Source organism: Carcharhinus amblyrhynchos, chromosome 17 (assembly GCF_965287045.1).
Source record: "Carcharhinus amblyrhynchos chromosome 17, sCarAmb.v2.hapA, whole genome shotgun sequence".
In the NCBI taxonomy this organism is placed as follows: Eukaryota; Metazoa; Chordata; class Chondrichthyes; order Carcharhiniformes; family Carcharhinidae; genus Carcharhinus; species Carcharhinus amblyrhynchos.
Window position 1 is genome coordinate 47,046,757 of NC_137340.1, and position 144,179 is coordinate 47,190,935.

The 144,179-nt window shown below is 41.4% G+C and overlaps 1 protein-coding gene across 3 annotated transcripts; it reads left to right on the forward strand.

The window, feature by feature from the left end:
• The first annotated feature begins 18,401 nt into the window (after positions 1 to 18,401).
• Positions 18,402 to 100,369, forward strand: trim8b (tripartite motif containing 8b). Of its 3 annotated transcripts, none has more exons than XM_080205903.1 (7): positions 18,402 to 22,581; positions 24,572 to 25,216; positions 83,993 to 84,088; positions 86,951 to 87,184; positions 90,672 to 90,703; positions 93,922 to 94,037; positions 97,966 to 100,369. In XM_080205903.1, exons 1-7 carry the CDS (start codon positions 22,552 to 22,554, stop codon positions 98,634 to 98,636), a joined length of 1,824 nt encoding a protein of 607 aa, XP_080062029.1. In that variant the 5' UTR covers positions 18,402 to 22,551; the 3' UTR covers positions 98,637 to 100,369. The 3 variants fall into 3 exon arrangements, with proteins under 3 accessions (XP_080062029.1, XP_080062030.1, XP_080062031.1); XM_080205904.1 differs by lacking the exon at positions 18,402 to 22,581 and adding an exon at positions 22,613 to 24,054; XM_080205905.1 differs by lacking the exon at positions 18,402 to 22,581 and adding an exon at positions 22,613 to 23,874.
• The last annotated feature ends 43,810 nt before the right edge of the window (positions 100,370 to 144,179 follow it).

Sequence of the window (144,179 nt, forward strand, 5' to 3'; positions counted from 1 at the left end):
TGCAAGCTGGGGCTGTGTCCAGTTCCAACAAATTTAGTTTCCTACCTTGAGCACCCTGGGCACAAGTAAACCTTTCATTATTTTAAAATTAATAGGCAGAAGGTTTGATAGCCAGAGGATATAGAGTTAGCACAAGAACCAAAGGGGAAACAGGGATTCTTTTTGTCCGCGTGTTATGATCTGTAATGCATTGCCTGAAAGTACAGTGGAAATTGATTCAATAGTAATGGCAAAAGAAATTTGATATATACTTGAAAAATAATTAAAAATAAGGGCTATGTGGAAAAAGCATGAACTCTTTTCAAACAGCTACCATGGGCATGATGGGAAGAATGGCTTCCCACTGTGTTATTTACCATGTTTACCTGTACTGCCATCCATGCCCTCATTCTGTCCAATGCATTGAAGGAATCTATTATTTAAGTTGCTCATATGGTGCACAAGGAAAAAAAGCTGGAGTACTGTGTGCAGTTTTGGGCGCCGCACCTGCGCAAGGATATTTTGGCCCTGGAGGGAGTGCAGAGGAGGTTTACTAGGCTGATACCGGAGTTGAGGGGATTGAGCTATGAGGAGAGGCTGAATAAACTAGGCTTGTTCTCGTTAGAGTTTAGAAGAATGAGGGGAGATCTCATTGAGACGTATAAGATGATGAATGGGATGGATAGGATAGAGGTGGAGAGACTCTTCCCGCTCAAAAAAGACAGTAGGACTAGGGGGCACAGCCTCAAGATAAAGGGGAGGCGGTTTAGAACGGAGTTGAGGAGGAACTTCTTCACTCAAAGGGTGGTGAATCTCTGGAATTCTCTGCCCGTTGAAGTGGTGGAGGCTGCCTCGCTAAATATTTTTAAGAAGCGGGTTGATGGGTTCTTGATAAGAGAGGGGATTAAGGGTTATGGGGAGAGGGCAGGAAGGTGGAACTGAGCCACAACAGATCAGCCATGATCTTATTGAATGGCGGGGCAGGCTTGAAGGGCTAGATGGCCTACTCCTGCTCCTATTTCTTATGTTCTTATGTTATTTGTAGAGAATCTTTTTATGTTTCCCAGAAACACCTCAATGTACTTCATATAAAATGATTTACTTTGAACTGCAGTTATTATTGTTGAGTGTTGTATGCTAATGCTTAATATATTTCACACATATTAGCCACATCTCCCTTTCAGCAATAAAGTTTCAGCAGGCCTTCTGCTGCTCCTCATTAGTAATGGCCTGGCTCCTATCCATTTACTGAGCTTTCTATGTATCACTGCCTGTATGGTCAACCTTGGCTGAATGATAGTACTTCTCGAGTTAAAAAGTTGTGGGTTCAAGCCTCAAGACTAAAAAGTTGAACAGACAAGCTGGGCCAGGGATGAGAAACTCAATTTGGTAAGAAGTCTCACAACACCAGGTTAAAGTCCAACAGGTTTGTTTGTTAGCACAAGTTTTGGGAGTGTAGCTCCTTCTTCACCTGAAGAAGACGCAACACTCCAAAAGCTTGTGATACCAAATAAACCTGTCGGACTTTAACCTGGTGTTATGAAACTTCTTACTGTGCTTATCCCAGTCCAATGCCGGCAACTCCACATCATGGCTAAACTCAATTTACACAATGGGCCTGCTCCAACATGCTGGCACTTAATCTGGAGCCACATACAGAAAAATGTATTTGGACATACTGGGGAAAAAAATTGATATGCAATTCACCCATTTTCTTTGGGCACAAAAATGGTCACAATCTGCACCAAATCCGGTGCTGGCAGCATGGCTATTGCCGTGTTGGTTCTGCTCACTTTGGATCGATTTAAATATGTAAGGTCGGTGCCTGTTACAAGATCCTTCTGCATATTGTGTGAAATACTAGGCGCAGCATGCCTGTGCAAGTTCTGACTAGTTTTTCCTGTTCTACAGCTGGGTGCTTCTGAAAAAATGGTAGAGGAAGTTTTTTCAAAAAATATCCCCTTCCTACTTACCAAACTGCTGCTGAACCATATTTTCTGCCTATTGGAACTCCCTTGTGATAATTTCCCAGAAACAAGGGGAAGTGATTAGTCAATGTTTTCATTCACTAGCACAGCGTCATCCTTCACTGACTCAAGAAAAAAAAGCTCTGTAGGCCGGTGAAGCTTACGGAGAAGAAATATTAGGCCTCGATAGCGTCAATCTGTGCTTTGTCTGCTTTCTTTTCTTTTGGTTGTTGCCCCCAGAATTGAGATTACTGCACCTGGCTTGGTGTTTGCTCTAACTGTTACGAAGCAACTGTTAGCTCTGTACTTCAGATTACATGTAATGTATTAGTGATAATTAAACTGGTAATAATGGTATTTGGTGTATGCCGATAAATGTCCATTTTTGTTTTGCTGTGACCTCTGCCTCACTCTCCTCCTTTAAGACACTACCTATTTTAACTAAGCTATTGGTTACCTGTCCAATTATTTCCTAGTGTCCTAAGGGTCGAGAGCTTCAAGTTTTTAGGTATCCAGATAACCAACAACCTGTCCTGGTCCCCCCCTGCCGACACTATAGTTAAGAAAGCCCACCAACGCCTCTACTTTCTTAGAAGATTAAGGAAATATGGCATATCAGCTATGACTCTCACCAATGTTTACAGGTGCACCACAGAAAGCACTCATTCTGGTTGTCTTACAGCTTGGTATGGCTTCTGCTCTGCCCAAGACTGCAAGAAACTACAAAATGTAGCCCAATCCATCATGCAAACCAACCTCCCATCCATTGACTCTGTCTAAACTTCCCGCTACCTCAGCAAAGCAGCCAGCATTACTAAGGACCCCACATGCCCCAGACATTCTATCTTCCACCTTCTTCCGTCAGGAAAAAAAATACGAAAGTCTGAGGTCACGTACCAACTGACTCAAGAACAGCTTCTTCCCTGCTGCCATCAGACTGTTGAATGGATCTACCTTGCATTAAGTTGATCTTTCTCTGCACCCAGCTATAATTGTAACAATATATTCTGCACTCTCTTGTTTCCTTCTCTGTGAATGATATGCTTTGTCTATACAATGTGGAAGAAATAATACTTCTCATTGTATGCTAATACATGTGAAAATAATAAATCAAATCAACATCAAATGTGGCTTGATGTCATAATTTTTTTTAATCACATTCCTTGGCATGCTTTTCTACATTAAAGGTGACAAATAAATGCAGGTTATTGTTACAAAAGATTATCTACAAGAATAAGACCAAACCAATACTGCAAAGCTTTCAAGAAAATGCGGGCTAGATTTTGACTTTGTGTACCAGTATCAGCAGTTTTACAGCTCCCCTAGTCATCTTCATTCGGACTTCCGAAAAAATAAAGATCCAAGCTAATTCCTGGATGGCAGGATTATCTAATGAGGAGGGACTGAGGAAACTGGGCCTGTATTCTCCAGAGTTTCAAAGAATGAGAGGTGATCTCATAAAAGATGCCGGGCTGATCTTGGTTGATGAAGGGAGGATGTTTCCGGTGGTGGGGGGGAGTCCAAAACCGGGGGCACAGTCTGAGGATGCAGAGTAGACCTTTTAGAACGGAGATGAGGAAACATTCCTTCATCTAAGGAGTGGTAAACCTGTGAAATTCATTACCACAGGAGTAGTTGATGAAAAAACATTGATTTATTCAAGAGACAGCTAGATATGGTACTTGGGGCAAATGGGATCAAAGGTTATGGAGAGAAAGTAGGAGTGGGCTATTGAGTTGGACAATCAGCCATGATTGTGATGAATGGTGGACCAGCTTGAAGGGCCAAATGGCCTCCTGCTCCTATCTTTCTATGAAACTCATAAAATTGTGACAGGGTATTTGTAAATAGGATGTTTTCCTTGGCTGATGAATCTATAATCAGAGGACAATCTCAGAATAAGGAGTAGGCCACTTAGGACTGAGATGAGGAGGAATTTCTTCAGAGGGCAGTAAATCTTTGGAATTCTCTAACCAAGAGGGTTGTGGAAACTTAATCATTGAGCACGGTCAAGATAGAAATCAACAGTTCTCTGAAGACCAATGATATCAAGTGATATGAAGGTGGCACAGGAAAATGACATTGAAATAGGTCGTCAGCTTATGATCTAAATCAGTGGTCTCTGACCTTCTTAAGCAATATATTAATTTTAGCATCAAAATGCAAATGATCTACTCCTAAAAATTTGACTTTACTAAGACACTCCAAAACATACTTACACATTACCCACCTATTCTTATTGTGACACCTGTACTTGCACACTATCTGTGAGGGCTGTGGAGTCTAGGTCGTATTTGAGAAAGCCAGTCTTGTACAGATGGGCACTGAGAGACAAGTGCATTACTTGGACTTGGCGAGTTTCCTCTAGGAAAAAGCCACCTCACAGGCGTAGGTGGAACCAAAGTAGGCCATCACCTTGAGTTACAAGGTGTCAGAAGAGGGTACTTCTCTCTGTTTACAAGTCTCCAAAAGTCTTTGTCCCTTAACCTAGCTTTCAATTCTATGTCATTTTGCATGGAGATTATTTCCATGTTAAGTCCACAGCTTTCTTTGAACACTTGCTGAAATGTTGCTGTCAGTTCTCCAATGTCCACTTGAAGAAAAGGATTTGAGGCAACAATGATTTGTTCCATCTTGTCTAACTCCTATATTGTCAGTTGAACTCCTTTTCCAGTTTGTTCAGGTGGTCACAGAATTTGGATAGAGCCCTTTCTGTTTGACTTGTTGTATTTTCTCCAGATTTGGAAAGTGCTTAGTAATATTTTCTTAAACTGGGAGGACCACAGGCCCAGTTTCAACTTAAATACCTTCACTGTTCAAGTTGAATTCATTGCCCCGATCTTGTGTGACAAGTCACTGTTCCTCCCCTGAAGTTCATGGTTCAGCACAATGTTCCACTTGTGTCCATAAGAAACACCAAGTCTAATAGCCATGCATGACCTGACAGCTCACTGTAGGCTGCATAAGAAATTTAAGAAAGGTGACAATTTCAGGGAGAATGTCTAAAAATCTCTGGACAGCTTTTCATAGAACGTTACAGTGCAGTAGAGGCCCTATGGCCCTTGATGTTGCGCTGACCAGTGGAACCTATCTAATGACCCTCTAACCTAAACTATTCCAACGTTATCCATATGCCTATCCACTGACCATTTGAACGCCCTTAAAGTTGGCGAGTTCACAACTGCTGCAGGCAGGGCATTCCACGCCCTTACTACCCTCTGAGTAAAGAACCTACCTCTGACATCCATCCTATAACTACCACCCCTTAATTTAAAGCTATGTCCCCTTGTGTTAGCCATCACCATCCAAGTTTTTTTTAAACAAAATAAATGTTTATTAAACAGTAGACCACACAAGAAAGGCAACTAAAAATATACATTTAACTACATTAATAGTTATATTAGTTTCCTCAATTTAACCACCTCACATAAGAACTAGGAGCAGGAGTAGGCCATCTAGCCCCTCGAGCCTGCTCTGCCATTCAATAGGATCATGGCTGATCTTTTCGTGGACTTAGCTCCACTTACCTGCCTGCTCACCATAACCCTTCATTCCTTTACTGTTCAAAAATGTATCCATCTTTGCCTTAAAAACATTCAGTGAGGTAGCCTCAACTGCTTCACTGGGCAGTGAATTCCACAGATTCACAAACCTTTGTGAAAAAGTTCGTCCTCAACTTTGCTTCCCCTTATTTTGAGGCTATGTCCCCTAGTTCTAGTTTCACCCACCAGTGGAAACAAGTTCCCTGCTTCTATCTTCTCTATTCCCTTCATAATCTTCTATGTTCCAACAAGATCTCCCCTCATTCTTCTGAATTCCAATGAGTAAAGCCCCAGTCTACTCAGTCTCTCCTCATAAGCCAACCCTCTCAACTTCAGAATCAACCTAATGAATCTCCTCTGCACCCCTTCCAGTGTCAGTATGTCCTCTCTCAAGTAAGGAGACCAAAACTGTACACAATACTCCAGGTCCAGCCTCACCAGCACCTTATACAGCTGCAACATACCCTTGCTGTTTTTAAACTCCATCCTTCTAGCAATAAAGGACAAAATTCCATTTGCCTTCTTAATTACCTGCTGCACCTGCAAACCAACTCCTTGAGATTCCTGCACAAAGACACCCAGGTCCCTCTGCACAGCAGCATGCTGCAATCTTTTACAATTTAAAAAATAGTCCATTTTGCTGTTATTCCTACCAAAATAGTACATTTGCTGTTTTCCAATCTGCAGGAACAACGTGAGAGTCCAGTGAATTTTGGTAAATTACCCCTAGTACATTCGCTATTTCTCCCGCCATCTCTTTTAGTACCCTGGGGTGCATTCCATCAGGACAGGAGACTTGTCTACCTTTAGCCCCATTAACTTGCCCAACACTACCTGTTTTGTGATAATGATAGTTTCTAGGTCCTCACCTGCCATAGCCTTCCTGTCATCAATTTTTGGCATGTTATTTGTGTCTTCCGCTGTGAAGATTGAAAATACCTGTCCTATGCCTCAGTCATTTTCTCATTTCCAGTTATTACATCCCTGTTCTCATCCTCTAAAGGACCAATGTTTACTTTAGCCACTCTTTGTTTTATTTATTTGTAGAAACTTTTGCTATCTGTTTTTATATTCTGAGCTAGTTTACTCTCATAATCCATCTTACTTTTCTTTTTTTGTTGCTTTCTGCTGACCTTTAGATTTCCCAATCCTCTAGTTCCCACTAATCTTTGCCACTTTGTACGCATTTTCTTTCAATTTGATGCCCTTCTTTATTTCCTTAGATATCCATGGTTGATTATCTTTTTCTACAGTCCTCCCTTATCACCGGTCTATATTTTTACTGAGCACTGCGAAAGATCGCCTTGAAAGTCCTCCACTGTTCCTCAATTGCCCCACCTTAAAGTTTTTGCTCCCAGTCTACCTTAGCCAACCTCTCCCCCAACCCTTTGTAGTCTCCTTTGTTTAAGCACCAGACACTGGTAGCGGGTTTTACTTTCTCACGCTCAATCTGCATGATTTGAACAAGCGATGTTGCAAAGTGCTGGTATGAATTAGAACATAGAACATAGAACACTACAGCACAAACAGGCCCTTCGGCCCACGAGTTGCGCCGATCACATCAACGCCTACCAATCCATAGACCTATCTATAACCCCCAATCCCATTAAATCCCATATACTCAGCCAGAAGTCTTTTAAAAGACCCCAGCGAGTTCGCCTCCACCACCACTGACGGCAGTCGATTCCATTCACTCACCACCCTCTGAGTGAAAAACTTACCCCTAACATCACTTCTGTACTTGCCTCCCCGCACCTTAAATCTGTGTCCTCTCATAGTGACCATTTCAACCTGGGGAAATAGCCTCTGAGAATCCACCCTATCTATTCCTCTCAACATTTTATAAACTTCTATCAGGTCGCCTCTCAACCTTCATCTCTCCAGGGAGAAGAGTCCCAGCTCCGTCAACCTAACTTCATAAGGCATGCCTCCCAGTCCAGGCAACATCCTTGTAAATCTCCTCTGTACCCTTTCAATAGCTTCTACATCCTTCCTATAGTGAGGCGACCAGAACTGCGCACAGTACTCCAAGTGAGGCCTGACAAGGGTCTTATAAAGTTGCAGCATTACCTCCCGATTCCTAAACTCAATCCCTCGATTAATGAATTGAGTTGACAATCTTGACAACTGTCATTATATGGGAAATCCAATAATCCTGCTCACTAGCGCTTGTTGGTGGATACCACAGTGGTAATTGACAAGAGAGGGGAATTCAGGATCATTTCTGCCAAGTGTAGCAAAGCAGCATTGACGGTGTACCACCAGTTGTGCTTGAGAGCAGTTTCTTGATCGGAATGTTTTTCTCAGTCACAATACCTTCTGAATTAATTGTGGACATCCTCACCTCTAGTCCTCCCTGAACGGCAAAGATTGAGGAGACCTGCCTTTGTTGTTGCATCTTTGAATGCCATGTGAATGAAAACAGTCAGCTGGGCTGTATCATCATGTCCACTGACTCATCAAACTGCAGTGAGAAACATTCTGATGATAAGTCTTGGTATATTTGCTGAGATACATTGTCGAACAACAATTCCTCCCTTCTGGCTCCATGCAGCATGCTCTTGATGGCCATCATAATTTCATCTTTGTTTTTCAAAGTCTTTGAACAAAGTGTCGAAGGCAACCATCATAGCCTCCTTGATAACTTTGCCATCAGTGAATAGTTTATGATTTGCCAGTGTAAAGGGACACTTTTACATTGTAAAAGTAATGTAAAAGCAGCTTGCAACATTCCCCTCAATTCCCCAACTTTATTGGTCTGAATGGCACTGTTTAAAGGAAATTTTTTTGAAATTTTGCATGCATTGCCTAGTGATACCATTTCAAATTACTTCTTTTACTCAAGGCTACACTGTTGACAAATGGTCTCTATCTTTGACATTTGTAAAATGAAATCCACTTTTTCTTTCCTGGTGGAAATAATGTTTTTGCCTGCTTGGCGGTCTTTGGCTCCTTGCCTGTCATTCTGCCTTCACCCAGCTTAGTCTGCATTTTGGTGCTTACGATGTGGCAGGCAATGAACTGATTTGCTCATCATCATGGGAAGCCAGCATTTTCAACAGCAGTTCAGCAGCCAATGACATTTGATTTTTTGAGGCTCCAGGATCGACCTGTTGATTGTGATTGACTATCTGGAGACCACTGATGTAACTCAATAGTGCAGCAGGCTCAATGGACTGAATGGCCTACTCCTGTGTTCCCAGAATCCTGCTGACTCACCATCAACCATTTTCTATCGTCTCACAAAGTCCCAATGACCTCAGTCCTAAAGTTTTATTTATAGTGTGCTGTTTCCCTCATCTGATTTCAACAAACCAGAGATATTTTATGGACTTGCTTATTATACAAAAATCACACGATAATTTCAAATAAGGATAGCCACTTGATCCATGTTAGTGCAATAATCAAGGACAGTTCCTAATGTTTTCTCAGCTATTTTCTGGCTTTCACTTACTTCTTACAGGTCTAGAGATTTTGTCTGCATTACTCTGTCTGGGTCTCAACTTCACAAATTGATTTTTTTATTATTTATGGAATGCGGGAAGAGCAATATTTACCTTCAGGTGATAGTGTACCTTCCCATCAACTGAATGGTTTGCTAGGCCATTTCAGAGGGCAGTTAAGGGTCAACCACTTTGCTCTGGGTTTGTAATTACATTCAAATCAGACTGGGGGAGGATGGCAGATTTTGTTTCCTGAAGGGACAATAGTGAACCAGATAGTTTTTAAATAATCTGGTGCTATCTTTTTATTCTAATTTTATTTAAATAATTGAATTTAAATTTTCCAGCTGCGAATGCATCTGGGTCATTAGTTCAAGCTTTTGGATTACTAATCCAGCATGTAAAGATCTGGATTTTGGAGGTAGAAATTATGGGAAAACAATCATTATTCACTTCCATTATTCCTCGGAAGCCAGTAGCAACATGGAGTTCACTATAAGGAAATCCAGAAGTTGTTCTTCGTGCTTCTCCTGGGGTGCACAGCTGAAATCTCCCAGAATGCAATCAATTAGAAATCAGTGAACTGATGAAAATTTCCACTCTAACTTCCTGACTCATACCCTTGAAAAGGTTACATCTTATTGAATGAGATGTAACTGGGGTTTTTAATGGTGACCTTAAGTGATACTCTCGATCTGAGAGAGCAATTTCATGTTAATTGACTATGAGATTTCTCTATTTAGGTAGGAAACTCCACAATTTTTAAATTATCTTTAAAAGTATGTCCCTATCATTTAAAAGTGTATCCCTATCATTTACTTTGTAATCTGTAACAATGTATTGCTTCCCTATCTGATGACAGAGATACCCTTGGTCATGCCAGACTCTTAACTGATAATGGAAATGAGGAAGTGAATAACTTTCTTTTAGGTACACAGTGATTTTCCCTATTGCTTTGCTACTGACTGCAAAGTCCAGCCTCAGTCCTATGCCAGTGTTTAGGAAGCTTAGATGGACTATCTCTGCTCTAAGAGGTTTTCCAGTCAATCCTTATTTACATGTATTTGGGTATATAGATAGAATCCTCTGTAAATGAAGAGACAAATAGTTTTACAAGACAATCCATTAATATTTATTTACATTACACCACCAAACAATTTGTGGTGGATTACATTCAAACCCAGAATTTTGGTGTGTGTGTTGGGTGGGGGGGGGGGGGAAGGTTCCCAAATGCAATTCAGTCAGTGGAACAAAAAGTTTGCTCCTGTCTTCAAGCTAATGGATCTTCTCTCCATTAAAGTGAATAGGTTAAAAAAATACTGTCAGCTGGTAAATGTAAAAGTAGAATGTCTACCCAGTCCATCAGGTGTTTAACTGATAATGGCAGGCCTTTACATTGTCCCGCAATGCACCAACCATTGAAAATGGTTCACTGACGATCTCATTGTGAAGCTCCACTGATCAGTTTTAGTTCTCATTCCCATTTCGTGTTGTCAATCCACAATGACAAAAGCATTCTCAGGCAAGAACTACTAACCCACATCATCAACTGCAAGGTGGTCTGCATCCCAATGCTGTAACTCCCTTCCCCCACTACCCACTAAATAAAGGTATTACATTCTATTGAGGTTTCTTTCTCTCCATCTGCAACTGTCTCCAAGTCACCTAACCTCAGTTTTTATCCCTCTTATCAAGCTACTGATTCTATATAGTTCTATGGAAGCAATGACTCTCAACAAGTGGGGTCAGATTTTTGGGTGCGGTCTGTTCAGTTCTGGTATTTACTGATCTCCTGGCATTCACCTCGTACCATTCAATCAAGAATTACTATATTTGGGACAAGAAAGCAATCCTCATGAGATGCTGTTGTTTATACTCAATATTATTCTGAACTTTTCTGCAAGTCTGCTGTGGAAGTTCCTTTTACATGCTATCTCTTTTTTCAGCTCTTCCTGTTCTACTGAAATTTTGTAAATGCTTCAATTGTAAATGGATAATTTAAAAATTCACCGGGAGAAGAGGTTCCACAAATATCCCCATTCACAACGATGGAAGAGCCCAGCACATCTGTGTAAAAGGTAAGGCCGAAGCATTCACAACAATCTTCAGCCAGAAATGTCTAGATGATTCACTTTGGCCTTTTTCTGAGGTCCACAGCATCACAGATGTCAGTCTTCAGTTAATTCGATTCACTCTACGTGACATCAAAAAAAGATTGAAAGCACTGTATACTGCAAAGGCCATGGGCCCTGACAATATTCTGACAATAGTACTGTGCTCCAGAACTTGCCACACACCTAGCCAAACTGCTCCTGTACAGTGCATACTGGCATCTACCCAGCAATGTGGAAAATTGCCCAGGTATGTCCTGTAGACAAGAAACAGGACAAATCCAATCCAACCAATTACTGCCCCATCACTCTATTCTTGATCATAAGAGATGGAAGGGATCGTCATCTGCATAATCAAGCAGCACTTATTCAGCTTTAAACTGCTCACTGCTGCTCAGTTTGGATTCTGCCAGTGTTACTCAGCTCCTGACCTCATTTCAGCCTTGGTTTAAACATGGACAAAAAAGTTAAACTCCAGAGGTGAGGGGGTGAGTGACTGCCCTTGAAATCAAGGCATCATTTGACAAAGTGTGATAGCAAGGGGCTCTAGTGAAACTGGAATCAATAGGAATCAAGGTGAAAATCCTTCACTGGTTGGAGTCATACCCAGCGCAAAGGAAAATGGGTGTGGTGGTTGGAGGTCAATCATCTCAGCTCCATGTTATCACTCCATGATTTACTCGGATGCTACTGGGACTTAATGGATTGAGTTATAAGGAAAGGCTGGGTAGACTGGGACTTTTTTCTCTGGAGCGTAGGAGGCTGAGGGGTGATCTTATGAAGGTCTAAAAAAAATGAGGGGCACAGATCAGTTAGATAGTCAATATCTTTTCCCAAAGGCGGGGGAGTTTAAAACTAGAGGGGATAGGTTTAAGGTGAGAAGGAGAGATACAAAAGCGTCCAGAGGGGCAATTTTTTCACACAGAGGGTGGTGAGTGTCTGGAACAAACTGTCAGAGGTAGTAGTACAGGCAGGTACAATTTTATCTTTTAAAAAGCATTTAGGTAGATACATGGGTATGATGGGTATAGAGGAATATGGGCCAAATGAGATTAGCTTAAGAATTTTTTTTAAAAACAGTGGCATGGACAAGTTGGGCTGAAGGGCCTATTTCTATGCTGTAAATCTCTATGACTCTGTAACTGCAGGAGTTCCTCAGGGTAGTGTACTAGGTCCAATCATATTCAGCTGTTTCATCAATGACCTTCCTCTATCATGTGGTCAGAAGTGGGGATGTTTGCTGATGATTGCACAACATTCAGCATCATTTACAACAGCTCAGATAAGGAAGCAGTCCATTTCCAATTACAGCAAGATCCGGATGATATCCAGGCTAGGGCTGACAAGTAACATTCACGCCAAGTGCCAGCATGACCATTTCCAACATGAGAGGATCCAACTGTTGCCCCTTGACATTAATGAATTACCATCATAAAATCCCCCACATTCTGGGGGTTACCAATGGCCAGAAACTGAACAGAACTAGCCATATTAATACTGTGGCTGGAAGAACAGGTTAGAGGTTAGGAATCCTGCAGCAAGAAACTCACCTCCTGACTCTCCAAATGCTGTCGACCATCTACAAGGCACAAGTCAAGAGTATAATGAAATATTCTCCACTTACCTGGATGAGTGAAGCTCCAACAACACTGAAGAAGCTTGAAACAATCCAGGACAAAGCAGCCTGCTTAATTGGTACCCTTTCCACAAACATTCACTCCCTCCATCACCAAATGAACAGTGACAGTACTATGTACCATCTACAAGATGCATTGCAGGAGCTCACCAAAGTTCCCTAGGTAGCACTTTCCAAATCTACGACTACTATCATCTATACGGAGAAGGGCAGCAAGCGCATGGGAACACCATCACCTGGAGGTCCCCTCCAAGTCACTCACCATCCTAACTTGGAAATATAACACCGCTCCTTCACAGTCGCTGGGTCAAAGTACTGAAACTCACTCCATAACAGCATGGTGAGTGTATTGACACATCAGGGAGTCCAGCAGTTCAAGGCGGCTCGCTACTGCTTTCTCAAGGGTAATTGGAATGGGTGAATAAATGCTAGCCTAACCAGCAATGCCCAAATGCCATAAATGATGTTTAAAAAACTTACAGTCAGTGAATCAGCAGGTAATAACATATTTGATATTCCAATGTTCACATATGCATTACTTTCTTTTAAAAGACTAAAAAGCAACTTTCCCATAAAATGGACAAAACAAGTGGACTCACACAGCACAGGAGGCCTTTCGGCCCATCATGCCTGTGCTGGATCTTTGAGAGAGCTATCCAAATTAGCGCCACTTCCCTACTTTTTCCCCAAAGTGTTGTAAATTTTCCTTTAAGTATTTATTCAAGACCCTTTTAAAAGCTACTACTGAATCTGCTTCCATCACCCTTTCAAGTAATGCATTCCAGGTCACAGTAATTAGCTCTGTAAAAAAGAATCGTCCCTCTGGTTCGTTTGGTAATTATCTTAAATCTCTGAGTTCTGGTTACTGACCTCTGCCAGATTCCTCCTATTCACTCTATCAAAGTATTCATAACTTTGATCACCTGTATTAAAACTCCTTTTAGCTGGGCTGCTCCAGTAAATCAATCCCAATTTCTCTAGTCTTCCTACATAAGTTCCTCAGATCAAGCAGCGTTCTATAAAAGATGAACAGAAATGTCAGAAGCACTCAAGGAGTCAGGCAGCATCTGTGGAGAGAGAAGAACAATGTTTATGTTCCAGATCTGTGATCTTTGGTCAGAAAAATATTTTAACTAACAATTGGTGTAGGGAAAGAGAGGAGGAAGGTCAAAAATAAACATCCACCATAAGGTGGAAGAAAACTGTAGCAACAACTTTTACTTGTGCAGCCTTTGGAATCCATCCATCATGGGAGAGGATGGACTGTGCCCAGGATGTACGTCTCTCAGTATGTGGCTGTAGAGGTCGATATGTGAGTGGCATTCCCTTCTGCAGCTGGCACAGATGAATAGGGCCTGCCCAAGTTCAACTGATGCTGTTTTAGCTCCTGGCCCGTAATATTAGTCTGCCTCACCTTGATCATCAGTCCAAATTTCATGCAGGCCTGGGAGAAATGATCTACATACAAGCTGTTGCAAGTGTACTGCAGCATGGGGTGTCAGCACAGTGCCATCAGCAACTCTCAAACTAGGACATTTTGGTCTTGCCAGGATGGCAAGATTTGTACTTTCTTAAAGTTGGAAAGCAATGTAGAGAAGCAAAGAGTAGACAGGGTATTCCAGAGTTTAGGACCTAGGAACTGTCTAGGAGTATGATTCTCACTTAGGGTAGCATTAGCATGCGAGAGGTCCAGATTCAGATCCCGGATGAGCTCAAAGATCATTTGAGATGGCACAGTGGTTAGCACTGCTGCCTCACAGTGCCAGGGACCCGGGTTTGATTATTTCTGTGTGGAGTTTGCACATTCTACTGCATGGTATTTTCTCCAGGTGCTCCGGTTTCCTCCCACAGTCCAAAAATGTGTCAGTTAGGTCAATTGGCATTGCTAAATTGACCCTAGTGTAAAATGGATTGGCAAGGTAAATATGTGGGGTTAGGGAGATAGGGCCTGGGGGGGATTGTGGTCAGTGCAGACTCGATGAGCTGAATGGCTTCCTTCAACACCATAGGGATTCTACAAAAAAACTGATGGTATGATCATGAATGGTGAATTAATATTGGGCGTGCTCAGGAGTAAAGATGCAGATACCTTCTGAGGGTTGTAGGGCTGGAAGATATTACAGAGGTAGGGAGAGACAAGATTATGGAGGGTTTTGAATACAAAATGAGAATTTTAAGAATCAGGATGTACCTTGACTGCAAGGCAATGTGAGCACAATGAGTTAGGGGAAAGAGGACATGGTGTGCATTAAAATGCAGATAGTGGTTTTGGATGGTCTCAAGTTTACAGAGGGTAGAATGCAAGAGACCATCCTGCAATGTTTTAGCAGGGGTGATTAAATGAACAACAGAATTATTTATTGGCACCTGCTATCAAAATAATGGGAGCAGTGCTTATGCTCTGAAATGATTGCAACCATCCACACTCAACAGCAGGTTCAAAGAGCCTTTCTGAAAGATTGAGGTGTTTTTCCTCGAACTTCATTGAAACAGTATATGATGCCAAGGAGCAAGCCCTGTGTTTATAGAATGCCTTCCATTACCTCAAGTTGTCCCAAAGCATTTTTTTTAACGCTTTTATGGTTGCAATGTAGGAATCACGGCAGCCAATTTGTGCACACACTGTCACAATGGAGAGGGACGATTTGAGATAGAAAGCAGGGCAACAGACAGTGATATAATTGAACAGATTAGCATTGAGAGGGAGGTGGCGTTAGCGATTGTAGCAGTCTAAAAATTGGATTAATTATTGGAAAAAAATTCTGAGGGACAGAATTAACCTCCACTTGGAGAGGCAAGGATTAATCAAGCGGAGTCAGCATGGCTTTGTCAGGGAGAGATCATGTGTAACAAATTTGATTAATTTTTTCAAGGAGATGACTAGGTATATAAATGAGGGGAGTATAGTTGATGTAGTCTATATGGGCTTCAGTAAGGCTTTTGATAAGGTCCCACATGGGAGACTGATCAAGAAGGTAAGAGCCCAGGGCAATTTGGCAAATTGGAGCTAAAATTGGTTTAGTGGCAGGAGACTGAAGGTGATGGTTGAAGGTTGTTTTTGCTACTGGAAGTCTGTGTCCAGCGGTGTACCATAGGGATTGGTGCTGGGTTCCTCGCTGTTTGTAGTGTACATTAATGATGTAGTTGCGAATGTTGGGTATATGATCAGCAAGTTCACAGATAACATGTAAATTAGTGGTATGGTCCTCTTTTAAGGAACAGCAAGGAAGAAAGCCTTAGATTTACAGGAAGATGTAAATGGGCAGAACAGTGGCAAATGAAATTTAATTCTGAAAAGCATGAGGTGATGCACTTTTGGAGGACATACAGCCAAGGGAATACTCAATGAACTGTAGGACACTACAAAGTACAAAGGATCAAAAGGATCTTGGGGTGCATGTCCAAAGATCCCTGAAGGCAGCAGGATGGATAGATAAGCTGGTTAAGACACATGGGATATTTGCCTTTATTATCCAAAGCATAGAATAAGAGAGCAGGGAGGTTACGCTTGAGATAAAATACTTTTTGTATCACAGCTAGAACACTGTGTGCAGTTCTGGTTGCCACAGTATAGGAAGGATGTGATAGCACTAGAAAGGGTACAGATGAGATTCACCAGGGTTTGCCTGGACTGGAGCATTTCAGCTATGAAGAGAGGCTGGTTAGGCTGGAGTTGTTTTCCTTAGAGCAGAGAAAGCTGAGGGGGGACCTGGTCAAGGTGTACAAAATTATTAGGGGCCTGGATAGGAAGAATTCCCTTTAGTTGAGGGATCAATAACCAGGGGGCATAAATTTGAGGTCAGGGGCCAGAGATTTAAGAGGGGATACAAGGAAAAACCTTTTCACCCAGAGAGTAGCAGGAATTTGGAACTCACTGACTGAAAGGGTGGTAGAGGTGATAATGACTGGAAGATCTGTTTTTAGTGATGCTGGTCAGAATGCTAGGAGGACCACCGGAATCATGGAGTGCATGTCCAAAGATCCCTGAAGGCAAGGATCTTTGAAAATACATCAGCAATCTTTGGACATACTAGTCAGGACAACACAGATAATCTGCTCTTTTGAATAATGCAATAGGATCTTTTATATTCATTCTAGAGGATATAGGAACTCCATTTAGCATCTCATCCAAAAGATGTTCATCTTTGATGGTGCAGGTCTCCCTCCATACTACCTAGAAATATCAATCTTAGATTTTTGTGCTTAGGTTTCTGTAATAGGATTTGAACCCATAACATGTTGGCTCTGAGAAAATAATGCTACCGACTGAGCTACCAAAGACCAATAGATCAGAGTGGGACAGTAAATTAAACTGATAAGTAAACAAAAGCTCAGAGTCACCCTTCCAAACAGAACAGAGATGTTCAGCAAAGTGATCATCCAATGTAGAGGAGATTGTGTCATGAACAGTGAATATTATAATAAATTGGAAGTAGTACAAATAAATCATTCAGAAGGAAAGTTTGGGGCCCTGGATATTCATAGAAACAAGAAGCAGGAGTAGGCTGTTTGGCTCTTCGAGCCTGTTCTACCATTCATTTTGATCATGGCTGATCACCAAATTCATTATCCTGATCCCCCCTTTCCCCCCACCCCATATCCCTTTAGTCCCAAGACATCTAATTTTTTCTCAAAATCAAACAATGTTTTGACCTCAACTACATTCTGTGGTAGTGAATTCCACACATGCACCACCCTCTGGGAGAAATTTCTCCTCACCTCAGTTCTAAAAGGTTTACCCCTTATCCTCAAACTATGACCCTAGTTTTGGACTCCCCCACCATTGATTATGTTCTTTCTGAATTTACCCTGTCTAGCCCTGTAAGAATTTTGTGGAAAAATTAGGCTGTCTCTCATTCAATTCATGGGACGTGGGCATTACTGGCAAGGCTAACATTTATTGTCCATCCCTATTTGCCCTTGAGAAGGTGATGGTGAGCCAACTTATTGAACTGCTGCAGTCCATGAGGTGTAAGTACGCCTATAGTGCTTTTACGGAAGGAGTTCCATAATTTTGACCCAGCAGAGAAGAATCAGTGGTATAGTTCCAAGTTAGGATAGCATGTGACTTGGAGGCGAACTTGTCGGTGGTAGTGTTTCCATGCACTTGTCACCCTTGTTTAAGGGCGCAGGTTTAAGGTGTGAGGGGCAAGGTTTAAAGGAGATGTACAAGGCAGATTTTTTTAAAGAGGGTGGTGGGTGCCTGGAATTCGTTACTGGGGAAGGTAGTGGCAGCAGATACGATAGTGACTTTTAAGGGGTGTCTTGACAAATACATGAATGGGATGGGAATAGAAGGCTATGATCCCCGGAAGGGTAGGGGGTTTTAGTTAAGTTGGGTAGCGTGGTAGGTGCTGGCTTGGAGGGCCGAAGGACTTGTTCCTGCGCTATAATTTTCTTTGTTCTTCTCGGTGGTGAAATCACAGGTTTGGAACTTGCTGCCAAAGGAATCTTGTCAAGTTACTGAAGGGCCATTTCGATACACACAGTGCAAGTGATGGAGGGAGTGAATGTTTAAAATGTTGTTAAAGCTACATTCACCGGGCATATGGAGCAAGTCCCAATATGACCCTGACCTGTGCATTATAGATAGTAGAAGGTTTAGAATCAGGAGCTGAGTTACTCATTGCTGTTGTTTGTATCTTACAAGCAATTATCGGCTTAATACAAAGAGAAGAGGAGGCTGTCCTGTCTCCATTAGCAATTCACTTTATTATTGTTAGGCAGTATAATACAAATCAGACTGGTTACAACATAAGCATCCAGTTTTTTTCCCAACTATCTAGTCTAAAATCCATTCCCATTAGTTTCCGTGGTGATTCCTGAGTAATCACAGAATATGAGCGATATTACCCAAGAAAGAGTTACACCGGCCAGGCATCATCGTCCCTCTGAATGCGTCTCCATGTCTTCCTATGTAGGGTTTTCCTCTTCTGCGCAGTTAGTCTTCAGAGTTTTGCTGCAACTGGATCTGAATCTCCCATTCTTATCCTGGTGTTATCTTTTCTGAGATATGCTGCCTCTTCGTTGTTGATTCAAATTTCCTCAGGTTTCTGTAGCGGGACTTGAACCTACAACCTTTTGGCTCAGAGGAAATAATTATTTCATAGTTTCCCCTCATTAGCCAAGGTTCTGAGTAGGATTACCTCATTGCTCTCTGGCTACAAAAGGGCTTATGCCTTACAACATTTCCTTTGTAACTAAGCAAGCTTAACCAGCTCAAGGTTCAAGTTACTGCAGTTCAAGTAGATCTTGCAGATTTTCACTGTCCCTTTTCAGTCCCTGGTCAACACTGTAGACTTACCAACTTCTGACCTGATCTGGTAGCCATAGTATTTGTGTGACTGGTCCAAAAATGGTCAATGGTAATCTCCCGGGATGTTGATGGTGGGGTATTCAGTGATGGTAATGCCATTGAATATCACGGGAAGATGGTTATATTCTCACATTAGAAATGATTACTGCTGGATACTTGTGGGGCATGAATGTCGCTTTCCATTTATGAGCCCAAGCCTGAATGTTGTTGGGTCTTGCCACCTGGGGTGAGGGGCTGCTTCATTATCTGTGGAATTATGAATGGAACCATTAGCAAACACCCCACCACATGATTTTATGATGGAGGGAAGGTCATTGATGAAGCAGCTCAAGGACAAGGTTGAACTCAGACAAGGTGGAACTCCTTCAAAAATGTCCTGAATCTAAAATGATGGTTCCACCACAATCATCTTCCTTTGTACTAGGTATGATTCTAGTCAATGCAGAGTTTTATCTGAATTGTTTGATATTAAAGGCATTGTCTGGAATTCAGCTCTTTTGTCCATGTTACAAACACACATATGAATATACAAATTCAGAGAAGTAGGCTTCTAAACTTCAAATGGACATAGGTCCAACATTCCCTCGCAAGACAACTCCTTCATTCCAGGGAACAATCAAGTGAACTGCCTCAGAATTGCTTCAAATGCAATTCTATCCTTTTAAATAAAACTGTACACTGTATCCCAGATGAGCAAGACGTGTTTTATGGTTGTATGGCACCGGAGGAGGTGGAAAGGGCATCCACTGAATGTGATGGCATTCAGCATTCCAAGGAAACTTTCTTCTTTTCCAAAGTCTTAAATAAATACTAAATTGTGGCACCCAAAATAGGACAGATGAAGTAATTCAAACGCTAGATGGATTTAAAATCAAAAAGATGATTGGTATTAGATAGCTTATCTGAAATTAAAGTAGGTAAGGCAGCAAGACTGGATGAAATGCATTCAAGAGTACCGAGGGAAGCTAATGTGGAAATCGCAGAGGCACCGGCCATAACTTTTTAGCCTTCCTTCAATTCAAGAATGCAACTTAAGCCCAGGAACTACAGGCCAATCAGTACTAGGGAAATGCCCAGCACCAGTAATTTGGGACAAAATTAATAGTCACATGGACAAATGTGGGTTAATTAAGGAAAGCCAACATGGATTTCTTAAGGGAAAATCAAGCTCAACTTACTGCAGATTTTTGAAGAGGTAACAGAGGGTCGATGAGGACAATGTTGTTGATGTGATATACATGGACTTCCAAAGGTGTTTGATACAATGTCACACAACAGGCTTGTGAGCAAAGTAATGATCAACGAGAGAATATAACCACCTCCCCATGACATTCAACGGCATTACCATCATCATCACCCAAGGGAGTAGCAACCTGGATATGAAATTGGCTGAATGAATGTTTTTCTGTGCTGGAGGAAGATTTGTAGTGGAGCTCCCCAGGGGTCAGTGCTGGGACTTGCTTTTCCTAATAAATATTAATGAACTGGACCTTGCAGAGCACAATTTAAAAGTTCACGTGACACAAAACTTGAAAACATTGTGAACTATGAGGAGGATAGTATAAAACTTCAAAGCACATAAACAAGTTGGTGGAATGGGTGGACAGATGACAGATGAATTTCAGTGCAAAGAAATATGAAGTAATTCATTTTGGTAGGAAGAACTTGAACAGACAATACAAAATATAGGATACATTTCTAAAGGGGTGCAGGAGCAGGGAGACCCGATGTATATGTATATATATATATATAGTTGACAGAAGTGTAAGAGGCGACTTGATCGAATGCACAAGCTCCTCAGGGGACATGATAGGGTGGATGTGGAAAGGATATTCCCTCTCGTGCAAGAATCTAGAACTAGGGGCTACTCTTTAAAATTTAAGACAGAGATGAGTACTTTTTTTCTCTTGGAGGGTGAGACACTTTGGAATTCTCTTCCTCAAAAAATGGTTGAGGCAGAGCTTTAAATAAGGGAGAAGTAAAAAAGTCTTGATAACTTTTCATCTTCTTCCTTATCGGGGTAAGCACAAACGTGAGATTGAGGTTAAAATTAGATCAGCCATGATTTTACTGAATAGAGAAGCAGGTTCCAGTGGCTTATTCCTGCTCTGAATTTGTATGTTCTAACTTGATTTGATTTATAAAGTTAAAGTTTATTTATTAGTCACAAGTAAGGCTTATATTAACACTGCAATGAAGTTACTGTGAAATTCCCCAAGTGGCCACACTCCGGCACCTGTTTGGGTCGATCCACCTAACCAGCTCGTCTTTCAGACTGTGGGCGGGAACCGGAACACCCAGAGGAAACCCACACAGACACAAGAACAGGCAAACTCCACACAGACAGTGACCCAAGCTGGGATTCGAACTCAGGTCTCTAGCGCTTTAAAGTAGCAGTGCCACATCTATTTATTATTACAATTTGTCATCTTGTATTAATATACACTGAAAAATATTGTTTCTTGTGCACTATACAGACAAAGCATACCTTTCATAGAGAAGGAGAGAGTGCCGAATGCAGTGTTACAGTCATAGCTAGGGTATAGAGAAAAATTAACTTAATGCGAGGCAGGTCTATTCAAAAGTCTGATGGCAACAGGGAAGAAGCTATTCTCGAGTCGGTTGGTACATGTCCTCAGACTTTTGTATCTTTTTCCTAATTTTGTAGGAAATTATAGGTTTGAAGCAGCATCTTGAAAGGTGGAAAGCGAGGGATAGAGTTGTAGTGAGAGAATTTCAGAGCTCACTGAATGGCCTGTTTCTAAAGGGAAAATCAAGCTCAACTTACTGCAGATTTTTGAAGAGGTATGAATGGTGGCCACAAATGATGCAGCAGAATTGGATGGGCACCAATATCACCAAGGGTTGTGGGATTGGCGAGGTGGGGGGGCGGTTTGGGGTGGCACAAGCCCAATGAAGGATTAGAAAACAAGGATGATAATTTTAAAATCAAGATATTACTTGGCTGGGGAAACAGGAGACAGCTAACAGTGGAGAAGTGCCTGGCCATAAAAAGAGTCGTGAGGGCGCAAGACGGAGAGGATCAAAGACAGACACTGTGCTGGGAAACGTTGGCCTTTTATAGGAAAAGGGGCACAAATCGTTCCAAAAAGAAACTATAGCAACGGTGATTATTGCCTTTTTAAACAGCAGAGCCCGCCTGCAATTGCCCAATAGCTTTTGATGAAATCCTGTAACAAAGTAACGGTGACCCTTTGCGTTGGGTGAATCAGAGTTAAGCATTTTAAATATCCCTTAATCATTTCCGACATTTAAAAAAAAAATTGCCAGGGAGAGAAAAATAACGAAAACAGCTAGAAGTGTTCTGAACCTCCCAGTAAAACTTGCCAGGCGAAAACTGACTGGTGTATCTGAGCAGGAAATGAGTCACAATTTTTTTTCTCCCTTATGTGTGTGCGTTAATATCCGCCTCGTCATTTTCGGGAGTGATTGGAAACAGCCGGCTCCCTCACCCCTGAAATAGAGAAATGATCAGCTTTGCATATCGCAAGGAAACACTGCCTCATTACTCACTGCCGTGATTAATCATTTTTAATATGACTGCTGTGCAATTTGATGGCACAACGGTGTGTATTTTTCAGGGATTGTTGAAATCGCATTCATTATACACCAGTCTTAATATGTATTTCTCGCTCTCTCAGAAAACTCTATTGGAAATCTAAAAAGTGCATTTTTTTTGGTAGTGGGTGAATACCGAATCTTGATGGGTTACCTCATAACCACAATTTGGACATGTCAAATAGGGAGCTAAAAATTACCTTATATGAAGGCAATCGTTTTACGCATTAAGAAATTAATTTCCTGGAAAGGTTCGCGTAAACCTGCGAGCTGTAAAGAATAATAATTCAAAGGGAACGGTGGAAATGGGATTGCAGGTTACAAGTAACGAACGGTACTAGGGAACGGCGAGACAGTCTTTCTCACTGGATGTGGTGGGTCCCACAGATCCCATTCGCCTTTCCGATAGACTTCTAAATACCGTCAGGCTATTGGGATTGTAGGTTCATTTCAATTTAAGAATGCTTGCTTATTACATTTATTATTATTAAACATCCTTAAATGGGATTTTTAAAAAAATCTCACAGGGATTTCTTCGAACCAAGCTTGGTGAAATGTCTTTTTTTAAAAAAAGTATTTTAAATCCATATGTAAAATTTAATTTTCCATTCTCGATAGGAGACCACTGAATATGCATAGATGTATACACACACAAAATGTTCTAGTAGGATGCAAAATAATTATGGAACAATCTTAATATGTACTTAATACGTTCCCTTTTGGGAGAAAAATGTCCAGTTAAAATGGACATTTACTAATCTCGACAACAGATTCATACTGGAATGTGTTCGAAGTTAAACATGTCTTGAATAAAAGCACGCATGTTATTATTTGACTTACTTTATTTGCAAAATTGATTAAAGTGCGTTTATTTAAGAAGATCAACTTTGGCCAGGCATTTCCCATTTAATTGCATATAGCTTTTCGGACTGTGTGTGTGTATGTTTTTTTAAAAAAGTGAATTATCACATGATGAAAAAAGGGGGGAGCTAAACTCCATTTGGGCATTGCGTTGTATATTTATTCTGATGATAAGACCAGACCGGATTTTTTTTCCGTATCCTCCTCCTCCTTTTAGCTCCCCCCTCCCTACACCTCTGCCTGCGTATGTTTGAGGAAGCTTGTGGTCCATTACTGAAGGATCAATGCCTTATTTCTGATTTTGTGCATGCGATTTTTAAGATTATAAATGCGCGTGTATATAAAAAGGAAATCTTTTAAACAAATGCACAATTTTTAAAAAATACGAAGGTGGAGGAAAAAACAGACAAGAAGAAAGCAAGATGGCTGCAAACTGATTTGTGTGTGTTAGATTTGGATTTAATGGTGATGAAAGCGAGCAAGCAGATTGGATTTTCGCCTCTTCTGAGCCTTTTATTTAGATTTATCTAAGGACTTGGGGGAGGAGAGTCGAATAGTTTGGAGTTGACAGAAGAGGGTGGTGTTCGTCTGCGGGAAAAAAAAAGCTGAAAAGGAAGAAGGTGGGGGAAAGAAGAAGAAAGAAATGTGCCATAAATATAAATGATTTAAAATCCTGGAGGAGGAGAGAGGGGGCAAAAAAAATATAAAACAAACAGCCAGTTTCAAAAGATTGCTGAAGATGGCCGTGGAAGAGTGGATTTGAAACCTTAAAGAACATTTCTTTTTGGTGCGGCTGGATTTTTTTCCTTCCAAAAAGGATTTTGCAATCTAAATGATGCCAAGAAAATTGGAATTTCCCTTTTAAATCTCTTTTTTGGAAGAGAGCGAGAGGCTTTTATGAGCTGGATGGCAGTGAGGAAGTCAGACAGTTGAGGCTGTGAAGAAGAAAGGGAGAGATTGAGGGGGAGTGTTGTAGATCATTTTTCGTCCCCTCCTCAGCCCAGTTTGTCTTTTAAATGAGGAAAACCTCACCTGAAATTTGTTGAAGGGGGAGGAAGAAGCTCGAGAGAGTTTGGCCGTTGGTTGTTATTTTTTTTGAATTTTTTTTTTGAAAATAACGACTTTTTTTTATCCAAGATGGCTGAAAACTGGAAGAGCTGCTTCGAGGAGGAACTTCTGTGCCCCATCTGCCTGCAGGTCTTCGTGGAGCCGGTGCAGCTACCGTGCAAGCACAACTTCTGCCGGGCTTGTATCGGCGAGGCCTGGGGGAAGGAGTCGGTGAGCCGCTGCCCCGAGTGCAACAATGTCTACCCGCAGAAACCGGCCCTGGAGAAGAACCTCAAGCTCAGCAACATCGTTGAGAAATTCAACTCCTTCACGGCCGACGCCGCCGCCGTGGCCGCCGCCACCGCCGCCGCTTCGTCGTCCTCCTCATCCTCGACCTCCTCCTCCACCTCCGCCGGTAACGGCAACTCGGCCGCCTACAGCCCGCTCTGCTGCCGCTACTGCCGCAACGCGCCCGCCCAGAAGGTCTGCCTGCGCTGCGACACCGGCTGCTGCCAGGCCCACGTCGGCGCCCACCTGCAGGCCGCCTCGGTCAGCGGTAGCCACTTGCTAATCGAGGCCGGGGACGCGCGGGCCTGGAGCTGCGCTCAGCATGACGCCTACCGGCTGCTGCACTGCGAGACGGACCAGGTGGCGGTGTGCCGCTACTGTTACTACATGGGCAGCCACCACGGCCACAGCATCTGCGACCTGGAGGTCAGGAGGAATGAGATTCGGGTAAGGGCCCGTCGCACCTGGAGCGCCGCCGCACACAGCTTCTAGCTCTCTACTTATAAACATCCCCCAACAATCCCACCCTCGCCCCAAAACCCACACCCACCCCTCCAAAAACCCACTCCCACACAGCTCCTAGCCCTCTATTTATAAACACTCCCCCCCCCAAAAAAAACTCTCACCCACCCTCCTTCCAAAACACTCCCACGCAGCTCCTAGCCCTCTATTTATAAACATCCCACCCCCCCCCCCCCCCAAAACCTAAACCCACGCCCACTTCCCCAAAAACCCACTTTCTCACAGCTCCTGGCTGTCTATTTATAAACATTCTCCACACCCAACAATCCCACCCACCCCCCCCCCGCAAAACCTATACGCAGCACTCCCCCACTCCCCCCAAAACCCACTCCCACACAGCTCATGGTCCTGTATTTATGAACATACCCGCCCCCCCCACAAAAAAAAAACCCACTCACCCCTACAACCCACCACAACTCCTGGTCCTGTATTTATAAACATTCCCCACCCCCCAAAAAATCCACTCACCCCTCCAGCCCCCCCACAGTTCCTAGTCTTATATTTATAAACAATATCCCACCCCCCCAAAACCCACTCCCACACAGCTCCTAGCGCTGTATTTATACATATCCCCCATCCCCAACAGTCCCTCATTCCCCCCCCCCCCAAAAAACCCACTCACTCCTACACCCGCCACCCCCACAACTCCTAGTCCTATATTTATAAGCAATCCCCACTCCTCAAAACCCACTGGAACCCCCTCCCCCTCCCCCCAAAACCCACTCACATCCCCTTTCCCCAAAACCCACTTGCGCCCCCACTCCCCAAAACCCACTACCACCCCATCTCCCCCAAAACACACTCACCCCTACACCACTCCACAGCTCATGATCCTGTATGTATAAACATCCCCCACCCCGAACAATCCCACCCCACAAAACTCATTCCCACCCCCTCCCCGCAAAATGCACTCCCATTCCCACCGTTTCCCTGCAAAACCCACTCTCACCTCCCTGCCCCCAAAAACCTCCCTCCCCTCCAAAACCCACTCACCTCTACACTACCCCAAAGCTCTTGACCCTGTATTTATAAACGTCCCCACCCCCAACAATCCCAACTCCCACTCCCTTCCCCAAAACCCATTCCCCCCCAAACGCCCTCACCCCCACAAGTCCTAGCTCTGTATTTATAAACTTCCCCCACCCCAACAATCCCACCTCTCCAAAACCCACTCCCAACCTCATCCCCTAACCCAAAAATCCACTCCCACACAACTCCTAGCCCTGTATTTATAAACATTCCCACTCCAAAACCCCCCCACTCCCAACCCCCTCAAAACTCACTCCCCCTGCCCCCAAAACACATTCACGCCAACACCACCTCCAAAACCACTCGCCCCTAAACGCCGCTCACCCTCAGCCTTGTATTTATACACATCCCCTAACCCCAACATTCCCACTTCCCACCAAAACCCATTCATTCCCATACCCCCCCCACCCACTGTTCCTAGCCCTATATTTATAAACATCTCCCACACCCAACAATCCCACCCCCTAAAACCCACTACCAACCCCTTGCCTCCAAAACGCACTTACCCCCAAAACCACACACCTCTATGCTCCCCCACAGCTCCTAGCCCTGTATTTATAAACATCCTCCCCCCCCCCCCCACAAAACCCAAGCGCCTCTACACTACCCCCACAGCTCATAACCCTGCACTTATAAATGTCTCCCACCCCTGCCCTCCCAAAACCCACTCATCCATACACCCTTCCCACAGTTTCTAGCCCTGTGTTTATCAATATTACAACCATCATCCCAATCCCCTTGCCCAAAACCCACTCACCTCTTCACATCTGCACACAGCTCCTAGCCTTGTATTTTTAAACATCCCGTACTCCCCCAACAATCCTACTCCCGCACTGCCCCCCCCCAAAACCCACACCTCCACACCTTCAAAAACCCACTCACCTCTGCACATCCCCCTTTGTACACAACTCCTTTACCCTGTATTTACCAACATCTTCCAAATATTCTCACTGCCACACATCCATACCCCCCAAATCCACCCCTACTCATCGCCCCCAAACTGACTCCTACTCACCCCACCCAAACACACTCCCATTCACCTCCCTTAAACCCACCCCCATACACCGACATCCCACCTCACTCTCAATCCCCCAACACACAGCTCCTTACTTTGTCAAACCCGCCCTCACATGCCCACAATATTCTCCACCCTCCAAACCCAACCCCACACAAACACCATCCACACATAAACCCCTCTCCCCTTCAAACCCACCCCCATACAAAACCCTCTCCCTTGTAAAAACCGTCCCTGCACAACCGCCTCCCCCAAACAGCCCCTCCTCCCCCTAAAACCACCCCCACACAAATCTCTCCCCCCCCCCCGCCAATCCAGCCCCACACAATCCCTGCTCCCCTCCAAACCCAGCCCACACAATCCCTGCTCCCCTCCAAATCCACCCCCACACAACCCCATCTCCCCCTAAACCCACCCACGCACAATGCCCTCTCCCCCCAACCCACTCCACACAACCTCTTCCTCCCCCAAACCCACCCCCACGCAACTCCTCTCCTGCCCAAACCCACCCTCACGCAATCCCCCTCCCCCAAACCCACCCCCACCCAATCCCCTCTTCTCTCCCCCGCGCCCATGTCCTCAAATCCCCCCTTCCCCTGCCCTCGGCTGCCCCTCCCACCGCCCTCAGCTGGCACACCCCCCTTACACATTTTGCTGCATAGATAACATTTCTGGTGGGTTAAAGATCAGTAAGTTAGGAAGTGTTTTTGGGATTTGAAAAAATGAATGCAGCCGGGTTCCTGGCTTCTTCATTAACAAGGTGTATGTCTTTGCTCCTCAGCTTTGGAATGGTGAGGTCTTAATCTAAGAGGCTCAATAGTGTGAGTGAGTTGCTGATGTAATAGGCTATAAAACTGAAAAATGTTGAGCTCTTGAGACTTTTCCTCCACCCAATAAACTGTAAAATGTTAGTGTGGAGTTCTGTGATGTGTAGAGAAAGAAAGTCTGGAGACTCACCTTCTCAGAGCAATAGAACTGAAAGCTTTAGATGGGGGAATTCTGTAATTGCACAGGTTAGAACTGCCTCCCATAAGAACAGCTGACATTTGTAGCACGCAAATACCTTCCGTTGGGGAAAGGAAGGCAATACAAGCTTTCCTTATAGTAGAACTAAATTCTGACATGGCCTAAACTGCCTGGAATTAGCTGAGGATTCCCACATCTGGAGGAGGGAGGCAGGGCTTTGGTGTTTGTGAGGGCGGAGTGGGTCTTGGAAATGGTTGGTGATTATCCACGTGGACACAATTCTAATTTATACTGCAACACTTTTTGTGTTTCTAAGCAGTTTAGTTTTGGTGATGGATTAAAAATAATGTCCCAGTTTTTAAAAGGTGTATTTTTACAATTTATTTTTTTTAATTATTTCAATTCTATTAGTGGTCAGATTGCTAATGAATTCTTGGTCTCAAACTTGAAGGCTGTGAAAATTGGGAATCCGACAGACCAACACCACAATATACTGGAGTAAAACTTGGTTATAGGTTGTATGGCTGTAACAGTAATGATTTCCTTGTACTGAAATGTTTTAAAGGCAAACTCTGCATTAACAAGAATTGTTGGTTATGCTACAGATGAAGTATATATATTGGGTTGATTATTTTTGTTTTTGAATGATTTTGAATCTATGGGCCAAGTCCTGACATTTTAAACAATTTGAATCAAAATCCTTTTTATCATTGCAGCTTTTCTTCTGTTTGTCACCAATTTCATCCTTTGCAAATATTCAACTTTTAGCCCAGCTCCATAAATGTATTTAACATTTGGGCAATTGATTCAAAAGAGCTAAATTTTATTAAATCTAGAAGTGATTTAAAAAAAAACCTTTCTTAGAGTTACAGTTCGAATGCACAGAATGGAAAGGGCAAGTCCTTAATCTGTCCCCTTGCTTGCTCCAAAAACCAATTCCAATTCACATTGAATCCAGTTCGTGGCCCCTACAAGAGAGATGTACTGGACCCAAGCCGACAAGAACAGGCATTACAGCAGATCTTGGGCTTGATCCTATGCTTGGTCTCAGCCTAAAGCCCGAGAAGTGACACTTTTTAGTTCAGTCGGGCAGCATGTTTGGTGTAGGCTTGAAGGGTGGAAGGGCCTTTTCCTGTGCTGTAATTTTCTTTGTTCTTTGCCAGTCCTTACCTGGAGTATCACTGCATTCTTTGCACCTATTTGGAAGCCAAACATTCATGCCTGTATTTAAGTGAGGTTGGGAATGGCATTAAGATTTTGGGGATTGTATTTGTGTTCATCAGTGTGAATCCGTACACAGCTTTGTTTGGAAACCACAAAGACTGCTGCTGCCTTAGGTTCTTAAATGTTAGCACTTTTTCAAACTTAGCTAATGGCCTTGCCAGTACTGTGGACAGATAGGTGTAGAAGGGAGGAGAGGTCAGATTAAGTTCAAAAATTCAGAATTGTGGCTACAATTTCCATGAATTTATGAAGTCAAAAATACTATCAACAAAAGCTTGCCACTGAGAGTCATGGTTTGGGAAGTGGCTTTACTCCCATTCAGCTTAAGCTTTGTGGGATCATAGAATTAATTAAATCTGACTTTTAAGGGGACAGGTTCTTTTGATCTTGGCTCTGAACTTTTTTTTAAAGGAAGCATTTTCAGTTATAAATAAAGAATCTGGTTGTTTTGCAATACTCTTGGATTTATTTTTCAATTCCTCAAAAGGAACACAGCCTGCCTTGAAGTCTGTAAATGATGAGAACTTGGGGGAGTTTTTGCTTTCCATGCTTGTCATACTTGTAGGAATATAGGAATTAGGAGTGACAGTAGGCGATTCAGTCCTTCAAGCCCATTCTGGCATTCTATATCATCATGGTTGATCTCCATCTTATCCTAACTCCACTTCCTGGGCTACCCCACTGCCTTTAACCCATTTTTGATCAAATATTTATCTATCTCTTTCTTGAATCCATTGATTCTGCATCCACCGCACTGTTGGGCAGCTAGTTCCATAGATTCACAACTCTGAGAAGTAGCTTCTCCCTATCTCTGTTTTGAACCTTCCTGCCTCATACCCTCTTGTCCATTTGGTTGACATTTACTTTATCAATTATGCTGTGCAGCTGTATACAGCTAGCGCTCAGTGGTGGTAGACTCCGAGGCTTCCATGATTTCTGTAATCGTGGTTCAGATCAGGTGGCCATTTTGAAGATGAAAGCAGTTTGCTGCTCCATTGAGGAGACACGGTGATTGGAAAAAGGAGTGTAGATCCAAATGGGAAGCTTAAACTGTTGAATGAAGATTTTACACTGTAGCCAGCTTCTGTAGAACAGAATGTGAGGTGGCCTTGTCCGCATGTGCAATTTCCCTCCTTTTCCTTTGTTTTTCAAAGTTTCCTCGAATTGTTTTGTCAGGAACTAGTGTAACTCGTTTATTTTTAAATTCAGCAATTATGTGTATCCCTGGACCAAACAATTTAAGGAAACTTGAGCTGAAATTGCCTACAGCAACTAAAAAAAGGCTTAACAGCCCAGGCTATTTCCAGGTCACTTAAAATGTGCAGCAAAGTGGATCGACTCCAGCTTGATCCTAAAAGTTCATTGACCTAAATCTATCAGTCATCTCCGATAGGAAGGAAGGAGGGGTTAGGAAATCTAGTTACAAAGTAGAAATTTTATTGGCTTTTGTTTTAAGTGGGTTTTCAGTAGTTCCAGCTTTCCAAAGGCTAGGTAGGCCGATGCATTAAACTCTTTTAATCATTGTCAAATTTGAAGTGACTAAAACGTGATTGATTAATCTCAAGAGTATGTATTTGGTTTGACGTAATCATTCAGCTCTTGCTCTGCAGTGCAGTAGCGCCATTGTTGTTGTAACAAATGTCATTCTTGTTGAGTGAGATGAACTGCCAGCATTCGTATTGGCTGGGGAGAGGGAAAGTGCAGCTTGGCTTTGCAAAATTTGGTGGTAACCAGGAAGCTGTTGCAAGGTTTGTAAAGACTTGCTTTTGTAACAGCTCTGGTTTTTGCTCTGTCTTTTGCCTGGAACTGAAACTGAAAACCCCTCCCAAATGAAATTGAAAAGTGTATAAAATGGAAATAAGAGACAGCTTTTACGTTTTTGGAGACTTCTGACAGTCTGACCTTCTGTTTTGGCTTTTCTTCACTGACCAGTCTTCAGCCTGATGTCCTGGTAACGCCCATGGGATTAACTGAATGCTCCATGTGGCAACTTTGTTCCCTCAGAGAGTTCAGCATCATCTAATGCCGCCCTGTCTTTTAGTATTTTAGAAATGTATGTGCTGTTGTGGATCCAGTTTTTTCCTGTGGTACAGTCTACTTCTAGTTGGGACATCACAGCCAAACTAAGATTTATCCCTTCCTGATGATCACACTTTTCATTAAATTAGTCTTCAAAGAAGATCACTGAGACAGCAAGGGAGTTGGAATCCCAGCTTCCTTCTCCCCTCTGCCAAATGAGGCCATCTATAATGCTTCCCACTAACCCTGTATAGACCAGCGTTTAAAGTTGTATGATTGTATCCCTCCTTTACACCCTTTCTGCTGCACTCTGTCTCTTTTTTATTTGGAGTCTGGAGGGAGAAGGCAGGAAAATTGGAGCATGCGCTCACTCAGCTTATTTTCTAAAGCGGTTCTACAAATTGGGGTATCGATAACTGAGTTCTCGAGAATGTCTTGTTAAATTATGTTTGCTCAGTAGCATGTAGTTACAACTGACATATTCTGGATTAGACAGTCCCACTGAAGCATTGGTCCCATGTCTGTTCACTGCTGGAAACTGCTTGAATCTGGATTAAGGCGAAGGCTCTTGGAAGTATGATAGCAGCTGATGTTTGCAGTGCTTTGCTGTCTGAATTAGACTGCAGTGCCAACAAAAATGCATCAAAATGAAGGATGACTACTTGCACCCATCTGACTAATGGATTAAGGTTGCTTGGCTAAAAGATCAAGAGAAGCGCAAGCCAACCAGAAATGTCCGTATTTTGTTTAATTGACTAGTGGAAAGTTGCCAACTTGAAGCTGTTTGTGCTGCCAAAGTCAATACTTCCTGATCCAATTAGCTACCAATGGGAAGGGTCTCAAGGTTTGCCATCTGTGACTACATCAGTTATTTTCAGCCGTGTTCATGCATCTTTGTCAATAACTATAGCGAGTGTGGTGTAAGCTTAACCAGGTAGAGGACAACCAGGGCGTTCTGTGCTAATTTCTGCTGCAGGTATATCTTTAACCAAAGTGGCACAGAAAATTGGATATCTGAGAGAGATGCTGTACTTTTCTTCCCTTTGCTGTTTCTATTTTGTTTTTTCTCTTCTCGTTTCACTTGACCTCATACACAGGATGTAGGCATCACAAGCTATGCCATAATTTCTTGTCCATTCCTAATTACCCATGGGAAAGTGCTGGGTGAGCTGCTGTCAGCCCTGAGGGGCAAGGTTGAGAAGCAGGAGCCTTCATGAATAACCTCGGCCAGTAAAGCAATTGAACATGCGATGTTGGCGTCATTCTGCATCACTAACCAGCCAACTGGGCTGAACCAACCCCCATTATTGTGTATGTGCCTCTGGGATAAATGTTAAGTTCTAGTTGGCCACATTTCCCTTGTTTGAGAGCCACACTGACCATGTCAGTGGATTTGTTTTACGAGCAGGAATGATCTACTTACTATATTGTTTTCCTGACACTAACCTGGGGGAAGCGTAAATACTGTTGGGGAGAGTCATCTTCCTTTCTTGGTAGTTATCTCTGATTAGTTATCTCTCATTCTTTGCTGAATCTGAGGTTACGCCCAAAGGACAAAACTGGTTTAAAATCAGGAATTTCTAGCTTGGATCTCAAGCCTTTTATGTCGGGTGCATGTTTCTCTTCCTGCATTCTTTTTCATTAGGCAAAGGCCTTGGAAGAGAGCAATGCTTTTATTTCATATATTCTTTAACCAAAGTTGGATTAGCACCAGAACATATGAGGGTTATGCTGTAGGCAACCTTTAATCCTGTAGGTTGTATGTATGCATTGTACTTGTGCTAACACCCAGCCCACTTGATTACGTTCCATTGCGTTAGTTTGACTTTTTGCATTGCTGTTGCCAGAATGATATAAAAGGAAACAGTGTTTTTAATCTCTCACCCTCAATCTGTTTATTTGATTGGCTAAAATTTCTTGTCTATACTAATGAAACAATCAGTTGCACTGTAAAGAAAGACTTGTATTTAAATAGTGCCTTTCATGATCACCGAATGTCTGAAAGTGCTTTGCAGCCTGTTAAGTACTTTTGAGTACAGCATTGTAGAAAATGCTGCAGTCAGTTTTTACACAAGATCCCCGAAATAGCAATGTAATAATAACTAGATAATCTACTCTTGTGATGTTGACTGGGGGATAAGTGTTGACCAGGACAAAGGGGTTAATTCTCCAGCTCTTTATTGAAATAGTGTCATGGGATCTTTAACATCCACCTGAGAAACGAGGCAGGGTCTCGTTTGACGTTTTATTCAAAAGGCAGCACCTCTAATAATGCCATGCAGGAGTGTTGGGCCTTGACTTTTGTGTTTAAGTCTCTGGCATGGGACTTGAACCTTCTGACTTTGAGGAAAGCGGACTACTAACTAATCCACGTAATGGCAAAGCCATTTAAAACTCATTTTAGAAAATAACTTAAGACCTGGTTGTTTTACGGTTCTGGTTTAGTGAGTGGGTGGTATAATGGTAAAATGGCTGGTAAGAAACTTGACTACCTTTGCAAAAACTACTTTGCCACAGAAGGCTGTGGAAGCCAGATCATTGAGTGTCTTTAAGGCAGAGATAGATAGGTTCTTGATTAATAAGGGGATCAGGGGTTATGGGGAGAAGGCAGGAGACTGGGGATGAGAAAAATATCAGCCATGATTGAATGGTGGAGCAGACTCAACGGGCTGAGTGACCTAATTCTGCTCCTACTTCTGATGGCCTTGTACTGACTCCCCCATTCTCCACCTGCCCGCCAACTTCATTTATCTTTTCCGTGTGATAGTCATTTTTCTTTTTTTTTCAAAAAACATGGCATTAACAAAAATGCATCTTCCTTGTGCCAAAACCACATTTGCGCTTTGCATAATTCCTACATAGAGAATACATTGTCTTATATGAATGAAATTAGTCATCTGCTCAAAAAAAACTTGAGTGCAAGACAAACTGTCTCCTTTAAAATTTTGATGAGGTAAGGCCCTGAAAAACTGGAGATTAATTGAATTTGGGACATAAAAAGCTCATCCATAAATATCTCAGGATATCAGTATGTAGCAATATAGTGATAGAGATAGCTAGGGAATATACTGATGTGTATAGCTGAGAAGAGTATCCAGTTATAATTCTGGGCAAAAATGATCTAATCGAATCATAAACCACAAGAGTAAAGGGCTTAAGCTGCTTATATGGACATAGGACCCCCAAAATTGAATTGTAGTCTTATATATAATGCCTTCGCTGGCATCATTCCAATGTTTTGCAAGGGGTTTAAATTAAAATTAAGCTCTGTCTGATCTTTTGTGGCAGGTTTCTTTAGTGTCAAAGGGCATGCTGCTTAGTTATATAAATGCAAAGAAACCTTAAAACCTTTCCCTGATGGTAATTATCATACGGAATGTACAGCAATATCATTGCTTTATTTTCTGTCAGTTTATCGCTTTATATCCCTGCAGTATATATTGTATCAGAAGATTGGTAACTGTTGCACTATTTGTTCACTTTCTGCTTCTAATACATAAATGACCATCTCCTTGTGAAGCAGTAAAAATTACTGGTGTCTGGTCGTTTGTGACTTAAAAATCTATTGATAGTGTGGCTAAAGGTTAACTTAAGTGCTGGAGCCTCACTTGATTTTTGTGTTGTTGCCCCCAACTACTTTTAACGCTGTTTCCTTAGTCGCGTTTTTGCAATAATTTCTATCCATTTTGCATTTTTTTAAAAAATAAAATTGAATTGAAGTGCAAATTAGTTAAAATTTTATGGTTAAACACAGATGCTTTCCTGTAGTTCGTAATATTTCAGGGGTAGCAGCGTATTGGAAAATTCAGGCTGCCTCTAGTATAAATTCTGGGGAAATACTCCAAGCTGACCATAGTGAGTTTGGTTGTGGTTGTTACCACTCTGACTATCAGGGATCAGAGGGACTTTTGCAGAAGCCCTACAGTGCAGAAGGAGGCCATTTGGCCTGCAAAAACAACAATCCCGCCAAGGTCTTATCCCGAAACCCCACCGTCCAGATATAGTTCTTCTCCTCTGTCTAGCATACGGCAGGAAAGAGGCTGTGTACTGGATCTTTACATGCTGGTTATTATGCTATTAATACTGTAAAGTAGCATGATAACTTAAATATGAAGGGAATTGGAGTTTCGTGCAGACAAGTGTGAGCTATTGCACTTTGGAAGGACAAACCAAGGTAGAACATACAAGGTAAATGGTAGGACACTAATGAGTGCAGTAGAACAGAGAGATCTGGGAATACAGATACATAATTCCCTAAAAGTGGTGTCACAGGTCGATAGGGTCATAGAGTGCTTTTGGTACACTGACCTTTATAAATCAAAGTTGAGTATAAGAGTCGGAATGTTATGGTGAGATTGTATGATACATTGGTGAGGCCGAATTTAGAGTATTATGTGCAGTTTTGGTCACCTAGTTACAGGAAGGATATCAATAAGGTTGAAAGAGTGCAAAGAAGGTTTACAAGGATGTTGCCAGAACTTGAGAAACTGAGTTACAGAGAAAGGTTGAATAGGTTAGGATTTTATTCCCTGGAGCATAGAAGAATGAGGGGAGATTTGATAGAGGTGTATAAAATTATGATGGTTATAGATAGAGTGAATGCAAGCCGGCTTTTTCCACTGAGGCTAGGGGAGAAAAAAACTAGAGGACATGGGTTAAGGGTGAAAGGAGAAAAGTTTAAAGGGAATATGAGAGGGGGCTTCTTCACACAGAGTGTGGAATGAACTGCCAGATGAAGTGGTAAATGCAGGCTCACTTTTAACATTTAAGAAAAACTTGGACAGCTACATGGATGAGGGGGGTGTACAGGGTCTAGGTGCAGGTCAGTGGGACGAGGCAGAAAAATGGTTTGGCACAGCCAAGAAGGGCCAAAAGGCCTGTTACTGAGTTGAAATGTTCTATGGTTCTATGGAATGAAATTGTTTTTATGCCTCAAAGCAAGATTCGAATCAGATAATCTCCTAGGTCTTCTGCACCTAAATCTCACAGGAAAGTATGTCACTGTGGCCCATTTCTTCCTTCATTTACCTCCATTTGGCATGATCCTGTTTATCACAGATCAGTGGAGACTTGGGATTCAATACAGAAGATTCTAAAGAACAAGGCTCCATCACTGCCAATTGAAAATAGAGAGTGGAATCTTCCCAAAAATGCGGAGTGTTTGTTTTAGGGCAGAAAACCGGTGTGAAGCTCGCAGGCTTCTCAATGAGTTTTTTTCTCACTGTGTTGAACAAAACTCTGCATTTTAAAAAGGGAAACTAGTTTCACACTGCCAGTTGGAGGGAAGGGGTGGAAGTGGGGTTGGGGGGGGGGGGGGGGGGGACATAAAAATGCAGGCAAAGGCCAGAATCCAATGAGACAAAATATTACTGGAAAATTGGAATAAAAACAGAAAATACCAGAAGCACTCAGCAGGTTTGATGAATTCTCTTGAGAGGTCGTTGACCAGAACTATTAATTCAGTTTTTCTCTCTTCAGATGCTGCCCTTCTTGCTGAGTTTTTCCACCATTTTCTGTTTCATTGTTACAGACCATGCTACTGGTTTATGGACTTAGATTCTAGCTATTTTCATGCATTTTTTATTACTGTACTGAGAATTACATTCTGGAAATCTTTCTTTGGGTAATGAAGACTATTGGTCCATGGTGATAGTCAAACTCCAAGTGGAATTGAGATCTTACTGTTATTGTTTTTGTCCATTTGTTTTGTGTGAAAACTAAAGGATGATTCTTTGATTCTGTTTTTTAATTTCATTTATAGTTTTGGGACAGCCCTGTAAATTCACCAGAATGTCCATCCAAATAATATGGTCAAGTTCTTGAGAATAATAACTGCTGGAAATACATTGCTGACTGGTTGGCATCTGTAAAGAGAAAAAAACTTGTCATGATATCTATCCTTCATTCTACTGAAGGCTAAGGAATTAGAGATGAAATAGTGAAGAGGGACCAAAATGCAGGATAGTTGCAGGATGCAGCAACGGCAAGGCAGTTAATGTTTTAAATGACCTGCAAATTGCTTAAAGGGGGGGGATAAAACTTCTTAAAAAAATTGCAGACATATTAAAAAGGTCAAAAGCAAATGTAAATATAGTAGTGGAAATAGGCCATGTACAATAAGCATTTTAAAAATAAAGGAGCAGGAGAATAGAAAAACTGTTAATGCAGTAATGAAAATATAATAGAAAATGCAATTGAACTGCAGTGGATCTGCCAGTTGTAAGAGTGGCCAGACTGGGACAGATCCTAACCAGAGCTGTGCCCTGGCCAAGAGTCTCTCTCCATTCCACCCTGGGCATTGACTGACCTCCTCCACAACTTGCACACTGCAGTGAGGAAAATAGAATATGCTGTGAATTTCACCAGTACTCTAACCATTTCACATGATTGGCACCAGTCTTGTTAAACAGTATGGATAGCAGACTTGCATTTCTGTATGTCTGCTTTCCATATTATGAGATGTACTTAATGTTTTTAACTTGGCCAAAGCTTTTTTCAGTTTGCAAAGTGTTTACATGTCAACCATGTTGCTGGTCTCATGAAAATAATGGTTTTGCATAGATAGTAAATTAATTCATTATTTCCCTTGCTGAAAAGTTTAATAAAATGTTTTAGTTTCTCCAGTAGGTCAAGAACATGCCTCTAGACAACTTCAAAGCTATTTCACCAATCCACCTCACTTTTGAAAATAAGTCAGTCATGATGTAGCACCGTGGGAATTACTGAGGCTTAGTGTTGATTGCCATGTTCAATCCTTTCAGCCTCCATCTTTTAAACAAATAGAACTACCAATATTGCCCTGGGGCCTAAAAATCATCTGACCCTTGCAGTGCAGTGGTTAAAGCACACTTTGGAGGCAGAATGCTTTGGAACCAACATGATTGTCCCATTCCTTTCAGTACTTGAAATAATTGCTGCAGTGATTCCCATCAGTAGTCTGTATACTCCACGGTTCACCTATGGCTGGTTATCCAATGTACTGGAGATTGCATTCACATCTAATACAGAATAATTATTCCAGATGTTCAGTTTTGTGGTCTTTTGGCAACCTGAGAAAAAATTGTCTTAAATTGCAGTGGATTGTATGTTGGAGACCAGAAGATTTTAAAGTTGTTTCCCAACATTGAATAGACAGTTGTTGACATTGAGAGTTCATTATAAAACTAAAGTATTATGTGCATATTCCCTTACAGGCTTAATGTGATGGTTGTCTGATCACAATTTTTCCAACTGAGCCAGCTAGGATCTTAAATGAGGCAGTGCTGGTGTATTTTTATAAATATGTACACAATTATAACCCAAGTTAAAATGGCATTAATCACTTTGAAAATAAGTGAGGGCATTTTAATTCTTCTGCTTGTAACCTGCATCGCACATAGTATGCAGGATCTGTACTTGGAATCACGTAGATGGACTTTTTAACTGAGAATCAAGAATAAGAAACAGTGGGCTAGTTGACTCAGTGAGTTCAACTCCTGATGTATTACAGAAGAGGAAAAAATTGAATTGTAGATGAAACTTATCCTGACTATTCATAAGCACTTCAAGCAAATGATTGAGGATTAGCAAGGAACCGGGAATGGAGTGCCTGCAAAGAACTGGGAATGGGGTGCCTGCTGGTTTTAACATAAAGGTGGAAAGAGGAATGAAAAGGGGGTAGTAATGCTGTAGTCATTTTGTTTTTCTCTTGCAATATTAACATAGCCACATAACATAAATGCCACTGCTCTTTTTTAAAATGGAACTACAAGCATTACAACTTAATTATTCCAAAATAGAACTTGTTTCCTATGTTACTAGGTAGCTTGGCTCCCTATGCCACTGTTCAGATGAAGGTTTTGAACTATGAAACCTGGTTGGAGGTTAATAGTTGTTTTCCACCCAGCCACTGATTTGTTGTAATTAATGCCTCTTGAATAGTTGGTAAAGTAATGTTTTAATAAATTCTTCGGTGTGTTTGAAACTTCTCCTATTTAAATGAATGCCATAATTTACATCTTCCGTAAATATTTTCATTGCATGTGGGTTTTAAAGATAGTCCAAATATAGTCCATGTCTAAATCCTAATCTCCCAATCAGTGGTCAATTTTGTGGATTCCATGTAGTTTAAAAAATGTGACTGATTGAAACTTGCTGCACGGCCTCTTAATTGAAGCAGAGTTACATTTTAAAATCTTTTTTAAGATCTTCAGTCACGTAGTCAAACTTAAAAATCCAAGCACTTTTACCTCAGCTTAACAGTTGAAATCTGAGTAGCCAGTTCCCAAAGAAAGATCTAGTTAAGAAACACTCTTCTGACATTTCAACAGTAAACTCATTCAGTTTGGGATGCTAATTTTTTTTTTTTGCTAGGCCTTACTGACTGGGATATCTTCTCTTCTAAAGTGTATTTCCTTATGCTATTTTAGAACCAGCTGCTGAGGGATGAGAGCATTTTGAGATGCTTCAGTATTTTTGTGTGTTTGTTTTTCTTGTTGTTTCTTCAGGAAAGACTCTGACCTTTGCTTATGTGCCTCTAGAAATGCACAACTGAGATGGATAAACAAAGTACTTGGGTAACTGTGGCCTCAAACTTGCTGTGGTTGGCACAGCACAAAATTCCAATGATTAGCACTCGGAGGGGTTTGTTTAAGCATTTAATCATGCTGCATACATGTTTGTTCATTTCTATCTTTTGGGAAAGAATATAAGATAAGGTAAATCAAAGTGGTGACTAGATGATGCCAATCTTGAGTTTTAAAATATTGTGAGGAGGAATGAAATCTGTGCGCGATAAGACTGGTGCTCAGTTTTGAGATCGTGGGAAAGAATGAGAAACAGAGGGAGGCCATCACTGTTTTGATTTCAACATTGGGGAGGTTGTGGAGGAGGAAGGACATGTTGGACTTAATACTTAGGTGGAAGAAGAGAAGAAATAAGGTGTAGCATTAGTTTTGAAAGGAAGATTTACAGAAGAAGGGTGCAGAAGGTAAATTAAATTCTAGAAGCAAGTGAGGGATAAGCGATTCAGCAGTTTTTTGTGTAACTTGTACTGTAATGCGAGAATGCTGCCAAAATCAGCTTCCAGACTGTTGGTGAAGCATTAATGTTATGGCTGTTAATTATATATAAATTGTATTTAATTATATGCAGGTGGAGGGTATTTTGGCTAATATCAAACATTGCTGGATCAAGCCCAAGATGGGGTGCAGTGCCTTGTCTTGTCAGTTTGGATTTTATTTGTGTCTCTTGTGGGGACCGTGAATTGAATTCAATTTGAATTTGGTTTTTGGAGCAAGCATGGAGATAGGTTTGGGTTTGCATGGTCAACTCTGATCATTGGCTTTATAACTTGTTAAGAATGGAGTAAAAAAATTAGATGTATGATTGAGTTGGGTAGTGTTTACAAGGGAAGGATTCTTTGGCTTTTCACGCCAGTGGGATTCTCTGGTCCTGCTGCAGTAAAAAGTCTGACAACACCAGGTTTTAGTCCAACCTATTTATTTGATAATATACTCACAAGCTTTCGAGGGGACTGCCTCTTCGTCAGGTGAATGGAGAGTTCTGGCCTCAGACAGAGCATATAAAGCACAGACAGTTTAGAGATTACTGATTAGAATGTGAACATTCGCATTCTAATCAGTAATCTCTAAACTGTCTGTGCTTTATATGCTCTGTCTGAGGCCAGAACTCTCCATTCACCTGACGAAGAGGCAGTCCCCTCGAAAGCTTGTGAGTATATTATCAAATAAATAGGTTGGACTAAAACCTGGTGTTGTCAGACTTTTTACTGTGTTTACGCCAGTCCAACGCTGGCATACCCACATCCTGCTGCAGTGAACAGAGATTTGGCTGAGTGCCAAATTTTGCGTTCCTGCTGGCAGAAGCAGTGGTGCATGAACAGCTGGAGAATTCCAGCGTAAGTGAAAGGCTGAGTAAAGATAGGTGCCACGATCATCTTTTACCAATTGGTTTTCTGGAGTAAAACAGTGGACATGGTTCCATCTGATATTTGCAAGGAGAAAAGGATACACTTGAAAAAGGGAATGGAACCTCTAAGAAGCAGTTTTTCTGATGGAGAAATTATTTTTTGGCTTGGAGAAGATAGAGGCCAAGAATTTTGTTCTGTGAGAAAGAACTAGTAGTGTTTGTTTATTAATTGTCACAAGTAGGCTTACATTAACATTACAACAGAGTTACTGTGAAAATCCCCTAGTCATCACACTCCAGACCTGTTCAGGTACACTGAATCTATAAGAGAAAAGTCAGGTGATAATTGTAATATAAGATATGGCAAACATCTGATTCCATAAGTCATTTTAGAAGCGAACTAGACAGGTGCTTGAGGATGAGGAATTCATGAGGTTATAGACAAAAAGAGAATGTGTGGTTCAAAGGGTCAGTGGAGATATGATAGGTCACATACCGTCTTCTGTACTTTGATGCTACAACTGTGAAACTATCTTTTGAAGGGTATGGAAGATATCAAGGTATACATCAATCATTGTACGTGTACTGTGAAGGTCAGAGGTTCTGTGTACTGAGGGCATGGAATTTTGAAGTTGATGAATGTAGAATGAAATTATCAGCAAAATAATGGAGTCATGGTGGGTGGAGGTTTTTAATACTGGAAAGGGACCCGACAGGAGACAGGTAAAAGCCCTAGGGGGTCAGTAGTAAAGATGGGATAAGCCATTAAATAAAGGACAGCATTTTTGAGAAACCAGGTATACAATGATCAAAGCTCTAGAGTGGGTACTTATTATTGAAACTTGTTTAAGTGCTGAATACCAGACCGTATCCAAGACTTTGGAGGTGTCTAGGGTATCTGATTATAATGATTATGATTGGTTGCTTAGAAGTGCATAGTACCAGATCCTATCAAAGGGTTTGGGTATTTCCCAAGATAATGACTTGTCTAACAGTGATAAGTGTTCAAGAGCAGACTTCCAGAAGTGCACATTGTAGTCAGCAAGAGTTCCAACTGATCAAAGTGCCAGGTGTGAAGGGAGACATTTTGAGTCAGTAGAATACAGCTATCGTTGAACTGAGACGTGGTACCAGATCTGATGACACTGTCAGCTGATGTAACAGTGATTATTTCAGCGGCACAGACAAACAAACAAATCAGAGGAACAAAATCCTGGACCAAAATGAATTAAATCCAAGAATTCGCTCCAATTCCTGATTACAAAACAAGGCAGAATCAGTTTACACCATTTAAGCTACTCGAGGGCAACTCTGAGATGATAACAAGGATTTGGGTTGCGGATTTGATTACTGCGTAACAATTCTACATCTGTGCAGGCGAGCCTTTTAATTGTTTTCCTCCCTATCTAGCTGCAGGCCTTCATTTTCAAGCAGGTCGGTTTAGGAATAATCCCAAGGCAATTCTTGCTTAGCAGTCTGGATGTACAAATGTGTTCTAGCAGTGGCATGATGTACTGAAATCAGAAATATTTACATATTAATAATACCAAAACCCAAGTGTTCACATTTCTATTCTGTCCTCACCAAAATTACCTGGATGTGGATTATTCTAGTTTGTTCTTAGAGCAAACAGCTACATGTTGTGACACAAGTCTTCTGTTCAAATAGTGCTTGTGAAATTTGAAATGATCTTTGCTGAACCTATGCACAGTAGGCTGGGAGAATGGGATTTTTATAAGCCCACCATGAATTTTATAAATATTTTTGATCTTAAACCCTGAATGCTTCAGATTGTTGACATTTAAAGGGCAATTAAATGTGAATCAAGATTGGTATTTGGCTTTAAGTTTTCCCTGGCTTTTTCTTAAAGTCTTAGATCTTATTTTACAAAATATGCCGATAGAGTAAGATGATGTAGGTTGGGAGAAGGCTAGTGTGAAGCTTAAACACCAACATAGTTGGTTCAAAAGGCCTGTTTCGGCACTGTAATTTGTTTTTTAAATTGTCTTTAAATTCAAGGTGACTCTATTTGGGGAAACCTAAAGCAGTGCCTTGTCTTTTCACATTGCATTTTTGAGTGACTTTTAAGGGGCTTCTTGACAAATACATAAATAGGATGAGAATAGAGGGATATGGTCCCTGGAAGGATAGGGAGTTTTAGTTCAGATGGGAAGCATGGTTGGTGCAGGTTTGAAGGGCCTATTCCTGTGCTGTAATTTTCTTTGCTCTTTATTTAGAGAACTGTTCAGACTTGAGTGGGTTGGGAAGTTAGCAGTGGGCGGAAGAGGTGCTTCACTAATTTGCTGATCCAAAAATCAAAGTCACTGAATGTTGCTTAAAATTCCATTTTTGCATCCATCCCATAATAATTTTGCTTTGATTATTTCTGTGATTCTTTTGTGTTGTGCCCCCACTGATCTTAAGTTTTTTTTTCTCTATCTTGCTGTTTCTGCTCAATGTGTATTTTATTTGTGTTTTGGAAAATTTCTTCTGGTTACAATTTATGATTATAAATTAGGCTTGAATAATTTTTAACTTCATTAACAATCCTGATGTGCATTTAATTTTTAAAAAAATGGCAGTTTTCAAAATAACTTAAGTAAAGTTATTAACTCTTGTTCAGCCAGGTGTGGCAGGTCAGATGGTAGATTCAGAGGGGAGCCTTTCAACTTATAAATTGATAGCTATTCTAGTTTTCTGTTAAATAGCAAACCAGAATGAATGAAGTTATAACTTTCTAAAGTTCTTATTCTTAAAATGTTATTTATTGATCAGATATCTTGAAATGAGTGTTGAACCAGACCAGCTAAATCTTGATACACATAACTGGCCAAGAAACAAAAGCTGCATCAGTGGGATTTTCTGATTGTATCAGAATGCAGTTTGGATTACTTGGACTGGATAGGTAATAGTTGAAAAGTAGAGACTGGATGGAATGTTGGCCTTCAAAACGAGAGGATTTGAGTATGGGAATGGGGATGTTTTACTGCAATTGTATGGGGCATTGGTGAGGCCACACCTGGAGTATTGTGCATAGATTTGGTGTCCTTATCTGAGGAAGGATGTCCTTGCTATACAGGTAATGCAGTGAAGGTTTACCAGGCTGATTCCTGGGATAGCAGGTCTGTCATGAGGAGAAGCTAAGTTGGTTAGGAGTTTATTCATTGGGGTTTAGAAGACTGAGAGGGGATCTCATAAAAATTTATAAAATTCTAACAGGATTAGACAGGATAGATTCAAAAAGAATGTTACCAATGGTGGGGGAGTCCAGAACTAGAGGTCACAGTTTGAAGATACGGGGCAACTCTTTTAGAATTGAAGTGAGGAGAAATTTCTTCACCCAGAGAGTGGTGAATTGTGAAATTCACTACCAGAGAAAGTAGTTGAGGCCAAAATGTTGTGTGGTATCAAGAAGGAATTAGATATAGCTTATGGGGCTAAAAGAATCGAGGAATATTGGGGGGGGGGGGGGGAAGCCAGGATCAGGATTTTGAATTTGATCAGCCATGATCATAATGAATGGAGGAGCAGGCTCGAAGGGCTGAATGGCCTACTCCTGCTCCTACTTTGTGTTTCTATGATCCTTTTAGGATGGGATTGTGACTGGAGAAAGTTTGTTCAAACGTTTGGTTCAATCAGTTGGATGATCTAGGGGAAAGAATTGTAGGCTGAAAGAATTAGTACATGCAGCAATTTGTGACATTAGTCAGAACCCCTAAAGGGTATCGAAGGTCCAGGGGTACCTAACCATTGGTTACTTTCCACATACCCAAACTGGTCTTCAGTTTCTGCTCATCCTCTATGTATCCACAGTCTTCCATTTTCTTGTAACAGCCTGGCCGGATAGTTTGACATGTGCAGGCATTTGGTAGTGCTGCCCATGACTTTCTTGTCCCAGAGCGTGCAGAGATGCTTCGGAACCAACTTCTTTACCCTCTCTGGAGGTGGGGCGGGCTGTTAACGCGCAAATAAGTGCGGCGTGCAGGAATGGGACGGCAGTAGTTATGGGGGATTTCAATCTGCATATTGATTGGTCGACCCATGTTGGACGAGGTGGGCTCGAGGAGGAGTTCTTGGAATGCTGCCGGGATAGTTTCCTGGAACAGTGTGTGTTGGAGCCGACGAGGGAGCGAGCTATCTTGGATCTGGTGCTATGTAATGAGGCGGGTAGAATTAGGGACCTTGAGGTGAAGGATCCTCTTGGAGAGAGTGATCATTGTATGGTGGAGTTTCTGTTGCAGATGGAGGAGGAGAAAGTGGGTTCCCGGACACGCGTCCTTTGTTTGAATAGAGGGGAGTATGGTAGGATGAGAGAAGAATTGGCGAATGTGGACTGGGGGAGCGCGTTGGAAGGTAGGTCTGCTGAGGAGCAGTGGAGGATCTTTAAGGAGATCTTTCTTGGTGCTCAGCAGAAATTTATTCCGATGGTTAAAAAGGACAGTAGGAAGAGAGGTAATAAGCCGTGGATAACGAAGGAGGTGAAGGAAAGTGTTAAATTAAAAGCGGAGGAATTTAGAGTAGCTAAGAGCAGTGGGCGAGAAGAGGATTGGGAAAGGTTTAAATGTCAGCAAAGATTGACAAAAAAGTTGATAAAGGAGGGTAGAAGAAGCTATGAAGCTGGGCTAGCGCTTAATATAAAAAAGGATAGCAAGAGTTTTTATAAATATATAAAAAGGAAGAGGCTGGCTAGGGTGAACGTTGGTCCCTTAGCGGATGAGAAAGGGGACCTAGTGGTAGGGGATGGGGATATGGCTAAGGTCTTGAATAACTTTTTTGTTTCTGTCTTCACGGAGGAGGACGTGAATAATTTGCAGGGTGTTAGCGATGGAAAGGTGGTAGGACTGGAGGGTCTTAATGACATTACTGTTACTAGAGAGGTGGTGCGCGACAGACTGGAGGGGCTGATTGTGGACAAGTCCCCAGGACCGGATGGAATGCATCCGAGGGTTCTGAAAGAAATGGCGGAGGTGATAGTGGATGCCTTGGTGGTTATTTTCCAGACGTCGCTGGATTCCGGGGAAGTGCCGGAGGATTGGAAAACGGCTAATGTTACGCCGTTGTTTAAGAAGGGTGCCAGGCAAAAGGCGGGGAATTACAGGCCGGTTAGTTTAACGTCTGTGGTAGGTAAAATGTTAGAATCCGTCATTAAGGAGGAAATTGCGAGGCATCTTGAAGGGAATTGCTTGATAGGGCAGACGCAACACGGTTTCATTAAAGGGAAGTCGTGTCTGACAAATTTACTGGAGTTCTATGAGGATGTGTCTAGGGCGGTGGATAGAGGAGAGCCGGTGGATGTGGTCTTTCTGGATTTTCAGAAGGCGTTTGATAAGGTACCTCACAAGAGGTTACTGCAGAAGGTCAGAGGACATGGAGTTGGGGGTAGGGTGTTAGCGTGGATAGAGGATTGGTTGTCAAATAGGAGGCAGAGAGTGGGGGTCAATGGGTGCTATTCGGATTGGCGGTTGGTGACTAGTGGGGTGCCCCAGGGGTCGGTGCTGGGGCCTCAGCTATTTACCATTTATATAGATGATCTGGAGGAGGGAACCGAGTGCAGGGTGTCAAAATTTGCTGATGACACCAAGATTGGGGGAAAGGCAAATTGTGCGGAGGGTGTGGAGAGTCTGCAGAAGGATCTAGATAGGCTGGGCGAATGGGCCAGGAAATGGCAAATGGAATTTAATGTTGGCAAGTGTGAGGTGGTCCACTTTGGTAGGAAGAATGGTAGGAAGGACTATTACTTACGGGGCGAAAAACTGCAGCAGGCGACGGTGCAGAGGGACCTCGGGGTCCTTGTGCATGAGTCGCAAAAACCCAGCCTGCAGGTGCAGCAGGTGGTCAGGAAGGCGAATGGGATGCTGGCCTTCATAGCGAGGGGGATTGAATATAAAAGTAGGGAGGTCTTGCTGCAGCTGTATAGGGCATTGGTGAGGCCGCAGCTGGAGTACTGTGTGCAGTTTTGGGCGCCGCACCTGCGCAAGGATATTTTGGCCTTGGAGGGAGTGCAGAGGAGGTTTACTAGGCTGATACCGGAGTTGAGGGGGTTGAGCTATGAGGAGAGGCTGAATAAACTAGGCTTGTACTCGTTAGAGTTTAGAAGAATGAGGGGAGATCTCATTGAGACGTATAAGATGATGAATGGGATGGATAGGATAGAGGTGGAAAGACTCTTCCCGCTCAAAAAAGACAGTAGGACTAGGGGGCACAGCCTCAAGATAAAGGGGGGGCGGTTCAGAACGGAGTTGAGGAGGAACTTCTTCACTCAAAGGGTGGTGAATCTCTGGAATTCTCTGCCCGTTGAAGTGGTGGAGGCTGCCTCGCTAAATATTTTTAAGAAGCGGGTTGATGGGTTTTTGATAAGAGAGGGGATTAAGGGTTATGGGGAGAGGGCGGGAAAGTGGAACTGAGCCACGACAGATCAGCCATGATCTTATTGAATGGCGGGGCAGGCTCGAAGGGCCAGATGGCCTACTCCTGCTCCTATTTCTTATGTTCTTATGTTCTTATGTTCAAGTTTCAGGAGCCTAAAAAGAAGACTGAAAATAACTGAAATGCATAAGTCTGCCAGAAGGCAAAGAGAGGCTAGCATTTAGTTAGATGATAGATGACCTGATGGAAAATGCCCATTGGACCCCCAATGTTTACTCTTTACATTAACATTCTCAACAGAGGATTTAAGAGTATAATGAGAAATATCAATGTTTGTCCCCAATACTTTATCTAACATTATTAGAAATGCTTATTTCACTTTAAGCTCCCTCCCATCCTTTTTAACTTTCATTTTGTTTTTTTGCCTTATTTGGAAGTAATTTGAGTTGTTTTGTTAATTCTGCCATTTAATATTTGATGTTTTCCCTTTTTAACTGCCTTCCTGATTAGACTGCTAAGCTTCAGCTTTTCTTTTCAAAGCATGCGATCATTTGTCTGGAATCAGTTTTGTTGTTCTTGTATTTTTCTACTGTAAATCATTTTTTCACATGATCAGAATGTATTTCCAAAAACCCCTCCCCTCCCACTTGAGGAACTGAGCGTAAACTGAGTGTCATCCTAACCTGGCAGTACAATGACACATCAACATGGGTAGCACCCATTTGAATTGCTTTCATTCTGTGGCTCCCACAGCTTCTGGCAGCCAAGAGAAGTTTCCAGATGCTTGGCTCAATTTTTTCAGATGCACGATGCAGCCCAAATGGGAGGCTTAGTAAATTGTACAGTGTAAAATCCTTCAGTTTGTTTCATTCTATAGTCTTGCATTAATAAACCCTTGTGCTTAGATTGCTGACTGTCACATGCAGCCACTGTGCCTGCTCTTATACTGCTGTTAGTGCCACTGGCTCCAATCGTGCTGGTCTCACCAGCCGCCAGTAATCCCAATATTAGCGTGTTGGATTTGCTGCAGCCAGAAAGACCTAGTTTTTTTGAAAAGTGCAGATACCCACGAGTCAGTAGATTAAACGTCAGAGCTGTTTCTGGAGTTGGTTTAGTTCAGTAGTTCAGTGGCTGGCAATGCTGGAGATTATTTTGGTGTGGCCCACATAACTGTTATAAAGAAGGCAAAGTGACTTTCACTTAAAGCTGGAATGACTTCATTTGTGGCTATTGTACACAGAGTGTTTTGTTTTCCCACTGCAGTGTTTTTGACAATAAAAACTTGGAGAGAACCCCCCTCCAACCTCCGCCCCTCAATATTTGATCTATAGCTAAAATACCAAACACTATGGCAGTGAGGTGACCTGTTCCCAGGCCTTTGACGATGTCTTTCTTGCACCAGATGCTAGGAGGTGAGCGAGAGCATTCTGGGTGACTTGCTAGCTTTTGTCCTCCCATCATGACAGCATGGGAACTAGTGACTGAGACTCCATCTCCACGGCCAAGAGCCACCCACCAATCTTTTTGTTTTGTTGTTTTAAAGTCAGCAATCCATTCAAAACCAGGATGGCCTTAAAATATCTGGAGCCCACCTTTCAGGCACTTTCAAACCTTTCCTGTGCAGTTGAGCATGGGGAAAATGCAGGGAATGACTGTAGGTCTATTCCTGATGAAATTTTTCACATTTGTTCATGACATAGTCTTTTTTTTAATGTGCCTACAAAGCTACATTGCAAGAATTACTTATCTCTTCTGGTTTTTGCTTAAAGCTGCTCTAAATACCCTGGAGTAGCGGGGGAGGGGTAGAGCAATGGGCCACAGATGTCTGTGACCACCATCAGTGTTGCTTTGTGATAGATGTGCAGAACAGGTCACCCAGATTGAAAAGCAGCGACACCAAGCCTAGAAAGCTGCCTTTTCTCTCAAAATAAAAAATATATATGTAATGCATTTCACTGCAAACTTTGAAAACAACTGATTCTTTTGTTTAAAAACTGGGTAGCTAAAATTGAAAAACAGCAGTTCTTTTCTTTTAATATCTATTGTGTTAGTCAGAAATATCTGCCATCACATAATGATGGTTACGTTGGGCTTCCATGGAATGAAGACAGGCATATTTTCAGTAACCTTGCTGTATGCCCTGTTTACTGTTGCAGGCCTGTTAAGTGAACCAAGTTGTCACATTCTTGGAGTTCGCTGTGATTCCCACAAATAGTTCTGTCCGTTACTGCAAGTAGCTGAAGTCTCTCTTTTTTTTAATCTCTCTGCCTTCTCCTTGCAGTTAGCTCTGACCTGTATTTCTAGGTAGTCGACCTTGCGCTTGAGCGTATAGCAGCAGTGTTGTCCAATATGTAAGTCCCTGACCGTTTGTGGCTCTTTGGGAATTTGGTTATGGCCACTTCTATTTCTGATGAGTAAATAAAATTTAAAGTAGGCATTAGTTGAGTGATCTGAATACTTACTTGTGCAGAGTATGCATGCATGCTTTAACCCCATTATGCTAAAATGGAAAGGCAGAAGGCAGCTTGTTCAAGTGTATTTTCATGTTTAGGGTGCCTCACTTGGCTCCTGAAATGTGGTAGATATGAGTAAATGGATGCACATGTAATACATTTATCTGTATTGTTCAAGTGCAACCATTTATTATCAGAAATCCCACTGGCTAAAACAGTGTTCCCGTAGACACTATGTCAACTCAGCAATTTGTTGTACAGCAGTGTTAATCATGTCTATATACCACTTATGGAGTACAGTAGATACTTTTCCTTTGCCTATATCAGTTTACCTCGGTGGAATTTGCAGATTCTAACTCGGTAATTGGTCTACAAAATGTTGCAGATGAAGCTAGTCGCCATACATGCCACTAATTTAAACAATTCTTAAATTTGTACAGTGTAGCACTTCTCAATCTAATGCTTTCACTTTACATTTCTTTTGAATGTTTTGAGTTTAACTTTGAATCTTGGGACTCCAAATTAAACCCTAGTTTGAATTGAATATATGCAGTCACATCATAACTGTTCTGTTAGCTTAAGTAACTGTGCTTATTATCTAGGGATGACTGGTCAATGCTTATGATCTGTGAATAGTACGCTTAATTTTGCTGTTTGCTTGTAAAATATAATATTTAGGACTTTAATTTGAGGCTTTCGGTGCTCCTAATCTGTGGCTGAAGAGGCTTTTTAATTCAGCAACTGACCAGCTACCCTGATGACTTCAGTGGCAAATCTGCAGCTGCGCAGTACAATCCAGGAGGTGCCATGTTTGGTTCTGGGTATGTGGCAGGTTACCTGGTTTTTGCCAGGTGGTGAGTGTGTGGATTCCAGATTTGCTTCAGTTGCACTGCACCTGTTGGATTAACCAGTGTGCTGGTATTGTACACTCAATCACCTGTCTGTTCGTTTCAGCCATTAAGATCATTTGCGGTTATTGTTAAAAGTATAGTCGTGACCCCTTCTGGAATTTAGTTTATTTTCCCAGCTTACTTTTCTGGCTTTTTTCCATTAAACTCTTTCAGCCTGTTTTTCATTTTAAAAAGTCTGCCTGATGTGGAGTCAAAACCAGAAATGTGCACTGATTAACTGTTACCCAATGATTTTTTGATAATGGGTTAACCGCCAAAAAAAACTAATCATAGGCCTGTTAATGCTAAGGTTGTTTTTGCTAATGTGGCAGGTTTATGCTATGCGAACATTTGCTACTATGTAAACCAATAAAAAATGGTGATTGTAATGGTCAGACTGAATTTTGAGATGGACTGTGTTGAATTGTTGCGGATGTTGGCATAATTTGAAAGGTACGTTTTGAGGGTCTCATATTTCTTCTTGTAGTTGAAATGCAGCCTCAGAAGCCTGAGAGGAGACGGATGCGGTCTCTGTTCTTGAAACAAGAAAAAACACTTTGAACATTTTTGTTTTGCCACAGCATTAACTGTATCCTAAAGCCACAATTTTCAAATAATTCTTTTTGAGGTGCTGGGAGGCAAAAAGAAGACAGAACCTGTAATTATAACCAAAACAATATAACTGCTACATTGAAACAGCCTGTGCCTAATGCCAGTTTTTTTTTTGAAGCAATGATTCTAGATTGGACTTGATTAGCTATTGTGAGAGGGGCTTCTGTTCCACTTTGGAAGAAGAGCAGAGGAGTTCTCCCCAGTGTCCCAGCCAATATTTATCCATCAACCAACATCATTAAATAGGTTATCTTGTCATTATAGCACTGTTTGTGGGTCCTTGCATTGTGAAAAAAATGTTGCATTTTCTACACTACAAAATATTTCATTACTCTAAAATGCCTTGGGATGTCCTATGCACGGGAAAGACACTATATAAATGCAAGCCTGAATTTGATACGCAATCAGCAACTAACCAGGGCATTGATTTTTTTTTAAAAATTAGTTTTAGTGTTTCTCCCCAGGATCCGCAACTGACAATTTGAGCTATTTCTTCTCAGATTGCTATCCCATCTATCCCAAAGCTTATTTATCCTGGCCTGACCTACAAACAATCTGACAGTACCTAATCTCAACAGTAATCCCTGTTAATGTCTTATTCCAGATCCTGCCCATAATTTGACAATTAAATTCATCTTGTTGCATATCATGATGCTTGTCTTATGCACCAAGAGGACTGAGTAAATACTGTATTGATGAGGATAATCATATTAAGCATTTACAGCAAGAGCAAAACTAATAGGTGTTTTTGTATGACAATGTTTGGGAAGGGTAGCATGAATTAAAGGGTATTTTAGGGAGTGTCATCATAGCAGGAAACATAGAAGCTTTCACTTGGATTCTGTTGTCTTGTATAATTATGGGATCCTTGAAAATGTGCATTGTTGAATAACCTCAACCTAATAGCATATTAATGCCATCACTTCCTTGTTTGCATCTCAACATACAATTGGAAGCTTTAGTGAGCTATGTTAGTCTTGTATTTTATGTGGTTGATGTATTTTCAAATGTTCCCTTTCTTCGCATTTCTTTATTCAAACAATTTATGGTAGACCCAAGGTGGATTGTGGGTAGAACAAAGACTTAGCATTGTGTTTTTCAAGAATAACTATTTTTAAACCCCTTAGTGATAAAAGATTTTGTTAAAGGAGCTATTTCTGTAATTTGATCCTGCTCCCATCTCTAGTTTTCATTCATCAGTTACAATTGGGCCACTAAAGGGCATTTGGCCTCTTTCGGTGTCAGTTGACCTCTATCAGTGCCACTCTATATTGGCTGCAGGACGCACATAATTTCCACCTGGATAACTGATTCTCTGGAGAAATGACAACAGCATTGTTATGTTGCCTGAAAGTCAAACTGGATTTTATAAGTGGAGATTCGTTATTACTGAGAGCTGTAATGGGGACTGCTTCATAGCATAATGCTATACTTTATATCCAGTGTTCTACCTTATCTTTGGAAATAACTGCTCTGCACTTCAGAAATTGCTTTGTTCCTCAAGTTGTAAGCATTTCCTGTTTACATAATAAGATGCTGCCAACATTTAAAAAATTTATATTACTCTCCCTTTAATTGAGGCCTACCAGATTAGTAGCAACCAAGTTATGAAAACTTGGCTTCATGTTGCAATAGCTTCACAGTTGTGTTCTAGGGCTCTTTGATAGTCCAGTTCACCAATTCCTAACCAGTCTGAGGCTGGTCAGCTCTTGGTGGGACTCCCTATGGGCTTGGAACTTCTGCCAAGGTGAAAGGAGAATGACTGCATGTGTGAAGGACCAAAAGCATGAGATGTCCACAGCTGCCTCAGCCCCACCCCTGCAGCTGGATGTGTGGCAAAAAATTGAGGGTTGGGTGCAGGAAAATAGATGTCAAATTTAAAAATTAATTGGTTGACTATATTGCTTTTAATAAAGCCACACAAATCTTTAGATAACAGCTTTCTTTACTTGCCAATATTTTTGACTGTATCTGGGACCACAAAATTGTACCCAGGGGCTCGTAGGTGAAGGGGGAACACCAATTAACATTTAAAATGTAAAATTCTTGGAGCTTCATTTTTCATATAAAATAAGACAATTCATTTTCTAGAAAAAGACCCAATTGACCATTTCCCAGTATGCTGCTGATTGACTACAAGTTTTTAAAAAATCTTTCATCTCTTATTAAAATGTTCTAGGCACATTAATATCTCTCACCCATAAATCGTTTAAAGGATTTTTTTCACCAGACCTCCTCATTAGATATTGAAATTTTTTAATAAATTATCACACGGAGAGCCATCTGTGTCTGATTGTATCCATAAATAGAGACTTGTTGCTTCAATAAGTTAATGATTTGTAGAATTTTTCATCAAACTTAATGATTCTCTCACCAGACTAGGGTACTGCTGAAACTTGGTGAATGAGGAGAGAGGTGGTGCATAGGGGATTTAGCCATCCATGAACGTATAGTTGGAAATCTCATTATGTCGCACAGTGGATAAATAATTTCCTTTGATCAGGCCCTAGGATCCTTAAGGAAATGGCTGTCCTTCATTGTATTTCTTAGCAACATTAGAAATCCCCTTAATGGTTGCTGCAATTATTTTTTAAATTGTATAACATGTTTTGTTTCGCTTTTGTTTTGTATGCTTTTTCGGTCTTTTTCCTGGTTAATTTTCTCTGTCCATTAATTCTCCTTTTTCCTTGCTCCCTGACTAAAGCAAACCAGGTCCCTTGAGGACTTTGATTTCTCACGAGGTTTTAGTTCTTTGGGCAGCCAGTTAAACTCTGATTTCTTCTTTGTGAGCCAGGCAACCAAGTGTCATGCCTCTGACTTGCTGTGGGAGGTCTGACACGCAAGTCCAGTCCTGTCACCTGACATCTGCAAGTGTACATCTTTAACAGAATTCACTTTATTCAAAAAAGCCAGCAAATTTATGCTTCCCTGATCTAAAGGACAGTGGTGTCCTGTCTGAGTTCAGGGCTGTTCACCTAGAGCTCCCTAGTCTATATGGTTCAGCTCAGTTACAACTGCCTCAGTCAGCAGAGCTTTAGGATATGCTCTGTTTTGCATGTTTAATGATTTTACACTTCTATAAACTGTCAGAGCTGACAATTATTTTGCAATGTGTACAAGAATGTGTATACATAATGTATACAAAGTTCTCTTTTTGCAGTAAAACTATATCTTGCTGAGTGCCAGCTTGATTATAGCACCAGTTTGGAAGACTGAAATGTTTCTCTGCATGTACAGAAACCCAACCAGTTTAGCAGTGGTATTACCTGGTTATAAACAGCCCACTTGAAAATTTGATTTTTTTTAAAAAGAACTACACTCTTGGTGTAAGTTGCATTTGCCTTTGCTCAAGCAAACAGCAAGCTTGCTCATACCACCCCCAGGTTTTCAGATCACTAAATTACACTTCCAGTTTATCTTGCTGCAAAAAACCCCCATGTTTGGGAATGTGTACCAGGCACTAACACTTCACACTTGTGGTTTTGACGTCACTAAAACGTCTGCTCAGGCCTTAGAACACAAATGGCTTCTGCATCTCTGTGATGTACACTTCCTGCTTATTGAATGCTTTCCAACGCTGCATTGAGTTGACCTCTTTTAGTTATCAGTCTGCTTTTCTACATTGCTTCATTTCACATAGCCAGGAAAATCCATTGTTTGCATTAACTTCATAATAACTTGGATTCCAAAAGCTTGTGTAATATTTTGCATGCTTTTTTAAAAATTGCACTGTGAATAAAATTTATTGTAATCTATATGAAGTGAAATGTGTGTGAAAAAACTTGACTTCATGTCTGCAGTTTTTAAAAAGTTTTCCCTCTGCCCAACCATTTTGCACAAGTGAGGATAGGCTATAGGATCTGCTCTCTTGACTGCACAAATGCTCTTTAGTGGGCTGTGAGAGTGGTGGGGTGGGGCATGTGATCTGTAATGAAGACTCTTAAATCTTCATCAGAACTGCCAAGTGGTCTCAGTTTTATCTAGGTTTTTATCTTTTGAAGTTTTATCTTTAAATAGGGCAGTACGGTAGCACAGTGGTTAGCACTGCTGCTTCACAGCTCCAGGGACGTGGGTTTGATTCCCGGCTTGGGTCACTGTCTGTGTGGAGTTTGCACATTCTCCTCGTGTGCGTGGGTTTCCTCCAGGTGCTCCAGTTTCCTCCCACAGTCCAAAGATGTGCGGGTTAGGTTGATTGGCCATGCTAAATTGCCCCTTAGTGTCCTGACATGTGTAGGTTAGAGAGATTAATGGGTAAATGTGTAGGGATATGGAGATAGGGCCTGGGTGAGATTGTGGTTGGTGAAGACTCGATGGGCCAGATGGCCTCTTTCTGCACTGTAGGGTTTCTATGATTCTATAGGAAATACTGTAGTAAAGTGATGGACATTCATTTGTGGGGTGTTGGCAAAGATGCCCATCCCTAACTTCCCTTGGGTTGCTGCCTTGGATACAATTGAATAGCCTGTGAGGCTGTTTCAGAAAGCAGTTAAAAGTCAACCAGAGTAATTTGATTCCTTCTCTAAAAGGTCATTAAAAAACCAAATGGTGTTTTTAACCAACAGTCCAGTAGTTTTGTGATCATCAATATCAACATTTAGTACCTTTTCAAATTCAAGTTATGTAATTAATTGAAATTGAACTCCCCAACAACAGTGATCAGATATGAACTCGTGCCTCTGAATTAACTTTCTGGCTTTGAGTTAACGGTCCTGTAATATAACCACTACTAAGGTGCCTCTAAATTAGTCTTTCCACAGAGTAGTATAATAATGCATATGAAATCTTTTATTTTACACTCAATGGCTGTTGTAGTCTTAAAATAATGAAAATATCCCAGTGTTAACACTTCTTCAGGGGAGCCTGCTGACTTCAGAAGTACGGTGACCCATAGAAGGCTTTACTGAAGTGTTTTTGCAATCCTGTGACTGGGTGTGTGTATTACTAGATTTTCTTTCCAGTTGTCCATCCTGTGACAACTGGAAAGAAAACCTCTCAACACACACAGCCAGTCACAGGATTGCAAAAAGACTTCAATGATGCCTATGGGTGTGTGAGTTGCTAGGTTTTCTTTCTAGTTGTCCACCAATAGTTGTGGCTTAGTTTGAACACTGGCGCAGTGTCCAACCTGAATTGCTTCTCATTTTTTCTAACTCCCATTAACAAACTTGGAGGGCCCAGTGCACTTGTAACTCTCCATTTTAGACTTTTAACTGCTTTCCCTGTTGAGGAGTTACCACTTATCTACTTGCACCAGACATCTGAAACCTTTATATGTAAATGGACATCAAGATGTTTTGAAAATGGATTTTATTCCTCCAGTTCTTCACTGCCTGATGGTATGGACGTCTTAGATATATTGAAGCTTTTCTTGCCAAAAATTATATTTTGATCTGTGATCCCTGACTTACCCTGTTCTCTGGAAAGATGGTTTGTTATCTTGTTGCTTTTGGTTCGGATGCCATTTATTTGATGTTTGAAAGCAAGCATAAAGACTCAGCAATTGTTGTGTCTGTGAATTTGCCTTTGATTGGGGACATCTGAGTTCTACTGGTAGTTGTGATCAAAGTGGGCATTGTCCTAGCAACCTGTCCGTTTATCCATGTTGCTTTGAACTTTAATGCCTGGTTCAGTTCAGTGTCTGACTTAATCATTGCCACTCGATTGGAAATGGACCAAATCTGATAGTGGGAAGAAAGAAGAGGGTGCTTAAGTCTAATAAAGTCATTATGGCAAAGAATGAGGCCTTTCAGCCCATTAATCTATGTCAGTTCTCGAGAATAATCCCATTCCCAGCTCTCTCTCAAATTGCAGGCTTGCAATTTGAGTCCTGGGACGGCGCAGTGGTTAACACTGCTGCCTCACAGTGCCAGACACCCGGGTTTGACTTTCGGCTTGGATCACTGTCAGAGTGGAGTTTGCACATTCTCCCCATGTCTGTGTGGGTTTCCTCTGGATGCTCTGGTTTCCTCCCACAGTCCAAACGTGCGGGTTAGATGGATTGGCCATGTTAAATTGCCCCTTAGTGTCAGTGGGACTAGCTGGGGTAATGGGGGTAGGATTGTGGTTGGTGCAGACTCAATGGGCCACAATGGCCTCCTTCTGCACAGGTAGGATTTTGATTTCACAGGGCTGATGGGCTATGGGTTTTTAATAAGTGCAGGAACTCCTGAAATACTTCATCTTTTACAATAACAGACTCTGTTTTTATTTGTGCCATTTTGCACATAATTTACTGCATTACTCTGGTGCTATCTTTGGTAGTGCATGGAGATAGCCTGACAATTTGCCTTGTTTTTAAATTACTGGTGGGATGCTGGAAATGTTGGGGAAACAAGCAATCCAATAACAATTGAAAGTCTTCATGTTGATCCATAATGTCACATAGCTGAGGGTTGAATTCTCCCATGGCCTTGTAGGTGCGTTCATGGCAGAGTACACCAGCATGAATTTCCTGCAGGAGCTTTCACTGATGCCTGCCATGGCAAATTGGAAAACCCATTGGTGGTTGGCTTCAACCTGATTTGCATCCCACTAATAGGACGCATCCCCTCGCCCCATCCCACCTGATTTTCTGTGACACTAGCAAGAAAACACACCAGGCCATAACGTGTCTGGAACAATGTGACACACAAAAGTTGGAACTTGAGAAAGCCTGGGCTTGCCTCAAGAGTTTGGGATAGAAGTCACCAGCGACCCTGGTCCCTGCAACACCACAGCAGTGCATAGTTGGGTGCACCTGTCAAGTGGATCTGTAAGTTTGTGTTCCTGAAGATCCATCTTTTTCAGGAAATCCATTTTCTCTCTTTGATGTTGGATGCTTTTTCAATGTGGCGCCCAGATATGCTGATAGGATATGCGCAGTCAAGCCTATCTTACCTCAGAATATGACACTAACCCCCAGATGCAAAATTAATAAGGTCAGGGTGGTAGATAAAATGTGGTTTTCTGTCGACATTCGTAGTGGGAAACACTGCTCCCTGTCTCTGCCTCAGGTGAGAGAATTCTGCTCTGTGTTTTTAAACATGGTGCAATTGCAGAGCCTTTTTGAATGGTGTATGTAGGATATTGGTGAAATGGTTAAAGTTAAGCTATTTGAAATTCTAAAAGAAATGCTTTTTGGCTGCACAGCATTAGATATGCACTAAAAAAACATTAATCACTGTGCTTTTCTTTGAAGTAAGTAGATTCATGAAATCTTGCCAGTTCTCTTGTGTGTTAGATTTTATGCATTATTGAATTAACTATGCTACCTAAAAATTTAAATTAATGTGCAATAAATTCCTCCTTTTATATTTAACATTTAGATTGTAATTTCACTGAAAAATGTAAGTCCACATGTGTTTTTTCTCTCCGCTGATTTGTTTGGTTTTAGGCCAGTTCTGTTCCCTGATGAAGCTTAACTGGCTGTCCTCAAATGTAAAAGAATTAAGTCTCCCAAGGCATCGTTCACCATTTTGTAACGGTGGCTGTGGAGGAAGTATTGGGAATAATATTGATACAGTAGTGAGGACAAAGGAAGTGTGCTTTTATAAAATAAATCTTGCATCTGGCATTGACTCCCAGTGAATGTCATACTACTGTCATTGTATGTTCTTTTTAAAAGTTCTTACTTTGTATGTGGGTATCCCTAGCCATTTATCCAACCCAAATCACCCTGCAAAGATGTTGATGCACATAATTGGTTTGGTAGGCCAATTCAGAGGGCAGTTTGAAAAATCAGTCAAGTTTGTATGGGACTGGAGTCACCACAGCTATTAAAAGCAAAATACTGCAGATGCTGTAAATCTGAAGTAACAGCACCAAAGATGGAAAAACTCAGATCTGGCAGCATCTGTGGAGAGGGAAACAGGGTTAATGTTTCATTAAGATTAAAGCAAAATACTGCGGATGCTGGAATCTGAAACAAAAATAGAAAAATGCTGGAAAATCTCAGCAGATCTGACAGCATCTGTGGCGAGAGAGCGCTGACCAAATATAGAAACACGGAAGATAGGAGTAGGAGGAGGCCATTTGGCCCTTCAAACCTGCTCCGTCATTCATTGCAATCTTGCTGATCATCCAACTCAATAGCCTAATACTGCTTTCTCCCTATAATCTTTGATCCCATTCACCCCAAGTGCTATATCTAGCCACCTCTTGAATACATTCAATGTTTTGGCATCAACTACTTGCTGTGGTAATGAATTCCACCGGCACACCACTCTTTGGGTGAAGAAATGTCTCCTCACCTCTGTCTTAAATGGTTTACCCTGAATTCTCAGACTGTGAGGGTCATCTAGACTCAACATTGGAGATACTCATTCTCTCTCTCTCTCTCTCTCTTTCTCTCCTTCTCTCCACAGACGCTGTCAGACCTGCTGAGATTTTCCAGCATTTTTCAGCTTTTGTTAACATTTCATTAACCTACTGAGTTTCTCCAGCATCTCTGTTTTTAATCATGCATATATTAGACTGGATAAGGAAGGCAATGTCTGGGTACATGTCAAGTAAAGTAGACAAGTCACATTGTTAACAGAAAAAAAGTTCAAGGAATTTATAATGTGGGATTCACTCATTATTTCAGATTTTATTTTGGCAGTCTTGGTCACATACTTGTTTTTGAGTTTGAAGTCTTTAATTACTTTGCAGGTTGATTTAAGCAGTGAACATCTCATTCTTAAGCAAACCAATTTTGTGGCGTTTTGGCATCAGGAGAACAAAATCGTGAAAACCTTTTTCTGTGAAACACTTTTTTTTTGATTTCTGCCTCAACACCTTATGTGTTGAGAAATGAGTTTAGTATTTTATGCAAATCCAAAACTTATTGTGCATAGCATGACCCACACAATCTTGTGACTCAGTCCTAGCATTGCTTTAACCTTTTTGTATATACCATGTCATTTATCCTGGAGGAAGACTGGCTGTAATACAAAAATGCAAAACTTTTTTTAGAGCTTCTAGATTAAGTTTTGTTCTTTGAAAGAATGCCTTTTGAAACTATTTGGTATCTCAGCATTTCAATTATGAAATCCCAACATCCATCTTCTGACTTGGGGAGCAACTAGAACTAGGAGGACACAGTTTAAATGTGGTATCCCAATTAACATGGAAGAAATTTTTTTTCTCTCTCTCGTGAATCTTTCGAACTCTCTTCACTTTACAGCAATGGGGTTAGGGTCATTGATTCTTTTTAAGACAGAGGTAGATTGACTCTCTTGTTAGCCAAGAATCTAAGATTATTGGGGAAAAGTTAAATATGGAGTTGAGGCCATGATCTTATTACGATGGAGCAGGTTCGAGGAGTTGAATGACCTTCTCTTACTCCTAATTTTTAATGTTTGTAATATAATTTAGTTCTGTCTTGCTTCATCCTCAATTGTTGAAGGTTTGCTCCCAATTAATAATCAAATAAAAGAGGAAACGTTAATCCCATGTGCTTTCCTTCAGGCTCAGGTGAGTTTAGAAGGATGAGAGGGGATCTGATCGAAGTATGTAAAATTTTTAAAAGGGATTAGTAAAGTAAGCGTAGACCAAATATTTCCTCTTATGGGGCAATCTAGGACAAGCAGTCACAGGTATAGGCTGAGAGGTGGTAGATTTAAAACTGAGATGAGGAGGAACTACTACTGGCAGAGGTTGGTGAATTTGTGGAACTCGCTGCCCCATAGTGCAGTGGAGTCTGAATTGTTGAATGATTTCAAGCAAGAGATAGATATATTTGTCATAAAAAAGAGGATATGGAGAACAGTGGGGAGGTGAATTTGAGACTGGAGAGATCAGCCATGATCTGATTGAATGGCGGAGCAGGCTCAGAGGCCTGAATTTGCCTCCTTCTCTCATGTACTTTAAGGAAGGAAATCTGCCATCCTTACCTGGTCTGACCTACATGTGACTCCAGGTCCACAACAATGTGGTTCACTCTTAACTGACCTCTGAAATGACCTGTCAAGCCACTCAGTTAAGGGCAATTAGGGATGGGCAATAAACACTGGCCCAGCCAGTGACTCCCAATCCTATGAATTAAAAAAACTAAAAATGCACAGTGCCCAATGATGGGACCATTAAATTTGGGATGAGTGAAAATAACTTGAGTGGGGCTTGGAGATTTGAGTTAATGAATTACTCTTTGGATTATAGTCACCGTTATTTTAAACTTCAATTAGCAAACAACAGATTGCCCTTGGGAGTGAATGAAAGACTTTTATCAATTCACCTGTTTTGATATTAACTGATGAATATGTTGGCCAAGATACTGGAAAAACCCTCCATAAGGAATATTCCTTATATAACTTGCCTGTTTTTATTGAGGGCATCCTCTTTATTTTTGCTCCTGTCTTGCAGCATTAGCTGTTGATTATTTACACTGGGGAAAGCTGTACACTATGCACACTCAATAACAAATAAAAAGATAGAGTATCTCAAAACCGGCAACCTCTGGATTGAGGTAGTGCTGGATTTCAGATCTTGCCAGATTTCAGTTTATCCTATGGACTGTTTGCATTAAGCTGAACCAGGTGGAATCTCTGAGCATTGGAACAAATGCAAGCAGCGAAAGCACCAGCGCCAATTGAAGATTAAGTTTTTTTTAATTGAAATTAAATATGCCAAGTTTTCGGACATTAGACAGCTGGATGTGAGAAATTGTACCTTACTCAAAGTAACTTGCAAATGTGGAAAGAATGAACGTCATTGATTTTTGGCTTATATGAGTATGGTTGGTTGAGTCAAATTAGCGTAAGCAGTCTTGCGCATTTTCTTGGCAAAGAATTCCTGTGGCTCACTAATGCTGGGTTGCTGTGAAGGAGTTCAGTGGGTTAAATCAAATATTGTCAAAGACCGATTTATATTTGCAGCACCTTTGTAATTTGGGATGGCCGGCCTTTGTGTTAAGTAGACATCAGCTCTGTTATTGCATAATTCTGTAACAATAACAATTCTGGTGTGTGATCCTAATACTCCAGCCACCAAATCTTAGGTACTTTCTAATTGGCCATCTTTAAAGTTAAAGGTTATTCATTAGTCCCAAGTAAGGCTTACATTAACTGCAATGAAGTTGCTGTGAAATTTCCCTAGTTGCCACATTCTGCTGCCCATTTGGGTCAATGCACCTAACCAGCACGTCTTTCGGACTGCAGGAAGAAACCGGAGCACCTGGAGGAAACCCACGCAGACAGTGACCCAAAGCTAGGAATTGAACGCAGGTCTTTGGCGCTGAAAGGCAGCAGTGCTAATTACTGTGCTACTGTGCCACCCACATGTTCTTATTACATCTTTTTCAAGAAAGTTTCTTTGGAGGGGGCGGTGGAGGAGGATGCTATTTTAAGTGCAGTTTGTTGCAACTATTTCCTACTCTTTCCTATTGACCCAATGTGTCAGGAATTGTTGTGTTTTGTACAATACTCAAGTATCTGTTGACGTTTGCACTTTATAGAACAACACTTTTTAAAGGATCTAATTCCATATAGCCCAGTTTCTTCTTGGCCACAGAATCACAGGAATTGTGCTGAAAGGGAGGACATTAAGCACGTTGATCATGTTAATATTACCTCTTCAGTTTTGTTCAGTTGTGGACTTGAGTAACACTGGAGTGGTCACATTTATTGCCCATCCCCAGTTCTCCTGAGAAGGTGATGGTGAGCCATCTTTGAGTTGTCAAACTACTTGTACAAGTCCTGTTACGCGAGTTAGCAATTTTAGCATCTCCTTGCAATGTTTCTTGTCACTTCCAAATACGTTTTGGAAAGAAAACGTTAATTTGTCTTAAAATTTTATGGTTTTTGCTTCATTAGCCACTTGTAAAGAAAATAATTCTTCAGATTTTCCTCTGTTCTCCATGATAAACTTGAATCTGTGGTCTCTCATTACAGATGTTGGCAACCAATGAGAATGGCTCACTGCTACCTTTTAACCCATTCATAAGTTTTAAAATTTCTATTTACTTAACCTCTGGTTTACCTTAAAGTTACCATGTTTGAGTTTTTCTTCATAACCACAGCCTCTCGTTCCTTGCATCCATATGATGAATTTTTACTACAATATCCTTGTGATACTAGGCTGCCCAGGGCTGTGCACAATACTCCAAACTGTGGTTTAATTGGTGTAGTAACCAAAACAAATTCACTATCCTTTTCTTTTGTGTTCAGTGCTCTAAAATTATCCTTTTTGAAATGGCCTCTTCAAAGCTTTCTAGATTGTAAAGGCTTCAAGGGGTATGGGAAGAGAGTATGATCTTAAGATCGAGGATCAACCATGGCCACAGAGCAGGCTCAAAGGGCCAAAAAACCTCTTTCTGCTCCTCTTTTCTATGTTGCAACTTGTACCGCATATTTTGAAGGTTTATGCATTACCTTTGGGAATATTTAACATGCACTTTTCTTTTGCTGTTCCTTCCCAAGTATACACATCTTGTTTCTTCGTATTGCTACATCTGTCCCATTTTGTCTGCGCTGTTGCTTTTTTCCATGGCATTTGCTGTGCTCCTAATTTGGTAATGTCAGCAACCTTTTGATACGATTATCACTTGGTCGATCTACTGGCTGTTACACTGAGATGTATCCCAAGGCTGGAATTTTCTGGCCATTCGCGTCCCGCTGCCAGTACAAATGAGAACAGAGAATTTGATGCTTAGCCAAGTCTCTGTTCATTGCAGCAGGACCAGAAAATCCCACTGGCGTGAACAGCTGGGAAATTCCAGCCCAACATTTTCAGACAGGAAATGGAGGAAACCTCAGGGCAGTGTGGGAATGTCACAAGTGGACTGACTGATCCATGCAGTTGAGTTCGAAAATTTGAAGTGACCAATAGCCATTGAACCTGCCTAATATAGCACTTTAATATTAAACATTTATCTGCAGTGGGGGAATGGACAGGAGGTAAATTTTCACCAACAAATCCCATTCCACATTCTTGACTGGAATTGGAGCTGCATCACAACCTATTGACTGTAAAATGTGCTGTAACTACAAACATGCCGACTTCTACTCGTTCATCAATTAACTTGTTATAAAATATTAGCTGGAAAACATTTCATGCCTGTTGGTAAATGTAGCCATTGTCTTGAAATAAATAATCGATTGGCAAGGAGCGTCATACAGCTACTGTTAAACACCAACCTCTACCACTATCAGTCTACTGAAGACCTTTACAGTCTGTAATTCACCATGGAGTTGCAAACTTCAAAGATCACATTGTCGCAGCAGTTCCAGAAAATTTCTGCAAAAGTTAATGTCTTACAAATCCACTAAATGACAAAATGCTGACTCTGGAAGCTGGCTTAAGGGTCAGCAATTTTTGATGATGATTCAAGGGTTCTCACCATTAATGTTTACTTCCTGTTGAAAGATTGAGGGACCCTTAAGTGTGTTTGTAGAGTTACATGAAATTGCGCTTGGTTTATTGCAATGTGAATGCAGGTTAACTCAAAAACACTAATTTGTTGTACTTTGGTGGGGCCTTTCAGTAAGAAAAAGGGCATCACCATCTTGCATGCCTGCTTTAACATGAAAGGCCCATCCCAAAGTGTCCTGCTAAAGGACAGTTTATTGGACAAAAGAGTGGACTTGTAGTGTCATAGTGGGGAGACTGGGCAGAGTATTGGGGTGGGAGAGAGAAGAACAACCGATTTGTCAGTTTTTGTTCTAAATTATATAATAATGATGAAAAGTAGTAGCCAGGTTGATGCCTGATTTGAGATTGATATTTAATGTACTATTACGCCATTTCATTGCTGAAACCATTTTCATAATTACACAAATGGGCTTGTGGCAACTTCATCTACCACATGGAATATATGCTTGACAGCTGTATCAAACCTTTTGCATTTAACATGCATTTGAGATTCAGGACCACAGCTGGTATGTCTATGTATCCCTTGCATCTATATGTACAATGCAGCCGCCTTTTTAGTTTTGAGTTGTGCACTAGTTGAGTATGTGTTAGTTATTTTTTTTGGCAGCAATGTGTTTCAGAAGATTTGTTCAGTATTCTAATAAATGGCAGTAATTTACATGCCAACGGTTAGTAGGAAATAGTGTTCTGCTGATAGTGTGCAAGAATCCAAGCAAATGGAATCTGCATCAGGAAAGGATTAGAGACGCTTGTATGCACCACAGTCAAATGTCTACTGGGGACACAAATGATCAACGTGTTTAGAACGTGAAGTGAGAGATACTGTACAAGCTGTTGCATTGCAGTCAGCAGCAAAGCTTCTGCAGGACCATTGTAGCCTAACTGATCACCATGCAGTGGGTGCTGTTATAGTGGGTGGTTTGATTCTGCTGCGTTGTATAGCATGGCAACCCGTCATGCTTTTTTTGTTCCAGTAAGACTAATAAAATGTATATTAATTTTGAGGAAATTCCAAAATTGGTCATGATTGAAGCTCAACTGAATCCAACAAACCTTTATATTTCGGGCAATAAAGATTTGCATGTATGTAAGTATGTGTGACCCCTAACAGTGGAGAAGCAGTGTGCTCTGTAAATGTGGTATGCAGCACTGAAGGCGTTGTCAAGTGAGAGCTTGTTCTGCAAGTCATCCTTGCATAATATGGTGCAAGTAAGCCAGATATTGAACTACTTACAAAAAAATGTTACACTGTTTTTAAAAACATTGTCGAGAGGAGTGATTGTTGAAATAGAGTGCTTTTCACTTTGGAATACTGAATCTGTTCCAAACCAGCAAGATGAAAATCACTCCCCTTGCTCTCATTTGGGTATGAGTCACACAGTGCAGAACTATCAATAATTTGGCATTAGATGATTGGTCTTGCGTAGAGAGTCCTCAAGAGTGCCTCTTGGAAATGTCATACTACTGCAGTCAGAGCTGTTTGAGGTGACCAGAATGATTTATTAGAACACAGTGGAGCAGTGAAAAGGGAATCTATCTTGCATTAATCCAAGTTTTGTTCTGGTTTAGGAATGCCTGACAGTGTAAATATGAAAAAAGTTCAGTTTTCCCAATGATTACAATATCCAGTATAATAAAATTAAAGCGATGAAAAATAAAGTTACCGTAGTTGAAATAAAATGTGAGCACTAGCAGCAGCTGTATAAATTAATTTGAGGTCTGAATGTGGATTTTAACACATTTAGCAGCAAATGTTGCTTATATAGGAATCTAGCAGGTAAAACACTGCTCTATACCATTGTACATGTTTTAATATTGTAGATCATTTCAATAAAAACATTAACTGCAAAAGTTGTGAGGTCATTTAGACCTTCACTTTTGTGAAACTTGACATTTCAACACTGCCTGGACTGTACTTGCTGATACAAAAATGGCTGCAGAAAATATTATGGCAAGGTTGCACAATGTTTTTAAAACAGGAACCTTTTTTTTGAACAAATACATTTCTATTCTTCTACTTCTGCGCAGCTTGTCTGTCTTGCTGTGGGAACATCCATTTTGTTTTTGCTTCACCTTTTAATGCAGTTCTTTTCCTGTCAGGTAGCTGTACAGTGAAGCGTTTTTGGGTGAATCTTGTGCTCATCAAGGCAAGCAACATCTACACTGAGAGCAATTTTCCACTGTGTGCAACCATGCCTGGTTTAAACTCCTACTCCCATGGTAGACTACAGAGCAAAACTTCATATAATCTGTTCCAGTAATGAGCCAACTTTACTACTGTGTTGTGGGACTCTCTCCCTCCATAGGCCTCTTGCTATTCATTGTTCTATAAAAAGTTTACAGAGGGTGAGAGATCTTTTGGACTATATTTTGAAATGAAATTGGGAAACGTCTCTTTGGAAGCTGATTGAAGGGAATTGGAAAGGATATATGCCCCACCAGCAGCACCACGACCACCACTACCATTGCTACCATCGTAGAATCCCTAAAGTGCAGAAAGAGGCCATTCGGCCCATTACACCTGCACCTACAACAATCCAGGCACTATCCTCATAAGCCCACTTTTTTCCCTTGCTAATCTCACTGACAATGAGGGGCAATTGATCACGGCCAGTCAACCTAACCGGCACATCTTTGGAGTGTGGGAGGAAACCAAATCACCCAGAGGAAACCCATGTAGACATGGGGGGCATGTGCAAACGTCACACAGTTACCTGGGTCCTTAGTGCTGTGAGGCAGCAGTGCTTGCCACTGTGCCGTCCATAAATATCTAGCCATGTCTCAAAATATAGCATTGCTATCTCTCGCATCTCTTTCTCATTATAAAACATTGTGGATTTATTGCAGTCATCCTAATTTCATATGGTAAATGTAGCTGTCCATACTGTTTACTTTTACTAGCAAGTCTGTACATGAGTGTGAATCCTTGCACAATTGCTCAGAGTTACTGCTGTACTGATTTTGAGTGAATTCCTGCACCTTCACCTGTGCCTGAGAGTAAGCTGGAGCAGCAGAATGTTGTTCAGCAGGAGCCCAGCTTCCTAGCACACTCGTAAATATTTGAAAAATGCTTATCTTGTAAGATACTACTTGAAAGCGGTGCAGTATTTAATTTTTAATAGGTACATAAATTGAGTCACAAATGTTAAAAAGTATGAAGAGTCTTTTAAAATTTTGATGTGCAACCTTGAGTGCAGCAGTGAAGTTTAATGTTGGCCCTCAAGTGAACATGATTGGGTATTCTTGCTTTCCGCTGTAGCTTATTTAAAAGTATTTTATCAAAGTTCAATGCAATTGTGGAACTGGTTCTCTCTTCACTGGTTGGAAGTTGAAAAATAATGTCCAGGCAAGCATTTCTTATTTCAAACAATGCAGATAGTTGGCCTTTTTATGCCTCCATATTGAAACCACCATAATGTGAGGAATTAGCCTGCAGTTCTATTGGTGCAGCACTCTCCATCTCAGTCTGTCACTTACGATGTATTTAGGAGATCAGCTCATTGAGCTTTCAGCTGTGGCAAACAAGGAATGGGGAAGCCAAGTGTCTGCCTCTTAAATTTTTGCAAGTAGCTTTGTGAATCCTATATTGGTTAGTGAGGGACAGACACCCAGGGAGGAGATGTAGTGTTCCCAACAGACCAGTTGCATTAGGAAGATCTGCCGCAGATCACTAAATGTGTCGAACTGTCTCAACCTATTTCCAGCAGCCTGGGTGTGTTGCTTTTTTTTTAGCATAATGGCAACTCTTAATGCTTCTCATTACCAGAATTATGAATCAATAAAAGCAATACCAATTACCCTTGTCATTGTCAAGCTGCAAGGGATGAGCCTTCATTAAAGATGAGCTAACCCCAGCAGTATTTTAATATCCGTTTATCTCCTCTCCTCCACTCCCCAAATGGAGTATGAGTTGAAAATGCACCTTGAAATAACTTCATTCCAAATTCAGTTCAGAAAGAATTCTACTCAAAGCTGTGCATTCTAAATTCTGGAGTTCATCAATAAATTGGATAGTTTTGAACTATATAACAAAATGAGAGTCCTGATTTATTCCCGAAATGAATTAAATATATGACTGATACTGTTTTGTATTGCAGTGCTGTTTCCTGAGCCAGCACTTCAATACAAACAGCAGTGTGTGCGAGACTCCCGAGGCACAGAACACCATCTTGTGAAGCGGTTGAGCTTTGTGGTTTCAGAGGCAAAACGGAAGCCAGCAGTTTAAGTAATTGGCTTGACGCTGGTTACAGCAGCTGCCATTTTATTGCGGCCTCTGCAGACTAAGCCCTTAGCTTGTCAGTGCAGGACAGCACCATGGTTTTTAATACTGCGGGTCAATCCCAAGAGATTTGGGACTGTCTACATCCAGAAATAATACACACTTGCCCACTTGTTTTGGATCTGCTCTGGGCATCGAGCAATTCGATCAAGTTAAGCAACTGTTTCCACAATATCAATGGAATATCAAATGCCATTTGGTACTCACAGTTGGAAGATAGTTGAGATCAGGTGCATAATCTCCAATTGCCAGTATAACTGAGTTTTTGCTTCACCAATCAACATCTCCATCCATACATTCACTTTTCATATTAGTCGATGGTGAGGCTGTGTCACATTTTTGATCTGACTCACGTTGTTTGCTTGAGGGGTAGAGAAAAATTTGAGCTGTGCACCAAGTATCACTGCATTAAGTCAGCCTGCACTATGAACTTGGCATACAAAGCCATATACTTTGGCAGTACACACAAATTGAGGGAAAAAAGTTAGAACTTGGATTGGTTTATGTTTGTAGACTAAATAGGCTTATTTGTTCCATCAGTAAATTTTTAGTGTCTATCTGCTTCCCAGGCAATTGCGTGGACGACAAAGAGAAAATGAAGGTGCAGTTCTGTACTGTCTGTTCAAGTGGGTTTTGACACTACATTAAAGTTTTTTTTTTAATTCTGTGGACATTGTTGGCCATGCCAGCATGAGTTGCCCTCCCTAATTGTCCTTGGTCTGAGTGGCTTGCTGTGCCAGTCCAGAGAGCAGTTAAGTGTCAGCCACATTGCTGTGGCTTTGGAGTCACAGACAAGGTAAGGATGACAGATTTCCTTCCCTAAAGGACAGACGTGAGCCAGATGGGTTTTTAACAACAGTCAACAATGGCTTCATGGTCACTATTATTGAATTGAGCTTTGAATTCCAGATTTTATGAATTGAATTTAAATTCAAGTCCTCAGCCTGGGCCTCTAGATTACTAGTCCAGTGATGTTACCACTATGCCACACTCTCCCTTATTGATCTTTCCTCAAGGGAAGAAGAGACTCTCATTTGCTTTACGTTGGATTCACATAGCACCTTGACAGCACCTTTAGAAGGATGAGGGGGTATCTTATTGAAACTTACAGGATACTGCGAGGCCTGGATAGAGTAGACATGGAGAGGATGTTTCCACAAGTAGGAAAAACGAGAACCAGAGGGCACAACCTCAGGCGAAAGGGACAATCCTGTAAAACAGATAAGGAGGACTTGCTTCAGCCAGAGGGTAGTGAATCTGGAATTTTTTGCCGCAGAAGGTTATGGAGGCCAGGTCATTGAGTGTCTTTAAGACAGAGATAGATAGGTTCTTGATTCCTAAGGGGATCAGGGGATATGGGGGAAAAGGCAGGAGAATGAGGATGAGAAAAATACCAGCCATGATTGAATGGCAGAGTGGACCCGATAGGTCGAGTGGCCTAATTCTGCTGTTATATCTTATGATCTTGTGGGCACCATACACATTTAGCCACAGTGTTCTTAGGCAATCCCTCAATATGTTTCGATGGGCTTGGAGGTGGCTGATCAGCCCAATGCATGGTCTGCAAATTCTATCGTGTGGAGCAGGTGGTGCTTGGAGTTGGATAGATTAACTGTTTGGAGGTTTGTGCATCGTTCAACCTCACTGCATGTTCTGACCAAGTCTCTTGCCAAATGAACCGTCCTCATTTTGGTTTTCTGATTTATTATTGTCACCTGTATTGGTATACGGTAAAAATTATTGTTTCTTGCACACTATACAGACAAAGCATACCATACATAGGGGAGAAGAAAAGGAGAAGGTGTAGAATATAGTGTTACAGTCATAACTAGGGTGTAGAGAAAGATCAACATAATATGAGGTAGGTCCATTCAAAAGTCTGATGGCAGTGGGGAAGAAGCTGTTCTTGAGTCGGTTGCTATGTGACCTCAGACGTTTGTATCTTTTATCTCCGAGGGGAAGAAGGTAGAGGGGAGTATGTCTGGGTTGCATGGAGTCTTTGATTATGCTGGTTGCTTTTTCGAGGCAGCAGGAAGTGTGGACTGGTTTATGTGATGGACTGAGCTACTAGTGCAGAACTTGTATTACTACTGTCAGGTCAAAAAGAAGTGGACCACAAATGAGTAATTTGGTATATGAATTTTGGTGTCAATGTAATGCCAACTTTGTAGGCCATGTGTCCCAATGACTGTCAGGTCATATCAAACAGCACATCCTTTCAGCTGTTGGTAATAAGCAGAGTACTGACTATACTCACCCAACCCATGCTGACAAAACCCAGATGTAATGTCAAATGTTAGATGTGGTTCCACGATTGAACAGCACTTGCTGAATAATCCTGAGTGTGCTAAGCTTAAAAACACCATGGCTATTGTTTTAAGGAATAGTTCTAACTCTTGTGATCTTTATGATTCCTTTGGAAATGAGCTACTACCTACTCTGATTTGTAATAATATCCACAATAATTTTGATGAATGGTCTATTTTCCCCACACTTTAATCTTTTCTCCCTAAACATGGTGCAAATCAGGTACAATATTGTGAGGCCTCCTCAAACATAAGAACATAAGAAATAGGAGCAGGACTAGGCCATCTAGCCCTTCGAGCCTGCCCCGCCATTCAATAAGATCATGGCTGATCTGTCGTGGCTCAGTTCCACATTCCCGCCCTCTCCCCATAACCCTTAATCCCCTCGCTTATCAAAAACCCATCAACCCACGTCTTAAAAATATTTAGCGAGGCAGCCTCTACCACTTCAACGGGCAGAGAATTCCAGAGATTCACCACCCTTTGAGCGAAGAAGTTTCTCCTCAACTCCGTTCTAAACCGCTCCCCCCCCTTTATCTTGAGGCTGTGCCCCCTAGTCCTACTGTCCTTTCTGAGCGGGAAGAGTCTCTCCACCTCTATCCTATCCATCCCATTCATCATCTTATACGTCTCAATGAGATCTCCCCTCATTCTTCTAAACTCTAACGAGTACAAGCCTAGTTTATTCAGCCTCTCCTCATAGCTCAACCCCCTCAACTCCGCTATCAGCCTAGTAAACCTCCTCTGCACTCCCTCCAAGGTCAAAATATCCTTGCGTAAGTGCGGTGACCAAAACTGCACACAGTACTCCAGCTGTGGCCTCACCAATGCCCTATACAGCTGCAGCAAGACCTCCCTACTTTTATATTCAGTCCCCCTCGCTATGAAGGCCAGCATCCCATTTGCCTTCCTGACCACCTGCAAGCTGGGTTTTTGCGACTCATGCACAAGGACCCCGAGGTCCCTCTGCACCGTCGCCTGCTGCAGTTTTTCGCCACAGAAGTAATAGTCCTTTGTTCACCAGAGTGACATTTCCCCATCTAATCATGCTTATCGTCTGCTTTAACTGAGAGCTAGTGTTTTGGTGCTAGGAAACCTGTTTTTGTGTTAGGAACTGACTGGGGCAAGGGATTTTGAATTTGACTTTCCTGGAACTTAAAAGGGGTAAAGTTTTATCTGTGCTTCCAACTGGTCCCACGTTTGAATTGTGTGACTATAAAATATCTGGGGAGAAACTGGAAGGAAAGCCAACAGAAAGTACTGGTCAGTAAGTAAGATCTGACAGCACAGTAATTATTAGTACTGACCAAACATCTGGTTTGTTTTCAAGGTTCTGGCACCAATTAATTTGATTAAGACCATAAGCCATAGGAGCAGAATTAGGCCATTCAGCCCATCAAGTCTTCTCTGTCATTCAATCATGGCTGATGTTTTTCTCGTCCCCATTCTTCTGCCTTCTCCCTGTAACCCTTGATCATTTTGTTAATCAAGAATCTATCTATCTCTGTCTTAAAGACACTCAATGTCTTAGCCTCCACAGCCCTCTGTGGCAATGAGTTCTACGGATTCACTACCCTTTTGCTGAAGAAATTCCTCCTCACCTCCGTCTTAAAGAATAAAATCTTGCAAAGGGTGTGATAAGTTATTGGGGATGGGCAGGATGCAGATTTGAGGTTACTATCAAATCAGCTATGATTTTATTGAATGGCGGAGCAGTCTCGAGGGGCTGAATGACCTACTCCTCGTTCGTATGTAAAGAAAATTATTTGGGAAAGCAGCAGTGATGGAGCACTATAAAGCTTGACATTAAGTTATTTGTGAAAATGGAATTACGTACAAATGGAACAGGTTGAAAAGCAATGGCACTCCAGAATCTGCTCTCTCCACCAAAAAAAAATGAAAAAAAACTCTTCTTCAAACAGTGCCTGGGGCATGTAGAAATTTAACAGTATGTCCTGGTAACAATTTTTCTTGATCAGTATGCCCTGCTGAATTATTCAGAAACTGTTTACTTGTAAAATATTTGGCTGTCATTCATTTGGGCAATGAAAGTGAAAATCTGTACTTGACCCACATCCCATCCTGTAGTCAGCACTTCTCTTGCGGCAGAGCGTTCTGTATTTGGAGGACTTTCACATCACTCAAACCTTCTTTCCCTCGCTCAAATAATCAGCTATAACCATACCACATTCAGGTTTAAAAACAAAGGGATTGTTAGAATCAACTTGTCATTAGTACAATACTCAGAGAATGTTGCATTATTGGTAATACCACTTTCAGATGAAATCTTAAGCTGTCAGGCATAAATCTGGGGGATGTAAAAGATTCTCTGGCACTGTTTGAATTGAGTTCTCCTGATGTCCTTGTGTTGTGAACCTTGGGACTGCAGTATGTGAGAAAGGATTAGGGAGACCAAGAGAAGCCATTGGTCAGTAAACACGATCTGACTGCATTTGTCATTATGCTGCTGTCTGAACTTGCTTCCCTCAAGTGTTTTAACGCCATAGCTCATCATTTCAAATATGCTTTGCCTGACTAAATTCCATGCCCATTATACCATTACCACTTGAGAAATATTACAGAGACACCCATGACACAGAGTTGTAAACTTTTGGGGTTGACATACAACTCCTGGTATTGGTTAGTGTTCAACCAAAACAGAAATAGCCAAATTCTATCTTTTATTTCCTTGCTGTAAGTTGTTTTGGGCAATGTGAAGATGTGCAGGGCACTATCAATGTAAGTTAGTTTGTTCCTTATTCATTTGTTTCCTATGTTACAATAGTGACTACACCTCAGAAATATTTCTTTGCCCCTAAAGTGCTTTGGGACATCGCAAAATGTAAGTCTTCCTTTTAGATGACACCGTTTTTATGCACTGAGTAAGCTGAAAAGTATTTTCAGTTGGCCTGCAACTAATGTTGACCATATTCAGCAGAGATGGACTTGCAATGAAACACACAGCGCTGAAGCATGGGGTCCCAAAAGTTTAAGTCTGCCTCTGATATTCAGGTTTGGAAATGACTGCCTGTCGCTGTGTAGCTTTATTTGATTTAATTTGTGATAACTTTTTTTGTAAGTGAGAAAAGCAAAAAGATCTCACTTCGAAGTGCTGGTTTAAAAAAAATCAGTTGTGCCAAAACCAAATCAGATTTTAGTCACCAGTGAGATGCTCTAATTTTTGGCATGGGTCTTAAACTTGACTTGTTACGGCATTATGCTGTTGATGTTTCAATTCCTATTGCTTTAAATTTTTTGACATAGGGAATAGTGCTCCAGTAATCAATGGTATGTTGCTGCTTATGCATATACAGAAGAGAGTGCAGCCTATCATTCTGGTGGTTTTGGGATTGTGACAAGTCTGACAACACCAGGTTTTAGTCCAACCTATTTATTTGATGATATACTCGCAAGCTTTCGGGTTAGTCCCTTCGTCAGGTGAATGGAGAGTTCTGGCCTCAGACAGAGCATATAAAGCACAGACAGTTTAGAGATTACTGATTAGAATGCGAATCCTTACTCCTAACCTGCTGTTCAAGACCTGAAGTGGCTGATAATGTGAGTGGAAGGAGCACTGATCACAGTTTAAAGAGATGTGTATTGTCTCCAGACAGTACAGTAAGTGAGGTTTTGCAAACCCAGGCAAGTCATGGGGGTTACAGATAGTGCGACATGAACCCAAGATCCCTGTTGAGACCGTCCTCATGTGTGCGGAACTTGGCTATCAGTCTCTGTTCAGCGACTCTGCGCTGTCATGTGTCGTGAAGGCCGCCTTGGAGAATGCTTACCCGAAGGTCAGATTTACAGGAGAAAGTTGAACATAGTTTTAAATATCCCACATGACTCGGACATTGCTTGCAAAAGTGCATTGGCTACACAATGTGCTTTTCCCCAAAATTCCTGCGTGGAAAACAAAATCTGAGCCCCCTGCGGCCTAAAATTGTTTGGTCCATATTGGTGGAAGTGGGGAAAGGGCCATCTTTGAGGTGGCGAAGATATTGCTTTACATCTGGCCTGCTGAATTCTTAATTTGGAGCTGCAAACACAAAATATTAAATCTGGAGAAGATTTGTATTTACCATGCTGATATTGCTCGCCTTGATAACCTAAAAAGTAAACATTTTATGTTAATGTTCCGTCTTTTCTAACTGTGCTGAGAAATTGAGCAGTCCCTTTGTGCTGATGTTTAATTGTGAAATATGGTAATCTTCTAACTTGCAGGCAGACTATGATAGATAAAAGAGGAGCATTATACGATAAAAGATACATGGATAAAATACCTAAAAAGGTAGCTTTAATTTCAGTTAATCACGTAAGCCTAATTTAGCTGAAAGAGCACCCTTTCCCTTGTTTTGCTTGGAGGATTCAAATGTAGCATGGGTCATCGTTAGAACTACATTTTTTTTTATCCATGCAAGATATTTTGCCAATGAATTAAGTGGATTTCTATAATGTAAAAGGCAATTTTGTTTTCAAGTATTTAGGAATACCAGTACTTACCTGTATTGTTTTCCTATTTTCAAAAGTTAGGGCAAAACACAATCTTACAATCGCAAATATAAATTGGAATTTAGGTTGGAATGTTTCAGATTATCTCACTGGTAGGATTTTCCGGTCCTGCTGACGGTGAACCCCCACTGCCAGGGTGCACAGAATGGAAAACCCTGTTGATGGTGGCAGAATTCTGCCAACCAGTGGTGGGCTGCCTCCTCTGCCATGAATCGCACCATGGGGCAGTGTGAAAAATCTCACTTGTAGTGTCTGTATATTGACTACCTTGTAAATTTTTAGCATTAACATCCCTGCATACGTCTTGTGAAGTCACTGTATGGTGTTTGTAAAAGGAGTGCATCAATATAACCATATTCCTTGGCACAAGTGCTTTATTCTGGTATCGACATGGACCAAAGTTGAAATAGTTTGTTAGGCCTCTGGTTTCTGGGGATTTGTTTGGCCAGCAGCTCTGTTCTACAGCCATGTCTCATAGACTTGCTCTTTGCGCTCAGTGAGCCGTCAGCAACAAATCCTTGTTGATTTGAGTTTGTTCCTCACATTTTAGATATGTGGTAAAGTAACAATACTTAATTTTTTGCTTTGAATAGCTTTAGCATTAAATCTGAGCATTTCTAAATGTATTAACGTACAGTATTGATGCTAATCAAAATCCAGAAAAACTCAGTGCAGTGGATTTTTATCCAACTGAGTTCTGCTGTTCAGCCATTCATAACATAAGAGAAGTATGCTTTGCTTCTCTCCATGGCAAAAGATAGTGGGCATTTTACAGAGCACTGATAAATGCTGGATCTCGCAAAAAATGTCGCACACAATGAGGTACCATTTCTTTTCAGTAAAAACAGTATTTAAGCTACAGTATATTTCGTATTGAGACTTTCCCAGATAATGCAGACTTCGCTGGCTGAATACACGTTCAAATTAAAATATATTTGTGGTGAGTTCAGTATGTTCAAGGGGTCTGTCGAGTTTGAGCCCCCGTGATTCAGTGAAAGCTTTTCAATGTATCGTTATTCCCCCTGCGTCGGGTTCCCACACAAATGAGCCTGACCACGTGCACGCATTTACCTAATGTAGATATAAATGTGTTAAAAGTTGCACGTGCAATACTTCAGACTAGTGGTTTTTACTACATTTCAGTAATCTTTTGGTCTCTTTTATAAAAACAATAAACAACCTGGATTTGTAGCCATGCGGATGTCCATCAATCCAAAGAGATTGCCCATTGCTATTATCCGAAACAGCAACGAATTCTTACAAAATTAAATGGTCATCAGCTTTCAGGGGGGTATATTCTATTTAAGATACTTAGAATCTCGTGAAGAACAATTATTCTTAAAGTTACAATATAATGTGACTAAATTTGCAGTCAAGTGAACGACTGGATGTGTAATTGGATTGAGGCAGTCTTTGGTTGCAGTTTGGCCAACCCCGTGTGTTGAAGTGTTATAGGTCAAAGCAAGGCTCATGCAAGATGAAGACAGAACTTGCTTTTAATCCGCTTGTCTTTTTATTCTTTGAGTTTTTGATTGCTATCTTAATTTATCTGGCAAATTTTCCTGACACAAAAAGATTATTTGGCACTGTAAGGTCCATTCATTCCTTGGAATAGACAAAGACAGCACTGGTACAACGTTGAAATGAATTTCTTTTATTGAACAGAACTTAAAATTAAATCATTACAAAAGTGAAAAGAAACAGAAAAGCCGGAGAGAGACTAGCTTTTCTGCCAGCACCCCTATACTGATCACACACAAACTCAAAAATAAAGCTGAACTGCAAACACAAATCTGAAACTACAATATGTGTCATTTGTTACCTTGTTTTTGAAACTGTTTTGCGTATGCTGTCTCCAACTTGGAGAAACAGGCCGTGCAGATGTTGTTTATGAAAAACTTGTTTGGCTAATGAAGAGCCTATTCTGCTTGCACTGTACCCTTCAAAAATGCAGTCAATTTCTAGCTAACCCAGCATGCCTTTTGGAGTTTTAAAATGTAGTCACGTGTTTGTTAATTTTTCAAGCTTGGCATTTAAATATAATCACATGGCAAAAATCTCTCAAAATGAAATCTTAACATAAACGAAGCAAACCAAACACAATATCCCTCAACAGCCACTAATTAATTTTAGAATCCGTGTGTGCTCAGATACCTGTAAGTCTTGTATTATTCCTTTTTTTTCCCATGTAAATTCAAGTTTATGATTAAATTTATAGATCGACCCCAGACTGTAAGTTAAATGCCTGAACACACAAACTCATATTTGAAATGTTAAATGAGTAACTGTTAAGGATTCCAATGGATATTCATTTCTTCCACTTGTTACTTTCATAACTCCACGTTGAAACACTGCCTTCAATAGCGTTCATTTTCATGTCCAGCATTCTGTTGGTCTGCTTCACCTCCCATTCATCAGAGGAACATCAGCACATACAAGCTCCCTCAGCCAGAAGGCAGTCCAGTAAAACCCAACATGAAAAAGACTCCATCAAAATCAGTTTTCCATTCATTTGATGTCTTGTTCATTTCTGCAAAACTTTGGTGAAAGCAAATGTGATTCACAAAGTATCAGTGGAAATAAAACAACATTTAAGGGGCTTGATAGTTAAGGAGAAGGAATTTCTTCAAAGGGTTTGAATTGTTGGATGCTCAATTGATCAGTATATTGAATGCTTGAGATCTGCAGGCTTTTTGAAAACTAAGGGAAGTACAGTGACGCAGTGGTTAGCATTGTTGCCTTACAGTATCAGGGACCTGGGTTCAATTCCGGCCTCGGGTGACTCAATGTGGAGTTTGCACGTTCTCCCCATATCTGTGTGGGTTTCCTCCCACACTCAATAGATGTGTGGGTCAAATTGATTGGCCATACTAAATTAACCATTAGTGTCAGGAGAATTAGCAGGGTAAACATGTGGGGGATAATGGGAATGAGGCCTAGGTAGTATTGTTATCAGTGCAGACTCCATGGGCCAACTGGCCTCATTCTGCACTGTAGGGATTCTATGTTCTATAATTAAGGAATGGGGCTAGTGCAAGAAAGTGGAATTGACATAGATCAGCCACAATCTTAATTAAAATTTAAACAGATTGCTGTTTATGTGATTAAATAGCCAGTAAACTGAATTGGGGCTAGAGAAACCAGATTCAGCTAGTTAGCTAATTAACTTCTTGGCTCTGTCTCAGCAAAGTGTGTTTACCTGTCCACGACAAACTCGGGTATGCACTCAGTTCCTCACTTGCACTTGTTTGCTTACGCACTAAAGTCAACTTTGTGAAATTATTTCCTTTCAGTCCCCAAATAGTTCTGGTTAGGTTCGTCCACTAAAACTAGTTCTGAGATTTAATTGTGGCTATTTTGCCTTTTTGGAATACAGTAAAATCTTTATTACCCTGCATGCACGGGAAATGAGTGGCGTCAGTTAATCAAAAATGTCAGTTAATGGATAGTTCCATTTATAGTGCAATACTTGTAGCTTGAACTAATATGCAAGGAAGTAAAGAACATTATTCTTTTTACTTTAATTGTTAATAGTACTTTAAAACATGAGGTATAAAATATAGCGTACAGGTTCTGGATGCTTCATAATTACTTCCAGTTGGTAAAATGACGGTTCGTATTTGGGGTACATTGAAAATTCTGGTTAGCAGAGAATTTCAGTTGTAGAGTGCCAGATAACACAGTTTACAGTTTGGGCCCAATGGCATTTGGTATATCTAGAGCCATTCTGTATGCAGTGTTTGTTATACCTTTTAAAGTTTTGTACGTAAAACAAGTCTGATACTGCTCTCAAAACAGTTTTTTAAAACAACTTGTTTTTCCCTTCAAGAGTATGTTGGCTTTGGGGATCGGGAACTCTCAGATGAATTCAAACCCCACTCCAGAAGTTTGGACAAATCATCATCATGGCTGCTAGTTCCGTGCAGCACTGAGGAAATGCTGTACTGTTAAACCATAAATCCCATAGCAATTTTTTTGAAGAATAACAAGATCATGATTTCCTAGCGAACATTATCTGGGCATTTTTCTCATTGCTGTTTGTGGGACTTTTCTTACATTTAAATTGGCAGCTGCGTTGCCCAATGTTATTTTGTTTTTATTTTCACTCCCTACATCTGTTATCTAACAGAGTTTACTTTTATTTTTGTCTCTCCTTTCCAGTTAGCCGTTTTACAGTGAGTAAGAGAAGTGTACAGACCAGTAAGTTCCCAAGTTTACACTCTATGCTGTGCTAGTTAGTGTAGTAGTGTTTTATCTATTGGCTACTAGGCCGGTGGAAAGATCTTATCGGCTGTACAGAAACCTTTGTGCCAAGGAAGCCACTCAGTTGTATCAAGCGCTACAGAAAGAAAAAGTACTATGGGTGTGTCGACATCATATGGACAGCAAAGGTTCAAGAAGGTGGCTCACAGCCATCTTCTCACGGGCAATTAAAAATGAACAATAAATGTTGACCACAACCTGATGCCCATATTCCAAGAATGAATTAAAAGAATTACACTTTTGCAGGATATTGATTAATTGTCCCAAATTCATCCTCATCAGGTAATTAGTTTAAGTGTTATATTGAAGAAAATTCTCTCTCTGGATTTACTTTGGCAACATCCATCATTGTACCACTTGGCTTTTCTCAAATTTTGACATAGTAGAAAATTAAATAACTTGCATTTGTATGGCACCTTTTAATCTATTACAATGTCTCAAGGCACAATGATTGTGTTTTAAGATGTGTCATACAAGTGGGGAAAGAAGTAGCGAAGCAGAGGAGAAAATCGAAAGTGTCGAACCTCGACAGCTGAAAACACAGCAGGCACTGGTGGAGCAAAGAATATCAGTGATAAATTAGAGGACACAATTGAAGAAACGCTGAAATCTTGGTTGATTGGATGAGTGGCAAAAATTTTCAAATTAGGAAGAGAATTTTAACATGGTGGCATTATTGGATCAGGAGATAGTGTAGGTCAGTGAGCACATGGGATGATGAGTGAATGAGCCAAGTTAGCTGGGCAGCAGAATTTTAGGTAGTCCAAGTTTACAGAGGATGCAAGCTGTGAAGTGGATCTGGAGAACATTGGAATAGTTGTGGCTAGAGGTAATAAAGGCATGGATGAGGGTTTCAGCTGCAAATGAGCTAAGATAGCAGTAGAGATGGGCAATTGTTACTGAAGTGGAAGTAAGTGATTTGCTGATCTTTGAACACACATGCCACTAAAATGTTATCACCAACAATGCTTATGCTTTTCAGTGAAATCTGAAGGATAACTTGTGTAAGTAAGCACCTACTTATTGCTACAGTCCGTAACCAATGGTGGGAACCTGTACTCGCTGTTAGCTCACTCTGCAATGCAGAAAAATTATTATCCTAGTGATTATTATAGATCTGCCAAAACATGGGACTATGATTTTGCAGTTTGAATAAGAGAAACTACTTCAAACAATGTGAATGTGGAACGGGTTCTTCATATTCCAGATATGTGGAGGTCAGATAAAATCTCTGGCACCAAATGAGATTTACTCTAACATGAATGAAAAAGTAAATGAGAGCCCAGAGATGCACCGGTCTGTAATGTCCAAGCTCTGGTGCAGTGTATCTGGGGGTATATCATCCCATGCTTCCCCCCCCCCCCCCCCCCATATGCTCCAAGGAGTTCTCGGTAAGGATTGCATGGCAATTATGTGGGGAGTTTAAGCTTCCTTTAGGCAATTCCCTGCATCGGGAACTGCCCAATAATGGGATTTAAATTACAAACATTGGATAGTTCCAACAGTAATACAGTAATTGTTAACCAGGAAAAAATGGAATAATTAAAACCGCTTCTGGGTAACTACACTCCTGACCCATTCCAACTCCCTATGGGACTACGACTACTATTCGACCCTGTTCTCCGCCCAGCTTGCCTGAGTCCTCCTTACCTGCATTGGAGGGTTGGGCGTGATAGGAGCAGCTTCATCCTAACGCGAAGAACCTAGCAGTGGAGTTGCAGTCTGACTTGGGGGTGGCACAGCGCCAAGGACTTGAATTCGATTCTGTCCTCGGGTGATGGCCTGCATGGAATTTGCACATTCTCCACATATCTGTGTGGATTTCCTCCCAGTCTACAGATGTGCGGGTTAGGTTGATTGGCCATGCTAAATTGCCCCTTAGTGTCAAGGGAATTAACAGGGTAAATCCAGGGGGGTTATGGGAATAGGGCTAGATGGGATTGTAGCTGGTGCAGACTTGATGGGCCGAATGGCCTCATGCACTGTAGGGATTTTATGACTCAATTGCCACTCCCTGTAAGTTGTGGGCTTTTTTTTAACTAAAGAAAGGCAAAGTATATGTGAAGAGGTCCATCATAATTAGCATGAAATTCTTCACAAATCCAGAAATCATGAACATATTTTAGAAGCTGCAGCATTCAGACATCTACAGAGCAGTGAACCATCAAAAAATAATTCTAGGCATATGTGTGGCTTTATGGTGACTTTGGAGGCACCTTTATTTCCAGAGCACCAGAACTGCTGCTATGGAAATACAGCTTGTGCATCCGCCTATCTTTGGAAGTTGAAAGGCCATTTCCTGCATTGACATCTATATGGCTTCCTCTGGCAGATTGTCTATCTGTAATCTTTGTCTTTTTGGCTATTTTCTGATCTTTCTTTGGAAAAAATTGGAGGAGGGAACAAAGGGAGGAAAACCTGAACTGAATATATCTAGATAATTGGAGGCAATGAGAGATTAAGGTAAAATAAGGCTGAATATTTCATCCATACATTTTCTCTTCAAAAGTCCCCAGCACTGCTACACAATGCCCACAAACAAAGTTAACCAATGTGATTGCAGTCTTCAGCATAGGCCGCTCATAAACTGGCTGTGTAGTGCTGCCAACATGTGTGTTTTGTTTGCTCTTGCCATCGACTTGATGACTGTCATCTGAAATGAAGACTCTTCTAGTGGGAAATTAGGCACACAAGTCTTCAAACCAATTTTGAGATTAGGAAAGATTCTGGCATAGTGGTATTGTCACTGCACTGATAGTAGACAAAGGGTATGCTCTGGAGACCTGGGTTCAAATCTCACTGCAGCGATGGAATTTGAAAATTTGGAATTAAAAGTCTAGTGATGATCATTATTGCAAAAACCCATTTGATTCACTAATGTAATGAAATCTGCCATTCTTACTTGATATGGCCTACATGTGACTCCAGACCCACTACAATGTGGTTGACTCTGAAAGTGCGACATTCAGTTCAAGGGGCAATTATAGTTCAGCCTTGCTAGCAATGCCCACATCCCACAAAACAATGAAGAACAAAAATCAAATGAAAGTCCACACTTACAAATTCAAGACAAACCAAGATTGAAAAGATTAGGAGAGGAGATATTAAGTTTGTAGAAGGAGGGAGAGACATAGTGAGTAGTTTTCCAGTTATGGGGTACATTGAATGCTCCTAATTCTGTTCCATTCAAACCTGTAATTTGTTTTTATTCCCAATGTAAAGGGTAACAGCAATCCTTGTAAGCTTGCCAGACTGTTGAGGCTAGTTGGGGAAACTTCTTTTGAAAGCAGTTCTTCCTCCTAATCAGATTTAATGGATCCAGCAAGTTTATTTTGAGATGTAACTGGTTCTGTAATGTTCTTTATGTCTAGACCTGGCAATGCTACCATATGTCTTGGGGAAACATAAGAGACTGGTAACAAAATTGTAATATGGCATGTAGAAGATCTTCTGTTATGTTATGAACTCTTATTTTTGCATGATGTTGTGTTCTCTTTGAACTTAATGACCACTGTCAATCTGTTTCTCCTTAAAGCAAATGCTGATGAAACAACAAGAGAGACTGTCAGAAAGAGAACAGGATATTGAAGAACAAATCTACAAACTGAAGACTGATAAAAGTGTGATAGAGGTAAATTTAAACTTCTTAACCTTGTGACCTAACTCATTTAGGTTTCATGACTGCTAAATAGAGATGGTTTAATGCTGTTAGTTGAGACCTGATGTTTTCTCTTGGACGTATTTTGAAGCATTGCGCTGGTCAAGTTGATTGAATGGTGTCATTAAGAATCGTTATTCTGCCTTAATTGGTTAGGCATAACTATTATAAATCCCCAATTCTAAATTTCTACTGATCATAGAAATTATGTGCTGAGTCTCTTGAATGTTGTTGGAACTTTGCTTGTTTGGGAAAGTGAAGAGTATTCCATTCCACTCCCACATTGTACCTTTATAGGTACAATAGGTTTTGGGGAGTCAGTAGTTGAGTTCCCTGCTGCAGGATTCCTAGTTCCTGACCTGCTCTGGCTGGTCCCATTCAATTGCTGGTCAATAGTAACTTGTTAGTTCGGGATTCAGCAATGGTAATGCCATTGAATATCAAGGGTGAATTGTTAGATATAATCTTTTGGAGATGGTCACTGCCTAGGACTTATGTGGCTAGAGTGTTACTTGCCACTTGTCAGCCCGAGCCTAGATATTGCCCAGGTCTTGCTGCATTTGAACATGGGCTGCTTCAGCACTAAATTAGTTGTTTTATTTGGTTGAAATTGAGTGTAACCTACTTGCTTCAACTGGGAGACTATAATCTGAATCAGAAGATTCGATTCCAGCTCAGTTTGAATACTTACTATAACTTAGGCCAACCCTTGTGCTGTACTGAAGGTGCATTCCTTTGTTGGGTACCTCAATTTGGATCAGACATTAAGCCAAGATCTGAACATAAAAGATCACCATAACACTACAGGGATTTGTAAAGATATTCTGGTGGCTTGGCCAGCATTCCCTCCTGTCATTATCACTAAAACTCGTTAATGGTATTTTTTTGGGGCACGTGGCGCACAGATTGATACCTGTATTTGCCTTCATAAATACCTAAAGGTTGTGAAACAATTTGGGACATCCTGAGAATAAAAGTTACTAAAAAAAATGCAAGTGCAAACTAGCTTTCATTTTTATAGAAGCTTTAACAGAAAGCCTAGAATCCTATCGCGTTCTGACATTGTGTGTCACTAAAGTCTTCAGCTTAATCGCTGGGGTTTTGTTGGAAGTCAAGAGAGAAACAAATGGAGTTCGAGAGAAAATTAGGCAAAGGTTTAACGTGGGGGTGGGAATGAGGGCAGGTGCAGTTGGGTGTGGACTTTTACAGTGGCTGGGTGTGGACCTGTAAAGTGACATGGGGAGAAATAGAGATCCCCACAGGCCATGTGTCTTAGTAATTAAGTTCTGTACATTCCAACTGTTGATGTTCAGTCATGTTCTCCTGTTGGAAGTATGCCTGTTATCTAATGTTTGGAAGAGATGGCAGTAATGTTGCAATTGATATAGATATTCTGAGTCTTTTAGCCACTTTATGCTGAAGGAGATGTACTGAAATGTATATCTATATCAAGAGGTTCAATGTAGGTGTGCTGCAATTAGTGATCTGAAGACAAGCTTGTAGCAAATTATGAAAGTACAGATTTTACAAAGGTGTATTCTGTTGGTAACCATAATGCATTATTGGAAACTAACTTACAATTTATGTTAACTGTGGGATTGTGGAATGGAGCTCATACAGTTATAGATGAGGAAAGCAATTTAGTCAATCTGACCTCCTTTCAGGTTGAAAAACCCAAGTTTATTCAACCTTCCCTCACAACACTTAACTCTGATCCTGGGGATTAGCCTTGTGCCTTTAGCTACAATGCTTGACCTCATGCAGTCTGAATACAGTGTTATAAAGATTGATCATTGCTACTTCTGTTTTTAATATTTGACTGTATAGTTCAATTGCTTTTCTACATCGCTTGAATTTATTTAGCATGTTTGGTCTCCTTTTGGATTTAACCCTTTTTTAAGAAAAGATATTATTATAATGCCATTCATGAAGGGTATGTGCTATCATTTTTTTCCCTGGATCCCTATTGCCAAAATATGATGAATCTCATTTCTAATAAAGTTCAGAGAAATACTTCAATAGATATTAGATTTAATTGATCTTCGCATTTATGCCCAGGCGTGGTTCCCTTCATAAATATCAAGAACTGATTTGAGTTTAAAAGTCATGTGGTCTTCAAGCGTTATTGTATTCATTTGTGTTAGGACTTCAACAACTGAACTTTGGGAAGGGGAACCACCTGACACTGGCCCCTTTCGTTTTGAACATTTATAAAAATACTTTTGCACAAGATAATTCATAACTATCCAAACCAACAAAGTCCAGGGTGGATGCAATATTGTTTACGTGTTGCAGGAAAGGCAAAAACATTGGGGATGAACATGTCCTGACAATGAGAAGTCACATATTGCTGACCACAAAGAGTGTTTATAAAGATTAATGGTGTTCCGTTTTGACTAAAGAAGCAAACTATTTGCAATGCTGTGAATCATTTTCATTTTTGATTCTGTGCATCTGCATTTGGTGATTTGAGACCTCCTGTAGAAGGCTGAGGAATAGTGTTTCCACATTAAAACAAACAGTCCTGAGCTCTCCTTATATTGGCACAGAAGTGTGTGTGTGTGCACAAATAGCAAGACTTCTGCAATTTCCAGGATGTCTGCATCCACAGATAAGCTTAAATGGCACTGGTTTCAGATAGTGAGGCCTGCCCAGTGAGCCATTGGCTTGGATTTATTTGAGGCTTTGTGATTTTTTTAAATTCATTTACTAAGAGCGTCCAAATTCTCTCCTTCCCTCCTAGCCTCCATCCATCGTCCCAACCAGATGCATTTTTCCAGATTGTGCACCTTAGATCATTGAAGTAATTTCTACCACTGCTTTTTTGTTTGTTAGGAAAAAGTCCAGCAATTAAAAGAGGAAGTTCGCCTGCAGTATGAGAAAATGCGACAAATCTTGGAAGAGGATCTGGGGAAAACTTTGGAACTGATTGATAAAACACGAACAAAATTTTGTGATGAAAATGCATCGCAAGTGCATCAGCTAAATGAGCGACTGGAGGAGGCTAAAAAATTACTGAACTCCGTCCAAAAAATGTGGGACAGGACAGAGGATATTTCCTTTATGAAGGCAAGTTCTAAAGTAATGTCAGTCTTTAGTGATATTGCATGTGGAATTGGGATCAAGTCTTCAACTGAAGCATGGTTAGAGTATGGTAGGTAATTAGACCAGGCATAATTCAAAAGTCCTGCATCAGTATTTATTTAATTCATTCATCCAAATATGGGATGTGGGCATTGCTAGTTCGGCCAGTTTTTATTGTCCATCCCTAATTGCCTTTGGGAAGGTGCTGATGAGCTACCTTCTTGACCCACTGCAGTCCTTGTGATGTAGGTTCATCCACAGTGCTGTTAGGAGGGAGTTCCAGAATTTTGACCCAGCAACAATGAAGGAATGATGATATTTTTCTAAGTAGGGATGGTAAGTGGTTTGGAGGGTAACTTCTGAGTGGTGATGTTTCTGTAGTCCTTGTCCTTTGGAAGGTGCAGCCTAAGGAGCCTTGGTGAGTTTCAGCAGTGCATTTTGTAGATGATACACGTTATTGCTACTATTGGTGGTGGCAAAAGTGACTTGGATTTTCAATTATTTATAATTAAGGACAAAATTTCAAGGTGTTTTCGCAAATAGAATTAATTGGGGCATTGGATTTTCTGTGCAGCATAGGCTAAGGCAGGGGTTCCTAAACTGGGGTCCACGGACCCCCAGGGATCCGTGAAGGGTCTCCAGGGGTCTGTGGTTGCCACGTGACTGGCAAAGGCCGGTTTGAAAGAAGTAATATTGACTGCAATGGAATAGGTCACTCAGAACAAGGCTTCTTGAAGCACTGGAAACTGGTAGGCTGACAGTGATCCGAGATGCTTTTTCCTGGCCAATTTGATTTATTCCATCTTGCTGATACTGGGAAACAGTGAGGAGTGATCTGGCGGCAAAACAGGTGGCAGGAAGCAGTGAGTGGAGAGGTGCGAATGTGGGTGGGGGTTTGAGCCTCGGAGAAGTGCGAGTGAGAGAGTGGGTATACAAGTTTTGGATCGGCATGTGTGAGAGTGGGGGTATCGGATCTTGGAAAGGTGTGTGAGAGTATGAGGGGGTGAGCACATGCAAGGGGGGGGAGCGGAGTGAGAGGTATGAACGTGACGAGGTGTGTTATCATGTGTGTGTTATTCTGTAACTGACTTGCTGCCATATGGTATAAATGTAGCTGTAATAAATTGGAATGGAAAATTAATAAGAAAGGTTTAATAATATGGCCTACTTCTCTCAATTATATGTTAATTTTATGATATTGCATCTCTCTCTATTTTATAATGTGTTGAAGATGCACACCTCAGCAAACCTTGTCAGTGCTGTGGCCGAACCCACCAGTGGGAAGTATGCCACAGTGGGTATGTGCTTTCCCCTCCTTTTGCTTTAGAATCAAATGGTTGTCTATCTGAAGACATACCTTGGTGCCTTTGGGTATAGCATGTTTAGAGGGTGGTGCTGCTTTACCCAGCTGCTGTGTTTGAATGTTGCTGGTGGCTCTGTTGCAACTGTGTGTTGACAAACCAAGCTTTCTGCTTGCAAAAGAGAAATGCAGGTGGGAATCCCACAAACCCCCTGCCCTGACACACATCTATATATGGGCTAAACGTGGGCAATTGGGAGTGGCTTAGGGGTTTTTTAAAAAAAAGGGGGCAGCATGGACAAGTTGGGCCGAAGGCCCTGTTTCCATGCTATAAACTTATATGACTCTCCCATAATAGCCCAAGTAAATTGCTTCACTGTCAGCCTTAGAGATGGGATATGTGAAATGAACAGAAAGATTAAATAAGTATATTTTATTTATTAATTAATTCCTGACTAATTAATCTGAAAGCAAAACTAAATACTGTACTGTAACTATTTTTGATTAAAAGGTGCCAAGGAGAAAATCTGGTTCTTTTAATTTAAAGGGATAAATATGCACTGCCTCACCTTGTTATTTTTTCATTCTGAAGGTATTGAAATTCTGTTGCAGAAATGAACAGTTTACAGAAGGATTTTGGTTTCTAACTTGACTTGAAGAAACATGCACACAGCTAGTTTCCTGGCTTTTTTTTTAAGTAGCCAACTATTGACAAGTAGTCCTAATAGGAAAACTGTTTACTTCCTGCCCAGCAATAAAAAAAGACTTGAATTCCAAGTTGAGTTGCCATAACTACACAGTTCCTGACTTTGTTCCTAATGTCACTGCATACTTTTTGCCAGTTCTCTTTTCCCCATGTTACTGTAAATCAACAAGCAAAGGAACACACTGAGAAAAAGCTGTTTCACAGTGGGTATATATGCCAATAAATAGGAGTAGAATTTTTAATTTTGGTGTGTGTTAAAATCCTTTTTTTCTGTTTTCCATTGAGATTAAGAACCTCATAATTGCATTTTCCTCTCTCTTCAGCATTAGACTTTTGGGGTACTTGGGAATCTAATTCTGGTGTCCACAGGCCTGTGAGATGAATTGGTGACCTTGGTTAGGATTCAGTTAGTGATCTGCGCTGGGCTACAAGTAAAGATGCTGCACTTTGTCTCTGTGTTCCTGATTGTTGTCCATTGACCTTGGATGAAAAATGCACATGTCGATTTTGGATGCAAATTTGTTTCTGGCTCATTTAATCAAATTTCATTTGACACCAAAATTATGCTTTTAGCAAATTTGTAACTTTCCAGATTTAATGTTTTAATTGGTTCTAAACTGCATCATTAAGACATCTTCACCATTGCAATAGCAATTGTTGAATTCTTGCCCTGTCGCAATAACCCTGGAAAAGTTGCAGCATCTTTATGGCAGGGTTGAACCTAGAACTTGATCATCTAAATGAAGGAAGGAAAAAAAACTGACAAGAATGAATAATTCTTTGACTAAATGGCTATATGTGTATTATATTCTGTAAATTACAGATATTACACTATTCTGAAAGACATGCTAGTTAGGTACATTTAGCCATGCTAAATTCTCCCTCAGTGTACACGAACAGGCGCCGGAGTGTTGGGGGATTTTCATTGCAGTGTTAATGTAAGCCTCCTTGTGACTAGTAAATATATTTTACTATTATTTTTCATTTTGCTTTATTCAATTGTGTTGTCGGTCGAGAAAGCCAAAGAATACACAATTAAGGCTCAGACTAAGACGAAGCAAATGCACTTGGGATTCCTGTTCACTGTCCTATAATTCCTTTTGGGAAGTGCCCATGCTGAGATTGTTGGCCCAGGGCGGGGGAAGGCTTCAAGTACCCATTCAATTATGCAGCCTGCTCACCATCACTATCCAGACTTTTACATAAAGAATTGCAACTTGTATAGATTGCCAGAAGGCTACCAGTGCCCAATTAAGAATGAGCACCCAAGGGAATATATTGATCACTGAACTTTTCATTTCTGTTCATTCAGTTTTAACTGTGGGATGTAAACTTTTAAAGGATTTTAACAGGAAAAGTCCAGATTCTTACTTTGCTTCACTTACATTAAATGTAATTATTATAATGTCAAAACTACAAATAAAATGGTAGCCATGTTGCTTATTGTAACTTTATTTTTATTCCAGAATACCAAATCAGTAAAAATTTTGCTGGAAAGGTAAGCATTGATATCTTAAATTTTTAAATGATTCATAAGAAAATGAAGGACATTTGGTCATCTGCATGTGAAGGATAAAATGTTGAAAGTGGCCCTGACAAGGCTTTTTATAGAAAGCTGTAACATGCTGGAACTTACTGAACTGAGGATCTAATTGTTGGGCTATTACTGATTGCATTAATTCTATTAATTGAACTAGATTCACAAGTTATAGTACTTTAGAATATAGCCTTCCCTTGTAAATCAAACCATCTGTCTTAGCACCGAATTTAGATTCTATAAATAGCAACGCTGCAGACTCTTCAAAGTAGACTGCGCCATGCTTCTGTATAAGAACATAAGAACATAAGAAATAGGAGCAGGAGTAGGCCATCTAGCCCTTCGAGCCTGCCCCGCCATTCAATAAGATCATGGCTGATCTGTCGTGGCTCAGTTCCACTTTCCCGCCCTCTCCCCATAACCCTTAATCCCCTCTCTTATCAAGAACCCATCAACCCGCTTCTTAAAAATATTTAGCGAGGCAGCCTCCACCACTTCAACGGGCAGAGAATTCCAGAGATTCACCACCCTTTGAGTGAAGAAGTTCCTCCTCAACTCCGTTCTAAACCGCCTCCCCTTTATCTTGAGGCTGTGCCCCCTAGTCCTACTGTCTTTTTTGAGCGGGAAGAGTCTCTCCACCTCTATCCTATCCATCCCATTCATCATCTTATACGTCTCAATGAGATCTCCCCTCATTCTTCTAAACTCTAACGAGTACAAGCCTAGTTTATTCAGCCTCTCCTCATAGCTCAACCCCCTCAACTCCGGTATCAGCCTAGTAAACCTCCTCTGCACTCCCTCCAGGGCCAAAATATCCTTGCGCAGGTGCGGCGCCCAAAACTGCACACAGTACTCCAGCTGATCTAATCAAACTTCATCTGTTGCTCCACAAAATACCCTCATCAGTCTTCTATGGTGTTGTATGCTGAAAGTTGAGACCAAATATACTCTTCAGATGAAGGAAGGTTGGCTGCAGGGAATAACTGGACTATGGTACGCAAATGTAATTCACAAGAACGCAAATAGAAGCAGGAATAGGTCACCGGGCTCTTCAAGCCTGCCCCGCTATTCAATACAATCATGGCCTCAACTCCTTTTCTGTGCCATTTCCCATAGCCCTCTACTCCTTGAGCAATCAAATATTTATCCACCTCCACTTTAAATATTTCTAATGACCTAGCCTCCAGTACGCTTTGGGACAGAGAATTCCAGAGATTCACTGCCCCCAGTGAGAAGAAATCTATGCACTTCAGCTATAAGATAAAGGGTCGGTCATTTAAAACTATGTCCCCTTATTCGAGAACATGCACACTTGTGAAAACACCTCACCATGTATCCTCTCAAACCCCCTCAGGATTTTATATGTTTGAATAAGGTCATCCCTCACTCTTCTAAACTGCAAGGAATACAGATCCAGACTATTTAGTCTCACTTCATAGGACAATCCTCTTATTCCCAGGAATTTCTTGGACGGTCCCCAAATGTAGGGAGACCAAAACTGTATGCAGTATGCCAGGTGAGGCCTTACCGACACCCTGTGCAATTGCAACAAAACCTCTCTATTTTTAAACTCCAACTCCTTTGCAATAAAGGCCAAAATATCATTTGCCTTATTAACTACATGTTGGAATTGTTCCCATTTTAAAATAATCTTTTCCTTAATAATAATTTTATATTACTTTGAAAAATTGTCAAACAAGAAACCTTGGACGGTTTGGGAGCAGAGATGTTAAGTTGCTTGGAGCATGAGTGCTCCATGTAGGTTGTAAGTGTTAGGTTCATGAACTGGGGGCTGTATGACTGCAACTGTGCTACTGTTGGTGGGAGGGTGCTATTACAATGTGATAAGTTTCCATAAATGTGAACTTATAGAAAAGTATGACACATAGTGAGTGTAGGAAGTAAGATTTTGCACCACTTATTTGATTATGAAGTGTATGGTTGCATAATATTTTTAATATTTTAGGATTTAACATGCTGACCAACTAAATATACATTGTGTCACATTGCTGTACGAGGGAACTAACCATAGCAGACTGAAGGAATCATTTTGTCTTTATCGTCATTCCTGCAGTCGAACAAGCAAAACCCATTAAATAAAACAGAAAATACTAGAAATACTCATCCTGTGGAAAGGGAAACAAAGTCAGTGTTGATGGCCCTTTTACCAAAGGCTGAAGTTTACATATCTTAAAAAAGCGCTGCAAATGCCAACCTCATTTACAGGTGCCTAGTGTTGATTCTGCTATTAACATTTGAGGAAAATTAGATCGGTTTACAATGCACTGTGGTATTGTTTCTGGTGGTTTTATTATTGTGTTGGTGGAGCAGTGATTATCTGTAATGTGTGCATGTTCATTCTGAGTATAACTAGTGAATGAATGGTACCATATGCATAGGGACTACTCAATGATCATGTGTTGCCTCTGATCCTCTTGGAGCTTTTAACTGGCAGGGCTCAAATTGACTATTCTGCACCATTTGAAGTTTGGAATGCAAACTATCTCAAAAGTCCTATCAGTAATAAGCTAAACGTGTTTTCTGTTCAAAATAGTGAATGTTTTTCTTTCCTCAATAACAGTTACTTGTCAATGGGTTTTTCCCATTTGAGAGATATGAAAATACAAGGTTATGTCAGAGAATTCTGACATCAGAACATTGTCAGTGTCCAAAGTAGCCTAGAATGTGATTGTCGTCATCTTAACACAGACTTCCAAGAACATTTTTTATTAATAAGCTCCACGTGAACAAAGACCTCAGTTTTAAATGTTTCATCAGTGATGTGTTTGTTTAATAATTTTGGATGGCAGACACATTTTTCTACTGGAAATCATTAGATAGTACAACTGTTAAAATTAAGTCTTTATTAATTAATAAAATAGCAGCGTCTTTTAAACCTAGTTGATGGAGAGTTATTTAGAAGGAAGTTTTGATTCTGTAAGCACAATGCTGGATTGGGAAAGTGTAAATTTGGAGGTGGGTCTGTCATAATTTTGCCCTTACTTATCATAAGGCCTGAAGTAAACCACATTTTGCTCTAATATGTGAGTGGGCAGAGTCTGGAAAAATGGATTGTCTGTACATTGCACCTTGAGTAGGTGTTTGCTGTAACATTTTATAGTTGCTATATAAAACAGCTTAAAACATTTTTTCAGTTTGTAATATTTCTTTCTTTGAAGGACTCAAGCTTGCACAGGAAATGGACTGCCACCTCCCAAATTTGGTCACCTCCAGCCAAAACCTTTCTTAAGTGAGATTGGTAAGAAGGAGAAACACATCAGAAAGTTGCTTGAAGGTAAAGCGTCCAAATTTTACAAAATACCTGTATGTGGGGTCATAACCAAGTGTCACCTTCAGGCGAAGTGGAGTTAAAGGTTAAGGTATAATTAAGCCCAGTATAACGAGTTGAGATTTTACAGTTATATATTCACTCTCTTTTAGAAAACAGTTGAAAAAACTTTTGGGGGCCAGTAGAGAGATTGCTTGGAGCATAAGAGTTTTTCTGCAGGCAGCAGCTGAAAAGCTGGGAGCAGCATAAATGCCTCACAAACAGAACGGCGCAGTTCCAATATATATTTATTGTGAAAAGTTTGAAAGGATATGTATGTATCTCCATGGGTTTGTTTGTGCCTTTCTGTCTTTGTGTATAAATGTTTATTCAGTGTATAATGAATGTATGTCTCTGCCTGCTCGCATGAACAGGAATAGGCCGTTCAGCCTTTCAGGCCTGTTACATCATTCAGTGAGATTATGGCTGATCTTTATATCCCAACTCCATCTACCCATCTTGGCCCCATTATCTGTTAATACCTATCGCTGATTTAAAATTATTAGTTGGAGTAGCATGTGCTGCTTTTATTGGATGGGGGGAGCAAGAACACTGCCACCATTTTGTGTGAAGAAGTGTTCTTTAATTTCTTGAATAGGATTATTCTTGATATGTCCCCTAGCTGTAGACTCTTTTCACCAGTGGGAAAAGTTTCTCTCTTTACCCTGTCAAATCCCCCATTAATTACCTTCTTTAATTCAGGAATAGAAGCCTTGTCTATCTCATCTTTCCTCAGAATCTAATCCCCAGAACTCTGGATTCATAAAACCTGTCCATTATGCTCTAGATGTGGCTAATCAAGGCTGCAGCAAAACCTCCCCTTTCTATGTTCTGGCCCTTTACTTGGAAAGGCTATTAGCCAGTTTGACTTTCTTTTGTACCTGTCTACTACATTTTAATGGTTTGTGTAGATAGGCCCTTAAATTGTTCCTAGTTTTTCACTAGTATAAAAAAAACTATCTTTTATTTTGTCCAGAAAGATGATTTCACACTCAACCTGTGTTGAAAATTACCTGCCACTGTTTTGCTCATCAGTGTCTCTGTAATTTTATACTCCCATCCACACGACTCACTGCCATCAATCTTTGTGTCCTTGTTAAACCCGTATATATGGATCTCTATTACGTTACCCAAGTTATTGGTAAATATAGCGAATAATTGAGACTGCAGCACAGATCCTTGTGAGACACCACTTGTCTCTTCTTCTCAATTAGAGTACGTATCTGTTCACCTTCTCTGTATCCAGGTCAATAATTTGCCTTCAGTTCCATGAGCTTTAATTTTAGTTGACAGTTGCTTATGTGAAACCTTCTCAGTTCCCTCCTGGAGATCCAGATAAGCTACATCTTTAGAGTTGTTGCTTTAGTTACTTCCTCAAAAAAATTTCAGTTAGGTTTGTTTGATCTCCCTTTTACAATTCCATCTTGATGCTGAGTACTTAATTATAGATTCCAAAAACTTTACCACATCAGAAGTGAGACTAACAGGTCTGTAGTTTCCTGTTTTATGTAAGACTTCCTTAAATATTGAGTTATATTTGCAATTTTTCAATCTAAAGAGACAATCAAGAGTCATTGAAAGATTATGGCTAACAGCATTTGTAATTTCCTCACTCACTTCCTTTTGTTTTCACCCTTGGTTGTAACCAGGTTCTGGGGATTTATCAAACTCCAGTGCCATTATTTTATTCCAATACTTTTCTCTTGCTAATGTTAATTTTAGTGAGTGCCAGTCCTAGATTTGTTCATGATTTACCCAGAGTATTAGATATATTTACATGAGCCTCTACTTGAGAACTGGTACAAAGTAATTATTCACTTGGCATTTCCTTATTTTCATTTGCAATATTACTTGCATCTATTTTTAAAGAGCTCGCATTACCCTTTACTGCCCCTTTACTTTTGTAAAAACTTAGTTTAGAGATCATATACAAATTTATTTTCATATGTTCCCATTTTGCAGTTCTTATCATAATTTTGTCTCTCTTTCCTGGAATCAGTGCCTTTTGGATGTACTCTTTTCTTTGCATTTTGTATGCTATTTATGTTATCTCTCACCTCTACTTGAGCAAGTAGAACTCTCTCCCTGGAAAACTATATACTAGTATTAAGCTACGTTCTCCTTTGAACATCTCACTGTTCATATGTAGTCTTACCCGGTAAGAGTTTTGACTAATTTACTATTATTAGTATCTGTCTCATCCATTAGAGTTAGCTGTACCGAAATCCAGCATCTCAGTAAGTTTCTCCTTTTCAAACCTTACTTTGTATTTGATCACATTATGATCACTGTTAGGTTATTAACTAACAGTAAAGGAACACTTATCCAAGTCCGGTTCATTACTAAATCTAGCATTGCCTGTCTTCCAGCAGTGCTTCGGAAAAACTGTCCTGAATGCACTCAGGAAATTTGCTAACTTTCTGATTTGAGCTGCTCTGTTGTTCTCAATTGTTGTGAATACTGTTGAATGGAAAATATATTAGTATAAAGCTATTTTTAGATTTCGGCAATCTGCCTAAAACCAGCTCAGCTACGTTGAACTAGTTTTAAATAAATGCAATATTTAAAAGAAGCCTCCATGGGGGGGACATAAAGGAAAATGCAAGTATAAAAGAAATAATCAGCAGGGTTATTTTCGTAATCTCTTCAAAAGCAGGTCATGTGCCATCAACAACTTCCTGTGATCATTGCTGAAGACAGCTGTGTTGACTGGTGATTTCACTGATATCAATTCAAACACTTCATTTTTGTTTTTATTAGTAAAAATTTATTTTAAATTTTTTACACTGTCCTACTGTTTATAGATATGGTAGTGTAGTGGACATGGTGCTGAGCTAACAGGCCAGGTGAACAAGAATTCAGAACTCAGCATGGCAAATTGTGACATTTGAGTGAAGTTCTAATTTGTGGTCTTGCGTCATGCAAACTGATCATAAAAGCTGCTGGATTGTTAAAATAAAATCCAACTGATTCGCTAATGTCTCCCACCTTCCTTGTCTGACCTACATGCAACGCCAGTCTTAGTAGGGATAGCAGTTAATATAGTCTTGCCTAAGTTGTTCACATCATGAGAGCCGACAATCAAAAAAATGGGAGTTGTAAAATTGGTTAATAAGTGTCCATTCATCAAGTAATATAATCATTTTAGCTTGTCACCTAGATTTTCTCTTGAAGTAGCTGCGGTATTTATAAAAAATGTTGCATATAAAGATGCAATTTACAGCAGAATCTTCACCCAATTAAAGTGCAAGTTTTTTTTTGATAGACTAGGAATTCAGTAACCAGCCCGTGTTTGTGGCGGGATTCCCATTTGGTTTCTGCACTTGCCAAATTTTTTTAAAGTGGTAGTTTTCTGACCGATTGGTGAAGGAAGCAGGTCTTGATGTCAACAAGGGTTCACTGCACCCACCATTTAGAATTGAAATCTGACTCAAAAGTATTGATGAGTCAGGCAAGCGCTGATTGTAAGGCCAGCTGGCCACTAGTAACTTGTATCATTGCAGAGCACCATGGCTTAAGTATTAATGAATTAAAGTGTTTCACTGAGTGAAGAGACTGGGAACGTTCCAGGGAGCACTTGCTCAAGTGGGAATCGATAGAGTTTAAGTCTAGGAATTGGTAGAATGGAGTGTTGCATGTGCCAGGTGAATGCAACCTCTTATGTTGCAGAATTTTCATGGTTGTTGATTTACATGTGAACAGGAGAAGTACTTTGTATAATTTGGACAAAAGTTAACAGTGTTCATTGAGAAAACAGAAGCTTGAACAAAACAAATGTTTTGTATTTCAAACAAATAAAACCAGCCTGCTGAATAAGTAACAACAATACTTGTCTCCATGTATTTGTAGTAATTGCAGATTATTGATGTAACTTTTTTTTGCTGTATTTCAACAGGGACAATAAGCACTCCTGTACCGTTTCTGCAGAGCGTTCCAGCTTACACCTGCAACATTTCCAATACCGCTGGAGAAAAACGCAAACACTCCACTGCTTTCCCTATGCCCACGACATCTGCTGTGGACAATGGCTTCCTGGAAGTTACGGCTGGGAATGTTGCCAGCCAGTTCATGGGTCAGGGTGGGCCTGTTGTAGAGGGCCAGTCCACACAATCTCTTGTGCCCTGCAGCTCTTCCCCACACATTGTGGGACTGACCAGCGGTCCGCAGCCTGTCCACACGGGTCCAGTCTTCAATACAACTCACTATCCCAATGGCACGCCTCCCCAGCAGTCTGTACTTTCCCAGTCAGTTGGTTACGGTGGGCGCAAAATCCTCGTCTGCTCTGTAGATAACTGTTACTGTTCTGGTGTGCCTTCTGTTTCGAACCACAATGGACACCAGCCATACAGCAGATCGGGCACTTTCCCATGGTCTGTGACGTCACAGGAATACGCACACGCTCTTCCACCTGCTCCCTCGGTACCTCAATCCCTAATATCGTATGGAATGGGATCGGCATCTCATAACAACACTGCAGGCAAGATAACTGCAGGATATATGGCCAATCCTTCTCTGAACACTACACCGCAAACTAATCTTCTAAATTCTGTCTACCATACATTTTGAACAGTTTGTGCATTTTCTCATTTTTTAAAAAGTTTTTCTTCTTTCTGTAAATGTTAATTTCAAATCATTTGCTTAAAAAGAAGTTAGAAAATACATTCCGCACATGATGTAACCTTTTTGTGCAATTGAATTCCAGTGCTGGTTTAGTAATCCATTCACAGATGGAGTCATGTTGTGTATTAAATGACTTCCTTTGGCTGTTTCTGCCAGGAGTGCCACAACCATAACAGAATTTTTATATGAAAACTCTTAGCACTTTTTGCAGAGGCATTTAATATTAGTTAATCACAATAGTGCTCTGGTATAATAATAACAGCAATAAACAGAGGTACCATTTGACAGTGAAGCACAAATTACGCTGATATGCGTTGACACCATTTGTCTGACCTGTTAAATAGGCGGATCTGAGAGGAGATATGCTACCCTAACACTGGAAGTTGTCACAAGGTAACGCAATGCTGAATGGAGGATTGTCTCTGGCGAGTTGTCAGGCAGGACGTTCAATCATTGATTGTCATAGTTACCCAATGGTCCTTTACCCAATAAACCCTTTGAGTATGGACTTCCCTTGTGGAACAAGAAATCTAAGAAGAAAAGAATTTTTTTGTTTTAAGTGTTCACGGTGTGACTCTGGCTTCCTGGAGATTGAAACTACACCCTAATTAAGCATGGCAGATTTGGCCTGTCACTTTAATCATGTAATTTAAAAAAAAGTCACAAAAGGACTGCTCCGATGCAGAGTGAAATACTGGTCAGGCTGGGTTCCTGGCCAGCTAGAAGAAAGACAGATTATTTTAGGTTTGGCAAATGCTGTCCTGTAAACTATATATTGATAAATAATTGGGAATATGCTAAATGCATAACATGAACATTTCTTAATCGGTATTCTGTAGAAGAACTGGAGTATTTGGGAATCTTGTTTTTATTTCTAGAAAATGCTAGGGGTGGGGGGAATGTTACAATAATGCTCAAAGGGTTGAAGATCTGTTTGTCGAACAAACATCTTTTCAGGCCTGTTGTGTTGAATGGGCTATTACAGTGGAACCTCATTATTACTAACCCTTGGTTTTTGTCAGTGTCGGGGGTGGGGGCTTCACCTTGCCAAGGTTTGAGCTCTTCGGTTCTGACTTCATTCCTTCACCACCGACTGCTGAAAAAAACGTTCCGCCGATTTTACTTTATTTTGTTTTGTTTGTTTTCAGTTCTGCATCCGGGCAATGATGGTGGCACTAGGATGTTCTGTGAATGGTAAAAGCAATTGCAGCAGTGCAGTTTGTTATCACTGGGCAAAGGAATGAAAGATAATTCATTACAAATGGTGCCGATGGATCTGCTGGTCTGCATGTTATAACAAAGTTTGTTTCATCAAGGGATTGAATTCCTTGGACTTTTTTTTTCAATTAAAACTGAAATGGAGCTTCAGTTGGGGACCTGGGGAAAGTTTGATGTAACAGAAGGTTTGTCGTAACGAGGTTTGGCTGTATTTTAACTGTACGGTGATGGTCCATAGGCATTTGACCACAGGAGCTCTGTTTTGCTTTGTCCCTGCAGAAAAGGGTGAATGTCAGTGTTTGGAAAAACTATTGTAATCAGTAAAATCAAAGACTGTCGGTATTTTGTCTTACTCAAATACTTATAGTTACCAGGTTATGCAGGGTTTATCTTAACCTCCTATTTCATGTCACTTTATCAATATCTTCTTTTAAGACATTGAATAAACATGTATACATGCATCGTTGAGGACTGTCTTTTTTTCTTAAGCGTGCAAAGATTCTAATTTCATTTGGTTATGTTCTCTGCACCACAGAACAAGGAAGATCTCAGATTTGATTCACTGTGGCAGCTAGGCTGCCATCTTTAGACCCAATCATTCTGGTATCAGGAGGGAGGGGAAGCAACCAGAACCTCACTGCTCATTATTGTCAGTTTCACGAGATAAAACAAGGATCAGACTCCGCTGCAAGGTCCACTTTGGTTGATAGCTAGACAATGTTGACTATCCTAGATTGATGCATGAATGGTGAGAGAATTGAATTGAGAATCTGACATGCTGCCATAACGTCTTTCGGCAGAACTGCAAAAAAAAGCCAGGAAGTATTTACTTTTGGGAAGTTGGTCATGTGATACTTGCACTGCAGAAGTTTAAATTCAAGCAAGGTAATGAAATTCTATCTGCTGACTGTAAACTTCTAAATGAAAGAATTGCAAGAAACTTTGACGTCTCTGGATTTGGATGGACAACACTATTTGCACATAGTCGTGACCTGATGGTTGCAAGTTTAATTCATACTGGTGCAGAAATGTTCTGAAGTTGGGATTTAAGATCTGTTATAAAGAGTATTTCAGAGAGAGCTTTGCCTATGTAACTAATACCTGAACTGCATTTGCTAAATGCTTTCTCTGACAACCCAGATGATCCTGGCATCACTCACCTTGGAGTGCTAATTTTATTTTTAATGGTAGTCACCTGTTCGTGATGTATCTAATGATTGTTCCTAATTTTGGAGAGTACATGCTGAGTCTGATTTCCATGTGAATTCAACTGGCAACGAATAAGTAGCACAGCTGTGAGTAAAATATAGAAGCTCTTTCTCACAAGTGAAATAAGTGCCAGATTGATTACTTGCTATAAAATGTTATTTAAAAAAAAATTCTCTGAACTTATATTGTGGAGTGCCAGCACAGAATATTGGTCTCAGTGAATATGTGGCTAAGGAATTGTCATTACCTCAAGTTGACATTTCTGTGTTACTGGATATATCTCCATTTTACTAGACATTGCGTCTTTATTTTTGTTTCTTCTTTTGTCCCACGTTATCCAGCTCTCCCACCAGTCTAAAAAAAGTTTTGTATGTTATCTCATAGCTGAGAGGGATGGGTAGCCTGGCAATGCAACGTTCCTTTGCCCTCTTATCTTTCCATTTGTTTCTGGCCTAATTGGGCTCTTCTGTCATAACAAACCTCTATCCTAAGCATTATTTGAAGTATATACCATCTCACTTTCTTTGTGAAGTGATTGTTAATCTAGAGAAAGCTGGATAGCAACACGCAAGGCGCAATGGGAGAACCCATGTCAAAACTAAGAAAACTGCAAATTACCAGTCCCAGAATATATTCATTCATTTAATCATGGCAATTGGACATTGGTGCAAACGCCAGCATTTGTTGCCCATTCCTCATTTTCCTTCGGATGCCACTTCAGCGACAGATATGAGTCAAGCACATTGCTTGTGTCCGGAGTCACATGTAGGCCTGAGCAGGTAAAGATGGCAGATTTTCTTCCCTAAAGGACATCAGTGAACCACATGGACTTTTATGACAGTAGTTACATGGCCATCATTACTGTTGCTGGTTTGTTTTTAATTTCAAGTTTATTTATTAACTGCATTTCAGTTTCCCAATTGCCATGGTGAAATTTGAACTAATATCTCTGAATCATTAGTCCAGACCTCTGATTTAATAACTAGTATGTTACTGTTTCCTTAAGTAGAATAGTGCTTTTGTGGGTGTTAAATGTATACATTTTAAAAATCCTATTTGGCATGGGCTAAAATGTGATTGATTATTTTAGAAACAATAGTTTTGTGCTATTATATAGTTTTAATTTTGATAGAACAGGGCATAATAAACTTGTGATTAGGGCTATAATGCAGTCTTGCTCCAACTCTCCAAGTCTATCTTGTGCATATTTTTATTTAGTTGTTGAATTAATAAAGTTTTTCTTTTCTGTTTCCCAGCCCACATTAATGATTGGCAGCAAAACTCACCAAGGCACTCATTCTGACTCTCAAAGTGTGTCAGTCTGATTTATGGACCATGCTAGGTTAAGCAACCTCGATATCCTTGGCCCAGATAAGGGCAAAATACTTGTGGATCCTGTTGGTGATTACTATCCATTGAATAATGTTGGAAGTGGGTATATAATCTGTGAAGAATGAGGTCAACTTTATCCTTGTTACAGTATCGCCAGAATCTTGCTGCCATTCGCATCAGTGGGATCTTACTGCCTGCCAACAGCACACTCCTACCGCAGATTTCCTGGCGGGCGGTGAGAGCTGTGTTGAAAGGGAAATCCCGTTGACCATAAGATATCGCCATTGCGAGCAGCGCATCAACTCTTGCAGTAACAAAATAGGCTGTGGAAAGGGAGAATAATCTTGCCCACTGTCTGCTGACTTACTATTCTGGTTCCAGTGAATATTGACCATTTAGTCATGAGATGTCAGTGACACCTAATGAATGAGTCAATATACTTACGCCAGAAAATTAGAACGGGTCGGAAAGTGTATCAGTTTTTAAGTTTCTGTATTTTAAAGCCATGTAAATTAAAGAACACGGGAAAGTTTAGGCACTCATCCAAAGGGTTCCTTTTGTTTTTTTGGGGGGGGTGGGGAGTAGTAGTCGAGGGGCATGGATAGGGGAGAGCAAAAACTGTAACCTCTCACCATATCCTCAAACTTCCTTTTCGCCAGAATTGTATGTTGGGGGTGTGAGCCTATTTGTATGCACACCAATAGCATCCTCTGGTAGTTATGCCACATTATTATTAATGAGAAAGGAACCTATGGGCTGGTCCCATAGTGGGATTTGAATGAGTCAGCACTTAGCTGTCATACTCACTGAAGAGATTTTGATGTGTTTGTGATATCACTTAAGGATGCAGAAAAACTTGCAGTCAATTCAGAAGTCGTCGGTCTTTCATCCTGGCATCTAAAAGATTGCAGTGGCAAATTGTCAAGTTCTAAGGATTTGGACTAATGCTGTTTTGCCTCTGGATGCCTAATATGCTTTATAAATTCCAAGCAATTCTGAATGTAGAAAATGGGAGCTATTCTAAATTTTACATGGGATAGACACATAGAATTAAACCATGACCCATCCTAGATACAATACAAAATTAACCCACTCAAGACCAGTAGGATATATGTTTTGCGTTCACTCGGTTTCTCAAATGTCTGAACAATAGAGGGAGAGATTCTCTGGTCGCGTCCATGGTGGGACCTCTTCTGAGTAAGAACAGAAAATTTAGCGATCCACCTGAAACACCATTAAACCTCAGTCCCTCTAGAAAGTCACGACGACGATGGGAGATGTCGGCCAGTATCTTAAAATACTGCATCCACACAACTCAAAAAAAGATAGAGAAATGCTGACTAAATCTAGTGAAATGGTAGCTGCATCAATGATATTTTTTGCTTGCAGCGGAATAGTTTCCAAAGCTTTGCAAAGCTGTTAAGTGCTCAAAAAATGGCAATTCTGAATTTTTACTGGACCATATTTATGCACACAAGTACAGTCGGGATGTGATTCCTGTCTCCAACTTGGTTGTGGTAAAGATGGGATAGTAATGTTTTCTCACCCGATCCCACAGTTTTCACTTAAATTTTTTTGAACAACTCTGCGCTATTATGGTACTGATATCTTCTCAACATTGTCCTTGTTCTCTTTTTCCCCCTCCTGCTCCTAAAAATAATGTTACTCTCTACCATTTGACATCATTAGTAACTTGCCAATTATGCAGAGATAGAAAACAAACCCAAAAGCTGGCAATTTGAAATAAGGACGCACACCACTGTGTACACCAGTGCTTTTCCATACTCCATTGCCACAACCTGGGTTTGCCTGTGTCTTTGTGGTAGCACAGGTGCCTTTTGCAGAAATGTGATGTGCAAAATCTTAGACTGAGACTGCAGCAACATGTGAAGACCACTTTAAATGTTCATTTGAGCATTGGAAAACATCACATTTAAAAGGTGGTCTACATCCAAGTTTAACATTGCTAGCCTCCATGTTACTAATTATAAAATTGTTTTGCAAACTTCTATGAAATATTTAAAGTGAACATTGCTTCAGTATTTTTAGCAATGGATTTTGAGACTTTTTTGACAACTTCAACTAATTTGATTGTTATGCATCTATATTCCCTTTCTGTCACCCTGCAGGAGGGTTCAGTCCAAAGTTTGTTTGAGTATCACAAATAGGCTTACATTAACACTGCAATGAAGTTGCTGTGAAAATTCCTTAGTCGCCACATTCTGGCATCTGTTTGGGTCCATTGAGGGAGAATTTAGCATGGCCAACGCACCCAACCAGCTTTGTGACTGTGGGAAGAAATAGGAGCACCTGGAGGAAACCCACGCAGACACGTGGAGGACATGCAGACTCCACAGACAGTGACCTAACCTGAGTCCTTGGTGCTGTAGGTTAGCAGTGCTAACCACTGTGCCACCTTACTGGTTCAGTAACTGTCTTGGTCACACAATCAATGATAAAAACCTAAGGAAGAGAGCTCCCATGTTGAATCCAGTCATGGCACCTTGACCTCTTGATATAAACCACCTGGAATGCACTCTGCATCATTGATAAAATGCAAGGAATTACTGATCATGATCTATTAATAGTACCAAGCTGTGTGGTTGCTTTCCAAATGTAGAAAAGATTGACAACCTTCAAAGGGATTTGACAATTTAACAGACTGAGAAATAGCAGCACTTAATGGAGATAAAAATAAACTTCTACACCAAAGTGCCAGAGCTTCTGGGCAGCCCTTAACTTATAAAGGGTGGTTTGTATTTATACAGTGTCTTTATTTATCATGACAAAAATTCCCAAAGTGCTTTGCAGTATGGATGGTGTAGAGGGAGGCCAGTCAAGTGGCCTATAATATTGTCTGAAGGACTATATTTTGCCAAGGGTTTTAAAACGTATAGAGATGTAATATAGCCAAGTTTGAGAGGTGAGCTGATGGCCTAGTGTCAGTATCGCCAGACTATTAATCCAGAAAGTTCTGGGGACCCGGGTTCAAATCCCTCCATGGTAGATGGTGGAATTGGCAATCTACTAATGACCATGACATGATTGTTGTAAAAACCCATCTGGTTCACTGAGCAACAGAAATGTGGTTGACTTTCAACTGTCCTCCAAGTGCAACCAGGGATGGGCAATAAATGCTGGCCAGCCAACGATGCCAATGTCCCATGAATGGATAATAATTCAAATTTTATCATAATCTTTTTAACATCAGAAGCCAAGGTGACAAAGTCTCTGACAACTGATGATTGAACAGAAACAATATCGCCTTGTATAAGATATGCTAATGGAGAATTTTGATAGTGTATTTAGAGCTGCAGCAGTAGGAATGGTACAAAATGTCTGTTACCAGTTTGCCCTTAATAACCTGACCTGGTGGTGATGAAGAGGAAAGAGTGGATTACCAGGGCAATTTGGCAAAATGCGGTGATTAGCTCTTTTGTTGGAGGTGGTCATACCTGACACTTGTATGACATGAATGTTACTTGTTAAAAAATAAGCTTATACGTTCCTGCATGTGGGCATGGACTGCTTCATTAGTAAATATGTATTCTTCAGCTCCATGTGCAATTCATAGTGAATAGCCCCACTACTGACTTTATGGATAGAGGTCACTAATGAAATAGTTTAAGATCTAGAATTCTACCCTGAGGAACACCTGCAGCCAAGTCAAAGGACCCAAATGATTGGCCTCTGCCAATGCTTTGTGCCAGGTATGACTCCAAATACTGGAGAGTTTTCCACTTAATCTACATTCAATTTTGCTAGGACTCCTCAATGCCACACACAGTCAAATGCTGCCTTGATGTCAAGGACAGCCGCCCTCTGGAATTCAGCTTTTTGTTCATGTTTGGACCAAAGCTATAAATGAGGTCTAGAACTGAGTGGCCCTGATGGGACTCAAACTGAGCGCCACAGAGCAGGTTATTGATGAGTTAACATTACTTGATCACTTTGCTGATTATTGGGATAGGCTGTTGTGGCCAGATTAGATTGGTCCTTTTTTTGTGGTTAGGAAGTACTTCAACAATTTTCCACATTGTCAATTAGACACCAGCAGTGCAGCTATACTAGGATATCTCAATACATATTGAGGAGAGAGAAGAGTGGAAGATTTTATGAAATACCCATTATATGAAAGACCTATTGGATACATTGAAACAAAATGCTCTAAATTGTTAGGGTACCAGATCAGAAACTCCAAAGTATGTTACAAAGCCAGACTGGACCCCAACAATGCTTTCGATTTTGACATTAGTGTGAGGGTAAGATGCTTCATTGCAGCCATGATTCTACTGACAAACTAGGATGTTTTTATCAAACAAATTTTATTTAACAACACTGTTTAATTATAACAAATGAATTAGCTTAACTTTTAACAATTGAATAATACTAAGACATGTCAACATACAATTCTTAATTGCTAATTATCTCTTAGTTCCAATCAAGGAATCCTTTATGGACCTAAACCCCCTTTTAAAATTAGTCAGCAAAACACAGGCATATCTGCCCCCACTCAGACCAACAGTCTTGGAGCTTTAAGAAAGTCTCTGGAGAGAGAGAGAGAGAGAGAGAGAGATACTTCCCTCTTCCACCAGCTCCAGGCAGCAACTGCTCTTTATTTTTAAGATGAAAATGAATTTTTTTTTCCCTGCAAGCTTAGCCCCTCCTATTAACCACATGACTATGTCCCTGTCTGTCAATCTAATCAAAAACTCACATGACTATACCTAGTCTAAAATCTCAGGAGCACATGAGTAAACAAAAAGTCCAATAACTCTACAACACAACAGTAAGAAGCCTCACAACACTAGATTAAAGTCATAGAGGTTTACAGCATGGAAACAGACCCTTTGGCCCAACTTGTCCACATTGCCCTTTTTTAAACTCCTAAGCTAGATCCAATTGCCTGCATTTGGCCCATTATCTCTCTATACCCATCTTACCCATGTAATTGTCTAAATGCTTTTTAAAACGTCAATTTCAGTCCAACAGATTTATTTAGAATGATGACCTTTCGGACCACTGCTCCTTCATCAGCTGCCCCTTCACTCACCTGGTGAAGGAGCAGCACTCTGAAAGCTTGTGATTCCAAATAAACCTGTTGGACTTTTAACCTGGTGTAGTGAGACTTCTTACTGTGCCTACCCCAGTCCAATGCAGGCATCTCTACAAAATAATACATTCCGAGCTAAAATCAGTTATTCTGCATTCTCAGCATTTGAACTGCATGTTTTCCCAGACAGACCAACCTTTGTAACAAAACACTGCCTCTTAAGGCAGCCTCACCTTAAAATATAGCAAAATAACACAGTATCGTCACAAAATACACAGCATTCGACATATGGATTTGAGCATGAGGCCTGTGTCAGAAGAAAGAAGTTTTCTTGGAACAATAAGATTGCTTTAACAAAAAGCAAATAAAGTAGTTGGAGTCTGCTGGAACCAGGATTAAATGAGCCACAAAAAGAATTCAAATTCAACACAGCTCATGGGCAGTGCTGAACAGTGGAAACGCCGCTGATAATTTTTGCCGCATGGCTATGCTGTGAAGTAAAGCATTGGCTTGGTACTTTTTATTTTATGTTGAACATAGCTTGGGCTGTGTGATTATGGTCAGTAATCTGTGTGCCAAGGTCTGCTGTGATGTTAGCAAACAGGGAGCCTGTTTTATTTCCCCTTGCATTTTGACAGCTTTTCAGCCAATTATGTTTTCTTAGCAACTCTTTCCAAGTATATAGTGTTTCCATTTGTCACACCACCTCCACTAGGCAAAAGTTCATTGGTTGGGACCTCAGTCAGTGCTTGTGAGGTTTATTTTTTTATGTACATCATAGCGGGGCAATCTTAATAACCACACCCCTATTAATTACTGTCAGCTGTGTAATTCCATCCAGCCTGAGTTATGAGAGGCTTGTTTCAACTCAAACACCAATAAAAACCTGGCTTTGAAGCTTGGCCCTTAACCATCTGAAATAGAGAATTCTGGGAAATTTCTATTATAATTCCGTCAAAGGCTTTACGAGTGACATGATAGCGGAAGTCTCACGTACAGAAAAGTGGCTTTTCTACATATGTATGTTACCATATTCACAAAAAGGAGAAGAAAGGCCATAAAAAGCGACCAATTGCTACATCCAAAACATTGATTTTTTTTTTGTTAACACAGACTCTTGAGAGACAGAGGGATTTGTTTATTGAGCAAACCCCTGGAACATGGCCACTATTTCTTCCCTGTTAAAATCCTTTCAAAAACAAAGGCCTTTTTTAACGTCTCCAGAGCTGCAAGAAACGTCTTTTTAAAAAGTGACAACTTTTAAGAAGTGGCAGTGGTCTGTTGAGGTCTAAGTGAACTGAGAGGATTTTTTATTTTTCACAGGCAGTCATCGGTTCCTGGCAGCTGTTTGAAAAGAGAGCCTGACGCAGTCCCAATATTTTAATATTAATTTCAGATGATGATATGCTTGAGGTTCCATTTTTGTAATTGATCAAATCTGTAAATAATCTTTCACCCTCCTCCTACCCTGCCTCCCACACTCCTGGATGAGCAGCGGAAACATTCAAACATTCTGGTTTGCTCTGCAGATGTATCTGTGCCAATAAAGTGACATATCCCAGGAAAGACCTGATCCCCTTGAGCTGATACAAGTGACACTTCCAGTCAATTCTTGCTAATGACGAATGTTCAAAGTCATTGTGATAGATTCAGTTGAAAGCACTGTATCTGAAATAAAAACATGAAAATGCTGGAAACACTAAGCATCTGTAGAGAGAGAACATAGGTCATGTTTCAATGATCTCTCAGAACTGGAAGAAAAGAGATTTAATTGTTTGAAGTAAGTATAGAATCATGGTGGTGGGAAAGATAGAATAGAATTATAAGATTGTTTCTCATTGATTTCCCATAGTTTTTGAGTGAGTAGGAAATGTACAATGAGTCAGAGTTTCCATAGTTACAGGGGGTGGGAAAGGATGAGGGAATACACATCAGCAGTGAGAGAATTTGGGTACAGATTTGCAAGCATGCATTAGGGTTGGGTTCTAGAGTGTGGATTAGGTGTTGGGATCTGGAGCATGCATTGAGTGCTGTGGTACATACATGAGGCTCTGGGTTCTGATGCATGCATTAGTTGTGAGATTGTGGAGCGTGCATTTGGTGATACGTTCTAGACTATTCTCTGCACACTGAAGCATACATTTGGTGTTGTGTGAAAACATAGAAAACAGGAATAGGCCATTCGGCCTTTGAGCCTGCCCTGCCATTCAATATGATTATGGTTGATCCTTTATCTCAATACTGTACAGCCAGGGTCTCCCCACACCCTTGGACACCTCTAGAAGTTAGAAATCTATTTCCTCCTTAAATATATTCAATCATTTGGCCTCCACAAGCTCTGTGGTAGAGAATTCCACAGGTTCACCACCCTCTTGAGTGAAGGAATTTTGCCTTGTCGCAGTCCTAAATGGCCTATCCTGTATCCTGAGATGTGACCCCTTGTGCTAGACCACCCCCCCCAAACAGAGGAAACAATATCCCTGAATCCAGTCTGTCCAGCCATAACAGAATTTTAAATGTTTCAATTAGATCCCCTCTCATTCTTCTAAATTCTGATGAATTCAGGCCCATTTGACTCAATCTCTCCTCGTATGACAATCCTGCCATCACAGGAGTCAGTCTGACCATGACCTCTTCATATTGCGCAATTAATCAGACAAGTAAGTCACTCGGAAATTTTTAAGTGATTTATTGGCTCTATAATGCCTGTCCTGTTCTATAAACATGACCTGGAGCACCCTCATTCAATATGGTCCTTGTGTAACTCTTGATTTCTATCATATGCATCTAACATTTTTACTCGTGTGATTTGAGTCTTTTTTTCAATCAAGAATGATTCAGCCAATGGACTAGATTTGACATACCTAATACAATGAATTTTAATCACATACAGTGCCACAGTAATTTTGTATAGATTTACAATTTTATATAATACATACTCCCCTGCACTCAGTGACTCGAGACTAGCTCTGATTCTAGTCTCTATAAACATCAGGATAACTATCTCTCTCAACACATCCACTGAGTCAGGATGTTGACACAGTAAAAAGTCTGACAACACCAGGTTTAAGTCCAACCGATTTATTTGATAGTAATTTGATAATATTAATAATATTAATATTATTGTATTAATATTAATAATTTGATAGTATTTGAGTTTACTATCAAATAAATCGGTTGGACTTAAACCTGGTGTTGTCAGACTTTTTACTGTGTTTACCCCAGTCCAACGCCAGCATATCCACATCAGGATGTTGAAGTATTGGTTTGCATTGACTCGGCAAAGGAAAACAAGGGCATCAAAGGAGGGCTTTAAGAAAGTGCTACCCAAACCCGTCAAGACAGTTGGCAAAAAATGAAGAAAGTCAAGGAAGAATTACTCCAGCCACAGGATAATGAAGCAACTTCTCCTGATATCACTAATATTAAGAGGCTACACACATCCTGTCCTCCTTTTGTGAATCCAGTGTTCAAGTGTATCGCAGGTGATGTTTTCCACCCAACCCATCAACTGTGAGCTCTTGGGAAATCCAGATCGTTGTGTGCCGGAAACTGCCCAGACTGCTGGCCTCTGGTGAAGGACATTGACCAAGTACAGCAGCTCCGAGTGAAATTTTGGAAAGAGCACAAGCAACGGCCACAAAAGTTGACCAGTAATTGCTCCGGTTTCCTAAAGTGTTCCCAGGTGAGCTTTTTTTTTGCTTTCACAGGATATGAATGTTGCTGTCTAAGCCAGGATTTGTTGCCCATCCCTAAATGCCCTTGAGAAGGTTATAGTGAGGTACCATCTGCAATCCACATGATGTAGATGTATCCACAGTGCTGTTAAAGAGGGAATTCCTGGTTTTTGACCCAGCGGCAGTGAAGGAAGGTATTTCCAAGACAGAATGATGAGTGACTTGGAGGGGAATCTGTAGGTGGTAATGTTCCCAGGTATCTATCCTAGGTAGTGAGGGTCACAGTTTTGGAAGATGCTGTCGAAGGGGCTGCAGTGCGTCTTGTAGATGGTGCCCATTGCTTCCATTGTGCACTGGTAGTGGAGGAGTGAACGTTTACAATGGTGGATGGGGTGCCAATAAAGCAGGTTGCTTTATCCTGGATGGTGTTGAACTTCTTGAGCGTTGTTGGAGCTGCCCTCATCCAGGCAAGTGGAGAGTATTCCATCACACTCCTGGCTTGTGCTATGTAGATAGTGCGGGAGTCAGGAGGTGAGCTACTCGCCACAGAATTCCCGACGTCTGGCCTGTTCTTGTAGCCACAGTGTGGGATTTTCTGGCCTCACTCACCCGAAAACCAGAAAATCCCGCCAGAGATCAACAGACCTTTGGATAGTCTGTCCCATTTAAAGATGGGAAAATTCCACAGATACTGTTTAAATGGTTAGTTTCTGGGAAATGATAACCTCTAGGATGCTAATAGTGGGAAATTCAGTGATGGTAATTGAATATCATGGATAGATGGTTAGATTCCCTCTTGTTGGAGGTATTGGTTTATAATGCCTGTCAGAGATTCTCCAAGCTCTGGAGGATCTCTTGATGCTCAGGGTTTTAGAAATTTTACTCTCTCGCTATTCTCACCAAAATATAGATGTTTCCTCTCCTCAGATGTGTCATCACAGGTTTTGGTAGCTTTGCGGTGCCTCCTGCTCAGTGTCTTCATCTGTGAACCTAAGACAGTGAATGTTAGTAATCTACTTTCCCATGGTGGCTGGGTCAATCAATCAACTTGATACTGGATCTCCATGTCCATACATATTCCAGTAGAGGGCTGCTGGACAACTATCTGGAGCAGAAATCTGGCTCAATTTCTTGGCTGTGGACATAGGTCCAGGCTCAAGACATTCATTTGGGGCCCTAGCAACTTTTTGTAATAGTATCTTTACCCTTGAGCTTTGTAAGGACTTCCAGTCCTCATCTAATGATACAATAGCAGGAGGCATTGGTCAGTGGTATTATCGCTAGATATTACTCCAGAAGTTCAGCTCATGTTCTAGGGGACCTGGGTTTGAATTATGTCACAGCAGATGGTGGAATTTGAATTCAATAAAGAAAATCTGGAATTAAAAATCTGCTGATCGTGGAATCATTGACGATTGCCATAAAAAGCCCATCTACTTCACTAATGTCCTTTAGGGAAGGAAATCTGCTGTCCTTACTGGTCTGGTCTACATGTAACTCCAGAGCCACAGCAATGTGGTTGACTCTCAACTGCTCTCCAAAAGCAACTAGGGATGGGCAATAAATGCTGACCCAGCCAGCCACACCCTTGCCCCATGAATGGATAACAAAAAAATGAGAATTTATCAGCCTCTAACGAGTGAGTCATTTGGGATACAGCATTGGGAATTTTTTTTTACTAGTCTGTACATTAAACCATATCCAGAGTATGGAACTGAAATAACAACCTCAGCACACTCTCTTCAGATTGTTGTTGGACCCTTGTGTTTGCATGAAGTCTTAGAAGCCTCTGCCTTATAAACTGGCTTTCCCGGCTGTAGCAAATGATAAATGATTGCACTTTCTGCAATCATTGCAGGACACCGCATAGAATTCAGCCCATCATGTTCTTTGGTAGAGCTATTCAATTAATCCCAACACACTGCCCTTCCGCCATGGCCCTGTACATTTCGTAAAACAATTAATCACATCTCCTCTAATGATTAAAGTGGAATTTATGAGAAAGACAATACTTTCACATCTCTGCAGCTCCTCCCACGCATATCTTTTGAACTTGTACCTAACTATTTTTGCATTATGAACTAATGTCAGTTTTGACATTGGAGCTAAGGCAGTAACCGTCAGTGTGACATTCCATTATTCCCAGGAAAGTTGCAGTTGCTTTCCTCCATCCACGTGGAGGCAGCTTATTCTTTAATAAGATTAAAGCTTATTCTTTCTCTCTGCCCTAGTTGTGTTCACGGTTCCTCTAATTCCAGTTTTTACACTGTAGTTGCTTCCATTTTGCACCATTAATTCTCAAACTCCTGTCCCCTGCTTTTCATCTATCCTGAACAGAATTTTACACTGTTGGGATTCAGCGGACATTTGAATGGCTCACTGCTGCATTTTACAGTCCCGGCTCTAACCCTGCCCCTGCTCTCACAGGGCTGTAAAATTGTTTTCCAGTCCGGAAAACACATTTATTAGCTGCTGGAAAATTCAGAACGCTTCAGAAAGAGGTCCATGTTGTGATTTAAGCAGATACGAGGAGATACAGTGAGTTGAAGAGATACGGGGAGATACGGGAAGATGCGGGAGATAGGGTGAGTTGAAGAGATGCAGGGAGATACAGTGAGATGGGGACATACGGAGACATATGGTGACTTGGGGAGATATGTTGAGTTGGGTAGATACGGGAAGATAGGGGGAGATACGGTGAGTTGGGGATATATGGTGAGATTCGGTGAGTTGGAGAAATACGGGGAGGGGAGATGTGGTGAGTTGGGGAGATGCGGTGAGTTGGGGAGATGCAGTGTATCTGGATTTCTAGAAGGCATTTGACAGGGTGCAGCACTAAAGACTGCTACATAAGATAAAGGTACATGGTGTTACCGGTAAAGTACTTGCATGGATAGAGGATTGATTAACTAACAGAAAGCAAAGAGTGGGGGTAAATGGATGTTTTTCTGGTTGATGATCAGTGACAGTGGTGTGCCTCAGGGATCAGTGTTGGGACTGCAATTGCTCACAATTTACATAGATGATTTGGAGTTGGGGACCAAGTGTAGTGTGTCAAAATTCGCAGATGGTATGAAGATGAGTGGCAAAGCTAAGTGTGCAGAGAACGCTTAAAGTCTGCAAAGGGATATAGATAGTCTAAGTGAGAGGGCGAGGGTCTGGCAGATGGAGTACAATAGTGGTAAATGTGAAGTCATCCATTTTGGTCAGAATTACAGCAAAATGGACTGTTATTTAAGTGATAAAAATTTGCAGCGTGCTGCTGTGCAGAGGGACCTGGGTGTCCTTGTGCAAGAATCACAAGAAGTTGGTTTGCAGGTGCAGCAGGTAATTAAGAAGGCAAATGGAATTTTGTCCTTCATTGTTTGAGGGAGTTTAAAAACAGTGAGGTTATGTTGTAGCTGTATAAGGTGCTGGTGAGGCCACACCTGGGGTACTGTGTATAGTTTTGGTCTCCTTATTTGAGAAAGGATATACTGGCACTGGAGGGAGTGCAGAGGAGAGTCACTAGGTTTATTCTGGAGTTGAGAGGGTTGGCTTATGAGGAGAGATTGAGTAGACTTGGGCTATATTCATTGGAATTCAGAAGAATGAGGGGAGATCTTATAGAAACATGAAGGGAATAGATAAGCTTGAAGTAGGGAAGTTGTAGGGTGAGACTAGAATTAGAGGGCATGGCCTCAAAATAAGGGGAAGCAGATTTAGGACTGAGTTGAGGAAGAACTTCTTCACAATAAAGGGTTGTGAATGTTTTTAAGGCAAGAATAGATACATTTTTGAACAGTAAAGGAATTAAGGGCTTTGGTGAGTGGGCAGGTGAGTGGAACTGAATCTGGAAAAGATCAGCCATGATCTTATTGAATGGCAGAGCAGGCTCAAAGGGCCAGATGGCCTACTCCTGCTCCTAGTTCTTATGTTCTTATAAGGTGAGCTGGGGAGATGCGGTGAGCTGGGGAGATATACCATTCAAACTGTTTTCTGCTGTTGCCAGGACAACTCTGTAGTGTCCTTCAAATAATGCCCTGAGATTTTAAACATCCATTACAACAGTGAGGCTCAGCCATCATTTATTATTTTTAACAGATGTATTTCTAGCAATGCAGCATATCCACCATACTCCATCAGGATGGCTAATTCTGAACATGTGTGTTCAGCTTCCATACAATCTACTATGTCAAGCTAACATACATGATGGGATGGCCTTGTAATCCCTATATGCTACTCCCAAATAATCATAATAAGGCTTTTGACCTGTTTAACAAATCTCCAAAGAAAGAAAGGTTTGCATTTTAAGAATGCCACCCAATGTCTCAAAGCACATTGTAGCCAATAAAGCATTTTCAAAGTGTAGGCACTGTTTTAGTGTTGGAAAAGTGGCAGCCAATTCAAGCACTGCAAACAGATGCATGATATGACCAGATAATCTGCATAAAGTAACATTATCCTGACCAGGACTTCAGGGAGAACTCCCCTGCTTTTCAATATAGTGCCATAAAGGATCTTTTACATCCTTCCTGAGAAGGCAGAGAGGTTGTCTGTTTAATCGTTTCACCCAAAAGATAGTACCACTGGTAGTGCAGCACTCCTCCAATACTGTACCATCAGCCTGCATTGTTCTGATCAGTCCTGGAGTTGGCCTTGAACCCAGAACCTTCCAACGAAGTGTGCAAGGCGATGGAGCCAGGACCTGCTCCACTTTGAGAGTACCCTGCATTTCCCTTCCAACATTCCAACCCTTGTCAAAGTTGACTGGAGTCTTGTTGGAGGACTGCAAAGGCTTCTGCGCTTAATTGGTTTGCGATAAAAATGAAAGCATTGTGTATTCCCTTTCTGCAATGATCCCTCTCAAATGCCGATTAACCAACTAACAGTGCGAATTAGAATTCCGACCTGCCAACACAATATTTCTCCAATCCTTAAATCACAAAGTAATCCAACTTTAAATCCACGCATTCTTTTGCTGTTGGAGATGGTTCTCTTCAGACCTCCTGAAATGCAGTTTATGGGTTGGTACTATTTGTTGCTGGAAGAAGATGGTGTATAGGGAGGATGACAGATCAATGCAATTTTTAACCTTGATCTAAGCACATCTGATACGTGACGAATACACAGGACACATTGTTCCAGAGCTCACTGAAGGTTGTGCAGGATTATAATGAACTTTATTTTCTGCATTAATTTAATCCTTAACGCAGCGCTGCGTGTGAAAGGAGCCAAAAAAACCTAAAGCCAATTCTGCCTTGATCACAGTTCAACCCAGGGTGCTGACAGAGTAGGCACTTGTCAAAGTACATGCATATTTAATATTGTGGCAGAGCTATCAACAAGCTGATCTGAGTGTAAAATTGCAAAGGGTTTCAAGCAGAGATATTTCAGTAAATGAGGTGTTTTTTTTTCCCCCCCCCCCATTTTGAGCCTCGTACTGCTGGTTCCTTGGACAGTAGCCATCCTTGCCAGTTTGTACTCCTGAGTTATTGCACTGACTGCGAAACGCAGGTTGCTGCCTGCAGGAATAACCTGTCCTCGAAGCCTTTCATGTAGCGAAACATCCCAGGATGTTTCAAAAAAAAAGTGGGAGGGGAGCGAGCAATAAGTGGTGATTTAGGAGAGGGGAATGAAAGCACCCTTGAAGAGGGTGAGGCTTCAGCAAGAAAGAACTTGTGTTTACCGCAGTGCCTCCAAGCACTTGACAGGAAAGGAAAAGAAATGAAAGGCTTGCCTCTATATAGCACGTTTCACATACAGCAGCCATCTCAACGTGCTTCACAGCCAGTGAGATACATTTGAAGTGTAGTCACTGTTATAACTTAGATAATGTAGCAGCTAATTTAAATCACATAGAAACCAGAAGCAGGGGTAAACTATTCAGCCCTTCAAGCCTGCTCCCCCATTCGTTATGACCATGTCTGACCTTCAAATCCAATATCCTGAAACCCCCCTTCCGCCCCCATATCCCTTTAACCCCAAGAGCTATATCTAATTTCTTCTTGAAATCACATAATGTTTTAGCCTCAACTACTTCCTGTGGTAGGGAATTCCACACACTCACCACTGTCTGGGTGTAGAACAATAACTCCAACAATAGCCATGTGATAATGACCAAGCTATCTGTTTTTGGGCTGTTGGTTGAGGAGTAAATATTAGCTAGGGATAATTCCCTCCTGCTTTCGAAATGGTGTAAGGGGGTCTTTTAGATTCACCCGAGGATCATCACATCCAAAAGACACTGCATCTCTGCACCATCATAGTCATGCTTATTGAGTTCCACTCTTAAAATGGGACTTGAACTCACAACTGGAGGCAGGAATGCTTACGCGTTAAGCCACAGATAATACTCAACAAGTGTGTGTCCCACTGCCGCTCCAACAACCTTTGCCTCGCTGGCAGTGATGAGCTCCCTCTTGCTGATGGGGAATTTTGATTTGATTTATCATTGTCACAGGTACTAGTGTACAGTGAAAAGTATTGTTTCTTGTGTGCTTATACAAACAAAGCATACCGTTCATGGAGAAAGAAACAAGACAGTGCAGAATGTAGTGTTACAGTCATAGCTAGGTTGTAGAAAAGATCAGCTTAATACAAGGTAGGTCCATTCAAAAGTCTGATGGCAGCAGGGAAGAAACTGTTCTTGAGTCAGTTGGTACGTGACCTCACATTTTTGTACCTTTTTCCTCATGGAAGATGGTGGAAAAGAGAATGTCCGGGCTGCATGATGTCCTTAATTATGCTGGCTGCTTTTCTGAGGCAATGGGAAGTGGATGGGGGGGCGCTGGTTTGGGTAGTTTCTTGCGATCTTGGGCGGAGCAGGAGCCATACTAAGCTGTGATACAAACAGAAAGTATGCTTTCCATGGTGCATCTGAGAGTCGTAGCTGATAGGCCAAATTTCCTTAGTCTTCTGAGAAAGCAGAGATGTCGGTGGGCTTTCTTAACTATAGTGGGGACCAGGACAGGTTGTTGTGATCTGGACACCTGAAAACTTGAAGCTCTCAACAAGTTCAACTTCATTCCCATTGATGTAGACTGGGGCATGTTCTCCTTTATGCTTCCTGAAGTTGATGACAATCTCCTTTTTTTTGACATTGAGGGAGAGATTATAGTCACTGCACCAGTTCACCAGGTTCTCTATCTCATTCCCGTACTCCGTCTCATCATTGTTTGAGATCCGACCCACTACGGTGGTGTCATCAGCAAATTTGAAAATCAAATTGGAGGGGAATTTGGCCACACAGTCATAGATGTATAAGGAGTATAGAAGGGGGCTGAGAACACAGACTTGTGGGGCACTGGTGTTGAGGATGATCGTGGAGGCGGTGTTGTTGCTTATCCTTACTAATTGTGGTCTGTGGGTTAGGAAGTTCAGGATCCAGTCACAGAGGGAGATTGATTCTTGACTAAGAAGGGAGTCAAAGGTTATTGGGGGTAGACAGGAAAGTGGAGTTGAGGTCACAGTCAGATCAGCTATGATTTTATTGAATGGCAGTACGGGCTGGAGGGGCCAAATGGCCTCTCCTGCTCAAAATTCATATGCTTGAATGGGCAAATTTTAGTCTTCCTTAACACACATTGCAGACCTTACACTGACTGTGGTTGAGTTCGCCGTCTGCTGCCTGATTGATGGTGCGAGTCCTGACGTAAACACAACTTCCCCCAAAACCTGTCTGCTTTACACTTACACTGGGCTTGTTGGAATGCAGGCAAATTTCTGCAGGCTGCGTCCAAATTTGACTTGTACTTGCGTAACTTCCAGTAAAAATCTGTAATGTAATCCTTTTACAACTTTACTCCCCGGCAGCTTTGCAGCATCCCACACTCCGTGCTGCAAGTCCAAGGTCAGCTTTGTTTCAGTGAGTCTCTGAATTTAGTGACATTTGGACATTAGTGCTGTGGTGGCAAATTTCATCCCATGGAGAACTTCTAAAAATTAATTCATGGGATGTGAGCATCACTGGCAAACCCGGTATTTATTGCCTATTCCTCATTGTCTTTCAGATCACTGTTGCAGTGGTTTGTTGAGTCATTCCAGAGCCCAATTAAACATCAACCACATGCCTATGGGTCAGGAATCACATTTTATTTCATTCATGAGATGTGGGTGTCGCTGACAAGATGTGTTGCCCATCCCTAGATTCCTTTGAGCTGAGTGCTTGCAAGGCCATTTCAGAAACAGTTGAGAGTCAACCACATTGCCGCAACTCTGGAGTCACATGTGGGTCACACCAGGAAAGGATGGCAGATTTCCTTCCCTAAAGGACATGAGTTTTTAACAACAATCAGTGTTGGTTATCATAGTTACCATTGCTGAGATTAGCATTCAATTCTAGATTTTTTTGATCCATTTATTTAAAATTCCATCAACTGCCCTGGTGGGATTTGAACCCACGTCTCCAGATCATTAGCCCAGGCTTCAGCATTACTAGTCAAGTGACGTTCACCCTGTGCTATAATCTTCCCCAGGAAGGCCAGACATAAGCCAGACTGGGGAAGGACAACACATTCCATTCTCTAAATGACAGTTGTGAACCAGATGGGGTTTTACAAGAAGCTGTAGCTTGTATTCCAGATTTATGTTTTTATTTAATTAAAGGGGAGTTTAAATTTGCCACACGGTGGGGGTACAGCTCTCCTGATGCACAGCAAACCTAGCCAGTCAGCAAAGTTTGACAAAGGGTCATCTGGACTCGAAACGTCAGCTCTTTTCTCTCCTTACAAGTGCTGCCAGACCTGCTGAGATTTTCCAGCGTTTTCTCTTTTAGCAACAGGAAGGTTCCAGGTTGACGATATGTGCTATGATGAATCAGTAGACGTAGTGATTGGTCACTTGGTCCCTGAATTTGGGAGGTAGAGGTGAAAGCTCTGTGTGCCCTTTCCTGAAAGCTAGCAGGTGATTCACAAATGACACCAGGAAAAGAAAAGATTGGATTCAGAAGTGACATCTCAAATCCCTCTGCCCCACCTCCAAAAAGCCAATCAAACCTACAGGAAAATGTGAAGTTATGCACTTTGGGAGGAAGAATAGGTGGCGCGGTGACACAATGGTTAGCACTGCTGCCTCACAGCACCGGGGACCCAGGTTCGATTCCCGCCTTGCATCACTGTCTGTGTGGAGCTTGCATGTTCTCCCTGTGTCTGCATGGGTTTCCTCTGGGTGTTCCCGTTTCCTCCCACAGTCTGAATGATGTTCTGGTTAGGTTGATTGGCCATGTTAAATTGCCCCGTGATGCGTAAGTTGGAGGGATTAGCTGGGTAAATATATGGAGTTACGGGATAGGGCCTGGATGCAGTTGTTGTTGGTGCCAACTCAATGGGTGGAATAGCCTCCTTCTGCATTGTAGGGATTCTATTCTATGAATACAGGAGCTGAGTATTATTTAAATGGAGAAAGACTGCAAACAGCTGCAGCACAAAGGGATTTGGGGCTCTTTATGCATAAATCACAACAACCTAGCATCAAGGTCAGCTGGTGTTTGGGGAAGGCAAGTGGAATTTTGGCCTTTATTTCAAAGGGAATGGAGTTTGAAATAGGAAAATCTCGCTAAAACTAGAATGCTGTGAACTGTTTTGGTCCCCTTGTCTAAGGATAGATATGCTGGCATTGGAGGCAGTCCAGAGAAGGTGCACTAGGTTGATCCCAGGTATGGAGGGATTTTCTTGTGAAAGGTTGAGTAGGTTGGGCCTGTACTCGTTGGAGTTTAGAAGAACGAGAGGCAACCTGGTTGAGACATAAAGGATTCTCAGGGGGGCTGTCAGGGTAGATGCTGAGAGATAGGTTCTCCCACATGGGGAAACAAAGACCAGAGGGCATAATCGCAGAGAAAGGGGTCACTATTTAAGACAGAAATCCCTCAGAGGTTAGTGAATCTGGAATTCCTTACTGTAGAGGCTAGGTCATTAAGTATGTTCAAGGCTGTGATAGACAGATTTTTAATCAGTAAAGGAATCAAAGATTATGGGAATGAGGTGGGAAATTAAAGTTGAGGATTATCACATAGATCAGTCATGATCTCATTGAATGGCAGAGCAGACTCAATGGGCTGAATGGCCTACTTCTGCTCCTATCTCTTATGGTCTCACCATCAAAGAAATCCTGTAAACCAATAGGGAAGAGCAAAGTTAACTTTCTTGGCACCCTAACTTGGTTAAATGTATAACTGCCAGCATCAGATATTATGTGGATATAGTCTCTGAGCAGATTGGTCATTTCATATTCTCCAGTTGTAAACACGCGGTGTAAATTGAACTGGCCTCACTGAATGCAGCATGTTTTTGGCATTGATTCCCCTTTCTAGTTTTCACTTGATCTTCCCTGCAGGAGTGGACACATTTTGCTTTCCTCTTCCACAGCTCTCTTTGCCTTTGCGGCCATTTATGTCCTGGACCAGGGATTGTGGACAGGTCTTCCAGAAGGTCATAATTTCAAGTCTCACTGCAGGATTTGAACATTAAATCTTTGCTAAAACACTTCAGCTGAAGGAGCGCTGCACTATTGTAAGTTACTCTCTTTTGGTTGAGACATCAGAACTAAGATCAGTTCTGCCCTCTCAGGTGGTGTGAATATCTCACTAGGGCACTATTTGAAGAAGTTTTAAGTGTATGTCCCTTCCTACCTACAAATCCAATCTCTATTTTACATATCCACGCTCTGCAGCAAAATGCAAATCCAGGCTGAATTTTCTCCCCTGAGTCATTCAGTGTGGGTTAGTGGCCACTTCTAATGCAATCGGCACAGACCAGAGCCCAAATGGGGACGAGATCTGCATAGGTTAGTATCAAATTTAACCGCTTAGCCATCAGGCAAACTACTTATGTATCTTTCATTTAAAAGATCAGCTGTTGAGATCAAGCTTAAGGAGCTCCAACATAAAATTTCAGCGTTTGTAAGTCAGTTGAGTTCCTTGAAGCAACACCTTTGTAATGTTAATTTAAAAAGTCATTGCTTCCTCGTCCTAGAACTCAAATATAGTCGTAAATTTGAATGTCAAAAGTATTCTGACAGAAGCCTTATTTCCTTTGAGGATTACATTTCTCTCTGCTTCCATTGCTGTCTGATGTTCCACTCTCAATACCCTCCTTCTTCAGGAATGAAGATCCAAAGCTGATTATTCTTTTGAAGTTTGCTTTTAACTTGGGCGTCTGGTTTAGAGAACCCACCTCAGAACTTAAGGGAATTGAACGCAGCATAGGAGTGCTTTAGACGCTGTCCATTCAGGCTCATGGGATGAACATTTACATTGGGGCAGTCTGATGTGTAATAGTTTGAACCATCTTAATCCAGTTCCCAGTGGGCACAAGCCCACAGCACAAACCGTCTTCGCTCGCAGTGAGGGCTTGAATGACTCAAATGGAAAGTGGCCACAATGACACAGAGTGGTGTGGTTCATGAGGCTAGAGACTAAAGCACATTGTCGGGGCAGAGAAGAGGAAGATTTACTTTGCATTTAACTGTGCTAACTTGCCGTGGGAGTGCTTGATGCTGACAGTGGAAGTGCAACGCAGAAAGTGTTCCATTTCGCTGTGACTTGCATACAAAATTCTCATAAAAAGCTAAGACTGCAGTCTTGCTCTCAACGAGAAAAAAAACCCCATGGTGCAACACATTGCAAGCAAAACCTCGCAACTTCAGAGTGCAAACCCACCTACGTTGCCAATTTACATATGGTAAGGGGGTGGGGGGGTGGAAAGGACAATGGGAGGGGGTGGCCGGACACTCAGAATGAAGAACTATAGTATTAGGCTATACCATACACCACATCTCCTTTCTATATTCATCTGCAACCATTTAAATAGTCAACCAGTTATACTGTTTCAATGCACCAAAGCGTAGTCAGTGCCCCACAGAATCATTTCTCTGTAAGGAAGTTAAAAGAGGTTACTTGAATGTAAGTTGGTTACCAGAAACGTACAAATGTGTGCCTATATGCAGAATCCGAGCACTTTACAAGATTACCAGCCTTGATTGAATGGTGGAGCAGACTCGATGGACCGAATGGCCAAATTCTGCTTCTATATCTTATGGTCTTAAGATGGACGTAGTTCACATGGTATCAGGAGCCTCCAACATGATAGAATCCCACCACAGCAAATGGTGAAATTTGAATTCAATTTTAAAAAATCTGGAATTAAAAATCTACTGATGACAGTGAAACCATTGTCGATTGTTGGAAGGACTCATCTGGATCACTAATGTCCTTTAGGGAAGGAAACTTGCCGTCCTTACCTGGTCTGGCCCAGGAATTTGCTGGGGCCTTGAAAGAAATCTTTGTAACTTCACTGGCTACAGGGAAGATCCCAGAGGATTGGAGCATAGCCAATGTTGTTCCTTTGTTTAAGAAGGGTAGCAAGAATAATCCAGGTAATTACAGGCCGGTGAGCCTTACGTTAGGCGTAGGGAAATTATTGGAGAAGATTCTTCGAGACAGGATTTACTCCCACTTGGAGATAAGTGGACATATTAGCGAGAGGCAACATGGTTTTGTGAAGGGGAGGTCATGTCTCACTAACTTGATCAAGTTTTTTGAGGAAGGTAGGGCAGTGGATATTGTCTTCATGGACTTCAGTAAGGCCTTTGGCAAGATCCCTCATGGCAGACTGGTGCAGAAGGTGAAGTCACGTGGGATCAGAGGTGAGCTGGCAAAGTGGATACAGAATTGGCTTGGTCATAGAAGACAGAGGGTAGCAGTGGAAGGCTGTGTTTCTGAATGGAGGGCTGTAACACGTGGCGTTCCTCTGAGATCAGTGCTGGGACCTTTGCTGTTTGTAATACATATAAATGATTTGGAGGAAATGTAACTGGTTTGATTAGTAAATTTGCAGATGACAAAGGTTGGCGGATTTGCAGGTAGCAATGAGGATCATCAGAGGATTCAGCAGGATATAGGTCGGTTGGAGGCTTGGGCGGAGAGATGGCAGATGGAGTTTAATCTGGACAAATGTGAGATAATGCATTTTGGAAGGTCTAATACAGATAGGAAATATACAGTAAATGGCAGAACCCTTAACAACATTGATAGGCAAAGGAATCTGGGTGTACAGGTACACAGGTCACTGAAAATGGCAATGCAGGTGGAGAAGATAGTCAAGAAGGCATAAGGCATGCTTGTCTTCGTCAACTGGGGCATTGAGTTTAAAAATTGGCAAGTCATCTTGCAGCTTTATAAAACCTTAGTTAGGCCGCACTTGGAATATAGTGTTCAATTTTGGTTGCCACACAACCAGAAAGATATGGAGGCTTTGGAGAGGGTACAGAAAAGATTTGCCAGGATTTTGCCTGGTATGGAGGGCATTAGCTATGAGGAAAGGTTGGATAAACTTGGTTTTTCCTCACTGGAATGATGGAGATTGAGGAATGACCTGATAGAAGTCTACAAGATTATGAGGGGCAAGGAAGGATGGATAGTCAGAAGCTTTTTCCCCTGGATGGAAGATTCAACTACTAGGGGGCACACGTTTAAGTTGCAAGAGGCAAGGTTTAAAGGAGATGTACAAGGCAAGTTTTTTATACAGAGAATGTGAATCTGGATTACTAGAGGATGATGGGTGCCTGGAACTTGCTGTTGGGGGTGGTAGTGGAAGCAGATACGATAGTGAGTTTTAAGGGGCGTCTGGACAAATACATAAATAGAATGGGAATAGAGGGATATGGTCCCCGGAAGGGGAGGGGGTTTTAGTTCAGTCAGGCAACATGGTCGCTGCAGGCTTGGAGGGCTGAAGGGCCTGTTCCTGTGCTGTAATTTTCTTTGATCTTTGCCCTTTGCTATGGCTCTGGAGTCACATATACAACGTGGTTGACTTTCAACGGTCTTCAGGCAACTAGTGATGGGGACTAAATGCTGGCCAGTCAGTGACACCCATGTCCCTCAATTGAGTCTCCCAATTGAGTAAACGCCATGTGGAAGATTGAGACTGAGAGGTTGGAGCAATAGGAAGAAGCAAATGGATAAGTGGAGATAATGTGTGATTAATGACGGTTACCTATTATATTCCATGGCTCAGAAACTAAAACAGAGTTTTTTACATTTTCACTGTTTCCCTTCATATCCATGGAGGCCGTTGATGTGTATCTATCCTTGCTTTGAATTGAGAGTAACAGTTTGCATTTACATAGCATCCTTATGGTACCCAAAGAGTTTTACAGTCAAAATTTGACACCAAGGGACACCAGGAGATGTTAAGTCAGGTAATCAGGAAGTTGGTTTTTCGGAACATCTTAAAGGAGGAGAGAAGTGGAGAGTTCCAGGGAGCTTACAGACTAACTTTAACAGGAAAGTGTTAAAACTAATATCCCAAAACTGATCCCTGTTCCTCCACAAAGTGGGACGAGCTGTATTTTTGTTCATTTGTTCCTTGAATATGTGCATCACAGGCAAAACTAGCTTTTTATTGCCCATCCCTAATTGCCCTTGAGATGGTGGTGGTGAGCTGCTTCCTTGAACTGTTGCAGTTCACCTTCAACTTTTCTGTAGCAGTTCCTGTAACTATATCAGAGGGCAGTTAAGAGCTGACCATATTGCTGCGTGTCTGGAGTCACACCTAAGCCAGACTGGGTAAGGATGGCAGATTTCCCTCCCTGAAGGATATTAGTGAAGCAAATGGTTTTTTTATGACAATAGATGATGGTTATGTGGTCACCTTTCAAAACGTTTCAAAAACTGCAATGTACTTTGGGATGTTCTGTGGTGGTGAAAGGTGCTATATAAATGAAACTCTCTCTTTTAATGCAAGGGATAAACAACCTGTTAGCTTCACTCACCACTTTAACCCTACTCACACCCCATATTATTCATAGGTACATAGTCCAAAGATGATGGAGCCAGAGGAAATGGCCGTGGTATTAAATGAGAACTTTGTGTCAGTATTCACCAAAGAGAAGGACTTGTGGATGATGAGTCTGGGAGAAGGTGTGTAGATAGTTTGACTCACGTAGGGCAGGCCTGGAGGGTCAAAGGGCCTGTTCCTGTGCTGTAGTTTTCTTTGTTCTTTGTTCTTATATGTGGGTTAGGTGGATTGGCCATGCTAAATTGCTCATGCTAAGGGTGGCACGGTAGCACTGCTGCTTCACAGCTCTAGGGACCTGGGTTCAATTCCCGGCTTGGGTCACTGTCTGCCTGGAGTTTGCACATTCTCCTTGCGTCTGTGTGGGTTTCCTCCGGGTGCTCTGGTTTCCTCCCACAGTCCAAAGATGTGCGAGTTAGGTTGATTGGCCATGCTAACAAATTGTCCCTTAGTGTCCTGAGATGCATATGTTAGAGGGATTAGCAGGTAAATATGTAGGGATATGGGATAGGGCCTGGTGGGATTGTAGTCAGTGCAGACTCGATGGGCCAAATGGCCTCTTTCTGCACAGTAGGGTTTCTATGATTAAATTGCCCCTTAGTGTCAGGGGGACTAGCTAGGATAAATGCATGGGGTTATGGGGATAGGGCCTGGGTGGGATTGTGGTCGGTGCAGCTTTGGTGGGTGGAATGGCCTCCTCCTGAACTGTGGGGATTCTATGATTCTATTCCAAATAATTTATAGTTTGATTGAGTTGACAGATGCGTGTTTTTCTAAACCTCTCAACTTTCTGCAATATTTAAGCCTTCCAATTTTTTTGAATGCATTAACTCATGAACATATGTGCAGGATTAGGCTTCCAAGTGCAAAGAAATTCAAAATATTTCAAAGAGTGAGTCTTTAATGAAAAAAATCGCTTCTTAAAATACCTGCTTTGATTCTGGGGAAGGGGTGAAGAATGCTTTATCTTTTGATTCCTCGTGTGTGTGTCAGTGCTGGCACAGGTGAGGTTGCAAAGTAAATCTTTCCCTCCACCTACAAGGCAACGCTAATCTCAGAAAGGAAAATTTGTTGATTGCGTTAGTGTGATACTTTTTTATTACCAGTTATCCAGGGATCTGGGGATAGAGTGGGCAAATGCAGATAAGGTAGAAGATGGACTATTGTCTTATTAAGCAGCCTCAAGGGGCTGAATGGTCTACTCTGGAGCTCCTAATTTGAATGTTCTTGTGATGATTATGTCAAATTTTGTATCCTAGCATGTGTAGATTTATGCTGGATAATGGTACAACATAAAACCATTCTATGAAAGACTCTTACACCGAGAGACACTCATATACAATATCGAAGTGAAGCAGATCACAGCCCGGAACTCCCATCCCAGCAGCAATCAACATGGAATCTACCTGTTGGCCACAACCACACCCCTTGAGACAAGGGTCTGACTGGGAATGCCATTGTAGAGGACTAAAGGGTACTGTTGCAAAGTTCAACACGTTAATAGAATAGGGACAGGCTCAAAGGTTTAAAGCTCAATATCTGGGTTTCCAAGTAAAGGAAGAACTTGCATTTGTACGGTGCTTTCACAATCCCATGACATCCCAAAACGCAATGTTAGAAGTGTAGTCACAATTGTAAAAAGAACAAGAACATGAGGAATAAGAACTGGAGTAAATAGGCCTCTTGTTTCTTCTAGCCTGCTCTGCCAGTCTTTGTTATCATGTCTCCCCTTCCAATTCAAGTCCACACTATATCTAAGTTCTCTTAGCATCCCACAATGTATCTCTGTCTTAAGTATGCTCAAGGACTGGGCATCCACAACCCTCTGAGGTAAAGGAATTCCAAAGGTTCACAACCACCAGCACGGTGGCATAGTGGTTAGCACTGCTGCCCCTAATGCCCCAGGGACCTGGGTTCAATTCCAGCCTTGGATGACTGTGTGGGGTTTGTACGTTGTCTCCTTGGGTTTCCTCCGGGTGCTCTAGTTTCCTCTCACAGTCCAAAGATGTGCAGGTTAGGTGGATTAGCGGGCTAAATATGTGTGGATAAGGCCTGGGTGGGATGCTCTGTCAGAGAGCGGTACAGGCTAAATGGCCTCCTTCTGCACTATAGGGGATTCTTATGATTTAAGTGAAGATATTTCTCCTCATTTCAGTTCTTAATGTTCAACCTTTTATTCTGAGACAGTGCCCCTTAATTCTGGACTCTCCAGCCACGCAAAACATCTGTATCCCACCCAGTCCTTTCAATATCGGAAACAGGGCAGTCAATCAGAGTATAGCAAGATTCCACAACCTCAATGTGACAATGACCAGATATTTTGTTTTAATGATGTTTGCTGAAGGATGAATATTGGCCAGAACACTAATAATTCCCCTGATTTTATGTGAAATATTGCCATGGCATCTTATGTCTAAATGAGAGAGGGCCGCGGTTTAACATCTCATTAGCACCTCTGATAATATAGCATTCCCTCAGTGAATTTAAACTTTATTTATTAGGTGACATTAACACTGCAATGAAGTTACTGTGAAAATCCCCTAATCTCTACACTCCGGCGCCTGTTTGGGTACACTGAGGGGGAATTTAGCGTGGTCAATGTATCTAACCAGCACATCTTTCGGAATGTGGGAGGAAACTGGAGGAAACACACGCAAACATGTGAAGAACATGCTTAGACAGTGACCCAATCGAATCCAGCTCCCTGGCGCTGTGAGGCAGCAGTGCTAACCACTGTGCCACCATGGCTGCCCCAAGTACTGCACTAGAGGTGACAGTCCACATTATACACGCATCATCTGATGCTGTTCAGCAGCCTATTCCTTTCATCATCCCATTGTAAGCATGAGATATAGACTTGCCCTCGCACGGACTGAAATTCCTCCATTTGTTTCGTCATTAACCTGAGAGTTAGCTCCTTGCGTGTTTACAAACTGTAGCACCACCTTTCACCTGACCCCCTAGTCAGAACTCTGAAGTGATTCAGCCCAGCTCCCTTAGAAACAATCCAGTACACACCATCGCCTTATTGGGGATTTCCTGCAGACCCACAACACTAACCTATTTCTGTCAGAATTGATATATTTGCTTCTCCAGCCTGAGTTATTGTACTTGACCTGAAAGGCAGTCTTCTGAGTTGCTGGCAGTTCTGCAGACTCCAACCTCCACTCACAACATGCCCCTTCAGGAAAACCTACTCTATTATAGGCTAGCGAAAGAAAATCTCACAAACGAGGGGCCAGAAAAGATTGTAAATCCAATTGGGAGGTTCAGGAGAAACTTTGAGAAAGTGGCTAGAGGTGAATAATGGCGGCATGGTAGCACAGTGGGTTAACACTGCTGCCTCACAGTGCCAGGGACCCGGGTTCAATTCTGCCTTTGGGTCACTGTCTGTGCGGTTTGCACGTTCTCCCTGTGTCTGCGTGGGTTTCCTCCGGGTACTCCGGTTTTCTCCCATAGTTCAAAGATATGTAGGTTAGGTGGATTGGCCATGCTAAATTGGCCCTTAGTGTCAGGGGGATTAACAGGGTAAATACATGGGGATAGAACCTGGGTGGGATTGTTGTTGGTGCAGGCTCGAAGGGCCAAATATCCTCCTTCTATGTTGTAGAGTTTCTATGATGCATTCAAGAAAAACCAGATAGGCGGTTAGGTGCATTGGCCATGCTAAATTGTCTTATAGTGTACCTGAACAGGCACTGGAGTGTGGTGAGTAGGGGATTTCTACAGTGACTTCATTGCAGTGTTAATGTAAGCCTAGTTGTGACACTAACAAACAAACTTGAAAATAACCACCTGAGGGAGAGAGGAATAGAAGGTTAAAGGATGGAAGGAAAATACTGTGATGCCTAAACATTGACATGGATTAGCTGTGCTGCTTTGTGCTATGAATAGTGTCATTTTATAAACCCCCACCGCTCAGTGGATCATTTATAATTACTTTTATTATTTTGCTGTTATTATTGTTTCTCTGGCGATGCACTGGCCAGAGTGAAACAGAACCACAGAAGCTGGGAATCCCAGGTTCAGCACCTGCTCTGTTCTGAGTCCGTTGATGACAGATAGAGACATTACGCTCCCACTTTGTATCTGCAGGCTGGGAATAATCGGCCAGAGTTCTGACCACGTTCTGTGATTTGAGCAAGAAACTCTCTACGTGGGCACTGGGTGAGGGTAAAATTGAGCTCCGCTGGAATGGCTGCAGGATGGAGTAGCCTTCTCGAACCCTTAGAGTCCTTCTGAAACCTATATAACTCTTCCAGAACCATTGCTTTTGTGCATTTACCAAAAAGGAAAGGGAATCTCTCTTTATCTCATCAATGCTAAGTCCAGTTTCTCCAGTACCTTCAGTAACTGTCCTAAGCTCTGGAATTCCCTCTCTGCCTTTCACTCCTTGTTCAAGACAGTTCTCTGACCAAGCTTTTAGTCATCTGCCCTAATATCTCTTTATGTGGCTCTATGTCAAATATTTTTTGATGACACTGAAGTTGGAAGTTTTGCTAAAGACACAAGTTGTTGCTGTTGGCAGCGCCAGGATCAATCTGGTGAGGACCCTGTTCTCATTGTAAAGACTTGGTGTCTAAGTCATGTCTCTAAGTGGCACAATTGCAAAGTTTGCAGATCATACAAAGCTTCTAAGCATTGTGAACATTGACTAGGATAATGTAGAACTTCAAAAAGACGTAAACAGGTTGGTGGAATGGGCAAACAAGTGGCAGATGAAAATGAATGTAGAGAAATGTGAAGTGTTGGATTTTGGTAGGAATAACACAGAAGAGACAATATCAAGTTTGAAAGGGGCACAGGATTTGAGGGGCCTGGGTGTACATTTGGAATACTGCCTCCAGTTCTGGTCGCCACACTACCAGAACGACATGGAGGCTTTGAAGCGAGTGCAGAAAAGGTTTACCAGGATGTTGCCTGGTATGGAGGGTCTTAGCTATGAGGTGAGATTGAGTAAACTAGGGTTGTTCTTCCTGGAAAGGCTAAGGTTGAGGGGCAACCTAATAGAAGTTTATAAAATTATGAAGGGCATAGATAGGGTGAACAGTTGGAAGCTTTTTCCAGGTCAGAAATGACAAACACAAGGGGGTCACAAGTTCAAGGTGAGGGGGACAAGGTTCAGTACAGATATGCGGGGGAAGTTTTTTACACAGAGGGTGGTGGGGGCCTGGGATGCACTACCAAGCAAGGTGGTTGAGGCACACACGCTAGGTTCATTTAAGACATATCTAGATAGCCACATAAACAGACTGGGAATAAAGGGATACAAATGGATGGTTTAGTTAGGGACACATGATCAGTACAGGCTTGAAGGGCTGAAGGGCCTGTTCCTGTGCTGTATTGTTCTTTGTTCTTTGTGTATATGTGCACAAGTCTCTGCAAGTCTGAAAAAGAGTGTTTAATAAAGCAAACAGTATCCTGGGCTTTATTAAGGGGGACATCGAGTACAAGAGTAAAGGAGATTATGTTAAACTTAAATAAAACACTGCCTTGGCCTTGCCAGTTGCTTCCAGGTCTGCTGCAACACCTTAGGAAGGATGTGAAAACATTAGAAAGATCGCAAAGAAGATTCATGGGATTGCTCCCTGGGATGAGGAACTTCAGTTATGTGGATAGACGAGAGAAGTTGGGACTGCTTTCCTTGAAAGGGAGGGTTTCAGATTCCTGGGGCATTGGGACCAGTTCTGGGGGGAGGTGGGACCTGTACAAATTGGATGGATTACACCTGGGCAGCACTGGGACCGATATCCAAGGGGGAGTCTTTGGTGAAGTGGTTGGGGAGGGTTTAAACTAATATGCCAGGGGGATGGGAGCCTATGTAAGGAGTCCGAGAAGGAGGGATCAAGGACAAAATGTGGGGAAGAATGTTCCAATTACATCAAAAATCAGGAAAAAAGTTAAAAGGAAAGAGAACTCAGGAGACGTTATGAATGGAAGTGTTAGAATTCAAAAAGAAGGTACAAAAATTAGCATAAGAGCACTTTATCTGAATATTCGTAGCATTCAAAACAAGGTAAATGAGTTGACGGCACAAATCATTGCGAACAAGTATGATTTGATGGCCATTACAGAAACATAGTTGCAGGATGGTCACGACCAGGAGTTAAATATCCAGGGGTATCAGATTGTTCAGACGGACTGACAGACAGGTGAGGGAGGTGGTGTAACTCTGATATTTAAGGGTGATATCAGGGTGGTAGTGAGGGATGATATAGGTCCGATGGGAAAAAAGGTTGAATACATTTGGATGGAAATTAGAAACAATAAGGAGAAAAATATATAGGCCACCAAATAATGACATCAAAGAAATAACTGACGCATGTAAAAATGGTACAGCAATTATCACGGGGGATGTTAATCTACATATCAATTAGTCAAACCAGGTTGGTCAAGGCAGCCTTGAGGAGGAGTTCATAGAATGCATCCGCGATAGCTTCCTTGAACAGTATGTAATGGAACCAACAAGGGAGCAAGTTTTCCTAGATCAGGTCCTGTGTAATGAGATAGGAATAATTAATGGTCTTGCATTTAGGGATCCTCTTGGAAGAAGTGATCGCAGTATGGTTAAATTAAAAATACAGATGTGTCTTGTGCTTAAACTAAGGAGACTACAAAGGGATGAAGGAGATGTTGACTAAGGTAGACTGGGAGCAAAAACTTTGTGGTGGGACAATTGAGGGATGACTTTCAAAGCAATCTTTCACAGTGCTCAGCTAACTTATATATCAGTGATAAGGAAGGACTGTAGACTGTATAGTTACCCACTTTTGTCTACTTCCTTTTTTAAACAAAGGCATCACATTTGCTGTTTTCCAATCTGCAGGAACCACCCCAGAATCCAGCAAATTTTGGTAAATTACCACTAATACATTTGCTATTTCCGCCATGGGTATCTAGGGAAATAAAGGAGGGTATCAAATTGAAAGAAAATGCAGACAAAGTGGCAAAGATTAGTGGGAACCTAGAGGATTGGAAAATTGTCAAAGGTCAACAGAAAGCCAGGAGAAAATCTATAAAGAAAAGTAAGATGGATTATGAGAGTAAACTAGCTCAGAATATAAAACCAGACAGCAAAAGTTTCTACAAATATATGAAATGATAAAGAGTGGCTAAAGTAAACATTGGTCCTTTAGAGGTCGAGAAGGGGGATGTAATAACTGGAAATGAGAAAATGGCTCAGGCATTGAACAGATATTTTGTGTCGATCTTCATGGTGGAAGACACAAATAACGTGCCAAAAATTTATGACGGGAAGGCTAAGGCAGGTGAGAATCTAGAAACTATTATTATCACCAAAGCGGTAATGTTGGGTAAGTTAATGGGGCTAAAGGTAGACAAGTCTTGGTCCTGATGGAATGCACCCCAGGGTACTAAAAGAGATGGTGGGAGAAATAGCAAATGCTCTAGTGGTAATTGATCAAAATTTGCTTGGTTCTGGGGTGGTTCTCGCAGATTAGAAAACAGCAAACATGATACCTTTGTTTAAAAAAGGAAGTAGACAAAAGTGGGTAACTATAGGGCAGTTAGTTTAACATCTGTAGTAGGGAAAATGCTTGAATCTATCATCAAGGAAGAAATAGTGAGATATCTGGATATAAATTGCCCTATTGATAAGATGCAGCATGGGTTCATGAAGGGAAAATCATGTTTGATCAATTTGGTGGAATTCTTTGAGAACATTACATGTGCAGTGGACAATGGGGAATCTGTGGATGTGGTGTATCTGGATTTCCGTAAGGCATTTGACAAGATGCCGCACCAAAGACTGCTACATAAGATAAAGGTGCACAGTGTTACAGGTAATGCATTAGCATGAGGATTGGTTAACTAACAGAAAGCAAAGAGCGGGGATAAATGGGTGTTTTTCTGGTTGGCAATCAGTGACAGTGGTGTGCCTCAGGCATCAGTGTTGGGACCGCAACTGTTTACAATTTACATAGATGATTTAGAGTTGGGGACCAAGTGTAGTGTGTCAAAATTCACAGATGACACTAAGATGAGTGGCAGAGCGAAGTATGAAAGTCTGCAAAGGAATATTGATAATCTAAGCGAGTGAGCGAGGGTCTGGCGGATGGAGTACAATGTTGGTAAATGTGAGGTCATCCATTTTGGTAGGAATAACAGCAAAATGGATTATTACTTAAATGGTAAAAAATTGCAGCATGCTGCTGTGCAGAGGGACCTGGGTGTCCTTGTGCAAGAATCTCAAGGAGTTGGTTTGCAGGTGCAGCAGGTAATTAAGGAGGCAAATGGAATTTTGTCCTTCATTGCTTAAGGGATAGAGTTTAAAAACAGTGAGGTTATGTTGCAGCTGTATAAGGTGCTGGTGAGGCCACCCCTGGAGTACTGTGTACAGTTTTGGTCTCCTTACTTGAGAAAGGATATACTGGCACTGGAGAGGGGTGCAGAGGAGAGTCACTAGGTTCATTCTGGAGTTGAGTGTGTTGGCTTATGACGAGAGACTGGGGCTATACTCATTGGAATTCAGAAGAATGAGGGGAGATCTTATAGAAACATATAAGATTACAAAGGGAATAGATAAGATAGAAGCAGGGAGGTTGTTTCCACTGGCGGGTGAAGCTAAAACTAGGAGGCATGGCCTCAAAATAAGGGAAAGCAGATTTAGGACTGAGTTGGGGGGGAACTTCTTCACGTAAAGAATTGTGAACCTGTGGAATTCCCTGCTCAGTGAAGCAGTTGAGGCTACCTCAATGAATGTTTTTAAAGCAAGGATAGATACATTTTTGAACAGAAAAGGAATTAAGGGTTATGGGGAGTGGGTGGGTAAGTGAAGCTGAGTCCACAAAAAGATCAGCCATAATCTTATTGAATGGCGGAGCAGGTTCAAGGGGGCAGATGGCCAACTCCTGCTCCTAGTTCTTATGTTCTTAAGGTTGAAGGGTGATCTAATAGAAGTATTCAAAACCATGAGGGGCCTGGACAGAGCAGGCTGGGAGAAACTGTTCCCATTGCTGGAAGGATTGAAATCCAGAGGGCATTGATTTAAGGTGACTTAATTTGATTTATTATTGTCACATGTATTGGGGTGCAATGAAAAGTATTGTTTTGTACGCGCTATTGGCAAAAGAAGAAACGGTTGCATGAGGAGAAACTTCCTCACACAGTAAAATGAGCGGGCCGAGAGTGGTGGAGGAAGTTTCAATCGAGGAACTCCAGAAAGAACTGGATTGTTATCTGAAATGGGAGATGGCGGGAAAATGGCAGTCGGCGCATTGCTCCTTCAGAGAGCTAGTACAGACACGGCAGACTGAATAGCCTCTTCTTGTGCTGGAACCATTCTGTGAATTGGTGTTTCCATTCTGTGGCTACAATAGGAGTGTTTGCAAAAACAAAAGAATCCCTGTCAGTAACTGGGGGATAAAAATAACACTCAAAATGGCTTCTCATCAATCGGAATTTAATGATATTCAAGAAGCATCTGAGCAAAGAAAGATTTTAACTAGAATTTTGCAACAACTTGCATTTATATAGCACCTTTAATGTAGGAAAAACAAGGTGATTCACTGGAGCATCCGTTATCAGACAACATGTCAAACCAAACCAGATAAGGAGATAAAGGATACTTTAGAGAAAGTTTGGTCAAACAGAATAGGCTTTAAAGAAAGTCTTAAATGATCAGAGGGGGTAGAGAATAGACAGCTTAGAGAGGGAATTCCAGGCAGCTGAAGGCATGCGCACCAGTGGTGGCCAGCTTAAAATTGGGGATGCACAAAAGGCCAAAACTAAAGGAACATGGACTGTAGCAGGACTGGAGATTAGAGAGATGGGAAGAGACAACATGTGGAGGTGTTTGACAGCAAGAGAACTTTACTGAGACCAGCATGTCGATTAGGAATGAGCTGATCTTCGCTGAGGCTAAGGTTTCCAAGAATTGACATCAAATCCCCTGGGATAGAGAGGGGGAAATCATCTGTGTTCGCTTTCCCTGGCTGCTAGCCGGCGATCCCTGACGAATGCAGATATCACACTGTGACTGGATTGAGTAAGGATGCCAGCGATCTCAAGATCGGCCAACAAGCTGGGTATGAAGAATGGGGATGTGGGTGAGTCGCCGGAGAGTCGTCAGCACTTTCAGGGAAAGAGAGACAGGGAGACATACAAATTCCAGGAAGGAATAACCTGGACCCTCCACCACCCTACTCCCTGCACTCCCACCCCACTGTGCCCCATATGTGCAATCTCCTCTTCACTTTTTTTTGTAGAGGTTTACAGCATGGAACCAGGCCCTTCGGCCTAACCTGTCCATGCTGCCTTTTTTTAACAATTAAGCTAGCCCCAGTTGCCTGCATTTGCCCATATCTCTCTATACCCATCTTACCCATGTAACTGTCTAAATGCTTTTTAAAAGGCAAAATTGTACCCATCACTATTACTACCTCTGGCAGCTCATTCCAGACACTCACCACCCTCTGTGTGAAATAATTGCTCCTCTGGACCATTTTGTATCTCTCCCCTCTCACCTTAAACCTCTGCCCTCTAGTCTTATATTCCCCTACCTTTGGGAAAAGATGTTGACCATCTACCTTATCAATGCCCTTCATTATTTTATAGATCTCTATAAGGTCACCCCTCAGCCTCCTGCGCTCCAGGGAAAAGAAAAATCCCAGTCAATCCAGCCTTTCCTTGTAACTCAAGCCACCAAATGTCCTATTGCTTGACAACAGGAACCCATCGTAACAAAGAGACTGTGTGGGGCTTGCAATATGAGAAAGATGACTTTAGACATGCAGTAAAATCCTGTCCTGTTACAGAAGCTGTAACAACGCTGAGGCTGCCTGACTGAAGACAGCTCCTCACAGTCTTTCAGCGCTGCTGCTGTGCCAGTCTCATTCACAACAGCTGGCACACAAGTGGCCAGGCGCACATGCTCAGACGAGCGAGTGCCCGCTCCCTGTGCACCATTTCCAGCAGTTTCACGTTGCTTTTCTTAATTGCGTTGCCCAGTAGCAATTTTGACTTTATGTAATTGTAAAGTGGGGTTTTGCTGGGTAGTTATTGAAATTAGGCATTCGGGGAATGTTTATTGTCTTCACGCTGGCAAGTAATGGACAACAGCTCCCAGCCTAATGTGTATTTTGGGAAACAGAGGCAATATTGGAAGAGTATCTGAGCGATAACACACCAGCGTGCAGCCTGTGACAGCTGGCCAGACAGAGAATCATGCAGCACACTGTAACACTTCCTGCAGTTACTAAATGAGAGGATCCATTTGGTAACTGGGCTACAGGGAAGAAATTGCTCACTAATGATAAATGTTAAGGACTTAAGAAGCTTTTTCCCAGGGTGGAAATGTCAATTACTAGGGGGCACAGGCTTAAGGTGCGAGGGGCTATGTTTAAAGGAGATGTACGAGGCAGATTTTTTACACAGAGGGTGGTGGGTGCCTGGAACTCGCTGCTGGGGGAGGTAGTAGAAGCAGTGACTTTTAAGGGGCGTCTGGACAAATAGATAAATAGAATGGGAATAGAGGGATTTGGTCCCCGTAAGGATAGAGGATTTAAGTTCATTTGGACAGCATGGTCGGTGCAGGTTTGGAGGAAGGGCCTGTTCCTGTGCTGTAATTTTCTTTGTTCTTTGTATTTTGACTAAAGCGGATCAGGTATTTGCACTTTAACACACCAGGTGGACAGGGCTGGTGCATTGCTAATCTGACTGGTTAACTAGCATTGGTGTTTCTTTCCAATATTGATCTTTTCACTCAGTCCTCAGATGAATTAATGATATGGTCGCCAGCAAGCTGAGGTCGTAGGAGACTGTACTCCCTGTGCCCATGAGTAAACACAATTACAGAGTAAAGCCTGAAAATATTTCATCTTTTCTACTTAATTTTGAAGAAACTGGTTGCAATATCTGAAAGAGGAAACCATCCCATCAGGTATCACCACAACCATCAATAATTGGTTTGCGAGTCTGTCTCAGGCTGTGCTGAGAGCGTAGCAATCAAAACTCCTCATACAAAGAAAGAACTTGCATTTATATAGCACCTTTCACTTCCTCGGGGCATCACAAAGTATTTCACCACCGCAAGTACTTAGTAAAAATCAATCAATGTTGTAGCTGAGGAATTTTTATTCTAGTCATTCACAATATGAGGGTGTCACGGTCACAGACAGCATTTATTGCCCTTGTGGCGGTGAGCTGCCCGCCATCTTGGGGATAACTAAGTGACTTGCTGGACTATTTCAGCGGGCAGTTAAGAGTGGTCAACACTACTGAGGGTCCAGTATCGTGTATAAGCCGGACCGGATAGGGATGGCAGATTGCTCCTTCTCTAAAGGATAAAAGTTGGATTTTTATAGCAATCTTGTAGCTTAATCATAGAATCCCTACAGTGCAGAAGGAGGCCATTCAGAAAATAGAACCTGCAGTGACAACAGTGCCACCCAGGCCCTATCCCCGTAACCCCACATATTTAACCTGCCATTCCCCCTGACACTAAGGGTCAATTTAACATGGCCAATCAACCTAACCTGCACATCTTTGGATTGTGAAAGGGAACCAGAGCACCTGGAAGAAACCCATGCAGACGCGGGACAACGTGCAGACTCCGCACAACCTTTACTTATTGGATTTGAATTCAATAAAAAGAAATCTGGGATTAAGAATCCACCGGTGACCGGGAAATTATTGTCAATTGTCAGAAAAACCTGTTGGGTTCAGACAGAAGAAGGAAACTAATGTGTATAGTGTGTACTTAGAATTTGGCTTTGAGTAAATTGATTTTGAAGATTGCACAATAATAATAAGTTAAAGGGGGAAGAACGTAATGATGCTGATGTCTGTCTCTTTAAGACAACACAGCAGAAGCGGATCACCTGGCTTGAGGGGCCAATGGGAATCGAGAGTCAGTGATCACCCCAGAGAGTGGAGTCCCCTCTCAGGCAGAATACTTCTGGAAGCCATGTAGTAAGCATGTAAGGACTGTAACAGTGGGGGAGGTTGCTCCAAGGCAGTCTACGGCTGCAAACCCTAGTACATAGTTTCACTTTAACAATAAATACCTTCCGTTCGTAATTAAACTTGGTGTCTTGATGTCGCTAGAAGTGTGCCACACTACATAACAATCACCTTTACTGATACTAACTTTTTAATTTTAAACTTATCTACTTCATTGAAGTTAGCTTCTGGCTGTAGTGTTGGGATTTGAACACAAGTCTCTGGACCTTCTGCCCTGGCCTCTGGGTTAATAGTCCTGTAGTTTAACCCAAATGCCACCATATCCAAAGTTAAATACAATGATCAAGTGAGATCCGTTACCTGTCCTCTGCCTTTTAATATTTCCTTATACTTTCCGTCTCTCTTTCTAATAGCGGGTATAAGATAAATTTGTCCAGGTTAGTTCCCCTAGTGCATTCACTCATAGGATACCAGTGCTAATACAGATCCTTTTTATTGAATGCAGTACAATAGGAATGGCTAAGGCCTTACCTGAGATTTTGACCCATTATTTTATTTGAGACACTGAATAGCATACTGCCTATTTGCAGTATTTGCTCTCGGATTATCAAGCAATTGTGGATTCTCTTTTTCTATCTCAATAAGGATGGGCTAAAGTCATCAGAAGGGAGCTACCCTCAGAGGGATGTGTGGGTTGGCATTACAGCTGCAACATGGCATTGTCAAAGACTGAGCCTCAATAGTACCCAAAATCCCATAAAGGAGAACATATCAATGGGGACGAAGTAGAAAGGGTTGAGAGCTACAAGTTTTTAGGTGTCCAGATCACCAATAACCTGTCCTGGTCCCCCCCATGCTGACACCACAGTTAAGAAAGCCCACCAACGCCTCTACTTTCTCAGAAGACAGGAAATTTGGCATGTCAGCTACAACTCTCACCAACTTTTACAGATGCACCATAGAAAGCATTCTTTCTGGTTGTATTACAGCTTGGTATGGGCTCCTGCTCTGCCCAAGACTGTAAGGAACTGCAAAAGATCGTGAATATAGCTCAATCCATCACACAAGCCAGCCTCCCATCCATTGACTCTGTCTACACTTCTTGCTGCCTTAGCAAAGCAGCCAGCATAATTAAGGACCCCCCGCACCCCAGAAATTCTCTCTTCCACCTTCTTCCTTCGGGAAAAAGATGCAAAAGCCTGAGGTCACGTACCAACTGACTCAAGAACAGATTCTTCCCTGCTGTATTCCGATGTTTGAATGGACGTACCGTGTATTAAGCTGATCTTTCTCTACGCCCAAGCTATAACTGTAACATAGTCATAACAAGGGGACGTAGCTTTAAATTAAGGGGTTGTAATTATAGGACGGATGTCAGAGGTAGATTCTTTACTCAGAGGGTAGTAAGGGCATGGAATGCCCTGCCTGCAGCAGTTGTGGACTTGCCAACTTTAAGGGCGTTCAAATGGTCAGTGGACAGGCATATGGATAACATTGGAATAGTTTAGGTTAGAGGGTCATTAGATTGGTTCCACTGGTCAGTGCAACATCGAGGGCCGAAGGGCCTGTACTGCGCTGTAATGTTCTATGTTCTATGTAACACTACATTCTGCACTTTCTCCTTTCCTTCTCTAATTACGGTATGCTTTGTCTGTAAATCACGCAAGAAACAATACTTTTCACTGTATACCAATACATATGACAATAATAAATCAAATCAAATCAAAATCAAATCAAATCAAAGCCTATATCACTGTCATTCAGTCTCATAGCACAGAAGGTTATTCAGTCCATTCTGCCTGTGCTGGCTTTATGATTCTCCCTCCTTTATCCCGCAGCTCTGAATCCCCCCCGCCCCCCCATCTTTGTAAGCACATTTCCAATTCCCTTTTGAAAGTCAAAAGGGTGGGATTTTCCATGCCTCTCGTGGCGTGTTTCAAGGTGGCTGAGGCAGCCCTTGTGGGCTGGCTATATTTCCCCCATCCGGCCCAGCAGAGCATTCCAGTTCCCCACAACCCACAGCATGCAGCATTTCCACTCAGGTTCCTTTCCCGTTTACTGTAAATCTTTGTCATCTGGTTACTATTCCTCCTGCCAGTGAAATCAGCATTTCTTTATTTATCCTGTAAAAAGGGAACTGGAACCGATGCCAATTCTACTGCCAGTAGAAACACTTAATCCCCATCTCCTCCACCAAAATTCTCATCAATCTCCCCTTAACTTACCCTACTCTAACAATCCCAACTGCTCTTGCCATTCCGCATCACTGAAATCCCTGATCCTAATGAATCCCTTCTCTCCCTGTCTCCAAGGATTGGGCATCCTGCTTGAAAGGTGCTGCCCAGAATTGCATAGAATGCTCCAACATAGGGCCTATTCACTGATTTATAAAGCTTTAACATCTCTTCCTTGCTTTTGTTCTTTGTGCTTCTATTCATGAATCCTACAAGCTTCTATCAACTTGTCCTGCTACCTCCAAAGATCCATGTATGTGAAGCCCCAAGCTTCTCAAAGTCCTTTATAAAATACTACAATTGCTGCTCGCCTTCCACAATGAATAACTCATCAGTGACTCCAGTCACTATTGATGATCTGGAGAACCACTTTGAGAAGTCTCGCAAGACCAAGTTAAAGTCCAACAGGTTTATTTGATTGTACAAGCTTTCAGAGTGCCACTCCTTCATCACTCACCTGATGAAGGAGCAGCGCTCTGCAAGTTTGTGCTACCAAATAAAACTGTTGGACTTTAACCTGGCGTTGTGAGAGTTCTTACTGTGCCTACTCCAGTCCAACGCTGGAATCTCCACATCGTGGAGAATTACTTGTAATTGTTGAAGGATATTTTGTTGGAGCTGTTCCACACAAAGGATTTATTTTGTTTGATGTGGTTCTCAGGGTTTTTGCATACATACTTCAAGGTGCTCCTGCAGCTTGGCAACAACAGATTATTCATTTTGATAAAGTGATGATAACTCAACATAATACAGCCAAGGTTCTCCGACCTCGTCCACCATTGAGATTCTCCAGGTTGCTGGAGTTTTGGCTGTGTGCCAAATTGTCCTTCTCCCTAGCAGTGGTGGTGAGGCGCACAAGATTGATGAATCCCGGCTACACATAGACACAGTAAGAAGTCTCAAAACATCAGGTTGAAGTCCAACAGTTTTGTTTGTCACAAGCTTTTGGAGCACTGCTCCTTCATCAGGTGAGTCCACATCAAGTATATAGGCACAATAAGAGAAACTAATAATGTGGACTTATCCCTTCTCTCTTGACTGCAGCAATATCTTCTTAATATTCTTGGTCATGTTGTGCTAGCACAGAATAGTTACAGAGTCTGCTCAGCTGAGGAAAATGTTAACTTTATCTCATCTGTCCTCTCAGGTCAACATAAAAGATGTCATTACCTCTATCCCAAACAAGAATATGAAAGGTCTTCCCAGTGCCCTGGCCAATATTTATGTCTTATCCAAGTTAATGCAATAGATTATCTGGTAATTATTACATTTCTGTTGGTAGATCTTGCCATATACATGGCTGCCATGTTTGTATCATTACAACAGTCATTACATTTGAAAAGTGCTTCATTGGTTGGAGAATGCTTTGGGATGTCCTATATTTGGGGGAGGCGATGGCCTCGTGATAGTATTGCTGGACTACTAATCCAGAAACTCAGCTAATTTTCTGAGGACCCAGATTCAAATCCCACCACAGCAGATGGTAGAATTTGAACTCAGTAAAAAATATCTAGAATTAAGAATCATGAAACCATTATCGATTATCAGAAAAACCCATCTGGTTCACTAATGTCCTTTAGGGAAGGAAATCTGCCATCCATATCTGGTTTGGCCTACATGTGACGCCACAACCATAGCAACGTGGTCAACTCTCAACTGCCCTCTGAAATGACCTAGCAAGCCACTCAGTTGCATCAATTGCTACAAAGTCGAGGGCATCTAGGGATGGGCAATAAATGTTGGCCAGCTAGCGATGCCACAAATGAATTTAAAAAAGGTCATGAAAGACAGTGTATAATTGCAAGACTTTGTTGCTTTATTTCTCTTTCATGTTGCCTGGCCCATATTATCGTACTTTCTACTCATTATTGCCATGTTAGGTTGCTCCCAACTTCATCTGCTTTCTCAACGTGACAATCTACACCAGACAAATCTGATGTTTTCCCTATTTTAGGACCTTGTATGAATATCACACATACCAAGGAGCCATTTCTATCCTATCTCATACTTCCATCTTGTATTAACTCAAAGTCATTACTTGTAATTGGCTCACCTTTAATTATGATTGTTGTGATACTAATACCTTTCCAGTGAATGGGTGGAAACCACCGACTATCCAGGTGAAACAGCTTTCAGGTCGCCCTTTCCACGTTTTACAGTATTTTGCAGAGAAAACGTGTGGAATTCTAAACTTAGGCTCCTGCACGTTAAACCTTTCCTTCATCGTCCTCTCTGTGTGGCAAGTAGAGCTCAGAATTCTGTTGGTGACCTGTTCTACTATTATGTCAGTACAATGATTGTCTTTGTTGCCTGGTTTGACCTGACCTATATCTAAAAGAGTCCTGGATTCACTCCAGGATATTACAAAAAGCCTCCTGGACATAAGGGTTCATGTAAGGCATGAGGGAATAATGTGTTGAGTTAATTAGTGAAGTCCAGCCTTGAGTAACAAAAAGAGTGTTGTGTTGTTGGATATCCTAATACTCGGATTGAAGCTGGGAGCAACAACACCAATTTTTCTTTTATGCCAATTAACAGCCCAGGCTAGTGCGTCTGAGCTCATAACAGGATTGTTTAAAGTTTTTAAAGTTTTTTTTAAGTCTATAAGTTTAAAGTTTATTTATTAGTGTCACAAGTAGGCTTCCCTTGCAATGAAGTTATCGTGAAAATCCCCCAGTAGATTGACAACTTGAGCGAGTCTGCAGGTGCTCAGGAGTCCTCTGACTGTTTCACTTTCAACTTAGCTTTCTTGGTAAGAAAGCCTACAATTACTCCAGCTCTGCACTTTGGATTTTAAAAAAGTTATTTATTCATCTCAAGTAGGCTTACATTAACACTGCAATGAAGCTACTGTGAAAATCCCCCAGTCGCCACACTCTGGTGCCTGTTTGGGTACACTGAGGGAGAATTTAGCACAGCCAATACATCTGACCAGCACATCTTTCGGACTGTGGAAACTGGAGTACCCGAAGTAAACCCACGCAGACGCAAGGAGAATGTGCAGACTCTGCACAGACAGTGACCCAAGCCAGGAACTGAACCCGAGTCCCTGGGTCTGTGAAGCAGCAGTGCTA

Coding starts and splice junctions, on each gene's coding strand:
- trim8b (XM_080205903.1), top strand. CDS start 22,552: ATGACTGCTGTGCAATTTGATGGCACAACG. Junction 22,582..24,571: donor TGCAATTTGATGGCACAACG/GTGTGTATTTTT, acceptor TTTTTATCCAAG/ATGGCTGAAAACTGGAAGAG. Junction 84,089..86,950: donor CTGATAAAAGTGTGATAGAG/GTAAATTTAAAC, acceptor TTTGTTTGTTAG/GAAAAAGTCCAGCAATTAAA.